The sequence below is a fragment of the Passer montanus genome, unplaced genomic scaffold (genome assembly GCF_014805655.1).
Source record: "Passer montanus isolate IOZ18808 unplaced genomic scaffold, ASM1480565v1 scaffold55, whole genome shotgun sequence".
Classification (NCBI taxonomy): Eukaryota; Metazoa; Chordata; class Aves; order Passeriformes; family Passeridae; genus Passer; species Passer montanus.
Window position 1 is genome coordinate 3227590 of NW_024370485.1, and position 140734 is coordinate 3368323.

A 140734-nucleotide genomic window follows, 5' to 3' on the forward strand; every position below is an offset into this window, starting at 1 on the left:
GAGTTCTCACATTGTGTTCAAACAAAATACAGCCTTGAAATAGCTAAGGTCTAACCAAGTAAGAAGACAGACTGTGCAAGGACAGGGACCTGGGGAATACTGGTGGGTAGTATGGCTGTTAAATTTCATAAAGTTGTGCCAACAGAGCCAAGGAAGTCACCTGGAACTAAGTAAGTGAGAAGAAAAAGCCCAATCAGCCTCTTTTGTCCAACAGCCAAATGAGCATTTATGAAGATAAAAGAGTCACAACAATGCAGCGTTCTTAATCAGAACATAAATCCCTCCCTCCCCTTGGATCAGAGGCACAACAAGCCCATCTCCCAGTCCTATGACTTCTATAAAATCCTTATCCAAATGTCAGCAAAGGTGACCTTGTGCCTTTTTAAAGCAGTACTTTATAGTCACTTGACTGCACTTTACCAAAGTCCTTTCGCAGTTTGGCTTTCATCCCCTGCAAATAAATAAACAGAACAGGCTGCCTCCACCGTCCCCTCCAGCCCTGCAGTGACCACCCATGATAAGCCAAGTCAGACAGGCAGGTCTGGGGCTCTCCTGGGCAAGGCAAGGCAAGGCAAGCCCTGGCATGGAGCATGCTAGCATAGCTGGTAGTTGCATGGAAAAGGCAATGTGTGTTTGGGATGGGGAGGGATACATACTAGTGTGTAGTGTAGCTGCACCTTATGTCTGGAGGAGGGCTTAAAGGAAATTATGCCTCTTTCCCGTTTCCCTTCTCCAAGGAAAGCTCAGTATAAATGCAGCTGTTGGCTGCTCGATCTTATTTTAGATTGTCCTTAAAGCAGGTTCAAATATTCAAGTGTCAGAATAGATTTGGGTGGAAGACTTTCTGGATTATCAGCACTTAATTCTCTATGTCTCTATGCTTAGCTTGTGGATCTTCTGTTACTTCCCAGTTTATATCATTAATGGTGCTTTTATTAAGAATTTTGATCTTCTGTCCTCCCTTAAAATGTTTCCTTATTCAAGACAAATTCCAGCATCCAAGCTCTCACCAGAGGGGTGGAAAATTCCCAGAGCTGATACCCTCACCAAGATCTGGGATTGCTCTGCTCAGGGCTTGCATGACATCAGGCTTGTCCTCTTGGCAAGTTTTGGGGTTATCTGTAGAGTTAGCTGATACAGTGTCAAAATGAGTCTGTGCTTTTTCACTCAGCTGGATGAATAGTCTGGTGCCCTTTGAGGGATGCCACGGATTAACTGTGAGTTGGTTGGGTATAAAGGAATAAAAATACCAGAGTTTTGTCAAAACCAGCCATATGGTGTCCCTGTAGAGTCTGTGGCTGAGCAAAGGGTTTGCACCCGTCACGCTCAGACAAACTGTCCAGAGATGGTGAGAGGAGGCAGAGCACTCCATGTGCCACACTTGTAGCCCTCAGTCATGCTCAGACAAACTGTCCAGAGATGGTGAAAGAGGAGGAAGAGCACTCCATGTGCCACACTTGTAGCCCTCAGCTCCCCCTCTAAGGGCAAATGAATCGATGGGGCTCCTAAGGAAGAAAGAAAGATTAAATACAGGTGGGAAATGGAGGCACAACTGCCTCCCCTCTGAGGCTATTTACTCTCTGAGTGCCTCCTGAAGAGCAGTAGCATCATCCTGACAAAACTTCTTCTGTACTGCAATGGAGGGGGTTTCCTAACGCAAGCTGCTAATTGGCAGAGTTTTGTAAGGGAAGAAAGATGGAGTTTTCTCATGGTGCTAAGATTATGGATGTGATGCTTTCACAAAGCTGGCCCATAAACCATGAGAAAGAAACTTTTTGTGCACTTTGCTTTTGCCATGATAATAGCAGGTATTGCTAACTCAGCTAATTCCCCAGCTAATTTTAGCATGTCACGTTTAAGCTGGTGTCCCTATGTGTTTTGCTATGTTCCCTCTACAGATGAGAAATGATCGCTCAGTGCATAAAGTCATCAATTTTTTTTTCCTTTTCAGTCAAAATCCTCTGTCGTGAAATGGAGTTCTTCATAACAGTCACAAATTGCTAGCTCATAATAGGAAGATTAATTAAGAAATAATTCCTAAGATATTTTGTACTATGGTTTTTCTAGTTGAGCAGAGTCATAGCTTCCTTATCTGTTTTAGATCAGAAACTTGTTGACTGTAAGTGTCATCTGGGACAAGCTCTGCTCTAATTTCTAATGGTAATTAAGAACTCAGCTTCATCTAGTTTAAAACTCTCAGTCTATAAAATACCAAACCAGCACCCCTCTTACAACATGCCTGAGTTATTTGCTCTACTGTTCTTAGCCTAGACTTTAGTTAAAGGCCTATCTACACTTTCCATCTACAGTACTGTTCAGTTAAGCCCATTTTAGAGAGGGTAAACTGAGGCAGAGGGGCATGAGCACATTGTTTTCAGGCTTTTGTCATTCAGCTGTCCACTAGGCCAGGCTGCTGGCTGCAGGGCAGTGGATGCTTGTGATCTTTTTGTGTAGGAAGACACATGAAGTTTTGCCATCTGCCAGTGAGCAGTTCTTGCTTTGAAGTGGTTGCGTTTTAGCAGTTGCCAAAGGACATCCTGTGTATAGACATACAGCCACAACGTGGGTGCAGTGTAAATACCTCGACAGATTACAGATGCTGCATGCAAAGTGAAGCAGTCTAAAGACTGTGGGGCTGACCTTGAAGTTCTCTGGAGATGAACTATGAACTATGGGAAACTGCTCATCTTCTCTCTTCCAAAGAAAAGAAGACTCCCAGACTGAGATAATGAAGGACATGGATATCTAAATGTCACCAGCAGAAGAGAGGTCTCTAAATCCTAGTGTATGAACCTCACATCTTCTTGAACTGCCTCCCCTCTGAGGCTATTTACTCTCTGAGTGCCTCCTGAAGAGCAGTAGCATCATCCTGACAAAACTTCTTCTGTACTGCAATGGAGGGGGTTTCCTAACGCAAGCTGCTAATTGGCAGAGTTTTGTAAGGGAAGAAAGATGGAGTTTTCTCATGGTGCTAAGATTATGGATGTGATGCTTTCACAAAGCTGGCCCATAAACCATGAGAAGGAAACTTTTTGTGCACTTTGCTTTTGCCATGATAATAGCAGGTATTGCTAACTCAGCTAATTCCCTAGCTAATTTTAGCATGTCACGTTTAAGCTGGTGTCCCTATGTGTTTTGCTATGTTCCCTCTACAGATGAGAAATGATCGCTCAGTGCATAAAGTCATCAATTTTTTTTTCCTTTTCAGTCAAAATCCTCTGTCGTGAAATGGAGTTCTTCATAACAGTCACAAATTGCTAGCTCATAATAGGAAGATTAATTAAGAAATAATTCCTAAGATATTTTGTACTATGGTTTTTCTAGTTGAGCAGAGTCATAGTTTCCTTATCTGTTTTAGATCAGAAACTTGTTGACTGTAAGTGTCATCTGGGACAAGCTCTGCTCTAATTTCTAATGGTAATTAAGAACTCAGCTTCATCTACTTTAAAACTCTCAGTCTATAAAATAACAAAACATCACCCTTCTTACAATATGCCTGAGTTATTTGCTCTACTGTTCTTAGCCTAGACTTTAGTTAAAGGCCTATCTACACTTTCCATCTACAGTACTGTTCAGTTAAGCCCATTTTAGAGAGGGTAAACTGAGGCAGAGGGGCATGAGCACATTGTTTTCAGGCTTTTTTCATTCAGCTGTCCACTAGGCCAGGCTGCTGGCTGCAGGGCAGTGGATGCTTGTGATCTTTTTGTGTAGGAAGACACATGAAGTTTTGCCATCTGCCAGTGAGCAGTTCTTGCTTTGAAGTGGTTGCGTTTTAGCAGTTGCCAAAGGACATCCTGTGTATAGACATACAGCCACAACGTGGGTGCAGTGTAAATACCTCGACAGATTACAGATGCTGCATGCAAAGTGAAGCAGTCTAAAGACTGTGGGGCTGACCTTGAAGTTCTCTGGAGATGAACTATGAACTATGGTGGCACTTGGGAAATTGCTCATCTTCTCTCTTCCAAAGAAAAGAAGACTCCCAGACTGAGATAATGAAGGACATGGATATCTAAATGTCACCAGCAGAAGAGAGGTCTCTAAATCCTAGTGTATGAACCTCACATCTTCTTGTGTAATTATGCACATGCTTATAATTTCATCTGTAATCCCCTCATTGACTTCTAACATTTTGCCACTATCTTAGGTGGGTCTAAGCCGTCCAGGTTTCATTTGCCTAACTTAATTTATAGTCCATAGAAGTGACCTTCTTCTGCCTACTTTGGCAGATCAGTCATATTTTGCCTAATCTAGCTGTTCCAGCTACCTCCATCCAACAGTGTGATTAGTGAAAAGGTTCAGGTGCATGCCTGTTATCACACAGATAACTCAGCTCATCCTTTGGTCTTTTAAAAATGAGCTGTGCCTTTCCATTTTGGAAAGGGCTTGCCTTCAGGAGACCAGGTTTCTGTGATGGATCCCTGCTTAGCTCATGTGCCTAGGCTCTAAAGGAGTAAGCTTTAAAAAAAAACAAAAACAAAAAACTGACAAAACCCCCAGTGCTGATTTTCATACTGACTGTATTTAGCTAGCCCTCCTCACTCAACATATGTCTGGCTGAATCCTTTTAAATCACCAGACTCTCTATTGGTGTGCTGGAGTCCTGAGCAGTGGCTCAGCCTGGAGTATTTCTACCAGTATTTCTAACCAGGGCTGTCTAAAAGCCTTCATACACCTTTGAGGCTATTACTGTCCTAATGGGACCACTCCTTCCCAAGGGCATTCCCTTTGAGAAGAAGAATGGAGAGAGGAGGGAGAAGATATTTCTGTGCCTAGCGTTAAGTGACATACTGCAAAGCATGAGGTATCTGCTTGGGAACAACAGCCTATGTGACAGCCTGCTGTGTGGTGTTCAGAGTCTGGGGTTGTTTTTCCTGCAAGCTATGCTTCCAACCTCCCCTCCCACCTCATTGACAGTAACATCTGGATCTACCCGCACTCTCAGTTCTTTTCAGTGAGTGCAACAAGAGAAAGAGGGTTTTCTTTCCTTATTGCTCTGTTTTGAGGATAGCTTGCAGCTGTGCCTGGCTGGAAGGAATGTACAGATTTTATGGAGGATGGTCAAGAAACATTTCCTTTCCCAACTGCATCACATCCCTGTTCATACACACAGTGGCTCATAACTGGGAAGTCTTCAGTTCCAGTTCTTTTGACAACATACAGTAGGGAAAAATAGAAATGGAGGCAATGCTTTTTCTTTCCATCTACAGTCAGGTTGGAGATGGACAACATTGCATCACCCTCAGTAAAGGGGCTAATTATGGAGAAAAGAATGCTAGAGCCTCTCAACGTTAGAAATAGACCAAAACAGAGTAAGTGCTGCAGAGTACAGCATCTTTCAAGTACTGGTGTTGGTGAGATAAGAAATAATACATACTAGAGTGTCTATTGAAAGAGAGGAGAGACACATCATTTGTATCTTGAAGGCAGAGCATCTTAGAAATGAATTTGAAGAATAACCTTTCTTTGGGCATTTAATTTCCCTCCTGTTGGAAGTGCTTGCCTACAGTTACTTACAATCAAGTCTGTGATGAGAGCGCATGTGTGTGGGTGTACGTGTGTGTATGTACAGCACAAAGGCTAGAGTTAATACACAGAACGAAATGTTTCGTTCTGGAGCCCCAAACGTACATGGCCTCTCGATACTCATCAATTTCAGTGGGTGTGAGACCTTTCAAAGAGCTGGATTCATGCAGCAAATTCTTTGCTGCAGGCTTAGGATTAGTGATTTTTTTCTGCTCATGATGAAGTACAAACTTGGAAATCAGCTCTGCATCTATTCATCAGCTGAAGTATAAGCCCCTTTTATTAGTGCCTTTTGTGGCAATAACTGTGATCTATTTAAAGCCTTCAAACTGCAATTCCTCACAGCAGATGTAGTGGAAGCAGATATCCATGGAAATCAGTCAAAATGAGCTCTTGTTGCTGTGCAAAGGGTGGGCTCTGTTCTGCTCAGCAACAGATACCAAATTCCTGCCACGTGGGCTTTGTCTCCTTCTTCAATGGTTTGGGGCTTGGTGCTAGGTTTCCTGGGGAAGTTTTGCTGCCATTTACAGTCCCTGCTTCATATTCACTCTCTTTCATTTCTCCCCCTTACAGGGCATTCAAGGAGGAGACACTGCTCTTCTTGTGGCCTCTGCATCCTCAAAGATGTCATGGCTAAATCCATGTGGTACGACTGCCAGCCATGGTCCCCTGTTAGCAGCAGCAAACTCATTCTCATCTCAGCAAGTGTCCTTAAACAAGAACTAGGAAGCTGCATAGGTGGGTAAGTGGTGCAGGAAATCAGGAGGGACCAGCCAGACATTTTTATTTGGGGAACTGTGAGATGCTTTGGTTTGTTTGGTTTTTTTCCTTAATAAACTGTTTTATTTAACTCTCATCCTCTGCACTTGGCTGACTGGTGTCAGAGCTGGCCAAGCGCAGGGTTTCTCTGCCTAATAGGATACCATAGATGGCTATTAAGAATTCTGGATAGGAAATTTTTTGGTACAAATTACTGTGTAAACTAAGGCTCATATTTACAACAAGAGTTGTTCCCAGTTAGGCTGTTCTTATTGGAGTGGGACTGGAGCAAACTGAGAAAAGAGCAAAAGATGCACCAGGTATGCCTAAGAAAGCAGAGTGGTGTCCTTGCAGTGTGCACTGACCCTTGCAGGAGTGGTCAAAAGTCCATAGAAAACCCTCATAAGTCCATACAGGGACAAACCTGTTCAATATTAGTACAATTTAACAGTAATGGCCCAGGTAGTGGGATCAAGTGCATCCTCAGCAATTTTGCAGATGACACCAAGCTGAGTGGTGCAGTTGACATACTAGTGGCAAGGGATGATACCAAGTTCTGCTCCACTCTCGCGCTGTACACTGTTGTGTCCTGAGAAAACTATTCTATGGAGGAATTCATACAACTCCCCCGTACGGCCTAAACTAGTTGTCATAACATGGCTTGTTCATTTGCATATTTTTCCCTGAGTAATTGGGATTTGGCCTGCAACAGAGACAGAAATGGAAGCATATTTGCCCACCCTGGCTGCAGAGAAAGACTGTAAATGGTGACATTAGTCAAGTAGTAGTTTGAGTCATGTTTGGTACCACAGCACAGCTGGGTCAAGAACAAATCCTCTGGGAAACTGAGCAAAGAAAAATAAGAAAGGGGAAGAAAAGCATTTTATCTAGCACTGACTAGTTCTTCTTTCTTGTCATTACTTCCTTGGGATGTTGTCACATACATTACTGGAGGAGATATTATTTGGCCCAAGAACGTGGGATTTCTTCCTCCTAACTCTTCAGTAAATCCTGAAGTTCTTTTCAAACCAAGATTGTTATAAAGCTCAGATTCCTGGCTCAGACTCTTTCTTCCATTCAGTTAATTGTTACTGTCCAATGTCCCAGATGTGGAACAGCTGCTCACACAGCAGCATCTAGCCAGATGTTGGAGATCTGATTAGACACTGAAATGAGAACTGGAACCAGGGAAAGGACATTTATATCTTCAGATTCAACATGCTTCTTTATTACAGACCTGGTGGTGGGCTATGTCATTCCACATTCAGATGGCTGGTTTCAGAGTTTCATTGTAGAGCAACTTCCCCAGCCTTCCACAGGACAGAATTTATTAAAAAAAAAAAACCCAAAGAAACAACCCACCAAAAAACCACAACTTCCTCAATGTAAACCTTTTGATGCATTTGAGGCACTACCTTTATTATAATTGGTGGAGGAATGGCTGAGTGTTTGGACAAAGCACAAGAGACCAAAGATAAATAGTCTGTGCTCTGTAGACAACCTTGCTGAGCTGACATTTGTTGCCAGTAAGGGTTGCACTGAGATAATTTTCCAATAAGGTAAAATTAATCTGTTTCACTCCCCATGAATGTAAAAAATAAGAGCATGACTATCATTCCTTAAGTCACCTGACTGTCTTCTGCTGGAGGTTCACCTTTGCATTGACATAACTGTTACAGAAGACCACATCCAGTTTTGGGTGCAGCTTCTAAAGTTCCTCTAGGAAAGCTGGGTGTAAGCACAGCCTGCCTGACGTGCAGCTGTTGACTCCTGCTGTTTCTCTTGTAGGCTTAACTCGCTCCAGAAAGGGACAGTCACTTCAACCAAGGACAGACTTTGCTCATTTGCCTCCAGATGCTCCATCCTGCTGCACAAGGTAATGTGACACGATTTAATAACATGCCTCATATACTCAACACAGCTTTAAACTGTCAGACACAAAATACAGTCAAATGGATCTACTTGTTCTTCACATAACTCCTTTGGGTAATTGTGAAAGACAGTGTGCTCAGTCTGTAGGAGTAGGCACCATGACACAAAGGACTTCAAAGAGTGATTCTAGCAAGTGTAAAGATAGGAGGTGGCTTGGCTTACCAAACAGTCAGAGAAAGGAGATGAGCACTGCAACACAACTAGATTCAGTTGCGGAAAATAATCCCAAATGACACAGCTGACACTAGTTTCATTGTGAGCTCAACTTGAAGTTTATGGAGGGAAATTTTTTAGGGATGCCGTATTGAAGGACAGAAAAAATTACCTCAGATGATACAGATCATCTCTACTACTTTCTAAAGAAAAAAACCCACCAAATCTATTTTTCTAATGTCATCTGAGGGGCACTTAGCTATACATAAGATGTAGTGGTTGATACTGTCACAACAGACTTCCCTCGTTTTGGTAGATATAATGGGTTGGATTGCCAGATTTCCAGTCAAGCCAAACAGCATCAAACCATTCCCTGTAAAAAGTTCAAATGCAAACGGTCATACTCTGTCAGCTGTGACTCATTGCATCAAGTCCAGTGACTAAGAAGGTCAAGAACAATTAATTCAGAGACGAAGGCACCAGAGCTTTCAGTTCAGAACCATGCTTGTAATAAAACTTGAGAACTCATTTCATCGTCTTCTCTTCCTGAGCTTTGGGATGATCATTATTTCTCTGAAAGAGAGCCAAGCACTCTGAGGTGAGCTACAGAGGACAGTAGCTGCCTGACAGCTGCTCACAAGGACTTTGATTTTGCCTTCCCTCTTCCTTTGACCAGAATTTCCATTATTGGTCATGGAAACCTTCCTGCAACACTGCCAAGGCAAGCTGCCCATAGATGAAGACCTTAGCGATATCCAGTTCCCCAGCTGAGAATTTTCCCACCTGGCATATGCAGCAAAGGAATGGCTACTCAGGCTTTTAGTTACCAGCACGCCACCGGACTTCACAGCGGTTAAAGCACGATGTTTAGCAAACTGACATTTGTTGATTTGAAGTGTGTTTTGTCAGGAAACTGGGGGGGGGAAAAAAGTGGGAAGGCTGGGCCGCCGGGAGCCGCAGAAGCATTCCGAGCTTTGCGGCCGAGGGGCTGCCCCAGGAGCCGCCGTGTTTGCAGAGCTGCGGTGCCCTGCCCGGGGCCTCTGAGGGACGGGAGCCGCAGCTCGGGATCGTGACTACCGCTGAAACGCTGGGCAGCGCTTTCCCGGCCTTGCAACTCCCCCACCCTCCAAATAATCCAGTTCCTCAGAATTCTGCATTTTGTGCAGGAATTCGCATTTTGGTGGCACTCCGGGGGGATGGAGCCAGTTCTGGGCACAGGCGGAGGCCCTGGCGCGGACATGGCGCGGGGCCGTCGCTGAGGGGAAGCCGCCACGAGATGGCGCCCTGGCGCCTCGCGCCCCCGCCGAGGGGGGCGGGTGATTTTTTAAATTTTTTTTTTTCTTTTCCCTCTGTTGGTTTGTTTTTTCTTTGGCTTCTTGCACCCGCTTCCCCATCGTCTCCCGCAGCCAGCCCGAGGCGCTGTGCGGAGCTGTGGAGGCGGCTGAGCAGCGCAGAGCAGCGGTGGATCCCGGCTGCCAGCCGTGGTGGAGGAGTGTGAGGGTGGCTCCCTGCATGGCCCCGGCCGGGAAAGCGTGCTGGCCCATCCCTTTGCTGCTCCCACACACATCCCCAGCCCCTCTCCTCACCTGCAAGAGAGGGGCAGTGCGCTGACACACAGCGTGGCTCAAATCCGTGTCGAGCGTGGTGTAGGAGAATTCCACCTCCCCTCTCCTTCTTCCATCCTCTGGCACTCACTCACACCTCCACCCGCCCCACTGACCTCTCCTGCGTTTTTTGGTTGCCCTGTACCAAAGGCTCAGGTGAGAGACAATGAAATGCAAGAGGGTGGAAATCCTGCTGAAACCCAGTGCCAAACCAGCTGGGCAATTCTAGCCCAACACTCTGGCAAAACATGCTTTTCCAGGCGGCTTTTTGGTTCCTGGAGGCCTGGGAAGGATGGGGACCCTACTCTCCATCAAACTGCGGCATTTACTGAAGAGTGGTAGTCCTGAGCCATTGAACATGGATAAGCCCAGAAGAAAGATGTGGCACCAAAACAGACCAAGAAATCACGCCTGCCTGACATGAACCTGCTCTAAGCAGCCTCCCCTTCCTTTCTCCATGTGTCCTGCTGTCTTCCAAGGAATGATTTTCCATGAGGATGTAGGGATCTCTTCTGGGCAGAATGATCTGTTCTGTGAACTCTCATTCTTTTTTCCCCATTACAGGTAATTTGTTGGACTGTTGGATGCACTTCATCACAGGTGTAAACTAGATCATTGCTCTAGCCTCATCTTAAAACTTTTTACTTCTCTTGACTGTCCTTAAGAGCACTCAAAAACTCACAGGGCCTGCTTGGTGTTGGATCTTCTGAGCTCTGCAGCTTCCCTTAAAAACAGATCTTAGGTCTATTGAATTACAACGGCATGAAGGTCTTTGAGACAAAAGATGGAGTGGAAAATGTGATAGCTGTTCTGCAATTAAAAAAACAAAAAATAAATAGCAGATTCTGTTCTTTCTGTATCGGGGGCTTAGTGTGTAGGAATTTACAAACTCAGTTAAAAATAAACCAACCCCAAACTGATTAACATGAAAAGTCAATTAAAAGAAAGAAAGAAAGAAAGAAAGAAAGCTTCTAAACTGTAGGAAACAAAATGATTTTTGGAAGCATCTTTTCCCTTAATTGGACATCTATTTGTAGATGGAGTCATTTGTGCACAGAATCCAGCTGTATGGCTGTTGTTTGGCAGTGAAATGATCTGTTCCTGAAAGTGTGAATGTCATGTGGAGAACCCCATCCCTGCCTTGAAAAGGACTCCTGCCCAAGCAGGGCTTTGCTGGGAGTGTCAGAGGGTGCAGAATCAAACTGTGCTGTAATCCCTAATTGTATGCATTCACATAATGGCATTTTAATGGTACTGGTGGCTTGTGGGTTGTAGTTAGTGGCCCAAGAGGGGGGTGGAAGTCCATGTGCCAGGTTAGTCCAGGATCTGCTGCTTTTATGAGAGGCCAGGAGGTGGGTCTGGGTGTAGGCAGGACAGGCACTGGGCAGTCCTGCTCCTGCAGCTCCCCTTGCCTCTGCCAGGGCTGTTGAAGCTGGCTGGGACTCCTGACACACTCTGGCTGGGGGCTGATGACTAATGCTGGGATGTGCAGCTACTGCTCCAAGTGCTCTCTTTCCCCTGAATGACTGCAGGAGGATCAGTCCCTACCCTTAAGAGCTCTCTCCCAGCCCTCCGTTGCCTTTTACGTTCTCTTCCCTTAAGGCTTTCTTTCTCACATCAAAATTGACCTGTCCAGGCTCCTCATCCAACAGATGTCAAAGCTCATAACACTCCAACAATATGGCTCTTTTGAAAGCCCAGTCCAAGCCCACTGCAAACCTCCCCTACTCCCTTCCTCCACTCATACCTGTCCAGGTCCTCATCCCACGGATGAGCTCATAACACTCCAACAACATGGCTCTTTTGAAAGTCCAGTCCAAGCCCACTGCAAACCTCCCCTACTCCCTTCCTCCACTCAGATCTCACTGCCACCAGTGGAAGTGGTGGGGGCTCACTATTGTTGGACTTTGGGGTATTAGGGCTCCCCGGACCCTGTTTCCAGCATTCCTAAGCCTCACAGTACCTATTTCAGCAATATTAACAGCCTAGTTTTGCAGAAGGTGGAACCCATGCCATACAGGTAAATCTCTGTCCCACTCCAGACAAGTCCTGCCTCCAAATGCACAGAATAACCACTATGCAACACAGATATTTCTGTCACACCCCAATCTGAGATATAATTCCTGTTTGTTCGCAGCCAGATAAAATTTAGGACCTTCCAACACCCCTTTCAACTCCATAACATCCAAATAAACCCTTCCCAGGATGTGAGCACAGCTCCAATTCCCAAACATGCTCAAGCTTTGGAGAGATTCCAGCTGAGTTCTCTGCAGCTCCACACCATTTCTAGCTACTGTGTGTCACCTCTTCTTAGGCCAACATTTAGCAGAAGACTTCTCCATCGAGCTTCCAAGATGTTGGCTGTCAACGTGCAGACATGAAAACCAGCCTCCCACTTCTCTCCTTCTTCCTTCCCTACCTCTCTATCATACTCAGAATCCCTTGGGCTCCTGCCATGCGGAAATAATTCCATAAAAACAATCTAGCTGTCTCTGGTACATGGGTATGGGTGACCTGCTTTCACAGAGACCCTCCACAAGTAGTGCAGTGTCCTGGTATATCACTCACCCCTTCACCCTGTGCTGTTTTACTCCCAAGGCACCACACAGTGGTCCTAAAAACCAACCTACCTTCTCTCTTCTCCTCCTTAAACTAGACAGTTTCTTTTTTACAAGAAATAAAAGCAGCCATGAAGCCATGAGTCCTTCAAAGGAAAAGATGTGTTCCTCTCCTCCTCCCTCCACCTACATGGCATGAATCTTAGGGTGTATTTTACAAGTTTGATTTGAAGTAAGCTTCTTGCTTCTGGCAGAATCTGCCTCCGCGCCCTCTCTGCTCATTCAGTGAGTGACACTAATCAGTGGTGTGGGAGGTAAGGACAATATCAAGTACCAAGGTGATTGACAAGCCTCACTCAGAAGGTACATGTACCCCAAAAGGTACATGAGGGTGATATAGGCTGGATCAATCAATCTCTTTGTGTCATTGCCCATTGCGGGCACAGTTTTTAATTTAAATTAATAGTTCACTGAGAAGAGAAGAAGAAACAAAGCAAGTTTTCCCTAAAAAAAGCCCTATTTGTTGAAGATTTTAGAGTATTTTTGGGGCTTTTTTCCCCTGTTAGATGAGAAAATACCACCATATTAATCACAATGTGGAATCTACATAAAAAATCAGACCCTGCTGGGCAGGAAAAGATCCTCTGAATTATCTCAGTGGGAGAGCTGGCACTAATTTACTGCTGTTGTGCTCTAAGTACTTCTGATGCAAAAGATGAATGGAGCTGAAAGTTTGTAGCTTGACTTGCATGTACATGTAAGCTTTTTGAATTTGAAAAATTGAATTTGCCCCTGAAGCTGGGCAATGTAAATGGGCATGACACCTTTGACTTGTGGTTAGAGTCAGTAATCTTGGCGTGTGTGACCTGCCCTCACACCTCATTTCTTTTTGAGCAGTCTTCATTTCCTCCTCCCCACTACATATATTTTTTGCTACTCCAGAGCCCTAGATGTAGAAATGCACTGCTGTTTCTCTGCTATACCTTCCAAAAAGGTAAGTTTCATGCCTGTTATAGTTTATTCCCATGAGTTTACCAATGAGCCATTTAATAAACTGAGGCAGAGATGAGGGAAGCAGCCACAGCTCTCTTTGTCACAGAGACGTGAAGGATGATGTTGTTTCACACTATAAGCAGGTTGCATGAGAGATTTTTCCAAACCCTGTAGTCTTTTCTACCCTGCTCCTTGAACGATACTGTAGGCTACAGCTGTACTAGGAAACTAAATGCAGGCTCTTTCTCTGGCACTGAAACCAACTGGAATGGAAAGTCTGCATTTACTGACATTAAACATCATTACCCTCCAGAAGAGGGTGGCTGTCTGCAAACTCCTTATGAAGAATTGTTCCTGGCCTGGGCTAAATCAGACTGTTTAAAGACATTGTCTGGTAGGACCCCTCTTTGGTCTGAGTCAAAAAGTGACAGGGAATGTACTATAATTTAAGCGTGGGTGATTCAGTTCTGGAGTCTGGGAAGACAACCTGGCACCATTCAATTTTTAATACAGTCATGACCAAGATGGCTCTTGCTTCTGAGCATTTGATTTTGTGAATTCTATAACACAGCTTCCACCTTAAAGCCCTTTCAGGATGAGAAGTGACAGTGGACCAGAGAAGAAGGGAAGATGGAGGCAGAATAAATCCTGATGGAGCGGAGCAAAAAGGAACACTAAGTGGGAATCTCCCATACAGTGTCTTCCTCTCTGCAGGACAGGGGCTTGTGTCACTCCAGTTCCTAGCAGAACAATGGAGACCATTATTGTCCAGGTGGAAAACTCTCCCAGCTTTCTTGGTGGCTTCTGTTTTGTAGTGCCCCATTGCCTGAATGTGTATTTGCTGTTTCATGACGAGGTAAGGACTCTGAAGCTGTGGTCCCCAGGATGGGGAAAGCAGTTGAGACTTCTAGCCAAGGATGAGACCTATATTTCCAACAGTTAAGTTGTCTCTTTAACCACTACTCAGCTTCTCAAGTTTTATGGTCAGATACAAAAGACCAAGTCTTTGGGGTATTAGTTTTCAGTGTTTTTGTTTAGCATTCAAGATCAACACCTCCAGCTTTTTGGGCTTGCATCAGATTACATGCTAGTATGGGCTCCCCTTGGCAACATGTTCTCACAGCCTAATTGGAGGCACAGACTTTTGGAATACCTTGCATGGACTTGTGCTTTCACATCAACACAGCAAGTCATAGGCCAATGGTGCCCAGCTACTACTGCTGGCCTGATGTCAAACCCCAGATCCCCGGAATAGCACTACTACTCAGTTAAAGGGGACATCTGACATACATACACCCTTATTTTTTGCTCATCTGAGTTGGCTTCCTGAAGTTTCCTGTTTTCCTCTGAATTATTTCTGTTTGAGTAAAATGAAAAGTCTGGCCTTTGGGTTTTTTTCATTTCTTTTTCTCTTTCCTCCTGAGAAAGAGAGTGGAGCCTGTAGCGGCCAGAACCCGAGCTCAGGAGTGCAGCGCTGGAATGCCTCTCCTGGGTCAGGGTGTCCATTTCCTGACTGCAACATCCTATCATGTCACACAAGGTCCTTCATAATGCGTCAAACTTATCTTTAAAAATAGTCAGGCTCTTGCCTCTGGCCTCTGGAACACAGACAGAAAATGAAACTTTTGAAACTATCCCAAAGAGACATTTCCTGCCCACAGGACAGTCTTCACCCGGTGACAGCCCCGTCTGCTTATTTTTTCCCATGTTTTGCCCACTTTTTTGTGTTTTTCTTGTCTGCCCCTTCCAGGCTTCAGGAAGTAAATTGTCTTTCACTGTGTTGGGGTAACCTGAAGATTGACACTCATCACCCTTGGCCTGACCTTTTTTGACATGCTCAGTCCCTGGCAAAGAGGCAGGCAGTTCATCCCACCACAGAGCAGTTTCTGGCTTAATGCCCACATTAAGTTGGAGTCAGGTCAAGGGATGAGCCTCTGACGTTTCCTGTCACAGCAGACAACTGGGGGACCAGTTATCATGTGTCAGGCCTTTGTGAGGTTGCTGCCTTGCTGGCATGGTCTCAAAGACCAGTTTGTCCCTAAACTTGCCCTGGAAGCTTGTTAGGGTTGTGCCAACATACTCTGGTCTCTCTGAGGCTACTGACCCTAAACTCTGGGCTCAGCTGTACTTTTCTGTAAGTACTCCAGAACCAAAGTGTTTGAACACAGCACTGTTTATCAAGCGAGTCTTGCATAACTGCCCTGGTGTAGCGCTGCCAGGCTTCCAAAATGCTCTCACTTGACTTCTCACTTCTGAAGTTAAAGCCATTTTGGCTGCCTGTACACTTATTTCTGGGATGGTCTGGGGCTGTGTCCCACAATGGACTTGGATCTGTTGGAGCATATCACAAGTCTCTTTTTAGGGTATTATCACAAGTTTCATTTCTCTGCAGACCAAAACAGTTCTGTCTGGTATGGGACACAGACAAGATACACACTGTTACCTGGAATTTCAGTAAGATTCCTGTGAACTGGCTGTTTACCATACACTTTCTAATGCTTTGCCTGGCATCAATGTTGACTTGTGTGAAGCAAGACAGGACAGGGGAAAGCCCTCAGTTCTGGCAGTAATTTGTCACTCTCTGTGTGACATGGCATGAAATGACATCTGATGGCTTTCTGAGATGGAACACAACATATTGCAGAGAAGAGTCACTGTGCCATGGATACAAAAACCTTTGTCTCCTCAGTCACCTCCCTAGACATGCCAAAAGGGAATAGGCTGTGGAAACTGTATCTGTGGAGACTCTGGTTGCAGGCTTGAGCATACATCAAGGTCATGGACTAAAAGCCATCAAGGAGGCACAAACATGGCACTGCAGTCTGACATGCAAAATGGGGAAGTATCTGGCAGTATCAGCACAGCTCAACAGGGCCATTTGATTCCCTCTTGATTCTGGCTAAGCAGAAAAAAGAGGAACCTTTCACTTGAAGTTTACCAGGGCTAGAAATAACACTAGAAATAACAGGTACTCTCTTTCCCTTCTGGGCTTTTTGTAAAAACTTGGAGTGGAATAGAAGAGGACAGGACCTTCCTAGTTAAGAATAATGGCAGCCACAAAACATAGAACTAATTTAGAGATAGCTTTATCACTCACTTGCTAATGATGTTCTACTGTGTTTGGGTCCTGGAGGATCCCACATACCTCCAGCCAAAACAAAACTGGCTGCTTTATATGTTCTTGCTTCATATTCTCCTATAGCCATTGAGGTAAAAAATAGATGTAGGGAATACAGAGCCAGACAAACGCAGGTGGAAGCATAGATTATGCCTGGAGTTCTACCCTCTCTTTTCTTTTAATTCCTGGTAGACAAAAAGATACCATGGGAAAAAATGTAAACTAAACGCTTCTCTTGGGAATACACTCCTTTTCTCAGGTCTTTTAAGAAACAGAAAGCTTTTTTTTTTTTTAAGTTTTTTTTTAGTTTTTTTTTTTTTTAGTTTTTCTAATGTTAATGAATGACAAAGCAGAAGAGCCTCTCAGACAGTTCTTGTTTCACTAAGAATACTTTCACTACTAAAGCACCTCTCAGGCAAAGTCACTTATTTTTTCAGTTTTCGTTTTAGTGGGAATTTGTTTCACAACAATATTTCCTCCTCATAAATCTCAGTCCTTAAATGTTCCTTCTTCACTCAACCAATTTGGATGAAGTTGAAAAAGTGCTTAAGTGAGCCTAAGCTCATTTATTTTTCAAAAGTCAATTCAGAGTCTGAAGTTCCATGGAAAATCATCAAAACTCAAGGCTCCTTAATTAATGAGGTGGTTTCAGACATTTTCCTCTTTGGCAGAATTCTTGTCTGAAAAGAGAAGAGGAAGATGAGGAATTTATTGAGGAAGATGTGAAGTCTCAAGAAGGGATAGAAAACATCCGTAAGGCTCTCCCTTCAGCCAAGGGTGTTCATTTCTTACACATCTGCTCACTGTCTAGCAGAGCATGGTGTCCTGCTGCTACCTGGGCTCTCTCCGTTGGCTGGATTTTTTTCATCTGTGAGGGTTTTACCATGCAAGGGCCCCCCTTTCTCCAATGATCATCCTGGGGAGGGAGGAAACAAAGTTTCAGGGTACTGTGTACTGTTGTGTGCCGGAGGTATTCCTCTTTAGGAGATCAAGGTGAAACAGCAGCTTTTGCATGGGCTACAGCTCTACAATGGGGTCAATGAGGAGTCTTTGTGCTTTTTCACTGCTTTCAGATTCAAATTCTGTAAATGGCTAAAAATGTCTGTTCCATCAGCTTGTATTTCAAAAGTGGGTACATATCCTGCTCATAGCAGTGTATGATGCATTTCTTTCTCCTGAGATCTATGGGAGGTCCCAGATCACAGGCAGAAGTGGGACAGACATTCCTTGAGATATTATCTGGTCACCAAAGGAAAAGACAGTCAGCAGGCCTTTGCCACGACTTGGCAATGCCAGCATGGCTGCCTCACTTCCTGCCCTGGTTCAGATTTCACGATAGCCTGGTGTAAGAGAGCTTCTTTTCCTGTCTCAGGACACAGTCCAGAGCTAGGTCTGAACAACCATGGGCCACAGCTGCCTTGGGGCTGGCCCCACAACTGCACTACAACATGCCACACAGATGCTCTGTTTGCCTAAGAAAGTCTCCTTGGCAAGGACAGCTGGGAAACACTCTGAGGAACCAGCACAAGAATAATGAAGTCTTTAGTCATTCCATGAGCTTTTTGGAAGCAGTGCTTAATCCTTACACCTGCTTTCTCTGTTCCAGTGAGACCACCTGAAGGAAGAGCATTACTAAATTATAATAGGTCTTGGTGCTGCTACTGCCATAATGTAGTAGTTTGAGGTCTTTACTGAAATAATTAGCTCTCAGATGTTCACCAGGAAAGTGGTGGGTTAATACTGCACACGCACACAGCAGCTTCTTCTCACTTTGGGTTGCAGATAAGATACTGGTAGGAAACAAGTAGAAGGCATCATAGGATATAAGACAGATGTGGAGTACAGAAGATAATGAGTAGGACTGCCCTTGTGTTTACATATGTTGGGATTTCCTATTTGTTGTGCATTTGTATATTGTCTGGAATAATGGGGTCCTGGTCTGTGGGCAGGACTCCACAATACAAATAAATACCACTATGGCTGATGGAAGAACTTGTGTAACTGCCCCAAAGTTGACAAAAGTTGCAAGCAGTCTGAGTCAGTGCCATTGTGTAAGGAGATAATTTCTGCCTTGACAGTGTCGTGGCCACCTGGAATTGTTCTCTCTGATAATTGGCAATCTGGATTTCTCCCAGATGGCAGCATCTCATAAAGAGTATCTGAGAAGAGCTCTGCTCCTCACTTTAATAAGGCTCCACAAGAGAGCTGTTCATCCCTGTCACCCCTTATCCATTGCCTCAGGCAAGTCTCCCGTCAATTTGCAGAACAAGTCGTTGCTCTGTGTTTATTTTTCCTTTTTTATTTTATTTCTTTTTAGAAACTTCTATTTATTACCTTGGCAATGAGCCACCCAGCAAGGAACAAACTGTTTTGTGACAGAAAAGATGACACATTCTGCCCTGGACCAGCCAAAAGCACTGCCACTGATCTTAGCCATGCCATCATCTAACCCCTCAGGTTGTGTTTAACAAGGCTATATTTTCCTGAGACACTCATTTTTCCAGCAGAGGGAGGGTGAGAGAAGATGGTATGCTGTGCATCCACCCAAGGGTCCCTGAGCTAAAACCTTTCCATAGCACACTCCTGCTTAGCACACAAATAGGTAATGGCTGAGGGACAGGGGCTTGCCAGTGTGTTGTTTCAATCTATAGCTTTTAGGACTTCTCAGCTCAGCAGATGCTGAAGAGAACAAGCCTGTAGGTAGAGCAGAAACCAGATTATGCAGAGTGCAATTGCTCTCCTGTGTAGCTCAGCTCCTGATTGGGGTGATATTTGTTTCCAGTCTGCCTCTTCACCTTTTAACGTGTTTATCCATCATGTGGTACCCAAGTGCCTCGCAATCCAGATGATGTTTATCCTCTCTCAGCTATACCATGAGTGCTGTTTGCCCTCTCTCAGAGATGGGAAACCAAGACACTGATTTATGTAAAGGGTGTGGAAATTGGTAGAACTCTTCCTAGGGGTGGTTAGATCTCTGACCTGAAGAAGGCAGAAACCAATGTTGCCTAACACACAGTTATTTTACCAGCTTGAGCTTACTTTAACTCTGAAACTCCTGAAAGCTTTTCAAAGACATTGAACTAGTTGGGATCTGTCACAGTCCTGATGCTAGTGGGTTCTGAAATGCAAGATGCAGCTCCACTGCTGGAAATGTGATTCTTGTGGTTTGGTGTGGCTTTAGTACCCAGTGGAACAGAAAGACCACAAGTCCCAGTGTAATAGAATTGCCCAGTTTTCCAGATAAGGTCCCAATGTGTGAAGGAATTGTTTCTTGCAGCTGGAATTGTCCATCACTACCCCTTCATTGGCCACAACTCTGGAAACTGTAGGTTTTTTTGGTTTTTTTTTTTTCTTCTTTTTAACCTCAAAATATGGATTCAAGAGATATTGTTATGAAAAAGCGCAAAATATTCAATGTTTTTATGTGTGAATTAGCATTCCATACTAACTGCTGAAAGCCAAATGCTTGTGAGAGGGCACTCTTGAATAAATAAAGTCTATCTGAAATGCCTCTAGGTCAGAGTAATGTGAGGACACATACACAAGTGGATTTTTTCCCTTTATGTTATTTTACTTTGCTACATGATGTCCTGAAACACAGTGGCCTCATTCGTCCTTGTTTTCATGTTTAATCTGAACTGATAATCTCAGTTAACCACCCCAGTTAAAGCACAGGACCCATTTGCATTAATGAGTCATCAAATACTTCTGAACAATAAACAAATGCACAAAAAGCTGCTCATGGACTATTCACCAAAGGAGCTGTTTATTCCAAACAGTCCAGGAATCTTTGTGGAAATGCTGTGAAAGCCAGGGTCTGACTTAAGAAGTCTTGTCTCTATTGTTAGTGGTTTGCTGGGAGGGGACCAGTGAACTACCAACCCTCCACTTGTGGGACTGGGAGTGTACAGTAAGACAGACAGTCTGAGGAAGTTTCTTTGAAGACTTGGGTTCAGGGTCCATCACAGAAAGCACCACTGCCAACACCAGGTTATCCCTGCTGGCAGACTTGGGTTCAGGATCCATCACAGAAAGCACCACTGCCAACACCAGGTTATCCCTGCTGGCCATGTAGGTTTCAGTGTTTTTCCCAGTGTTTTCCTAATGGCACTTTCCTGACATCTCTGACAAAATTTTCCAGTAGATTCCACTGCCTTAAAATCTGCTCTCTGTCTTGCCTACATTTTCCTGCTTAATACTCCTGTTCCCACTGAACTAACCCCCTGTCCAACTCTAAAAAAAGAGCTGTCTCAGTTGTCATCTCCACCTCTCCAATACATCAAGGGATTTTCAGCCAGGCTCTCTCAGAGTTTGTTTGCCTGCATAGCACAGAATTATCCCTTTCAGAGTTTTCTTAAGGCTTACTCAAGTCAATCCCCTTAGGCTCATAAAATGTTGTTCTTGCTGGTTCTTGGTCTCCTTCCAAGCTGTCAATAACTTTCTAGGAACACGATGCCTGGGACTTAGTGTGGTTCTGCTCGCTGTGGATGACCAATGATGGTAGAGGCAAGGAAAGGTCTTTGGCTGATGTTGCCATGATGCAAAAGGAAATGTTTCTCTGAGAAATCTCAGGCTCAGACTGAGCCTGACAGGCATGGGGAAGAGTGGGGATGGTCAGGGCTCACAGTTAGTTCTAACCATACCTGAGTATAGCAGTTGGTTCATAAGACTTTGCTGTGTGTATTGCCCACATCAGGCAGTGTGCCAGGAGCAATGTCCCCGCTGACAATCACATCATGGAAATGGAAATCATGCAATAAAACTTTCTTGTCTGTGGTAAATATCCATCCCACAGCTTTACAAGACATACAGAGTAGTCTGCAAAGCAGCTCTGGCTGGTGGTCTTTGTTTCTCCACATAAGAGAAACTGAAGGGAGGAAAATTTCCCATGAGGACTCAGAAGTGAAAGATCTGAGCAGGGCAGAGCTACTGTTACTCATCTCCCCCCTGCAAATTCCCTGCTCTTTCTGAGTGCAGAGAAAAGGCTGTTGCTATAGAAACCAGTGGGGGAAAATGTACATTTTATCATGTTTTATATACTTTTTCAAGGAGATCCTTTAATCTGAGCCTGCCACCGTGTAATTTTACAGAAACAATAATGCTAATAAAACCCCTGAATGTAACATTGATTTCAAATCAAATCAAATAATCATCAGTTACTTCAAAACCACTTTTTCTTGTAACCTTCTACCTTAGCCAAGATACTAGGACAGAGCTAACAAAGCAGCCCATAATAAGGTAGATGGCAGGAGAGTAAATGTAAGGCAGAAAAAGGTGTAATGAGAGGTGGGAGGTGGGTTCTACACAGCAGTAAGCAGCAGCTAACGTTTGAGGAAGGACAGAAAGGCTAACTAAATGTCTTCTTTTTGACTTGTGCAGAGAGAAGTATGAAATAAAGATGAAAGGGACATTTTATAGCTTAAATTCTAGTCTATCTTTTCGATTATTTAGCTGGACAACCTCCTTTGTGCTCACCCTTTTGAAGCTCTCTTCTGCTGCCCTTTAAAAAATTATCCCACCATTTCCTACTTGCCTTTGTGGAAGACCTTTGACCTCTCAAGCAATCAGACATATTGGACCCCAGGGTCTCAAGGAGGCAATGCTCTTTGTGAGGCTGCATCATGAAAGCCTCTCTCTAGCATCAGGCTTGCCTGGTGGCAGCAGCTCTCCTGGGGATCCTTCAGAGCAAAAGCCTAATTTAATCCTTTGGATGTCAAAACAGGCCTTCATTCTGTCCTCTCCACCCTCAGATCGTTTTCTACTTAATTCACCATGATCACTATTTCCCTCCTGATTTGTACTGACCCTGTGACTTGATTAGATTTTTGCCAATATTTATAGTAGCTCCTATGTGTTGATTGGTAATTTCTTCAGGACAAGGAATATTTTGCTGTGTGGAGCAATATAAGAAATAAATCTCAGTCTTGTTCCCAGGCTGTGATTGATCCTGAGCTGGGTCTCTGCTTGTTGTCCTGAAAGTAAATACAAAAAAAACCCCTAAGCAAGGCTTTGCATCACTAGTGATGGGGTTTATATTCTGCAATGTAGGATCAGGTACTGTGGGAATAAAGCAAATTAATTACACCAGGTAAGACCAAGTAAGGGTACTCTTAGCATCTCTTCCAGACAGATTCCTTCCTCTGGACCTGCCCGTAGTCCTATGCATTTTATGACTTCTTGGGCTGCAGTAAGTTCCGTGCAGGTCTCTTGAATCTCAAAGAAAAAAAAAAAAAAAAAAAAAAAAGAAAGAAAAAAAGAAAATGAGATGGCTTCTCTTTTTGGTGGTGCCTCTGAGACCTGGCTGTAGGTCTCTTCTTTGTTCCTTTCAGGGTCTCACAGTTTCTGAACACACATAATAAGAGTTTCCCATAAAGGTCTTCCCTTTTCTCTTCAACAGCCAGATGCATTTAGTGGTTAACTGGAAAGAAACAATTCCTCTTCCCTCTTTCTGCCTTACCTTATGTCCCCTGTGCAGGAAGGTAGCCTTGCTCTCTGGTTCCCAGTCCCTGGCCTTTAGACAGAACATAATGGCTGCTAACTGTGAATAAACAGCTGATACACATACTGTCTGGTTTAGAGGCTGTAAGCACTTTTAGAGCCCAAATAATATATAGATATTAATAGAATGACTGTAATGATACAATAAAAGGAAAAAAAAAACCTCAAAACCAAAAACAAACAAAAAAAACATCCTCGGGAGCATGAAAATCTAACTTAAAAAGAAATTACCATCAGTAACAAAATGCAGTGAGAAGATGAGGATTACTTTAATGAGATTATCTGCTTATTGCAATTTGTTTTTTGTGGGTGACTGTAATGCTGCTTCACCTTCATTCCCAGCCAGTTTCTCAGATGCTTCTCACCCTGAGCATTAGCTGGCCAAGCTGGATTGTGCAGCTGGGGCTCACTGGCATTCCTGTGACATCCAGCATATGTGAGCCCTGCTCTTTGGTCTTCAGCCTCCCCTACACTTGTGCCTCTGTTGTCACTGCAATGTTGGTTTTTCATGCTGGGTGGCTTTGTGTGCATGGTGGAAGAGGCAGGAATAGGAAAACATGGAAGGGTGTGGAAATCTGCTGTGTTTGTGGAGATGGAAAGACTGGTGAAAGAGATCTGGTGTATTTGTGGAGATGCGGAGAAGTAGGGAAAATAATGGTAAGGTCAATGTTATAAGACAAAGACAGAGAGTTGATTTTGAAGGCTCTTTAAAAATTCAGCTTTATCCTGTAGGCCAGGGAGACCGGATGCAGGGTCAGTAAGGCATGCATGGTTTATAGTGCAAGGAGTTCTCATTTAGTATTCCAGGGTCCCTTTACCCAGCCAATATCCATTACTTATGCCTTTCTCACTCCATCTTCAAACCTGCTCCACGTCCTTGAGGCGCTTGGGTGGGGAGCCTGTGATGTGGTGAGGATGTGCTCAGAGGGACAAGGACTCACAGAAGTGGGAGGTACAGATGGTAACCTGGAGAGATTGCTGAGATAAACAGTGATGTCTCTGCAGAGATCACATTACATTGCACCAGGGATCAACACGTCAGCTCTGTGTAGGGAGGAGAGAGTTGTTCTCTCATTTTGGAGGCAGCATGGGGAAGAGTGACTGTCTGCCTCTGCAGATATCTTTATATATAAGTTAGTGGTCAAAAAGATGATTGATGGATAGATATGGGTGTAGACACAGTTCTGTTCCAAACAGGAAAATGTGTAGCCCCTGGTGGCTGGAGGACATAAAAGGCCCTTCCAGAACTTACTGGAGATCTCATCAGGACTCTCAACCTGGTCTCAACCCAGAACTCACCTAGATTTACCTGCACGACATGAATACAGGACCTTCCTGTTATTATTGGAGAAATTAAAAAAACCAAAACCCCAAACCAACCAAACAACCAAACCAGGACACAGCTAATAAATAAATCAGGTTTAATCATAAACCATATACATATTTATAGATAGGGAGGGAGCAGTGGTCAGAAAGGTGCTGCCCTGGCAACAGGAATAAAAGGACAGTGCATTTTACCAATACAGTACCAATGAAGGGTGGAATTGATAAATGAATATGGGACACTGAATCCCAGAGGCTAATTTTTACAGACAATCATCATTCTTGGTTTCCTGTCAAATTATAGCACAAACTAGCTCACAGCTCTGCCCAGAACACAGCAAGGCAGATGTAGCCAAACACAGAACTTGAGGGTGAGGGAGGGACAATATATCTGAAGATCTTTCTGAGGTATGTATGACATATATATTCTACTGTTGTTTACTGTCTTGGGGCCGTGCTTTGCCCACAGATATGTGTGCACACATCTCATTCCAGTCAGCAAGAGTGGCAAGCTCACTTTTGAGAGAATATATTGGACTTTGAGAGCGTACAGGAGCTCATCAAACAACAGAGCCAGAAGCAGAACAGGAAGAGAAGTGAAGATAAGGAAGCCTGAGAAAGGAAATAAGTGAATGGACAGCCCCAGATTTATCTGACCAGTCAGTTCAATCCTGTTTGAACAGCTAGGGCAAAGCTTCTGTTCCGAAGGACTTCTGCAGTGCAAATAGTCAAGGCAACTTTTACTGGACAGTGAGGGAAACCATGAACAAAATTACTAGAAGCATGTCAGCAGAAGAAATATGAAGGAGCTGGCCCTATAACCATTCAATTCTTATTTTTGAAAAAGAATCCAATCCTGCCTCTGAAGTGGTCTGATTCTACATATAAGTCTGGTCACTCTCAGCTGATACAGGCAGAGGAAGAAATCATTAGTCCAGTGGCCAGAAAGGCAAAGGGTGGCATTTGTATTATGAAAATCAGAATTGGTGTGGCTGCTTTGAGAAACAACATCACACCAGGCTTGCAAAGCACCCAAATGCATTGGCTTTTTGCAGAATAATTTCACTTTCACTCAATGTACATATTAGAAAGTGTTACAGAAGAAAACCACCTTTCACTGGTAGAAAGCAGACACTGTTTAATATCAAATGCATTTGCCATCTGATTTGCTAAAAACCTACCCCCAGACAATAAAAAAAACCAAAAAATCCTAAATAAAATCTATAATACAAACCAACAATCATGTCAATGTGAAACAATAACTGTCCCAACAAACATAAAACCAAGTTCTTAATGTAGATACCCTCAGAAGTGAGTGAAAATCATGCATCCATATATAGAGTCCACTCCCAATCTGGGAATGCTCAGTTAAGACTGCTGCTCTTTGAAATGCAAGTCTCACTTTTTAAAAGGAGAGCTCCACACATGCATGCACACGTGCACATGGGCACACAGAGATACAAACACACACACACACACACGCACACACAGATACACCTAACCTCCTCTCTCTTAGTAAGAGCTGCATGCTGCGTCACTGTTCATGCCTTCTGTGCATTTTTGATCTATTTTCTTTGTAACAATAAAGTTGAAATGTCTTTACTTCTCAGGACTGTATTTTTCAAACAAAAAGGGGAATGAAGAGGAACTACATTACAAAGACAAAAAATCACTTGTATCTCAGCTGTATGATTATTCCCTGTCATCTTCAAGGATGATGTTATTTACATTTGTGACTCAGCAGAATCCACAGGAAGTTATCCTTTCTCCATGTTGGGTTTTCTCAACAAACCCCTGAGCCTGTTCTTTGCTTCCACAGACCATTTTTTCTTTAAGGCACTGCATGTGGACGTTGTCTTCAGACAGAAGCACAAGCCTCCTTCACTGGACTGTGCATTTCTCTCTCTCCCTGGACTGCCCTTCCCTGAGAACCTTTGATTTGATGTACTTCAGGTCACTGTTGACACTTGGCCGGCGTGCGAAGGGAGAGATCATGCCATAGGCGTCCATGTCCTTGACTCGGCGCATCCGGAAGGATTTCTGTTGGAAAGTGTCACTATACTGGATGGAGATTTTCCTGTGGAGGGAAGGGCTCATCTCATGAGGTAGCTTGGCCATACTGAAGAGGACATAAAACATCTCATCTACATTGGTGTTCTTCTTGGCTGACACTTCAAAGTAAGCACAGTTTTCATCACTGGAGACAAGATTCTCGCCTTCGTCAGTGCGTACCTTGCGATAGATTTCACTGTGGTCATTTTTGTTGCCACAGATCACCATGGGGAGGTCAGCTGATTCCTTGGTCTTGTTCTTCAGGCAGGATTTGACCTCAAGGATCTGTTTCTGGAGTCGCTTGACCTCATCAAAGGATTCTCTGTTGTCCAGGCTGAATACCAGGATAAAAACATCCCCTGCAATTTAAAAAAAAAAAATACTGTAAAGGCTTGTTGGTCACAGCCAGTTTCAGAGGAGCAAATTTTTAAAAAAGCAATTATTTTATTTCCATCTCCTCCCCATATTTTTTGTTTGGTCCTTTGGCACCTATTCACTCAGCTGTACTTTAGTTCTTCTCGTTTAACTCCCCACATCTTTCTGTAGTGCTATGGAAAAGACTTTTGGCTACAATGTTATTCCAATCATATCCAGTTGCATTCCTAGTTTGCACTGGGCTTGCAAGTTATTGCCTGTTTTTATCTCTTTTGTAGACATGTTTCTATCTCAGCTCTGCTGCATTACTCTTCTTTTTACTTCCTTTTGTTTGTATCTCTGTGTAAAACACATCCTGTTCTGATGCCAGAAAGAGTGGAGAGCTGGTAGCCACTCAGCCTTTGCCCATTGATTACACAATACACGAAGGAACACCTGAACTGAAGCTTTACAGCTAATCAGTCCTGAACACTCAAGTCAGAAAAGAGAGGTTTCTTGGTGTGCTCCACTGTCGTTGCATTTCCTCAAGAGAAGCAGACCATGAAAAAAACCTAATACATAAATGACACACATCCCCTGGCATTTCCTTTTGACATTTCCTGACTTACAATTCCTTTTGCAAGTAGAAAATAAGGCAAATCATTGCTTGTTGAATGACATTCATGTGGAACAGGCTAAGAGAGCTTTCAAGGACTAAAGCTCACATTTGCATCCCAGAAACTGATTCTAGGACCTCACTGAATATGGATTGTAGCCTAGTCAGATGTGAATGTCATGTTTCAGTGGCCATTTAGAAAGGTGGATGGCGAATCCAGAAATAAGGTTTGTTGTGAGCTGTGGCCGAATGTAGGAGTGTGCTCCTTGTTGACAGAGTGACAAACCTATCCTTTGTCTCCCAAAAAAGGAAAGAAGCCCCGAAGTTTCTGTCGTCGATTAGGTGAAAAGCCACCTCATAGGACCCAAGAGACTTCACCTCAAGCTTAAGGGCAGCTAACTGGATAGAAGCCAAAATGTCCTGGCTGACCAATTGGGTAGAAAAAGAAGAGAACAAAGAAACAGAGGGCTGTTGTGAGGTGTTTTTACCAGGAGCAGATCACCTGCACTTGGCTCAGTTTTTCTGTTTGGTATTTTGCCTTTTATGAAACTTTTTTTGATTCCAACACTGCAGCAGAAGCCATCCTGCTTATTTTATGCCCCCAAAAGTAGCTGAACTATCTTGGGTGTATTATATGTTCCTCTGAGAGCTTATAAGACCTGGCTCGAGGAAGAAAATATAACAGCCGAATATACATCTGCTGTCACTTTTATAATTAAAGAATATATTTTAGCTCACAACAGGAACGGCTTAACAGTGAGAAGATGCAAAATGGTCCCACCATTTCCCCTTCTTTTCTCTTTAAACATGTGTGACTAGATGCAGATTAAGAAGAAAGGGTAAAAGTAAATCTATCCTTCTACTGGAATATTAAATCAAGGAAATCAGGCTGGAAATTTTCAGAATAAAAAATACTTGGGACTTTCTTGGTTAGATTTCCCTTTCTGTGCATTTTATATTTACTTTTCACTGTATGTGTCCTACAACAACATGCTTATTTTGGCCTTTGCTGCTCTTTATACCCGCAGAATTGCATTCAGCCATTTATTTGTGATATCAATAATTGGTGAAAGTATGAAGTATGAAGTAAAGTACGAAGCAGGAGGGGAAGGTAGATGGATAAGGGAAAATCTCAATTTCAGACCTTCACTCACTGGACTTCTCCACTGTGGCTAATGCATTCCTTATAATGCTGGGAACATGCCAGCCAGGAAACATCTCTCTATAGAAATGCATCTTGCAGTAAATCAAGCAGTCCCTTTAGCTATGTCCCAAAAACCAGTCATCCCCAAGCTACGCTTTTCAAGCTAACGCCTGTCCTTTTGACCTTCCCCCTGACTTTCTCACCTGTTAGGATGGAAAGCCTCCTCATGGCAGGGAAAGGGTGATTGCCAGAGGTGTCCAGGATGTCCAGCTGATACATGTCTCCCCGTATGTTGTAGACCTTGCGATGGAAGTCCTCGATGGTGGGGGTGTACTGGTCCTCAAAGCGGCCGTTGAGGAAGCGTGAGACGATGGAGCTTTTCCCCACCCGGGAGGCTCCCAGCACCACCATGCGGTACGAGTTCTTGGCCGGCACGTTCAGGTTGCAGTTTCCACCAGACATAGTCTTCATCATTGCTTGGTTCTGAAAGAGGAAATAGCAGAGTTGGAGGAAAGATCAGAAACCAAACAGAGGGTAAAATAAGGCAGCTCCTCACCATAAGCTTGCAAAGAGCACTCTGGACCACAGTCCTGCACAACAGAGCATAGTAATCAGTGGTCCATACAGAGATTTTTTTCCACTGGAAATGTTTAAATGTTTAAATGTTTAAATGTTTTCAGTCTCATTTTCAATAAGTATTTTTGTTTGTTTTTGTTTTATTGTTGTTGTTGTTCTTTGTTTTCTTTTAAAGTAGTATAAAAATGAAGGCATTTACACTGAAAATAATATGCTTTGGAATTGTAATTTGCTGTTACATTTAAACATTAAGTGCTGAATTTATCTTTGCTGTTACATTTAAACATTAAGGGCTGAATTTATCAGCTGCTCTTCAACTGAGACACCAGGTTCCTTCCCACCATCTGTGTCACTTACACATTACCAGATTTTTCAGTAGAATTTGGTTCTCATTTAGATACATAAACACAGAGGTCAGATTCCCCAGCACAGCCACTGCAGCTGCCATTAGAACCTAGATCACTTTGTTTGGTTGCCTAAATAGGAACTGTGCATAAGACTCATTTTCTGAGATCAGCCAAAAGTCAGACAGAAACAAGAATCATGCTTAATATCAGTGCAAGCTAGACATCTCAGTAACTTTAAATAACTGGTCCCATGCAATATTCATTGCTGATGCAGGGAGCGTGAGCCACAAAATAGCACTGGCTGGTGATAAATTCAAAGATCTGTGCCCCCAGTGACCTTTTAGAAAACAGATTTTAATTCTGCTCTTTGGTCTGGTAGCGTGGGAACTCTCTATAAGCAAACTGTCATTGTTGCAGCAGGATGGCTGTCGATGGGTGGAACTGCAGAAACACAGGTTTTTTAGGAGCTCCAGTCGTTATACATACAGATGTTGCGGGTGCCACTGGCTTTGCTAAGCACAGCTGCCAAGTACAAGCAGGAGGAAAGATGAAGGACAGCCATCTTAAATAGATATTAGACAAGATTTCCAACCCATGACATCTAAAATGAGTCTAGAGACCATGGAGACTGCATTTTGACATAGCACATGCAGGAAACTTTGGTAGGAATGAAAAAGTGCTGCTCAGACCTTTTTAATGTACCAGTTCAAATGAACTGTGTGCTGAAAGAAAAATACAGCCCCTGTGTGGGGAAAGCTGATTGTTACAGCAAAGGAGGCACACTTTGGACAGAGTTTATTTTCGTTACTAGGTTCTTATTAAAGAATATTCAAGTTCCCACTGTGCCATTTATTTAACTTACGTGTTGTTTATTTAATATTACAATGCAAGTACTTTATGTACACATAAAGATCATTTCTGGGTCCAGATCTGGATTCCTATCTTTCCCTTGAGTGACTTTTATCTCCAAAGCTTTTATGTAGCTGACAATTATCTCAGGGAAGAGCTTAAAATATTTTACTTTGTTTAACATGTGCTAAGCACCAAAGCAGTAGTGAAGATACAGTCACTGCTAAATAAAGAAGTCTCTGGAATTCTGATCCAGCATTATTACAAGCTCTGTGCTATAGCCCAAGGAAACAGCAAATCACGACTATTTATTATTATTGCCTTAATTTGCATCACAACAGTGGCATATTCAGCCCTACCTAATGCACAAAAGAAAATGCAATGCTCTCTTCAAAGTAGCTTACACTCTGAATTATATTCAGAGGGCAGGACAGCCTAATATTAGACCCAGATTAATGCCAGAACACAACTTTGGATGGACACACACATGCAGAATTATGGTACTGTTGGGATTACTGTGGCAGAAATGACAGCAAGGAGCACAGCTGGTATTTGAACTGGATTCTGTGTTTGTTTACCACAGGACCTGCCTCCAATAGTGCAGAAATACCATATTCAGTCTCTGAAACACTGCCATGTACACTATCCCCAGCCAGTCCAATACTGTTTTGCATCCATGGGCAGACAAAAAATGCTTATTTTCACCCTCTGAGGCTTATTTATTTGGCAGAGAGGAGCAGGGAAACAGATGAGTTGTAAAAGCTACAAGCTACTTTACCATCCAGGACCACTATCTAGAGGTGAGGCAGCTCTTCAGGCCGTGATGGACCAGTGCAGCTGCATGGGGGCAAGTGGACTGTGTGGTTTACACCTGCTAGAGAGCTTCTGCACTTTTTCTCTCAGTGCAAAAGCGTCTGGGAGAGAGCACAGTTACACATTTTGAGCAAATGCCTTTTATGTCCTGTACAGAACATGCATGCTGAGGGACCTGACCACTTTACACTGTCCTTGTTCCACCTGCCAAGGAATTCAGTCAAGAGGACCCCCATGCTTTCATAACTGCATTGTATTTCCCTCAGAGTCAAAATATGCTTTTCAGCATTTTGATTTGTGGAGTTGCTACTCATCGCCTCTGCTGCAAACCTGACTCAGAGCGTGCCATTGAACTGGGAGCTTACATTTTTGTTTTGAGCCTTCTCTTCTTATCCCCTCAGTCCAGTTTTTTCTCTAGTTCAACACAGTCTGTCTCCTTTCCACCTCAGAAAAGGAATGAAACTTCAGCCTTGACAACCAGGAGTGGCAGGGGGAGCACAGGGGCTCATACAGTGAAAAAGATTAAAGACAGTAGAAAGGAAACAGAGAGACACCACATGTTCATGTACTAAGTAAAGCAAAATCAATCAGAAGAGAATGAGGAGACAAACAACCTCCAGCTGGCTTTAATCTACATATTTTCCTTCCAGTTTATTAAATGCTTAAGCATAGATTAATTCCCGGTGGTACCTTCTGCTTTATGTACTGGCTTGATGTTAGAAAGTTTATATTAGTATTTCATATAGTTACAGTGCAGGGATTTCAAAATGTCATAGAAATTCAGGCAATTAATGTTATCTCTAAATAACACTAAATTAAGGGAAAAGCTCATTTGCCCAGAAAAAGCTGAAGCCACAGTCCAAAATCAACATTAAACCCCATTTCTCTTGACTCCCTGTGTTATCCTCTACCAGCTAAGCACCATTTCCCTTTTTATAGGCAGGCATCAGAATGAATGACAATGAACCTGCTTTTGTATGCTCTGGAGAGCACTTGTCTGAATGCCGGTGAGCTACTGACAAATCTGAGCCTGAGCACCCACAGGAAGATACCTAAGGAAGATATTCTTTATTTAACCTACCCAGAGCTATTGCACCTTAGTTTTCCATCCTCCCATCAGGGTGTACGCTCTCCCTACAGCTCCCCATTCATGAACAGACTTCTGAACTGTTACCTCCCTTGCACACCTCTGTCTTCAGCTGCTGGTTGTGTCTCTGTTTGCCACCCCAGTATTAATCACTGCACCCAGCTAAAAAGGACATAGGCAGACACAAACTGTAACATGCATAACAGACCTGTCACTTCTTACTCACTACTAGTGTCCCTGTAATTTTCATGCACACCAGAATCACTCCTGTGGGATGTTTGTTTCCTACTTGCACTGCAAACTCCGTGCTGATTTCTTACCTCTCTTTCCCAGGAGGAGCAGTCCTGGGTCTTGGTGCAGTCTGATGAAGATGATAATTGTAATCAGAGGTGACTGCTGTTGTAAAAGGCTGTTGCTCTGTGGATCCCACGCTGCTTATTCTGGGCTCAGTTCTTCTTCAGTATTTCCCAAGAACTTAGCAGGATTGGGAAGGACCGCAGGGCTCCAGAGGGCGTTCCCCCATGGATGTGAGTGCTGGATCAGGCAACCGACTTAGGCTAAAGAAGTCTCAGAACTGGTGGCAGTTTTTCCCTTTGGGCAGATGAGCTCTTTTCCTCGCAGGTTCAGTTCAAGAAAAGGAGAGGCAGAGTCTCTCCCACTCCCACTGCTTTTTCTTGCAAGTTGTACTTTGTAGGCTCTGCTGCGGGGAAAAGAATTTCAGGAGCAGCACCTACTCGTGTAGGATAGCGGGTGCATCCAGCTGGCCCACCCTGCCTCTGTGCCGCCTCAGATCCTCTGCAGAGAGAGCAGGGTCGGCATGGAAGTTGCCTTCAGTGACCCTATGCTTCCCCAGATCTTGCCTGGCTCATCCCTTCCCACGGGCTTCTTTTCTTCTGGTCTGAGATTTGCTTTAAAATATTCTCTCTCTAGGATAAAAGAGGCTTTTCCTTCATTTGCCAGTTAAATCTTTTTTCCTTCCCTCCCTGCCTTTCTCCCTCTCTCCCTCACAACTACTGGCAAATTGCAGATTTTCCTTCTGTAGGACTCACAGATAATTGGCTCAACTCCTCCCTTAAAGTCAGTGTCAGACACTGGGGAAGGAGGGGTGCTGAGGGGGTGGGATTTTTTGCCTATTGGAAAAATCTTTTCTCCTCTAAAGAGAAAGTTCGTGTGCATTGCAGACTGTACATTCCCAGTACTTTCCACCAGAGACCTGTATGTATGCATGTGTGGGGAATCAGTTAGTGTATGTGTATGAGAGACACAGAGAATTCAGGATCTTAGCAAGCTGTAAATTCATAAGCTGTTTCTAAAAGCTCTATGTCTCCCTGCTGATTTTTCCTGCTAGACAGCAGCAGACTGACTCATTCCCAAGGTAGGGGCTTTCTGTCCGTAATTTCTGTAAATCTTTTGCTGTATGGAATGCTTTCCCCTGTTTGCTCAACCTCAAGACATTTACATGGTTTGATTAAGAAATAAGAATCGTGTGTAACTGTTGTTCTTTCATTAATATTTAAATAAATCGAAAACCAAACTAGGGATGAATAATAGAAATGTTAAAAAAGGTCAAACAAACCGAAAGTGTGTGGAACTGAAACTCAGGAAAAAGAGAAAAGCAAACTAAAAATAGGATGAATTCAAGGCATTTGTTCAACCCCAAGTGAAACATTGTGTTTGCAGTTTATTTTATTGCTGATCTACTTGAATATTTTTTTCTTCTTTTTGAGCTGAAATAGTAGTTTAGATCTATGAATTTCTTTTAAAATATGTTAAAAACTTGATTTTGAAAGATTTGAAATTAAATACTTCAGCATTTCCCATTTTAAACTCCTAATTAGGGGTGGGGCAGGAAAGGAAGAATAACACAGATATTTTCAGGATATTTTGACAACATGAAAATGGAAGGGAGGCACAGTCTTCCAAATACAAACACAGTTTTAGGTCTCCCACAGTTCTCCCTCTTCTTCTTCTTTTTTTTTTTTTGTTCCCCTGAGAAATTTACTCTTTGTTGAATGCAAAGGTTCTTTCAACTATTGTGTATGTATCATCTCAAAGCCTCCTCCCCTCACCAATTCCTGCAGCTTTTGAGGAATTTCCAAGATGCTTCACTTTCCTCCTTTTCCTCAGAGCAGAGGGATGTTTCTCTTGCCACCCTTGGAATAGAGCTTCCCTCCTTTGCTCCTGGTGCTGCACAGAACCCACCCACAGCAACCACTGAGGAGGAATCCATGGCTGTTGCAGGCACAGCCTGACGAGCCTGTGAGTGTCTCTGTGCTCCCAGACCTCAAAGGATACAGCACAGGCTGTGGGATGAGTCCAGCTGGAACTGTCTGTGAGAGGAAGCAGCTCCCACTGAAGTCAGGGTCACGGTCATCCCAAGCAGGATGTGCATCTGGGGACTCACAGGCTAACACAAGGCAAAACAACATTGATCAAATTTGGGAAGAGGCAGATCCAGCAAAAAACTTCAGATTTGGGAAGAAAGGGCAGGACGTGGCAGAGCACCATTACCATTGAAACATTGCAGCAGTACTTAATTGCTATTGGGTCACAAGCAGAGCTCTTGGGTCACTGAACTCTTTTTGGACCACAGTACCAGGTCTCCTTTGTCAGCTCCTGAGCCTCTTGGCAAAAGGTGTGAGAGTACATTCATGGCTCAGACAAATTTTTGACATAAGATATGATGCTTCCTATTTGCAAGTCATTAGTTCAGATAAAACCTGGACAATTTCTGGTGTTTTGTCAGCTCTTGTGTAGCTTAGATCCAAAGAGAGTGACCAGCATCCTGGTATCATTGCCATAGGAGCAGGAATGGCCATAGAACTCAGCAAAGTGAAATCCTGTAGTCCTCCAGAAAATAAACTCCTCTTTCATCCCTATGGCTCACTTGTCAAGTGTACCGAGTTCTTTACCAAGAAAGAAGTGTAGTCATAGTGGAGACCATCTCATCAGCCTGGAATTTCAGCCTACTCGTACTCTTTTGTAAACCAGATGCAAAACTCTTGGCTAGCTGGCTTCACCCAACCCAAACTCCTACTCAGCTATTCTCTCCAGCATTTCAAGTAACCAATCAAGTTCCTTAAATGGTAATTAATAAAATAAGAACATTCTTAACTAGGCATCTTAGCTTTATTTGATCTCTTACCGAACAGCTAGTAAAATAATAAATTACTTTTGAAGTAATAACTTTTGAAAGATAAATGCTAACTGTGAGGCTTCAGAGGCTTGAAAGACATTGTAGCTTTTTGGGCTGGTATTTTTTGTTTCATTTCTTCTGGTGTGCTAGCAGTCAAGGAGTTGACTAAAAGTTGGGTTTCATGTTTTCCCTCAGGGCCCAGGAGACCAGAGGTCAAAAAAATCCCTACTTTTTCAAAGACATCCCATGAGTGGCTCTGGTGGAGAAGTCACATTACATCTGCCTTCCTCTGAGGAGCAGGCATGGCAGTACCTCTTTGCTTTGAGGATTATAAGGGGAATAAGTGAATCAGAGAGACAAAGTCTCTGCCAAACAAGAGAAGTTCCCAGTCTCAGCAGTTTCCTCTGATTAGTCAGAGACCATCAGCCTTTCTTAAATCTTGCAGATATTTATCAATTTAAAAGCCAGGCTAGCAACATATTAGTCTCTAGAGGCATTTCTTCCTCCCACTCTTCCAGTCTATAAAGAAGGCCTAAATGAGGTTTTTATCCAGCTAAGGCTGTTTAGGAGGATGATAAGCAGTGGCTACAGAGAACAACCACTGCTATGAAGGGCTGTGCCTGCCTTGCTGAGTGACAGGCTGGAGGGAAGGAATGCCATCCAGAGGGATCTTGACAGGCTTGAGAGGTGACCCCATGTGAACCTCATGAAGTTCAATAAGGCCAAGTCCATGGTCTTGCATATGGGGTGGTCCCAAGAAGAAATACAGACAGGTCAGGGAATGAATTGAGAGCAGCCTGGGGAGAAGGACTTGGAGGTGTTGGTGGATGAGAGGCTTGCCATGACCCAGCAATGTGCACTCACAGCTCTGTATCCTGGGCTGCATCAAAAGAAATGTGCCCAGGAGGTCAAGGGAGGGGATTCTGCCCCTCTACTCAACTCTCATGAGACCCCTCCTGGAGTGCTGCATCCAGCTCTGGAGTGCCCAGCATACTAGGGACATGGACCTGTTGGAGAGGGCCACAAAGATGATAGGAGGGATGGAGAACCTCTCCTATGAAGACAGCCTGAGAGACTGTCTCTCCTTTCCTGGAGAAGAGAAGGGATTCCTTATAGCACCTTCTAATACCTAAGCAGAGTCTACAAGAAAGGAGAGGAGATAGGACAATTAGTAATGATTTTAAACTGGGAAAAGAGAAATTTTGTATTAGAGTTAAGGAAAACAATACTTACTATGAGAGTAGTGAGGCACTGGAACAGGTTTTCCAAAGAAGTTGTGGATGCCCCATCCCTGGAAATGTTCAAGGCCAGGTTGGCTGAAGCTTTGAGCAACATGGTCTAGTGGAAGGAGTCCCTGCCCATGGAAGGAGGGTGGAACTAAATGATGTTTAAGGTCCCTTCCAAAAGAAATTGCTCTGTGATTCTGTGGTTTGTTGGCTCAATGGCCATTGGTGCAGGTAGCTGTTGTCTCTGATGCCAGCATGCAGGTCCTGCCAGCTCATCCGTGGGGCTGCCTCAGCTGTGGAAGGTGCCACAAGTTGTGCAGGTGTGACTGGTGCACAAGGACCTGTGTGGCTTTTGGCCCTGCCCTGACCATGGGTGAGCAGAGATGGAGGACTACAGGCGGCAAGCCAAGGGAAGTGAAAGAATGTAGCGGAAAGAGGCTGGGAAGAAAGATGTACAGAGGAATGGGGAGAGACAAGAGGATGTTAGAGCTGATGTGTGTTGCACTAACCACCTGGTTTCAAATGGTGGAGACCTAAATGAAGTGACTTACTATATGGGGAGGCACAATTGCCCCTCAGACCTCTCCAAGGAGTTTGCTTCTCCAAAGAAGAGTGCAGCTCTCAGGCACCACACATGCTGCCCATGCTGGCACCAGGATGCAGGGCAATGTGGGCTCATACAGTTGCACTGTCACGAGTAATTTAACACCTTCTGCAGCTTCAGGCACCGGCAGACATAGACTGATGTGCTGGGCTGATGCAGCAGGACCAATCTGTTTCTCTCCACCTTAAGGCAAATGACAGAAGTGACAATCACATGCCATTCATCTCTGGTCAGAATTAGTTCAAGACAAAAGATGTTCCAAGCCTTTTGTCTCCTCTTCAAAAGCAAATGCAATGGAGATTAAATATTTAAACCAGTTTTTTCTCTCTCTTTTCCCATTCCTTTTCACTCTCCTCATTATTCAGTAAAGCTCATTTTTCCACCCCCTCACCTTCCTTCCCTCCCTCCCTCCCACATTCATCCCTCCTGCTTGGTACTTCTCTCTTCCAGCAGTGCTGAAAAGTTAGTGTTCAGGAGCCAGTAAACTGCAGGCACCAAGTCATATTCTGAACAGCAAATAGATGAGCAGCTGATCTGTTACTGCCTCTGAATTATCTGTACTCCCCCCCCCAGTGTTTAAACTCAGTGAAGGGCTCTCCAGGGGTGTTACAGTGACTGGGAAAATAACTAATAATCATTAGTTATGAGTGAGAACAGTAATACTTGAGAGAATGCAGCTGGAGAAGGCATACAATTTAGAAAGTGGTGGTTTGACTTTTATTCTTGGTCCTGTCACAGAATTTGTGCATGGCTGTAATTTCTCAGCATCCTAGGGTGTAAAATGTGTTAATAGTAATTACTGAGATCCCTGCAAAATGGAAAATATTGCTGTGAAAAATGAATTCAAGTCACCTCTTTTTCCTGCATTTCTTGTGAATCAGTGCTTTTTTACATTTTGATTAAATATTTTTGAGAAAAGACTGCATTTCTAGTCCCCCTCCTTTCCATTTGCCACTGGCACAGCATGTCCAGGTTTCCTTACCAGACATGCATACATCCTTACATTTTTATTTCACTGTTGAACATTTTAAAACTCTTCCCATCTTGGAAAAAGTAGTTAAAAGCAAAATTAAAGCTTAACTTCTCTCCCCTTATTTGGAAAACCTTCAGGATAGAACATGGGGGAAGAAACCTGCTGAAGTGTACAATTAATTTCCTTGCCCCCAGTGAATATCAAGGTAGGGTTGTTTATGGTCTATCAGGCTCTGATGGAGCAAAAGCAATCCCCAACATGCCCCTCTGTGTATGTTATGATCCTGCTGGAGCAGAAGGGCAAGTCAGGCACTCACCTGTGCCTGCAGAGCGACTGCAGAGTGCTTCAGGAAGGAGTGGCTGTAGGTAAACTTCACCATTTCCAGTTTCTGTTTAGCATCCCATTTCCCTAGCTGCTCCCAGGCCCTGTGTCCACACAGATAACTGCACACCTGTGAGGGAGCCAACACATGTCTCTCCTGCTGAATGATGATGGTAGGAGGGGGTTCATTCAGAAAGGCTCCAAAATCTCTCACATCGCTGACACCTTCCAAAAGACAGAGAGGAAAACAATTCCTTTTGGGCCATTTCTACAGCTCTGTTCCCAGTGATGTTGCTTGGATTCCCAAGAAATGCACTCACATGTCCTCTTTTACCATCCATTCTGACTCCCTACCAGGGCTGATGATCATCTCTTAAACATTTTAACCTGCAATGGGAATATGGACAACTAAGGAGAGCAGAGGGGAAGGAAGACTTGGGAAAACATCAAGAGGACTAGGGATGAGAGCCCTGTAAGACTTCACAGAAAAATAGCTAACCAAAAGCACAATTAAGCCTCATTAGATGCAGCTAAAAACAAAGACAAAACAAATGGAACAAGAAGAGGTGCATGAAAAACGCATGAAAGAGAGACTGACAAGCCAGAGCCCTCTGCATCTCATGTGGTGCTGCCTGTGACCAGCTATTTTATTGGGGTCTCCATTAAGAAGTGGCAATTGCAAATCTGGGTCTGGCCACTATATTTGGTGTCAGCTAGTTCCACATAAACATTCCCAGTCAGAAACTCTTCTTGCCTAGTGATCTGTCAAGGTCAGAAAATGGTTTCTCTAAGGATCTGATTTCTCACATTCCTTCATACTCTACCAACACATTCAATCTACGCCTGTGCCTCCAGAAAACAGGGTGAACTCACCTGTGAAACCTCTCAGACTTTACAGGTACATCCTTCCAGCATAGCTCTGCTCACACCAAGGTCTTTTTATGCCTGCCTGCCAAGTTTCTCTAAATCCAGTGCTTCTCCCTGAAGCCATAAGTGTGGACTGCGTGATGACAAGCTGACCTCAGACAATTCCCTCGCTTGTCTTCCAGGAGCCAGAGCCTGAGCACTAAAGCTGTCTAATACTAAGTTATCTTCTTGGGTTACCACCACTCCATGGTGGCTCTGGCTCTACATCTGCATGATTCTGCACACAGGTTTTATTTGGGACTTGGTTTCACTGCAGTTATTAACAAGAACACGTGAATTAGAGCTCTGTGTCTTCACACAGGGTTAATTGTTTCTGTGCCTTCCTCTATCTAAAGGATCAGTTCCATGTTAGAACCTGGGCATTTACAGTTCCTTTATTAAGAAAATAAGAATGTGTCAGGGATTGAAAAATGCCTCATCCCTTTGATTTGAGAGATATTATAAGCCTTTATTTTTCATGAAAGGAAGACAGTGAATGGGAATATCACTCTGAGGGAAGAACAGGTGATAATGACAGGTTGTTCTTTTATATTTCTTTTTTGTTCTTGTTCTGTTTTCCTCTCTCAAAGGACTGCAATCATGTACTCAAGAACCAAAGTAAAATCCATTATAATAATAATAAGGTAATACTACATACTCGTAGTGTAACTTTTTTGCTAATATCTCTATACATTCTGCAAATATCTAGGAAGTGAAGCTCAGTGTCTCAGGAACATAAATATTTTAGCAGTTTGCAGATGGAAAAACTGAATGTGCATACAGGTTTGGAACAGTTACTCCCAGGTTACCCAGAGTAAGCATCTCCAGACTTAAGCTCCCCGTGCCCACACTGCAAAGTAACTGAAAGCTGAGCAGCCATTACTAATGAGACAGCTGCTGAGCATGAATTAATTGGTCCTGGTGAGAGATTATATAGCTTTTGGCTAGTTCAGAGCATGAGCTGAGTGAGTTTTATCTGTCTGCGAAGTGCCACACAAATAATAGCCTTCAGGCTGCATGACTGGAAACAGTTCCCAGTCCCCAGCATCATCTGTACAGCCAGGAGGTGACACAGCACACAGAGATGTGTGCATAACAACCTCATTGCAGACCACCAAAACCTTCCTGGGAAGTACACTAATGGACATGTTAATAACCTCATCTGCGTCCTTGAAAGGAACCAGAGCACAAAACTGCTTTGGCCCATTTTTTAAAAGGCAGTGTTGCCTGCTACAATCTCTCCACAAATATATGTCAGGTCCTCAAAATCATAAAACAGGCTTAAAAACTGCAAGATTAAAACCAACTAGATAAGAGGAAAGAGACCCTCAGGGTGTTTCAAGGTCAGGTTTTCCTCTGCAGTGGAAATGACTAGCATCTTACTTTTTAACAAAAAAAAAAAAAAATCAAAACTCTGGTCAAAGCTTCTGTATTTGCACATATTTACTGACAGGGGTCAAATTTGAATGGGCCCCTTTTGTTAATATGAAATTGGAGAATTTTCCTGAACCTACCTGGTTCCTCTGCCTGCAAATCTCTCTAATGGTCTGTAATCAGCAAAATTCAGGTCTTTTAGCAACATCTACAATCAGGTCTTGTTTGTATGAAGGCAGCAGTGCAGTTGCCTGCCTCCTCTGGGGCCAGATTTTAAGGCTGGGGCAATCCCACTGGATCCTGCCCAGCAGAAGCAGGAGGGCAGCACCAGCCTTTCCTTGGTATGAGTGTGTGTCCTCTGCAGGCACAGTCCTCTGCAGTGCTAGCCTGGCACCCCACTTTTAGCAATGTAAAGAGTGATCATTCTGACATGAAAGTCTATCAAAGTGCCTTTTTCTCTGCTGTAAATGACAAAGTGAGCTGCTGAGTCAAAGGAAATAAGATCTAAGGCATCTTCCATGTGTTTGTTCTGGCTGAAGGCTTAGAGGATGTGTACAGGAGTATAAATTTACTCATTACCTTTTCCATCACACTGCACTCTCCCAGCCTTTCTCTGTCCAGAGGAGCTTGTTCCTCTTAGATAATTACACAACAGTCCAATTAACAAGAAAACTTTCCATCTTCAGTGCCCAGTCAGACTACCAGATTATTAAAAGCTCCCATTGGCACTGACCTGCACTTTGCTTTGAATCAGAGGGCAACTGCATCTGTGAAACCAACAGAAGGGACAAATTTAATTACTGGCAAACTAACTCATCAGGATTTCCATTCCTGCTATTGCTGGAGTGTAGAGAAAAGAGTTTGTGGTTTATGTGGGAGGTCAAACAAAGATGGGAAAGGGGCTAACCATAAGAATCGGTGCTAGAAATCACTGCTAATTAAGATAAAATGCAAAACCAGAGAACTGCTTCATCTGCCAGCCTCTTCTATGTGGCATAGACCTAAGTCACACTGCCGTTATGTTCTATTTCAAGGATTTGACCCTTTTACCATACAACCTAGGACCATATAGTGTCCTTCTTGAGGGAGGGGGTAGGTGAAGAGCGTAAGGAGTTCAAGTTTTCCCACTTTTGTTCTTGAAGACCATTTACGTAAGCACCTGGAAATAGCGATTCCTCCTTCCCAGTGTCTTTGAAAGGCATTTTATTTTAATGCTACAGAAGGGAAAGCAGGCACACAGACTCATGCTGAACTTGTGTTTCCTTTGATGGGTGACAGCACAGTCTCTGTGCTGGCAGTGAGGACTTGAAACCAAATTCAGCAGCAAAGGTAAAGCACTCGGGACACTGAAGCAGAAGTGCTGCAAACCAGTTGCTGTAGTGCAGTCTCTGATCGGTGGCACAAGGACCAGGGGTACCCACAGCTCACATGGTCCTTCACTGCTCCCCTGACAGAGCAGAGCCTCTGCTGGATCTGATTGTTTGCTCTGTTTCAGGATGGACTCCTCTCCTTGGGGCCCACAGCTTTGTTCAGATGGGGAGGTGGATGGGAGGAACGATGCGAGTTGGCATAGCAACCTCAGGCTCTGCGCATCGAGGCTTATGCAACCGCGAGCAGGTTGAGAAGGTGGGAAAGGGCACTTCCCTTCTCTCGCAGCCTCGTCAACAGTTGCTTCACATCCTTGGCAATTAAGCAGAAATAAATGATCTGCCAGAGCTGTGAGCTTCCTGCAAAGCCTCCCCCTTGCCTTGGTTTTCCTTCTGGAAGAATTACAAGCTTTTGGGCAACAGCAGGAGCCTGCAAAGTGCCCTTCACCCCATCCATCCCCCATGAGAGCATGACCTGAGAAAGGTTACTGGCTTTCTGGGTTTTACTCACCACCAGCAGCCAGCCAAGGGTGCTTCAGGTACAGAGTGCATGACTAAAAATAGGATGGATGACCCAGTGCCTGCTGTGCTATAGCCCTGACACACCCAGCCTTACCTACCCGTGTGCTCCAGGTCTGCACCACAGAGACGCGATGCTGCACCTCCAAGGAGAAAATGAAGAGGATGTATGACAGCTTTTTGCTCTCTCTGCCAATACAAAGCATGGAGGTTTCCAGAACCTGAAAGTGTTTTCAGGTAAACAGCTAAGCATCTGCTCTGTTCTCCTTATTTAAGCAAAGGAAAAGGTGAAGAAAAGCCAGGGGTTCTGTTAGCAGAATGAATCTCCAAGGTATTTTTCCAGCATGTAGTAGTTCATGGTGTTGACTGGAGATTTTCTTCCATCTTAGCTTATTGCATCCTCAGTTATGAGTTTTTTAGACGCCACTAGCAACTGCATCTATCATGCTGGACAAATTTTATTTGTGAATACTGAAAACAGCAAATACGGAATAAATCTGATGTCCTTGCTGTATCTGAGCTAATGTAAACTCTTGCCAGCAGGGAGAACTTTAAAGTTCGGATAGGCAGCTTGGTCAGAAGTGCAAAAGGGCACAGAACTGAGCTGAGCATATGGCTGGTCAATAACCACTGCAAATCCTTGTAAATCTCCTAACAGCTGATAAGTCCTTCAGGATTTGGATCTGTGTGATGAGAAGAATGAACTCAGTTTTATTTTGATTTTAAAGCAGGGAAAACAACACAAAGACAACAAAACAAAGTTTTCATGAATGCAGAGAAAATTCGGTAAGTATCATTGGAATTAATCCTAGAGATTCAAAGGTTTGGAAGTAAAGGCAGGTTGTCCCTATTTTCAGTCAGAAAATAAATATTAATAACTTGTAGGCCAGTCTCATGATTCAGGAAGAGGTGACTCATGCTTCAAGATGCTTGGCAGGCCAGCACTGACATTGCTACAAACACCTTCAGTGTCCCATTAGCACCTAGTCAGAGGTGCTAGGACGTCCCACACGGCCAGCACAGAAGCAAAAAGCCTTGGCTGCCCAGGTTAGGATCCCTGGGTGCCTTGGCCTGCCAAACAGGCCCTGATGTGTTTCTCAGTGAACCTGGCCAAGCCTCTCTAGGACCAGCAAAGGTGGTGAGGAGCTCAGGCTGTTCTCAACTGCTCTGTGGCCAGATGGCTTTTTCTACGTGGAAATCGTTCCTAGGCAGGGTCAGTTTTCCAGCACTCCCAATGTTGAACTTCAGGGAATTTATTACATGACCTGATGAACCAAAGCCAGCCCATACACATTCTTTTGGGGTACTTCCAATTTTTCTCATCCTCTGGACAGGAGAAAGCAGAGGAAAGTGACAGGAGTTGAGCTATTCCAAAGAAGGATGTACCTTTGGAAAGGGGACAGCTACTCAAACTGCCTTTAACAGCCTTTCCAACCCTCTGTCCCCACTCCTGTCTCACAACTGCCCTGTTTCTAGCACATGAGATCATGAAAATGCAAAGGGGAGGGAGAAAAGGACATTGACACCTTATTCCAGCATCTCTAGAGGAGAACACTGCTCTTGATGGAGCCTGCCCAGAGCAAGCACAGATTTGTTGAGTTCACAGTGAGGAAGAAGATTACGGTCTGTTCACGACACCTGGGCAGACTAACACTTACATGCAAGCCAGCCTGCACTGCAAGGTCCTCACATTTGGTGGCTTGGGTCTGTAAGCTTCCTTCAGGCTTCCTTTTTGATCAACCCCAGGCTATAAAATGAATATGAAAATTGCAGATAGCCCTAAGAATGACAGGGCTGGTATGGTCACCTCCCCTCTGGCTGTTGATGAAGGAAGATACACAGATCTAAGGCTGCAGCATGCCAGTCCCAACTACAAGGAGATCACACAAAGTCATAATTACCCAAGAAAAATGTTACAGAACAATTTAAAATTCTTCCTTCAGCTAAAGGTTTTGCATTCCCTAGTTGTCCCACAGTTGCAGTGCAGAGAGGTCCTGGAATATCACCTGTATCTGTGTGTAGTAAGGGAGATGTCCCTCAGCTTCACTCAGACTGTCAGATATTGCTACTGAACTCACACAGACAGTTTTTCCCCTCCTCACTGACCACTGTGTGTCCCAAGAGAGTCTGACACAGCAGGCCAGAGTTATGTAGGGACACCACTGCCTTTTGAGGCTGTGACAGAGCCTGGTGCAAAACAGCCCAAGCACACATGGGCTGCACAGCCAAGCATGATTTGCTGCCCGCTTTCTCTCCAGTGCCTCTGCAGCTTTGCATCTCTCCCTTGCCATAGCAGCAAGAGTAACCCAGCACACAGACACAGTTAGGAAGTCAAATCCCAGGTGCTGGAGGGAGTTGTGGGAGACATGGTGAGTGCCTCTCACAGTGACAGGCAATACATTTAAAATGGGCTGAGTGGCTCTTGATGCCTTGCAGGGGGTGGCAGAGGGATGGCATAGGGCTGCCCATTGTTCTCCTCTCCAGCTGCTGCCCCCTCAGTCTCTCTGCTCACAAAGGGATTTACTGGCACCCCGTGCCAGGCATTTTCTTGGGTTTGGCCTGATGACCAAAGCCACCCTCAGATGAGAGGACAGACAGATTCCTTCACATCTCTGCTTCTTTCTATAGCCTGCCATTGTCAGGGAGAGTAAAAGAGGATCACGAATACAATGTCCAAGCATGATGGAGCTGAAGTCAGAGGCTGTGGGGAAAGGCTGGCACTCTTGCCATCAGACCTTTAAGGAGCCCTGTAAGACAAACAGATGCCAATCTGTGCTCAGTGCAGGGCTTGTTCTCTGCACAACCTCCCTTTGCAGCCCCTCTTTGTCCAGTAAGATAGAAGTGAGCATGCACGTAACAGAGCCCTGTTAGACACTACACCCCAGCTGTGGCACCATACCACTGTCGGCTTTGTCTCCAGTGGCATTTGGGGGTGGGAAGGGGGAACATTATAAATACCTTCCTCTGCTCCCTTCCTGCACCCAAAACTTCCCTCTCACTCTCTAGTGTTGACTCTTACCAGCTCCATGAAAAGTTAGGCACTGCTCCACTTGCTGTAAAGCTCTTCCTTTCTTCCAACACTTGTTGTTCCACATTGGGTACTGCAGACAGGAAGTGTCAGAAGGAAAACAACCATGTTAACAGAAATGGATTTTTGTCTCCACACAGATGGACAATGAATATTTTTAAACACAATCTCACCAAGATGTGTTAATTTGTACCTCGGTAACCCCACAAACCTTTCTTGTAAGAAAGCAAAAGAACAGATGGATAATATTATGAAACTACAGGGAGATGGATGGCTGCATAGTGGACACATTTGATCCTTCTCCAGTTCTCACACAGGACTCCAACAAAGCACCTAATTTTTGAAGCCTAGCCTGCAGTCACAACTAACCCTGAGATCTGCAGACCAGTCCAGGCTCCAAAGCACCAACCACGGTTGCATTAGCAGTCTAAAGAGAGAAGGGATATGTAGACAAGTCAGTAAGAGCAAGTTGTGTCAAATGCTAACTGCTGGAAGCAGCAAAAAAGCACAGATGCTCCCTGGGAGGGAGAAACACAAAACATCAGTGTCTAAAGAGACAAGAGAGAGGAATAGCAGGCAGTAGACTGGTCTTGGCTGCACAGGTCAGGTATGTCAGCCAGAAAACTAAACCCAAGCAGTTTGGTTGGCATTGCTTTCTGTCACAGCCTTGGAAGGCAACACTTTCTATTTAGGTGACTGTGACCAGCAATTTTATGGAATAGTGATCTTGAGTGTGGGCACTTAGCAGAAGGGTGCTGGGGAAACTCACTGCATGGAGTCCAGCTCAGATCACTCTCATCTCCCAGAGGGTCACATCCTGCCAGAATCCACCACGGGAATCTGTGAAAGAAGAAACCTATTTTTTATATACCTATTTTACCCTACTTAGGGCAGAGACAAATCCAAACTGCTGGAAGTGTGACCTGACCATCACATCCCCAATGACCCAAGAATTTAGGACCCCAAATCTTACTGGGAGTGCTCCTCTTTGAAAGTGGGGATGGTTGTGATGCACTCTGGAACACTTTCCTTTGCTCTCTCCAGTTTGCCCATGTTGATACAATGATACCTCTGCAAATAAAGGAATTATGAAACTTTGTGCATGAGGTACACCTAAAGGGACAACCATAAAGTGTTTCCTATAAAATTACTCCTTTGTGAAATGAATAACTAAAATAAGAGCATCTCCTACCTCAAATATAGATAGGTTTTTCTGCCCAAATTAAAGGCAGACAAAAGGCTTTCACTTATTACTGTTCCTGTGAAAAGTAGGCAGCAACATTTGGAAAAGGAAATGCATGGAAGAATGGCCCTGAGGAGAGCCTGGAGAAAGATTGCTGTGCTGTATGCTCTTTCAAAGATTTCAGGACCCAAGAGGAAAGAAGCTGCATGGAAGGAGGATTTCATACCTCCTTGTTAAACATAGATGTCAAAAATCTCTGACTGCACTAACAATTTCTTTGCTTGGTGGAAATTACCCATTGTTTGAAAGACACAGCAGCTGTAGATCCATCCCTCCATAGGTAGTAAGGCCTTTGCACATGGGGAACACCTAAAAAGGGGAAATTAATAGAGGCTATAACCAAGTCCACAAAAGCCCCATGGATCCAGACATCAAGGAAAAGAGGATGTTTGACATGATTTGTGGAGCAGACATTCTGTCCAGGACCATGACAGTCTCTGGATGCTGGGATCCATCTGGTTTTGGACTAATCTCCAGGGAAAGTGGTGAAAGCCACTTTGCTTTTTGTTGCTTGTGTAAAACCCGACAGACTCAGACTCTGGGAGGTGCCCTGTAGTGAGTAGTCCTCTTCTGGCAAGGAGTTACCATTGCGATAAACACCAGCCTTTCTTACCCCTAAACAACCCAAGCACAGCCCTGACTTTCACAAACAAGAGTCCCAGGAGTCCTCCAGGGCAGGCTGCAACACATTTCAGCCTTCAGACACAGCAGGGCAGGGAACTCTCACAATCAGAAATCCAGGTCTAGTCTGACTTTGTGAAGATTGCTTAGAGGCAGTGCACATAAATAAATATGGAATGCACAGCTTAAAATGGGAAACTATCCATCTGACTGGCTGCTGGAATAACTTTCTTTGCTTCCACACTCGGACCCTGGGCAGCTCCCTCCCTGCCCTGAGGTCTGGAGCTATTCTTGGTGGTGCCACTGGATTAATATTGCAGGAAACAGAGAGGTGATGTATGGTGCTGTCAGCCATGGACAGAGGAGAGCATGCCCTTCTCCCCAGGAAGGAGACAACAGCACAATGAGTGTGGGAAGGTGTCAGTCAGCATTTGCATTCCTCCACGAGTCTGGACTCCTCTTCCAGCAACGTGAATGCTAATCATCTGGGCGAGCTGCTTGTTCCACTGCTCCAAGGCTGACTGATACCAGCAATTAAAACTGCATTTCTTTATAGGGCAAGTTGGAGTGGTTGCTGCATCTTAGGAGCTCAGGCACTTTGAAGGCAGAGTTCAGAGTGGGCTTTGTCATCTGGAGGGGGCTGTAAAGGCCACACTGGCAATGAAGTGAACACTCATGTCATACAGACCCCTCTCAACATGTTAACTTGTTTAGCATGTGGTTTGTAGAGGGGTTTTTCCTGTGTTTTGTGTTTTCATGCTGCAGATCAACTAATTTTTTTGGTCCAATTAGAGTTGCAGCTGCTAAAGCCTAAGGCATGACTGGCTGATTGGGTTTTGAAGAATGTGACATTTTGCAGCTAAAAGCTTTATCAAGGCTAAGCAGCATTAACCTCTTTTCTTGCTTACTTTTTTCTCTTTAAGCAATGGAGATTTGCTGTCTCCAGCTGGACCCACTGCTCATGCCAGAGTCTGGGCAGCTCATGATGAATGATTGATTCTCCACAGCTTTGCATCCCAGTCCTCCCAGCTCAGCCAGTGAGTGCCCCAGCCTGCTGCCAGGGGAGGTAGATGCCTCTCATTAAACCTTACACCTGGTGTGGAGCAGTCCCAGTGTAAGCACAGCCTGGCACAAACGTGTCCCAGGTGGGCTGGGGCTCCCAGCTTTGGTAGGAGTGCCCCCATCTGCCTGCTCATCCCCCCTCCCCAGGCTGGGTGACTGCCCCATAGGGATGTAACATGTGGATATAACATTCCCTGCTTCTCTCCTGGCAATCCTGCTGCACTGCACCTGCACACACACACACACACCTGTCTGCACACCCACAGGACACTCTCAGCACACTGGGAGTTAAGGGAACATTACCTTAGTAAACAAGCAGATTTAACACAAGCCAGCAATGCTGCCAGAATAGCCCCAAGCCCAGCTTCAACGTGACTCTGGAAAGGCCACCAGCACATGGATGAATGAGCCTTGGCCTCTCTGGCTTCTTGAAAGCAAAATGCCACGTCCTTGTCACAGACCTAGCCCAGGCTGGGCAAGAGCCACCTTGTCCTAAGGTGTCCTAAGCCTCCCTCTGTGTGATTCAGCTGAGAAATACTGGCTTGCAACCATTTGATTTCTTCCAAAATGGCAATATCACTTCACACTCTGTTGCCCACTGAAGGGATTTCCTCCTCTCATCCCACCCAGCTTTCCCCATTCTCTAAAAGGGCCTTGAGACAGAGTCTGAAGAGCTGTTCTGGGTCATGGTACTCCCTAAGCCAAAGGAAGGACCAGGGGTCCCCACAAACAGTATTTTTTCTGTAGATACAGGCTCCCAGCAAGAGCTTGACTTTTAGAAGGAAAAGGAAATCAAATCCTTCAAGATGTGTCTGCTTGGAGGATTAAATCATATTCATTGAAACCTATTTGTATATTTAGCACATTTCCTTGGCAAAGATATAGATGCAATTCTCATTTCGTTTACACAGCTGCAAATCCCCATCTGAGTTAAAAGAAGAGGGTAAAGTCAGAGCCTGTGAATCCACTCTGGAAAAGATATTCAATCTTGTAAGTCACAGTTTACACTAGACCTTAGCCACAAGAGACTGAGAGGTTGTCTATTTACTGTTAGAGTGAGGATGCAGGACTTAGAGACAGTTTACTTCTAGAAGCCAGTTCTGCTCCCATCTGTAACTGCAAAGCATCTCAGCACATTATGGGTAATTAGCTGCTCAGTGGTGAAAGACTGCTGTGGTTTCCTTTGGGATAAACCATACCCATAGTCTGAGCAGAATGACAGCCTGGCACCGTTGTCAGAGTCTGCATCTCTGCATCAGCATACTCAGCAATCCATAAAAATACACTTCCCTATTCTTCCAAAGGAAGGTTTAAGCAAAAAAATGTTCCATAGTCTAAGCATTGAATGACAGCCTGGCACCGTTGTCATCTCTGCATCAGCATAGTCAGCAATCCATAAAAAATACACTTCCCTATTCTTCCAAAGGAAGGTTTAAGCAAAAAAATGTGTGAGGAGAGATATATCATAGACACCTGGAACCATTGGATACACTGGTTGGAGTAATTTCTGGAGGATGCCTTTTCCATTTGCTCAGGAAGAATTTAAAGATGATTCAAACCTGCCACTAAGAGCCCAGTCCTAAATGGGACAGAGGGATCAGCCAGTTCTCTCCAGTTTCTATCTCTCCTTACTGATAAAGCCAGATTGGTGCAATTTCTCCTGCCTGTATTCATTACCAGTAGATCAGACTATTCTTTCAAGACTTTCCTTTTTAACTGAAATATGGCATTTTACTGATGCCATGCTTTTTACACCAGGTCCAAAATATGGCATCTCCATAACATATTAGCCAGTCTGAACATGAACATGGATGTAGTGTTAAAGATACGGTAAAAATCTGCTATATAGCTGATAATTCAGTCTTTAACCTGTTTTCAACATGTAAAAAACCTATACATGTTAATATAAATATCTGTGACTTTTACTCCTTCTATTTGAAACTTAGATCTGGACTCCAGGATTTTCCTGCAAGCCTTCAGATTGGATTTGATTTTTGACAGATGAAAACAAATAGGAGAGGCTGGTGGAAGGAACATCTCTGCTCAGTACTGGCATTGTTCAGAAAGATGTGCATGTGAGGGAAGATGGGCCCCAGTAGTTCCCAAACACTGTGCAGCACCCCAGCCTTGTGCCAGCTTTTAGACACAGCCTACCTGGGAGAAGAGCAGGGAAATCACGGGCTGGGGCAACACTGTGCTGCAGGTGGTAGACTGATGGTCCCCCAGCCAGTCTGCACTGGTGCAAGTGTGATAACAATTCTGTGCTGGGAACAGACTCAGGGCCCTCCCTGACAGCACCCCAGGCAGCAGCAGAAAAATCAGTTTTTAATATTAAGAGATGGTTCAAGAGATGCCAGTACTTGGGCAGGGGAATAGTCTGCTGCTTTGAACTCTGTCTGTCCTACACCCCAGCAGCAGGACAGGAGTGATCTGATTCTCTGGGTCAGCTCTCTCATTGCAGAGTGTGGTCATGGGAACATCCACACTACACATATGTTAGCTTACTCCTAGCCTCTGCTGGAACAGATAAACCAGCTGCTACTGTGGCAAAAGCTGTGTGTTCTGCTATGGATATTTAGCTTCACCCTTCAGACAGAATGGTGGAGTCCTCATCAGACTTGGCTTCCTCAGCCCTACACAGCTCTTCAGTATTGTACCCCCAGGCACTGACTGCTTACATCTTTTGCCAGGGGTGCTTTTCTGGCTCTTTCTTTGGCCCAGAGTGCTGACTGTCTGGTGTGAGCCTTGGAGTAATCCCTGGGCACTCTGCCCAGCAACCACAGGAGGTTCATTCACCTTCCAAATCTATGGGAACTGGTTTTGAGATGATGTCCTCAGCAAATGCTAATGCGTGCTCCCCCAGCATCTGATGGTGAGGTGGCATGTAACTTCCACCCAAGACTTTCTGGAGCAGATTTCTTAGATGGGGAGTTTCCAAGTTTAATTTGCCCCTTAAGGAGTTTAATAATGCCTGTAAAGGCATGAAATAGCCTTTGATGAGGAACTCCTCACTGCTACTTACTTATCTGGAGAATTTGGCTGTTTACAGCTTTGCTCATTCTTCTGTACTCTCACTCCCAGCCAACTGGAGGTTGTTATTTTGGGGCTGCATTCAAAAACACCCATATGGGACGAACATAAGTTGCTTCCAGAACAAAAATAAGCCATGGCTATGTACATGCCTTAAAAGACAGTCCCTGTCTGCTTCTTGCAGTGGTTTTCAAGCACCTTGATCTTTTGCAGTATTTACTCAGCAACTCAGTCAAAGCACCTGGGAAAGATGAGATGTAGCCATAACTCCCTTTCAAATGTATGTATTGGCTAGTCCAGGCACTGTCTTAGTCCACAAGGAAACCAATTGCAAACTCTAATTCTCCCAATTAATTGCTTAGGCATCTAACTCACAGTGGGCCACCTGGGCAGCCATCTCCTCCTCTCCTATAGCACCTGCCTGTAGTACCTTCTGCCTTTTCCCCCTTCCCTCTCCCTATGCAAGAGGTGCCTGTCATGCCTGGCTGTACCCCATCCAGCTGCCTTCACAGACTGGGGGGAGCAGGGGACACAGATGGGACAGGCTGTGGAGGCTTCTCTTAGCCTCAAGGATCTGCATTTGTTCCACTGAAGCATAAGAAAGGTGAAGGACCAAGGTTTAAAATTAACAGTTGTCAGGAGATATTAATTGCTACAAATTAAAAAAAACTGGCTGAATCAGCTATTGTTAAGAGTGAGAGTTTGCTGAAGTATCACTTTGACAACTGAGATCCCTTTTGCAGCTGAATAACATTTCCCCTGCTTTTGTTTCCAGTTTACATCAGTCCAACAGTTAACCCACTCAAAGCTAAGAAGCAGAATAGACAATGAAAAGGGGAAGTCTGTTCTCTTCAAATTTAGGCTGATATTTACTAGTTCTACAGACCTGATGAACACCAAAAGGAAAACAACTTCCATTAGCATATTTTCTTTGGGTAACAAACCATATGTTTTATGTAAAGTATTTTGACAAGTGACTTCTGTCCAGTACATGTAATGTTGTTTTACTTAGCTTATAATATCAACTTAAATGCTAGTTTTCTGGATTCTAAGCTGTTTCCTGATGATATTTATATAGATTAGGAATTTTAAAAATGTAACTCTCTAAAAAACAGCGAATGGCTGTTCTACTATACTAAGATGTTTAAGCATGCAGCCAAGTTGTTCTCTTGATTTGCAAATAGAAATACCTTATTTATTCTTCAGGGTGTAACTAGTTGCAAATCAGGCTGTCAAGTAACAACAGGGAAAGAAAAACTACCATTTTTTCCCAAAAAATAATTTAAAAGGAAAAAAAAAAGGAAAAAAACCTCCATAAACCCATGAATAACAATAATAGATTAAACTTTCTTGTTTGGTAGCTTTAGTCACAGCTAAATGCAGTGATTTTAAAATTCATTTCAGCCAGCTGCCCTTGCAATGATGACCTGACATTTCTGTGGGGAGCAATCAAATATGATCCTGTTATTTGTTTGTCCACCTGTTACAAAGCAGGGATAGACAGGTCCCTGTGCTGGAATGAGATTGAGTTCCCGCGTCCTCTGGCTCAGCTATCTCTAACCTTGTGTGCACCATGCTGTCTTTGTACTCTGTGGGATCATGTTCTTGCCAGAGACATTCAAATGTGCTTCGTTGCCTGAATCCTGGGGTCTGCTTAAAGGAGTGAAAGAATTGTATAGCTCACGTGCACAGTCTTTATGTGTGGTCCTTTCTTCCTGTGCTGAGGAGTTTGCTGTCTCTGTAAGAATCAACCAGTAACCTCCAGCCCAGCCTTGCTCAGGACGCTCTGGTTCAGTACACTGTGGACCTGAAATACCTTTCCAAGTACAGCAGCCTTGTGATGGCAGTGTTTAATGTTCCTTGATCATGTAGCCAAGTAAGTTAGAAAGATTGATTGCCTTGTCTTTCCGTGTTGCTGTAGCTCCGGGCTGGATGATGGGTGATTCTTGGCTCTCTTGGTCCAGCTTCACTCTCGCAGCTTCTCCTTGCCAACTTCTGTCAGCCCTTCAATGCCTCCTCCAGCTTTTGCCACTGGTGGGTCTGTCTGCATGCTCAGTTCACAAGCTCCTAAAAAGGCTTTTGCTACAAATCCCTGGGTCTGTCCAGGACATGGATCTTTTTCAATGTGGGAAAGTCACTGCTGAGTTGACTTCTGCTGTCCCTGTGGACTTCGTAACCATGGCTCCTCATCTTAGATATGAGCAATGTTTTCTTCTAGCTCCCAGCAAATGTGTCTCAGCAGCACTGCAGATGTGGGGAGCCCATGTCTCCTAGGTAAGGATGCTTCCTTAGAGACACCTTGCAGATAAACACAATGACCTGCACTGGAAATACACTGGGGCATCCTTAAGGGGAACTTGAAGGGGAGCATTTACACCTAATTCAAGAACTTTTTGCTCTTACCTTCCTACATACACCATACAAAAAAATAAAGTGCCCATATTTTGACTAAGAATTGGGTTCAGTTAAGTCAAAGCCATATTTTAGGTGCAAGCATACATCTGGGTGATGCTGCACCACAGACACCAGATCTTGATCATCACTGATGCAGTTTTCCTGGGACATGTCCTTCAGTTCACCCCTGTCCAGGTGACACCAGGTCTTGGTGACCCCTGGGAGAGCCAGGAGAAGTGTTGGTTCCTCCAAGACACTGTGGCAGAGGAAGGGAGCCCTAGGAGGCAGGTGTGGAATGGGGAGGTCAGCATGTTCCAGTCTTGCAGAAACCCTGGGAGTGAAAAGCCCAGCTGGTGTGAAGTCTTCAAATCCCACAGGAACAGGAGCTGCAGAAATTCCTCAGGAAGATGGATAAGTGCTCTCCTAAATTAGTCAGCATCTAAATATAGTGGCTCAACCCTAGCTGAATGACATGTAATCAGACCTCTTCCTTAATGCTGCATTATCTTGTTAAGCTGCATTATCAAGGATAATCATCACATATCTGTGATTAATATATCAATACCAAGGCAACGTATTAGAATTAATTTTTTCCCCAGAGGCAACAGATATGGGTGTATGTAGTAGTGAAGACATCCTTTAAAGGCAGGCTTTAAACTTTCTCAAAATGAGTCATCTTGAGATGTGTGGGTCAAAAGATCGCTGTGAATATATCTGTTACAAACTTTAGGATAACTACAGTTCACTGGCTAGCTTTTCAGGTGGGGAACTTTGGTCTTCCAGTTTCCTGAATTTTAGGGGAACTTGAGGGGTTTTTTGGCCAAAAGGATTCAGGTCTTAGAAGTAGAATTCTTAAAAATGTTAAATGGCCAGCTGAAAATATATAATAAAGACTAAATGACTCAATGATCTCAAGAGTCTCTTCAAGAAGTTCAGATATTCCCACATTTATAAAATATAGCATAGTGTTGCAACAGCAAAGAGGCTTTACAAGATTTCTGTGGAACGCAAAGCTTTTTAAAAAAATTCATTGCTTTTTTCTAGAAAAAAAATCTTATTAAGGGCAGTAGCATCTTAGAACAAAGGCCTGGGAGGACCAATTACCTCTATTCCCTTTTCCATAGCAAAGCACATTGCCATACCCAGTTCACAAGCTCCACTTTAAAAGCATTGCTAGTTTTTACCTCACTAGTCCTCTCAGCAGAGGTTGCTCAAATGTCAAATGCATTTGTGGAAAACTTCTGCTCATTTACCACTTTTCAACATTGTCCTGTGCCTGGAACAGCTGCTCCCCCAACCTGGTATTTTCCTCCTGCTGAGTTTTGCTGAAGCCAGACTCAAGAGATAGGCTGTTGTGGTCTCTCCTTGTATGACATATCTCCTTACACTCCCCAGGAAACTCCTTTCTCTGCCCGCTGGATTCACCTTTCCTGAACACAGCTTGAGTAGGGTTGAACGCAGCCTGCTAGCCTGGGTTTCACTGCAGCTGATGCCCACTATTCTTTAGATGTCTGAGCATCTGAACAGTTTTTTTCTCTTTCCCTGAAAAGGTACTCACATGTATCCTCAGAAAACCTGGACTCACTTCCTGTTCCCTTAGGAATGTCTCTTTCCAAAGGCTTCATTTCAAAGGCTTTTCATTTGAGAGGTGAATGCAGAACAAGAGATGAACCCATGAAATTTACCTTATCACAGCTGCTGTCATTTGCTTCCATGTTCCCACCAGGATAAAGTCTCATTGAGATGAAATTCTTTTTGTGTAAAGTGAATTCTTAGGGAAGGCAGCTTTGGGCAGTTTTGGCTGAAGCAGGCAGTGGATTACAACCCTGTGTAGTATTTTTGGCTGTGCTGCTGATTTGATATTAAGCATTCAGCAGGTCATTCCTTCTCTGCCTCCTCTCCATCCATATTTCTTTTTTGTCTGTTCACACTTTTATGATCCTTGGGGCACCAGCTCTTCACTATAAAGCACAGAATAAAGCCCAGCACAATGGCTCTAGGATTCAGTGACTAATTGCTGCTGTTTTATATACTAATAATTGCAATTCAACCAAAAAAAAAGTGATTTTGAAGTAGGAATTCTGCTCTCATCCCAGTGGCTGATTGCTCTGACGTTGTCAGTGCACATTTCTGGTTTAGCTTTACCATTTCAGTCCAAAGCTGTAATGCTGCATCATGGGAGCTCAGGGCTTTAAGAATAGCATCTTTCCTATTCACATCAGACCATTCAGCATATAATCTTTTTATCTCCTGCTGCAAATGCTTCTTGTGGTGAGTCCAATCTCAGCAGCATTATTTGAAGTGATTAGCTTTGACACATTCTTAAATTTTGACTCCCAAACTTGATTTTTTGAGGTATCGAGCTTCATGATACATTTTCCCCCCAGATTATGATCAAAAATGGAGCAGTGATTGTTGTTTGTTTGAAGTTGAATCTTATTTCCCTTTAGGCATCTGAATAAGGCAGTTTTCTGGAGCTTGATACTCACAGAGGAAACACAAGATTAAGAGCTTAATCAAACTAAGAAACAATGCCTGGCAGGAGCCAAATACCTCCCAGTCTCCTCAGTATCAGCCTGTGCTTAGAATTCTCTGTAACAAAATTCCTGGTCAGGAACATTCCAAAGAAGGTTTTTCTTTTTAATGTTTTCATACCCATCCACTGAAACTGAGGATTTGTTTCAGGGATAAACCATCTGAGTTGAAAGTTGTCCTTGGGGGAGGTTGGTTGTCATTCAGCACTTTGCTGTGTATTTTTTGCAATTGTTGAAATTGGAGAGACCCATCCCCTGGTAGATTCATATCAATGCAGGAATAGAAGAATATTTGCCCTTCAAAAACTCCTGAGGATGAAAAAATATATTTACTATACATATTTTTTCTGAAATATATCTCCTATTGAAGACTGCAGGCTGATTTCCATCTTAAATGAATCACAGACACTTGTGGTGGCCTGCAGGAATGTTCTGTGTCTATGTGGTCTTCTTATCCCAAAGAACTTGCACATATCTTTACAGCCCATGGATATGTGATCCAGAGTCCATAGCAGGTTTTGCTACTGACTTCAAAGGTTCTACATTAGTCCTCTCTATACACAGCAGGATTTACTTTAGGAAATTCACATCTGGTATGAAATGTGACATCTGTGAAACAGTCCAGAGAGAGCTTTAAAGTTCTCCAAAGTGGAAAAAAAAACCAAACCAAACCAAACAAAAAACAAAAACAAAAAAAAAACCCCAAAAAAACCCCACAAATACCCCAACAACAACAAAAAAAAACCAACCAAAAAAACCCAAAAAAGCCCACAACCCAACCCAAAAAAAACCCCTTAAAAATTCCATCCTGAACTGAAGTTAAAGTCTGTCAGACTGGAATTTGACCAGGACATAAGCAGTCTGACCACTGCTCACTGAAGAGCTACTTGCAAATGACCATAAATTATGGGTTGCCTGGGTTTCTGTCTAATTAGAATTTAGAAGGTATTTTGATACCTGAATGTCAGTCTCCTATTAAAGATATTATTACATTTCTGAGGAAAGAAAAATTGTAGAGTTATGCCAAGCAGCAGGAAAATAAATGTCTACTTTGTAGGAGCTAGGCTAAAACTGGTCTCTAGCTTGCACTAACACTGTAAACAGGGGTCCAGGAGGCAGCCAAAACACTGAAATAAAATCAAATAACATAACAGGTTTTGTAAAAAAAAAAAAAAAAAAAAAAAAAAGAAAACTAAGTTGTCTTTTTAAATGGAAAACGAGAACTGTAAAACAATATATTTCTAACATTTTGAAAGTTATTCTGTTCATCTTTTGGACTGTATGAGGTGGGGTAAGTCTTTATCCTCCTCTGAAATAGATGATAGTTCCTTTTGCAAAGGACAGGACAAAAGGCTGCACTTTATTTTAATCATCCCTCTGACTCTAGCTGGTACTGAAAGCCACCTAATTGACAGCCCACAAGAGTGAAATCTGCCACTTACCCACAAAAAAGCTACAGCTGTGATAGTGGGAAGGCACCAGGAGAGGACCGTGGAGGAAAATGCTTAGATCAAGTGAAAAAGGTGCTGTTCATAATACATTTGAACCATTCAATTCCATTGAAAATTATACTGGGGGGCTGTGATGTTGGCATCTGGCCATTGTGTCAAGGATCCTCTCCAGTTCACCTCTATTTATGTCACTCAATGAAAAATCTATCAGGCAGGAACCACTTCCAGTTACTAAGGACCAAGGTTGTGTTTGAATGAGTGGCTGGCAGGGGAAAGTATTTGCACTCCCTAAATTCAGTCTCTTTTATAAGGATCCTCTTAAACCTGTAATCTCTGCATTGTTGAGGGTTTGATTACTACTCTTAAAAAAATAATAATTCAGTTTTAATATCACTATTTTTAGCAAATATCTATAGTGAGGGAAGAAATATGTCACTGAAGCCCAGCAGTTTTAGGTTAACAGAAAATAGCAGCAGTTCAGCATCTAGGCAGCATCAACACCCTGGCAAGCATTCCCCACCTGCTGGACCACTATGGACTGAAATGTGTGTTTTCAAATCCAATGGCCACTTGTCTCTGGCAGGTTTGTCCTGCACTCTGTCCACAGCCAGGTCCCCTAATCCCTTCCCTAGCCCTGATATTGATGATTTTCTGCACCTACAGTGAATCAGATAACAGGATTAGGTAAAAAAAAAAAATTCTCAAGAGGTTTTTTTTCTCTAAACCATTGTACTGAAGAGGTCAAATGAGCCCCAGTTCCATCAGGAAGGAGGGAAGGGGAAATGGTAGCTGCCACACACCTTTCTCATCTGGACACTCTGTGGTGATGGCCACATGAGTCTCAGCCAAAGGCTGCAGTCAGGGTTTGGGAGAAGGTTGGGATTAAAAAAGCCACAAAGCCTGGAGCTCCAGAAATACTGGAAGTGCAAAAGTTGTGCCAAGGGGAGCACGGCACTGCCCCAACATCACTCCCTCCATGCCTCTTGCACCTTGACTATCCATGGTGGCAGAGCAAAGGAGAGAAATCTCCCTTAAAGAATGGTATCATCAGAAGCTGGGTGAGCTACCTCAGGTTGTGACCAGGAAAATGCCTGCAAAACCCCTTGTTTCCTAACTCACTCCCACCCAGCATTCTTCTGATGTAGGTGTTGGGAAATACATACGCAGATGGAATTGACTGAGTTAATAGAGTTATTTCTAATGGATTAATTGTTACTGGCTTGTGAATTAAAACCTCCATGGAGACAGAACATAAGCTGCCCTTGGAGTCCTTTCAGAAAGTCAAGTTGGTCCTTGGATTCTAAAAGCTTGTGAAACCACCCTAAGGACATTTCTGTTTGAGAAGTTTAGGTCTGATGGCTCTACACAATAAGTCAGTGGAGCCGTTTCTTTGTTCGTCTGAGTAAAGTGAGAGTATCAAGTAGATGTCCAGGTAAGAGGAATGGAAAATGCCATGCCAACAAAAGGTAATAAGTCTGTGTCTGACAGAAAAATTCCTTCAGTCTGACATTGGAAATAAGGTTTAATGTTCACTGATGGCAGCAAAAATATCCCAGGATGGCAGAGGATACACCTAAGTTAGGCAGAGTAACTCAGAGCCACATGGAATGTGAAATAGAGCAGAAGCCATGTGTGGAGATGGGAAGGGGCCTTAAACACATGTCCTTTATATACATGAAAGTTCTGGATAGAGGAGTTGAGTGGAATCTTGCACTCTTGTACAATGTGCCCTCTGGTACATTGGACCTCTGATCACTTATCTTCCTCCTAAAATTTGTGTTCCAGAGGTCCCTGTGATCTTCAGTGCCCTCATCTCATCCTCTTCTGAACCAAACCAGCCTGTTCACAAGTCTTTGTCCTTCCATGCTAGAGCTCAGATCAGCTCAGTACCTTGGAACAGACGAGCCATTTTTATTTTGTGGTTGAACTGATTTTCCTTCAACTTAGTGAGTAAATTCTGCAAACCAGGGAGTCCAATGTGTGTCAGAGAACCCATGGGATGCTGCTGGGGATTGTGACTTTCCTCCTTTACTGAAAGCGATACCCTGGATCCATGGCAGTGCTGGTTGTATGTGCCTGCAGCTGCTGCCACGACACAGAGTGCTTTTGTGAATTTAAACAAAGGGATTAGACAAAGAATCAGCTAACCTAAAGTGCAGCACTGCTTTGTTAGAATTAAAACCTTTCTACATTTTTCACCAGATCTTTATACTTTGTTTAAACATACATTGCTTAGATATTTCATTTTAACCTTGACATGTTTCTGTTAGCTTTTTTTTCCTGCCTGTAAATACAGAACACACTGCCATCTAATCCTTCTTTGGTTCTACATTTCCGAGCAATTGTTGGTCAGGCTGGGGCCTGTACTGTCCCCTGATCCTACTGAGGCAATGTTGTTCTGTGATCACCCTAAACCAAGAGCCAGCCAAGCACTGCTGCCTTCTGCTTAGGAGATGAGCCTTGTAAAACACCAGCCTCTGCACAGCCTGACTCCTCATTCCAGCTGCTGCTTGAGACACCCTCCTCCCTCTGCCTGCACCACTCAGGCAGGACAGAACCATGCTTAAATACTTGTAGGATGAAGTGGAAACTGCATGAGGGTCTTGAGACTTTCCAACATTCCCCAGAGCTAGACTTCCTGTGCTCCTTGTTGATATTTTTACAAGGAGATAATTTTAATGGGTTAAAAGCTAGGGGAGCTTAGATGCTTATTTTATTAACCCCATTTTCATGGCTTAAAAGCCTGGGGAGCCTAGAGCAAAGGCTTCAACATGGTGTGGCCCTCACTGTGGAGTCATTCTTCCTTTGTAAGCATACCCAAGAGCTCTCTACCTGTTTTGTCGTTTCCACTGGAAAAACATTCATAAAAAGAAAGGAGCTAAAGGCAGAGTATATAGGACACAGCCAAAGCCAGAGAGAGTGACTGGATCAATGGCACCATCAAGGATTTAAGGATTTTGATCTCATGTTGAGCTAAGAAGGATGCTCTCAGTTTACCAACAGAGGAGAGAGCATGGGAACAACTCACTGTGTTTGCTGAGCAGCAATCTGATTTACTCCAGCTGAGGATCTACACCATTATTCCTCTATGAAGAGGAGAAACAATAGCTTGCAATGACTCTCTCCAATTGGCTCTGGAGAGATGAGTACTATTTGTTCCCCCTCCTTTCTGAAAATTCCCCTGTCTTCCTTGCCCAGATCTCTCAAGCACCCTGTGCAATGCTAGAGCATTATGTGACGACAGACATATCCAGCATATCAGGGAGGATGGGGAAGGGGCTGCAGTGGGACACAGTAGCTGTGGAGGCTGGTGTATCTCCTGTGGCAGTGTGGCACTGCAGTACCTCTCCCACCCAGGCACCATGGACCAGAAGCCATTCAGGACATTCAGCTCTATCTGACCAGGAGGGCTCTGGGGAAGGAAATAGCCAGAGTACTGTGTCCTACACACAAGGTATGGGACACCTGGCCTGCTGCAAGGAGGAGTGAGGCAATTTGAGTTTCACATTTTAATCACCAGCCTCTATTGTCGCACCTTCCACCACCACTGCTTGCAAAAGTTCAAAACTGCCAGGCATCCTTTATGCCCAGATATTCTCTGTATCCTTGAAGAATCTCTAAAACATGTGGGCTTCCTGCAGCCCTGTGGGTGAGTACTTTTTCCCATGGATGTCTCTTCTCCTTAAATAGCACAGAAAAACACAGACATGAACAGAAACAAGCCTATAGTAGTTTACTATACTTTCTTATACCTTATTGGAATAATATTGGTATTAGTATAAGTATATAATATATAATATATATACCTTATTGGTATACTTATTGGAAACCAGCCCAAGAGGTAAAAAATAGGAGGGAGCACAGGTCCCCAAAGGCTCAGAACATCTGCTTGGCTCAAGCTGCTGTGACATCTCAGTGCTGTGTTCCTCCACCAGATGCTTCTGTCCCTGAGCAGCATTAGAGCAATGGTTGGCCATTTGTGCTGGTTTGAGAGTAAACTGGCAGGAGAAATGACCCCCACTCAATTACCTTAAGAGAGATTTCAGGTCAGAGTTACAATTTACTGGAGAGATTACAATAAATGCAGTGATACAGAGAAAAACTGATTTAAACTCACTAAGTCAGAGTACAGCTTGTTGGTCAGGGTGGTGGCCACAGTCCAACAAATAGTGGTTGCAGTCCTGTTGAAAGCAATGACCCTGTGAAATTTCTAGTCCTCCTCTGGGTGCAGGTGGTGGTGTCCCAGGCCTCCAAACCCCAAGATTATATATCCTCAGGGTCAGGTGGCAATGTTCAGTACCTTCTCCAGGGCAGGGAGTTTCACAGTGGAATGATGTAATCCTGTAAGCCATGGGGTACTTTGGGAGTCCTTGATGGTCTAAGTGCTTGCAGCTGTCTATTCTGGTGGTGTCCTTGAGTTAATTATGGCCCATTAGAAGAGATGATCCCTTCAGGATGGGTTTAACCATGCTGGTGCTTCCCCCAGAGAGAGTTATCACAGCTGAGTCATTTGTGAAGAAAATTAAACACTACCTGCCTTGCAGAGTTTGCCTCTTTCTCCTTATCTCATTTTACACCCAGCTTGTAGATTGAGGTGTCAGGTATGCACTGGACAGCTCCTGCAAACCATCCATCATCAACAGTTCATCAGAAATTACCTAAAGAGGAGTAGAATACACGGTTTTGTTACATTCCTGTAGTACTAAACTGGCACTCTACTGTAACCTGGACACCATGAAAAAGGGAAGAGGAGGAAACTGACTGCAAGTTTTTAAGATGTTGTTTCCAGAACTCCTTTCCTAGATTTCCTGATCTTTATGTTTTAGTGCACGGCTGTCTCAGTTTCCCTTTGCTGCCCGCAGACGCAGCCCTGTTCTCTTTCACAGCTCAGCTCTGTTCTGTGCCATGGGCCTGGCACTGCCACCTGGCCACAGGGAGCTGGCTCAGCCCCTGGGCTGTGAAGAAACCCAGCCAGTGTGTGAACACAGAAGCTTTACCTTCAAGAAGCATGGTGTTATCTAAGGGCAGAAGTGAATTTGAGGGGCATGGTCTGTGTTTTCAGTGCGTTGTTGGCATGGAGCCACAGGGAGTACACAGCACCTGACATCTCCCACTCCAGGCTGTGTCTGGGCACTGAGGGGCTTGGCTTCTGTAGCCACCACGCCACAGCAATGCAGACACAGCCTGCTCTACTGCAAGTGAGATTAAGAGCTCACAGTCTACTGGCAGTCTAATAAGCAAGGCATTTGAGCCAGTGTTTTGGACTTTGCCCTCTCCTCATTCCTGTTTTGGCCAGCTTCAGACAAAGCCAAAGATGGACTGAACTTAACCCTCTGCATGCCCATCTGCATAGACTCTGGGTCTGCTTTAAATCACTCCATTCCTGTTTTGTCCAGCTTCAGACAAAGCCATGTTGCTCAGCTGGCTGAGCTTAACCCTCTGCATGCCCATCTGCATAGACTCTGGGTCTGCTTTAAATCACTTCTGTTGCATTCAGTTCCTTACTGAGCTATGATGAATTACTGTGGCTTTACTGTCACCACCATTCATGGTTTATTTTGGTTGTTCCAATTAACTCTTTCTCTCTTTCCCCTCAGCTCTTCTTCTGGAGCCTTCTGCACTCCAGGTTTTCCTCCCATTTCTTCCCTGAGTGGTTGTGACACCCCATTTGCTGAATTTAAGCACCTACAACAAGGACGGTGGCCAGAACCAGCTGTGCTCCTGCTCAACCATTCCCACCTCTGCCCTCTGTTCCTTCTCACACAGCCCATGCTGCATCCCATGTCTCCTCCTGGCCTCTCACCCCAGCACAAGATGTTTTGACAAGCACTAAATGGAGCTACTTGCAAAACTGGGTCAAAATCAACAAATAATTTTGGCTGGGGGAAAAAAAAAAAAAGTTGTGAAGAGAAGGAGGAATTTTGAAAATGCCATGCAATGTCACTTAGACATGTGCAAAATGAGATGTTCCGTTTTGGAAAAGCCTAAATCACATCAAAGATTTTCTGACTGACTTCAGATTTTCAAGCAGCATTCCAGTCTCTGGATTCCAAAACAGTGGGTTTTGATAGTTGAATTGCAGTATTGTATTAAAAAAAAAAAGTTAAAAAAATTGCAGAAGATTCAGAAGACAGTGTTTTCTCTTGGCCTGATCAAAAAGGCCTAAGGATGACCTGAAACACCTTTACTTTCTGGTTTTCGCTTTTTTATTTTGAGAAAAAATATATGTAAAACTTTCTACTTCAGTTTGATCCAAACAATCCCCTCTACCTCTCCAGTATTCATCCCAGTGAAAAGACACATTAAGAAGAATTCTCTTTCACTCAGTCCAAGCCATGGTCTTGATTTCTACCATTTTAATCAGAATTTTGTACAGCTTCTTCCATCTTTGGCAACAGAGGCATCTCCCCAAGACAGATTGGCTTTGCTGGGTTAACAGTAGCTTTGAAAATCCACCTAGAGTTTAAATATAATGTGAAGAGATTTTAAGTTAATGTAATGGACTTTTAGTGCAGCCAAGCCTAGAGGTAACAGCTTTCAGCACAACGCCTCACTCAGAAAATGAAGGGGGTGACCCACTCCACTGAAGTTTGAAATTAAAATGGAAATTAACTTCTTCACTCATCCATCATTATATCCTCACCTTAGAAAAGCTTTGGCCATCAAGAGAAAAGATGGGATGTATTTTTTAATTCCGTTTCTATTATGCTCTGAGTTAATTTTCATAGAAATCCTGAGAAGTCAGTTGGGAGAAAGCCCAGAAAAAGAAGGCAAAGGAGGATGGATTTTAAGTGGTTTATAGGAACTTAAAAGAGAAGGCTCTATGATTAATTTCTGAAGTGCAGTGCCACTTCCTCTAGCCAGGAACAGTTGCAGCAGCGTCCTGGCATTCCAAGGAATCAGGTCAGGACCTGCTGTGCCTGATCTGGCTTGACCAAGGGCATTGTTGCTCAAAGCAAGGGTGACAGAGGGCAGCAGCAGCACCCAGAGCCACAGCCATACCCGGGTGCCGTGTCCCCAGCTGGTGCCTGCCCACCCCAGGGCTTGCAGGCTGTCACTGCCCTGCTCTGTCACTGCAGTGACTTGTGCTATCCCATCTGCATCCCATTCTGCACATCAGGGATTGCAGTGTGGGCTCACACAGAGGTGTCAGCAGGAAATGTGACTTCAAAGGCTGGAAATGCCCCACCACTAAGGCGGGAGTCTGACTGCAGGGTCTGAATCTGGCTCAGAGCCGAAATGCGCAACCCTGTGAACCATTTGTGGCACTTCTCCTCCAGCATCTCTTTGGTGTCTCTCACCACTGCCACTTGCTAATTAGCATGCTTATTGTGGGTTGCTTGCTTCTTTTGAAATGTGCTAAGACACACAGTTCTGTTAAAAGCACACTGACAAACTTGAAACACCTGTAATTATCTGCAGTAACAGCTACAACTTGGGCCCAATGGCAGGGAGCCACGCTATCCTACAGTATCACACCCCCTGCCTATGAGCAGGCAGATGTCCCCTGCCCCCCAAAGCACCTTCCCCATAACCAAACAGCCCTTGGCCCTCCACAGCAAGGAGTGCTCATCACTGCCAGGCAGCAGTGCCGTTTCCACACCATGCTCAGAATGTGTCTGTTGCTACAGGGGATGATTGAGTACAGCTGCCAAAAATCACCAGGGAATCTTTAAACTTCACAGTTAAGATAATTTCACTGCCTTCCTTGTCATTTCCTTGTTAGATTTGAATCCTGTAGGACTCAGTCAGGACCCACCCCGTCTTTCTCGCCTGGCCCACAGTGCTGAAATCAAACGCGAACGCTGTGAAACCCGAATCACTGTATGTCTCCTTAATCAAACTTCAGGGCACAGGCAGTATGGCACAGAAACCACTTCTGGAGAAAACAAACATTGTGTTTTAACCAGCACCAGCCTCCCTGCCTCATAAGGAAGACACCAGTTTGTAGGTTCTTCCATGTTCTTCCAACCTACGCATCAGCCCCGGCATCCTTGCTCAGATCACACAGCATCTGCACGATCTGAATCACACAGGCAATTCATTGTCACATGGCTGGGGAAAACCCACACTCATCACTTGACATATCTGCAACTTAACCCAGGACAACGGAGAGACTGACATTTTAGGCAGCAGTTGGAAGCTCCCTCTCTGGAAGCTCTCGTGGGACATGGAGACCTGATGAAGCTGCTCAGGCCTCCAGGAAGCTCTGTACCAATGAGTGCACCAGTCATGACACCATGTCAGCACAAAATTGAACATCCTGGAAAATGCTTTATCTGAAACACAGACGAGTAACCAGGAAAGTTGAACCCAAAGAGCAAAATATTCTCTGCCCCTCATCTGAAATGGGCAGCAACACTCTCTGATCAGTCTAGAAAAAACGAGCTCCATCTCTACTTTGAAAGGATAACCAACTTGCCTGCTCAGTCCTGGAGGTCCACCCATAAACTCTCTTTGCTCCTTTAGCTGGACCCAGCTGCAGGGGCTAGGCTCTCAGGCTGATTCTTGTCACCTGTGCCATTCCTCTTCACTAATTAAAAATACTGGCATACTCTTTGCTAGGTGCAGCTTTCTGTGAGCCCACAGAGTGATTCCAGCTCGGGCTATGCATCACAGCGTGGTGAAAGTGCAAGATGGAGAAGATGAGGCAGGAGTTCTACACTTGGCATTTGCAGCATTTGCCCACCTGTGAAACACAGTGATCTGGAAAGGGATGGTGACATTTCTTCATCACCCCTGAGCTAATGTCTGTCCTTGGGGCTTGCCTTGCTCACATCTGAATCACCCCATGATGGTTGCTTGCATTCCCCTTCCTGCTCTCTGCCAGGCTCTCACCTGAGCTTAGGAGCAAGTGAAGCCATTGTCCCGTGTGGGCACACACCAGTGGCCACTGTGACACCTCTGCGTGTCCTTGCCAGTGCAGGGCAGCCTTTGTCACAGGTACGTGACCATGAAGGGGGCAGAGTGTTTCCATCAGAGGGTGACACAGTCCCTCTGCTGACCAGGGCCAGCCACCATGTCAGAGGGAGGACAGTGAGGGTCAGAGGCAGGAAGGGATGCTCCTCGCTGCATGGATTAGGGCAGGAGGCTGGGAAGGTGGGTGGCCACTCTGTACCTCCTGTCCTGCATCTGAAGCCATGTGGCAGCAGATACTCTGCATGATCATGGCCCTCATCTCAAAGGGGCAAGGGGGGCCAGGGTGGTGATTGGAGGTGCCTTGGCCCTGCAGCCCATGGAGCTGGGGCTGAGCTACGAGCCCAGGCTGGGACCTTCTCCCTCTCTTCCAACAGCCTCCTGCCACTGCCTTGGGTCCTGCTGCACCCCAGCCCAAACCTCAGCTCTGGGTCTTTGACCACAGAGTAATATCCATCCTTGCAGCCAAAAGCACTTTGGAACATGTATGTGTAAGCACCTGGCTAAAACTGTCATGGCAAAGGACCAAATCATGTCACCTGTCCTCTTAATACAATTTAATATATATGGTGTGCATACATTTGATGGCCCAAACTCACATTCACCAAAATAAACAGAAACAGCTGACATTTGACAGCTGTTTCTGCAGACGGCATAACTAAATTTTCATATCCTTTAATGTTTGTCCTTAATAGAGAAACATGATTTAATTGCACCTTATTTGCAAGGCAATTTAAATTCATTTTATAAAATAACCAGTGCAAAATTCCTTTACCTAAATTATCTGTAGATTACTTTTGATTCTCTATCTCTGTTTCTTCTCATTACTTGTCTTCTTTTCCCCTCTCACATTATCTTAAAATGTAACTTTTGCTTTGTTCACCAGTTCACCATACTGCTCCCTCCTTCCCTCTCTGCCTTCCTCTCTTCTTCACTCATTTTTCATTTATTTCTTTCTTTATTTTATTGAAATAATAATAATAAAAAAGGAGAGTGGATTTATTTATGGTTTTTCATCTCACTGTCCCAAGGAAATAAGACACGAGACAACTCAGTCTGGCCATCAGTCTCCCTAGTTTCTACAGTGAAAGCCTCAAACATAAATTCTTACAAGTTGCATGAAAACCAATGACCAAGTGAAGATATTCAAGCTAGGAATGTGCTGAGGGGGAGGCCACAGCATAAATTTAACAGTTATTTTTCCTGTTCAGTATGCAATCAAGCCAAACTGCAAATGGAGATCAGACACATGATCACTGTGTTGTTTGGGCTCTTGAGTGGATACAGAGACAGGGACACTGGGTACAAATTTGCAGGAACACACATTACATTCTTTCTGCTGCTCACTGCACAACTTGCTTTCTGAATTTCCTAGAAGACATTTTATTACAGTAAAAATAAACAAAACCTCTGCTACATCTGGTTTATGAGGGGAGAAAAATGAGAAAGGGAAAACACAGGAATGACAGAATATAGAGAAAAAGGTTTTGGGACAAAATACTGCCGCAGAGTTGTGAACCAAGAAACTGTTTCTTGCTGTTTCATTCCTGTTTTGTTCAAAGAAAGAGGGTTTCATATACCTTCAGTGTAAATAAAGCAGGGCTGCAATAAGAAAATACATGGCTCCATTATTATCTTTTTTCCCCTAAATGAAGCAGTCCTCTGGACATTTAAAACTGGCTAAAAATACAAGTCAAAAAGGAGTAATAGCTTTGTGAAGTGATCTAAAATGGTCCCGACATTGCACAGGCCTGGTGTGTGTGTGCTTTATCTTAACACTCCACTGGTGTTTATTTTATATGTGTTGTCATGTCAGAGCTCTGACAAGGCTTGAGCTGAGTTTCCATTCCCCAGGAAACACTTAACCCATTCCAAGACCAACAGCCCTGTCCAAATGAACAGAGATCAGCCTCGACCTCCTGCCCTTCCCCACTCCCACTGTCTCCCCCACCCCACAGCACAATCCTGTCCTCCAGTGGCATCCCAACTGCAGTACTGATGGCTCCAGAGCACTACACTGGGGCCTAGGAAATTCCCAGTTGTACTTTGAGCTATGAAATATTAATGGCTGAGAAATCTTGGGTTTGTTGTTTTTCCCTTCCGGTTTTGAATTTATGTGTTGATCTATTTTGTTATATTTGTCTCTTTTAACCTAAAAAGTCTGCTCTCTTCTCTCTTCTCTTCTCTTCTCTTCTCTTCTCTTCTCTTCTCTTCTCTTCTCTTCTCTTCTCTTCTCCTCTCTTCCTTTTTTTTTTAAATTTTTTTCATCTAGTTCATGGCTTCTGGAGTCTGGGTTTTAGACAAGCAGCATACCAGGCCACAGGTAAAAGTTGTGATAAAGATTGAGTGGTACTGGCATCTGTTTTAGTACACTTATCCTGTGATTCCTGCTCTTGTGGCTGTCCCTAGCTGTCAAAGAAGTTTTTTGACTCCCAACACCAGGCTCTTTGTTACCCTCCTTGTGATGAAGAAGATTTTTGATGCCAAAAAAGAAAATTATATGGATAAAGTGCTTCATGACTCAGTCCAAAAAGAAGTCACAGATTGTTTTGCTTTCCCTATTGTTTCAATAACCTCACACAAATCTCAAGCTCTGGAATCCTGATATCCCAGTTTCTCAGATTTCAGATATCTTTTGCCTGCATGGGGCACTGTCCGGTGACTGAAGCGTTAAGGAAGTTTCCTTTATTGAACTGTATTTTCATTCTGTCTGTCTCCACTCTTCCCCACCCCACACGCCCTCAGGATTTTATAACCTCCATGCTCTATTTTGGCTAGTGATGTCAGAGGCAGAGCAGTTACCATGGAGAAGGGGACAGACTCCTCTGAGATGGACACAAACACAGCCTAAATCTACAGCAAACTCGTGATTCATCAGCCAAATTGCGTGTCATCATTAATGACTTGCAAAAGGAGTCATTGATAATTTTTCATTTTAATGTATGTGGTGGTGGACAAGTTTATTAAAAACCTAATGAAAGACTGGCTAATGTTTACATCAGAAAAAGCCACAACACATGTTATTAATGAATAAGTGGAACAATATCAGGCACCCTCTCAAGAATGGTTACAAGAACATGGCTATAGAAACCAAGCTGGGGGGCTGGAAATTTTCACTGAAAGAAAACACAATTACTCATTGCACGCTAGGATCAATGTCACAATGATGCACAGAAAATGCAAGGAGCTCCTTAAATGGTGAGGACAGAACAAATCCAATGGCACTAGGTTGATTAAAGGGCATCTCTGTGAGGATGCACTGATGTATTTCAAAATATTTCTGCTTTTCTTTCTGTTGTTTTGTTATTCCTGGTGTTTGGCGTACTTCTTAAGTTTTGCTTATTATGTGAAATATTTCACTCCTGCATAACCCTCTTTTCTCAACAGCTGTTTAAACTTTTTCCTCTTCCATCACTCTAGGAACATTTTCATAAGGTGAATGCTCCACAGTAACCTTTGCTTGCATATGAAGGGGTAAGCTCAGTACCAGGAGAGGCTCTGGGAACACCATTTGGCTCCAGAACACTGTGACTTGCCATGTGTTCCAGAACACTGTGACTTGCCATGTGTTCTGGAGCCAAATAAGTGTCCAAGATCAGTGAAAAATCCTATATACTACCTAGATTTAGGAAAAGCTGTTCAGAAACACGAAGGAACCCTTTTTTGGTCATAGAATTCAGCATTGAGATGCTCTGCAAAAGTTTTCTATGAAAATAACTTTGCACATTATTTCATAAGAATAGGAAATATTCTCATCTTATAAATAATAACAGAGTTGAGAGCTATTTGTTTTCTCAATTTCCTTTATGATTGGGAGGCTTTTTTGCTCACCATCAGGGTGCTGGGAGTATTTATCTCTCTAGCAACACAGAGGCTAAACTGAAACCCCAAATTCAGCTCCAGCTCACAATCCAACATAGGCAGAACAGCATTCAGTTCATTCTTGTATAATTTTATAGTGTTTTGAAAACTGTCAAGTATAAAAATGTGGTTAAAATGACAGCACTAAGAGCTCTCTGGATCTTGGCAAAAATGCTCATTATTGCTCCAGTGGAATTTCTTGATGAGGTGTTGTGGTAGCTGTAGCTGGCTTCTTTGGTGGTTATTAATCAGAGCACCCAGAAGCATCTCCTGGCTCAGGAATTCCTGTAACTATTGATTTTCAGAAGGGTTCTTCTGAGGCAACAGCACTTAGGACTTACCCTGCATGCTGTACTCTCCCTTGTGCAAAACTGCCTTCTGGAAGAGGCAAAGCTGGATCTCAGGCTGGTACCTCCACTTCTTCCTTTACCTTACATTCACCTTAGCTCCACTGGTGTGAATCATATGAACCTGCCTTGGAAATGATGGAGTTGTAAGGGCTCCCACGCCTCCAGGATCCAGGATTCTGGAGAGCACTCTTCCATGAGTACAGCATGTACGCTACCCTTGTCCCTAAATGTCCTGACCCCTCTCAACTGGGCTTGTTCTCTGCCATGGAACAGAAAGTCCTGCTTAGGAGAGAGAGGTATGACACCCTTCAGAAACACATCCCACTCTGCCAGAGCAGGGGAAGAAAAAATGGGGAGAGAAAAAAGGAAATAACGGAAGACTCCCAACTGTGCTGCAGTACAAAGGAATATCTTGTTCTTTTTGAGATCCATATGGGAAACTTAAAATGAATTGGTTTGCTTTATGGACTTTTTAACTCTGAAGCCAAACAACCCCATGTATTAAAAAAAAATAAAAAAAATTGTGGAATGGGAGATCCTGACACAGATCTGCAGTTCCAAGGGAAGAAGAAATACATCTCATTTTCCCCCATTTGTTTCCTTGCCTCATTTCCCATCTCCCAGCTAAGGGAGCACCCCTGCAGAGTGCTTTTAATTAAGCAAAACCCATTTGTTTAATGTCTGGAACTCGGGGAAGCAGGAGTAAACATTCCTGTGAAACACCAATGTAAATTTATTTAAGGGTGGGAGTTTGTAATGACCAAATCACATCTTGTACTCAAACTCCACTTAAATAATCAGATTGAGAGTGCCCAGAGACTGCCTGGGAGCTGTTTTTAGAAGAAGAAATGTTTTGTTCTGTTATCTGAGCTGTCCCAGGACAATTCTGCTGAGAGGATGTTGTTACCAAAGGGTGTCCTAAGTGGGTACTCATGGAATGACCCTCTGTGCAAACTGAGAGACATGGAACACAGCATGACAAAACACTCTTGTGGAAAATCATCTCACTTTTCCCTTAATGTGTTTAGAAATTACCTATTTTATTTCTTCCAAGATGAATCTTCATTCAGTCCATCTTCATGAAGCCATCTTCACCAATTTCCACTCGTGGATTTGGTAGAAAATGAAGTATTGAAAATGAAAAAGTGGGTTTTTTTCTTCTGAAATTCTAGCATTTTCCTTTTCTCTGTGAGAAAGCAAACAATGAAGTTTTGAAAAAAAAATAAAATCTGTCGTTGTGTTCGTGGGTCCCAGGACGAGGGAAGAGATGAATCTGACTCCATATTTCTTAGGAGGCTGATTTATTATATTATGATATTATATTATACTTAAAAGTGCTATACTAAAGCTATACTAAAAAGAATAGAGAAAAGAATTCATCAGAAGGCAAGGCAAGGAAAGGAATGAATAATAAAAACTCATGACAGACAGAGAGTCCAACACAGCTGGACCATGATTGGTCATCAAGTAAAAACAATCCACATGGACCAATGAAAGATGCACCTGTTGCATTCCACAGCAGCAGATAATTATTGTTTTTCTTTTCCTCTGAGGCTTCTCAGGAGAAAAAATCCTGGCAAAGAATTTTCCAGAAAATATGACAGTGACAAAAATCCTAATGTTTTTGATTTCACTAAAATTTTCCATTTGTTGACCAGCCTTGCCTGCCAATAAGGACCCCTGCCTGTGCCCCCCTCCAGCCCTCCTCGGGGTGAGATGTTGCTGGCTGAAAGCTCTCAGGGCAATGCTTTCCAACAAGTGAGATTCACGGTGGCCTCAAAATGAATCTTCTGAAAGTGGTCACTTCTGCATGTCACAGCTTGCAGGCTCACCACAAATTGGCTCTGGCAAATCAAGTGTGGCTGACCTTCTTCTGAGTGAGTCATTTATTTCTGGGTACCTGTCATTGCCTGCCCCACTCAGCGGTACTCCAGCTCCAGCCTGATGGCCTCAATGCTCAGAGATAATGCTTCCCACCTCCTTTCTGATTTCAGGGGCTGCTGGGTGTTAATCAACATGCTTTCTTTCTCTTTCTGCTGTCTTCTGCTCATTCCTCTGGATGTGGGAGATACGCTGCCACCGTCTCCTCAAAGCAGCAGTGTCTTCAGGCTTGGGGCTGGGTGCAAACCAGTCCTGAGAGGAGATGCTGGACCTCCTGGCGTGAGAGATGGGAGATCTGCTGAGGAAAGTTACTGGAAAACCCATTTTACATGGCCTCTCACACTGGGTGTCAGCAAATACCACAGGTGAAGCAAGGATCAGTGCCCAGCCAAGCACAGGGTGCACACAAGAAGGGAGTGCAGCCCTGGGGCACAAGAACAGCCCTGCCCTGGTTGCAAGCAGCTGGGATGTACCCAGTCCCACTGCCTCAGGGGTGTCATAGCATGCCTTGTTTGAGGACAGACCGCTTTTAGGTGGAGAGCAAATTTCCAGGAGAAGCTCCTGCTAACCAACACCTAATCTCTCCTTCCTCTTCTGCCCCTTTTCCTTCTTTCTGGCACTGTCAGTGATGCCACCCTCTCTGCTCTGTCACACATGTACCAAAATCCTATGTGACCTTCAGCTCCTTCTTCCCCCTCCTCCTTCCCTGACTTTATAACAAATTCCTGAAGTTACAGTTCAGCAGACCAGGGGTGGCAGGGCCTTGTTCCAGCCCTGGCACTGGGGCTGGATCTGCACATCTGTAACACACTATAAGCAGTGCTTTCTGCCAATTGCTGAGACCAGAAAGCAGGGATTCATTCAGTCACAAGCCCCCTATTTAAAAAAAAAAAAAGTATGGGGAGAAATTGAGAAATTGGAACCATTTTCCTATTTTGGGATGTGGGAAATTGCAGGTGTCCCTGGTTATTTTTGCTGGTAGTGTTTCCAGCCAACAGTTCTCAAGGGTGTTGAGAAGGAACTACAGTGTCTTTTGGTTGAGCAGCACAGTAATTTACAACTTACAGATGAGTGCACACACACAAAAACTTGTGTACGTATCAAAGCCCAAGCACCAAAACTGCAGGCAACCACGCAGCCACACTGCAGAAATCTTCCTGACAAGCCCTGTGAGGAACTGTCAGAGGTAATGGCATGTGGCCATCTTCACCATCCTGGGAAAAATCCACGTCACCACGCTCTGTCCGGCGAGGCAGCTTCTGCTGCTGCTGATCAGGTCCCCTCTGGACAGAGTGAGTAAACTCTGAGCAATAAAGGATTAGCAAAGCAACCACCATGGATCCGCTGGGACTTCTCTAGAAAACCAGTTCTGCTTCGTTCCCACCAATTCAACTTTACTCATCCCTTCTAACAGAAATTACAACACAAGCAAAAAATACTAACATAACATGAAACAGACCTTCACTCCTTATCTGAACACCCTACACAGATCCCACTCCCTGAAAGCTTCCACTGCTGGGGCAGACTGACTCCCTTGGGCTGGGGTACACAAAATCTAGTTTCAGTGCTCTGATCTCACATGACGACTGTGATATCCTTATACCCTGTACACTGAAAGGAAACAGACCCATTCCATGCAAAATAACAAAATGTGGTGGACAGGATCATGGGCAGGACAATACTTTAATTTTGGTTAATGATTCTTCTCTATGCTTTTTCTTACATGGACTGAGAAGAGGTTTCTGTCTAAGTTTATAAAGTGTGTGGTTCAGAAATATATTTAGCCTTCATAGTACAAAATAAACCTCCTAAATGGGGTTGCTGTAGGCTTGAGAACTTACTCGTCTAGTAAACTAGAACAATCTCAAATGTACTAATGACTATGGATTTTATACAATTTCTTTATTAAATAATTGTAGCATTAATCTCCAGCAAAACTGCCTCAGACCTCAACAGGCCTGGATCCATTTGAGGTGAGTATTTAAGAGTTATCTCACATTATTTCTGTTTATTTTCCAGATCCCATCTTCATCTGCTGGGAACATACCACACTTTTCCGTCTATTGGCATGGCTCTGTACAGTAAACAGCAGTAAATTAAGTGGAGGGGCAGAGAGGAGTTCCATGGGGGGCGAAGGTCATAGCCCTGCAGTCCCAAAGATCATGGGCAGAGCACAGCTGCAAAGAGGAACCTGTCACCAGGCAGGGGACTGACTCTCTTCCTTGAGTCTGCTGCAGTTGTGGAGGCCAAGAGAGGAGCAGGCAGGTGTGGGAGTGGAGGCTGGGGAGCTGGGACTGAGCAGAGCGTGCCTGTATGGAACAGCCAGCATTTCTCTGCTTGCCTCCCCAGAGGCAGCTGTGTGTTTTGTCTGAAGCCAATCTCTCACTGGAGCTGCTTGAGAGCAAGCACTGAAGAGCCCCTATTGTAAAAGCCACACAAAAAACACAAAGGAGAGAGCCCAGAGTAAAAAATATTTCCATAATAAAACTGTCAAGGGAAAATGAGAGACTAGAAATCTCTGTACTGGCGAGTAATTAGGAACAGTGGCTCCTCTCTCCAAAGCACTTGAGATAAACTGTCTCCTTGGAGAGGAGCATTTGGGCTGAGATGCACACATGGACCAGGGGAGTAGATGACCCAGGGAAGAGTGCCCAGGAGCTGCAGGGGATGGATATGTGACTTGAGCCCTTGCCAAGGAGCTCAGAAATTCCCACTTCCTTGTGGGCTTCCTGATGCTTCTCCCACAATTTCTCCAAACTAGGTCACTCCCACACAGCCTACAAGTCAGAGCAGCCAGCACTGGACCACCCAGGGCAATGGGGAGGATGCTAAGGACGATGAAGCAGAAGCCCAGATGATGTCATGCAAGGGAGGCTTGGGCAGTTAGAAACACACTCCAGTGGACAAGGGGCAAAGAAAAGTCCCAGATGATGGTGGAATGTGATCTCTGAGTTGTGGCCCAGCCCAGGTGGGAAGTCCTTGTGTCACCATGCTCCGTGCATGCACCCAGCCCAAGCTGGCACCTGGGGACCCGTCTGTGGCCTCGTTGCACCCGCAGCAGGGTGGATCCTCAGCTGAGGTGCTTCTCTGCCAGCACAGGAGAGTTGACTTTGCCAAAGTCATGCTTGCTCTGGCCAGCTGAGAGAGCTGTTCCCACGCTTAGCTTTCCATCAGCAAGGAATGAAATGTGGTGTCAGAGCCCCAGGTTATTTCTCAGCTAAATACTGAGAATCTGCCTCCTTCTATGAACCGTCTGGGATTCAGTCTTCCCAGCACTGGACCAGGGCCTGTTTCCCTGCTGAATCTCATACTCCTTTTCCTACCCACCCTGCTTTTACCAGAGGGCTGGCTGCCTGTGCCAGTGAAGAATAACAGCAGCAGATCACCAAAATTCAATTTCTTATCCTCCTTCTGCTCTTCCCAGGTCACAGGAAGCCCTACCAAGAAGCTGCCAAACGAGAATCAAGCCTTTTTAGGGCAAATGGTGATGAACTCCATATCTGGATGTTCTTACAGAGTCAGAAGAATTCAGTTCACATTTGGGTTTGCAAAGTGAGTCTGTCTAACAGGCACAGGAATACCTTCAGGATGATTATTCCTCTTCTGTACTGTAATTAGGAGAAGGCATCTAGCTGATGGAGAAAAATCATGTTTGGTTCAGCTCACAGAGCTGAATGAAAAAGTCTGTGTTCCCTGAAAGCCATTCATGCACCCCATGGCTCAAAAGAACGACTGGTTCTAGCAAGAGGACCCATGCCTTTGAACAAATCACCTGCTGTTTTTAGCCCAGACACTGAGACATAGAAGTGCACCAAATGAAATAACAGATGAAACACAGATGTGGAAACCAAGACAACCAAGAACCGATGGAGTTCAAATGACAGAAATAACCCTAACAGATCAATACCAGACTAGGCAGCCTGGAAGAACATGTGTTCTCAAATACTCATCTGTCAGACTGAGAGCAGAAGTTACTTTCATTTCAGAAATGATGAAGTCATTGACATGCCAGGTATAAAACACACATGCCAGACCCTTGGCATTGTGCAGCTACCTGACAAAGGCATTAAGTGAGTTGGACTCATTTGAAGCGCAGTCTTTTTATATTTTCAAAACACCAAGTTCTGTGCAAGTATTCCGGCTGCCATGGCAACGTGGTACATTTGTTCCCGAGTGTCATTTCCCATCACAATTGGTTGGGATTTTTCTTCAGAACTTTGCCCAACTTCAAAACTTTGGTTGCTGAGGCAACATCTCTCTTTAAAGGGAAGTGATTGGCTCTGCCTATCTGTGCCAAGGCAAGGGCTCTTCTGTGAAGACCGGCGTGCTACGGCAAGGGCGGAGGTGTTAGAGGCTAAAAAGATCCCCAAGGAAGCAGGGGGAGAGGAAGGAAGTGTGCTGAGAAGTGGCTGCGGAAGGGCAACACGCCTTCATGCGAGGCAGGTGGGATGGGCTCTGAGTGGGAGGCTCCAGGCTTAGCACAACGAGCTAATGTGCCACATTACATCAGTGAGGAGATGAAATCAGATCTTGTTGAGAAAACACTTTGCCTTTGATATGTCCCGTGAGGATCTCGTGGAGATGCATAGTCCTCACAAGACCTCTGCAAGAAAGGAATTTGTCACTGGGCTTGTTTGACAAAAAACTGATGGAGGCAGAGAGAGCTTAAATGAACTACTGAAGGTCATACAGTAAATTAGTGGCTGATACAGGGATAAGCCCCTGGGGGTGTTATGTTTCATTTGTAAGATCATCATTTCTCTGATATTTAACTTATGCTTAAACAGAAACCAATTTTCCTTCTGCAGAGAAGCGCTGCAATCCGTTTTTCTCTCACTAACATATTACAGTCCTCACCTCTGCTATTTGTCAGTGTATTTGGCTGAAATGCACTGAAGCAGGGATTACTTTCTTTCCAGATAGCGAGGCAAGGATCTGGACTCTTCCTGACATCCTGCTGCAATAAATGTGATCACCAGCAATGAGCATAACAGACCTGGGCAACAGTTTGGGAGCCAGTTTAGGATTGGGAAGTGGGGCTGCCCTGGCATGCTTTACACAAGACCTCCCCTCCCAGCAGCTCCCACTAGCCCTGGGTTTCCCTTGCCTCCACCAGCACCCAGTGGTGCCCTGGGCAGCCTCTCACTGTTCCTTTTGTGCTGCTGTCACTTTCACATGAGGGAAGCTACAAAAGTGGCCAGAAAAAGCAGACAAATTAACTAGCAGAGAAGTTACAGTCATTTGGAGTACAGGTTTCATGTCCCTCTTGCTGTGACCCAGAAGAGAACCATTCACATCCTTTTTATGTCACGAGCAGGCGGATGACATGCTTTAAACAAATTCCCACTTCAACAGGAGTTCTCCAAAGCCCTTGGCCATTGCAATGCCCGTGAGGCATCACCTTCTCCAGCCTGGAGGGGCACACAGGATGTGCTGCTGGAAAGCAAAGCCAATGAGTAAATATATCGGGTTGGCACCAGCAAAGGCTTGACCAGAGGGCACAACTGATTCATTAGGCCGGCTCTTGCCAGGTTTCCACTTTTCAGCCTGTGTCTCAGTGCCCCAGTTCCAGACTGATGGTGACTCTGATGCCTGTGTATGGGTCACTGGAGATTAGGCTTTAATTTCTTTCAATTTCAGCATTTCATAGCTGACTGCATAAGCAGAGTCAGATACAAACCCACTGCCTGGATCACCACCTGTCTGTTCCAAATCTGGGTCACTGTAGCATTAAAAAACATAAACAGCCAACACAGCCCTGGCAGGCAGATGCAAAGAAGAAAAGTAAACATAAGAAGTGTTCCTGATGTCAACAAAGAAACATACAGAGGACATCAGGCTTTGTCTTTCTCTTGCATTTAATTGTCCTTGATGCTTCCTTCCCGTGGGTATTCAAATTGAACTGCCTCTTCCAAGCTGACGGAGATCAAAAAATGGCCTATGGTGATGGCATGTCTGGCAGAGAAACTCCTTGGAGCTGCATCCTCCACGTCTGGGACATTTTCTTCTGTCCAAGTGACCACAAAAGCAGCCTGAGGAGTGACTCCCATGGTGATAATATTTTTGGGATTGTCTACACCCCAAGACTTCTCTTGCCTGTCTGGGCACTGACTCCAGGAATTTCCCCTCACTGGTCCTGGATGTCTCATGGCCTGGGCTATGAACCCCAACTCATGTGGAGCAGCATTTACTGAGGTTATGAGACCCCAAGGCAGAGCATTGCCTCTGCTCTCCCATGGGTAACACAGAACATCTCTGGGCCTCACATGAACCAGGTGAAGAAGTCAAAGGAAGACCTAATATTTCCTAAAATACTTCAGCACATGGCAGTTGTTAAAAAAGACCTCAGGACCTCTTCCCTGCCTGCTGATCCCAGTGTGGGGGGAACAAGTCCTCTCCCATGCTCTAGCATCTGGGAATCGCCTGGGAGTCTCCTATTCCCAAAGACAGGACATTCAGCAGCTGCTGGACAGCCCAGCAAACAAACAAGCAACTTCTGCAAAACGTGTCTGGACATCAGCCATATTAACCATGAGTGCTGCTCTCCCCTGTGGATACAACAGCTGCCCCTTGAAATAAACAGGAAACCATTTTATCCTCTGAGGAGCAAGAAAGGTGAAGGAGTCAAGACTGTAAATTATGTCTCTGGATTTGGGGCGTGCAGCATGAGCCACAAACAAATAGGTCTTCTGGTTTTTCTCATAGAGAAGGGACTCAGATGCTGGGCTTCTCCTTCTGAGCTGGTCCTCTGCCCTAGCATTACCCTTTTCTCCAGCGCAGGAGATGCAAGAGCAGAAGCTTCACCCTCTTTGTATGGGATTTATCTATTACTCTGAGTTTGCACCTGAGTAGGGTACAGTAAAGCGATGTTGGTGCAGCGTGGCAGCAGTGATTTCACTGCGGAAACCATGATTTTTGTTTTTTAATTGCCTGACTCAGGAGAAGCCAGGTAAAGGAGACATTGTAGTTCCCCCACTGCAGCAGCTATGCTGCCAAAAGATCTGGAACGAGCATCAGGTATGCAGACTCTGGCACTGAGCAGTTTGCTGGAGCCCTGTGGTGCTGGCAAAGCTGTTTTCCTCTGTGTCTTTGGTTCTCCCCAGCTCATGCCCTCACCCTTCACCTGCTGGACCCACATGAATGACAAACGTCCCAGACTGGTGACAGTCTGCCCTCCTGGGCAGACCACCAAACACCTCCTCATTACTAAACACAAATGGAAGATAACTGATAATGTATACTGTGCACCTTACTCTGGGGCAAGGGTCTAGGACAGTGATATTACCTGTATGCTAGATGAGATGAGCTGTCAACTGTTTCTCTAAAAATCCTGTAAATATCTTTAACATTATGCACTTAGCTCCAGAGTCCTAGTGAAATATTGCAGTTCACCTTTTTGATCATTTGTGTCAAAGTCTAAAAAGTACCAGGTGCAGTTTGAAACCTGACAGACTCTATCAAGTGAAGGATTTCCAGAAGGGAAGGATGCCTGTGCACCTATTTATAGATGCATATTTAAACTGCAGAGGTGCTGGGTGCTGATGGGCACACAGCACGTAGCCAGCTATGGATAGAGCTGCTTCCCACTCAGCAAGCAGTCTGGGGGTACTGGGATCAAGGCAAGCAGGACAGTGCTCCTGCTTTTATTCTGAGGGTCGAGAAGGCTTATAAACCAGTGCTGCCTGGCATCTCTGGCCAGAGATCTGTGGGATTTCTGGCCAAATTATCGACACACTAGTCTGAGAAAAAGCAATAAAAAAAAATTTTATGAAAAAATAAAAAAAGGGAGGCAAGATAAGGTGAAGATAAATAATGGGGAGAGAAGGTGGAGCACCTTGCCTTGGCTGGGTGAAAGCTGAAGGGCAGGGAGAAGAAGAATGGCCAGGAAGCAGCAGATGGTGCAGGGAGTGTTCTCTGAGGAATGTCCCTTGGTGTCCTATTTCTAACAGGCAGTGCTGAGAGCTGATCCAGCAAGTTATCCCCTGACGTCCTGCCTGCCTGTGAAGCAGGGAGGCTTTTGCTAAGCACTCTCTGTAAGTGGTAAGGTGGCATGGGACAGACCACAATGGCTAGGAAGGGAAATAGGAGGGGATGACCATGCAGACGAGAAGAGAGCAGGCATGAGGCATGAAGTGGAGGGGAGGAGTAAATGGATTGCCTGGGATTGCTGGGACAGACCTGGCAAGAAGGGAAATAGGAGGGGATGACCGTGCAGACGAGAAGAGAGCAGGTATGAGGCATGGAGGGGAGGAGTAAATGGATTGCCTGGGATTGCTGGGACAGACCTGGAGCAGAGGTGTCCAGGAAAGAGCAAAGGATGTTGCAAAAGGATGGCAAAACACGACAAAGAGCAGTAGCAGACATTGGTATGTCACTGCTGTGGGAGAATGAATGGTTTGGGCTTTTGAAGGAACCTAGCCCAGAATTAGAGGATACAGGCTGCTAACCAAACTTAGAGGACTTGAGACCCAGCACAAGAGCCCCACCCAGCAGAGCACTTCTCAGGCACCCCGACCCATGACACATGCACTGTTCCACAAGGCAGCAGAGCACTGCTGTACCACAGTCCTCCTTGATTTCTTCATCTTTTCTGGCATTGTCCAGAGCAAATCACAGGAATTTGCCTGCAGGAGAGAATTTCTCATCCTAACAATGGCTGGAGAAGCCCTAGAACGTATTAATGTTACTTAAGCCAGCAGGTAAACTCTGCCACTGAGATTGGGCTACTCGTTCTCTCAGGCACTGCACAAAATCACGGAAAGAAGTGATCTGTGCTCCAAAAAGGTTATTATCCAGAACAGGCAAGGAGATAAAGGCACTTGCTCAACAAAGACAGCAGCAGAAAGGGGGAAGGAGTCCCAACTTCATTTGTCTGAGATTGGTGCTTGCTGGACCACATGAGATCATTTCTCACATTGCCCATATCAGCATATCCCACTCGCCAGTGTTTATCTCACATCCTTGAGCAATAGCCCTCAGGACTCTGCAGTTCGGTTCTGTTTTATTTTATGGAGGAAGTGACACTCACAACATGCTCAGAGGTTATGTTGCTGCATTGCAACAGCTCCCATCCCACACAGAGATGGAAGAAATCTGAGTGGTGCAGATGTGATGACTCAGCTTTGCTGGATTTTACAGTAGTGGAGCTCCACTGACATTTCACAGAAATATTCTGATGAGCTTCACAAATCAACTAGATTGGAAAAGACCTTTGAGATCATCAAGTCTGACCTATGACCTAATACCACCATATCAACTAGACCATGGCATTAAGCACCACGTCCAGTCTTACCTCCCTGGGCAGCCCATTCCAAGCAACTTTTCTGTGAAGAAATTCCTCCTATATATGTCCTGCCTTAACCTTCCCTGGCACAGCTTAAGGCTATGTCTTTGGACAGCCAAAAATGCTGGCAAGAGCCCAGTGGACTAGAGCTCTTTGGAGTGATCCACTCACACAGATTAACCCATCTCATGCCGAATTAGATGTAGTTTGCAAGTTCTTCGGGTACTAATTCATTGTGGCAAGAGGTTCTCTACAACAGCCCAAGCTTTGAACCAAAGGCACCTGGTCCTCGTTGGTGCCTGCCTGGTTTGGGGTGATTGCATTCATCCAGCTGTGCTTCCCAAAGAGACAAGCCAGGGGTAGGGAAGGGGCTTCCTGTGCCAGAGACAGCACTGAGGTGAGGAAGGGACAGGGTGAGGTCAGCAGGCCAGGTAAGGGAGTGCTGTGCTGCTCAGACCCAAGGGGCTAAGCCTGACTGGTTTTGCTCTCTCTTGTTAGTATTTTTGGTCATCTAACGACACTGGAACAGGGCCTTTATCCCAGATCTCTGCATGCCAAAACTTCAGATGAGACCAAGAAGAGACACCTTCACCAGGAGGATGATGGTCCTTTATCAAGTAGGCATTGCCATGCACCTACCCAACTGAGAACTGCTGTTCCTCACACAATTTCCACCTGCAGTGCTTTGCTCAGCACAAGCCAGCACTAACCAGTGATCTCAAGTTCCAAACAACACCAGTTGTGCACATCCCAGCTCTGCTCCTTGAGATAACACTGCATGCATTAATTGCTAAATGATGTTGTTTCACGTTGTATGTACACTTACATAACCTCATACCATATAATCAACACATTTCTTGGCACAAAGAGATCAATCATTCTGATCCCCAGCACAGAAATCTACCTCAGCTCTAATCATGTCACGAATACAACATTAAAAAATTAGAATTTCCCACCTCCACACCTGCCAACGCCCAGCACAGCTTGATGTTCCTGGGGATGATGGCTCATTTAAAACCTCTGAATGACACATGACCACCTCTGGCAGCCAGCAGCAGCCAAAATCCAGCCATGTCCTATTGCTCCAGCACAGAAAAAAAAACATTGTGATGATCAGGGGGTGTCTGAGGGAAGAAAGGAGGCAAGGAGGGAAGGTGGGGAGGAAGGTATATGAAGAAAATAGAGCCCTTTGCACTGGGTGTCCTGTACCTTCTGCCCATCTCTGTCCCCTCGCAGCCCCATCTCTGGGTGTTCTGTGCAAGCCTGGGAAGAGGCTCAGCCTCCTCCAGAGGCACCATTAACAGCAGGCTGTGGGTACTGATCCTTACTCCCACACTCACCTCCCTGTTTGCTGTGCTCTTGTGCACCTCTGAAAGGCCACCCACAGATAGTGCCTGCACCTTCAGAGCAAGGACAGAGCTACTTGTGGGACAGGGGCAGGGCTGAGGGACCTGCAGGACCCATTACTACAGCTCTGCAGGGGCCATGGCAGAAAAACAGCCACGACACATGCTGCTGCCTCAGGCCAGTGCTGGCCCTGCTCTGAGAGCACTCCTGAAGCTGCAAGCTCGTGAGGAGGGCAGGATGCTCTCTAACAGACACCGGTGGTTTTGGGAACTTTGATTTCTAGGGGAGGATGTGGCTGTTATTCCCACATCCATTTACTCTTCTTCCTGGAAATGATCCCCTCCATGGAGCAGCAACATCCTTCTCTTATTTTTCCATGCAGGGAGCACTGTGAGGACAAAAGGTGTCCTTTGTTTTTTTTTTTCCCTAAGGGGAAACAAAGGGGCCCCTTTTGCCCCAGCATTGTTTGCTCCAAGAAACACTACAAGGTGCTTGGCACATGCAAAAACATGGGGCAATAAAATCACTATAATGAGATCTATCCTGGCCTATTCTTTGGAAGTCTAGGCTAGCCTTCTCTTCCTTCTAGCCCTCCACCAAGGCCATCCCTAACCAAAAAAGTTGGGGAATGAAGAGCAGCAGGCTGTTTCTCTAACTTGCAGCCAGTCTTTCCCATGCCACCACCACCCAGCCCCTCCAGACTTCCAACTCCACAACCACATAAGGAGTGCACCATGTGCCTCTCAAAACCCAGCAGCAGAGGGATGCTGTTGAACCCCCAGGTGTCAGACTGAGTGCACACCACACCACAGCCCACTGGGATCCCTTGGTTTTCCCTCTAGGAGAAGGAGACAGCGCCACAAGCGGGGCCACAGTTTGGCATCCTCAAGGCTCTGGTACCCTCTGCTGGCCCTGAACATTTCTGTTGCTGTTGAAACCTCTCTTGAGGTTTTTCAGCCTGAAAGCAGACACAGGCACCAGCCTGCCCACACGTGCAGCAGCATTGCTCACCCAACACTCTGCTGTCTTCAGAGGCCCCCACCACTGTTCTCACAGCCAAGGTGGCCCCAGGCTGCTGAGCAGGGACCTACCAGCACCATACATCTTTGTGAGAACACTTAAGAGAGCCAGTTCTGATTTGCTAGAAATAACAAAAATCTGCCAAGTTTTTAAGTACAAGGTTGTGCTGCAAATGCAGAAGGGTGAAAGGGTGAGTAGCTGCACAAGGGCACCCTGGTGTGTGGGACAGTCTTCTCCAAGGCCATTGGCACAAAGGAGGAGGTGGCAGGGACTACTTGGAGGACAGCACCATAGCTCATGGGGATTATCCTTCATCTCCATCCTCACTGGAGCAAGCAGGGAACTCTGCCCATGTCTCAAGCAAGACCTTTAACACTGCAGGGTAAAGGGTGTCCCTGCTGCAGGCCTGGAAGAGAGCAGAGGGATTAGCAAAGAGCAGGGAACAAACAGCAAATAATTTCCTTCACTGCCACTGGCTGAGGGGGAAAAAAGCAGCAGACTGCACACAGGGAGTGGTAAAGTACTTCCTGCACTGCTGAGCCCAACTGGACAGCTTGTGCCAACAGGCTTTGTGCCTTAATAGACAAACCCCGAGTGAGAAATGAGTTTCTGCCTTCAGGGCTGCTGGTGCTGCCCATGAGGCTGGAGCCTGAGTGAGAGCAAGTGCATAAGGGAGGGCAGGCAGGAGGGACACCTTCCTATCCAAAATCCTGCACCCCCTTCAAATGAGGAAGGGGATCCATCCCCTCTGCCCCTCAGGGACAAAGATTCCAAGCTACCAATATATCAGGTTTTATTTTAATACAAACTAAAAGCTTTTGGAGTTCAAAGAAACATGGACATGACACAGCAACAGAGCACACAAACCCTGGTTCAAGATGGAGGCCTGGGGCTTTTTGACTCCCCAAGGACAAGCTTTCAGGAGCAGGCCCCAGCTCCCTGGGGCATTCTGCCTGCTCCTGGGCAGGTGTCAAGCAGCAGCAGCAGCAGCAGCAGCAGTTCCCTCCTGGAGCCTGGGACAGGGAGGTCACTTGATGCGGTACAGGACCTTGCGCTGCATGCGGTGCTGGATCTCCCCCCGCCGCATCATCAGCTGCAGCACCTTGTAGATGGCATGTTCTGGGTACTTCTGCAAAAGGGGAGAGCGGGGGACGATGAGCCAGCACGGAACCTGCAACCTCTGCTAAAGCCTGGCTAAGACTCTCTAAAAGAAGCAAGCCCAATAGCCCAAGACACTGATGCTTCCTTCCCTGCCTTAGATCTGACTGCAGCCAGTGACATAAATCAAACAGTTCTGGTGTCAAGGGTACGACCCCAAACCAGCCCTCAGAGCTTTTGCAGAAACTTACCTCAATCTCCTTAAACTGTGCAATCCCATTGTACACCATTCCCTACAAACAACTCCTAAAGCACGACCAAAAGGCTGGCCAGTCCACTCTTGAGGAAGGGGTTTCATGGCCCCAGCAGCAGCCTGGGGTCCCTGGTTTCACAGCCCAGCCCTCCGTGGAGTCCTGACCCACCTGCCGCATGAAGTCCTGGACGATGCTGTGCTCGGACACCTGGGAGCCGATGGCGAAGCGGCGCTTGAGCTGCTTCTCAATGCGCGACAGCATCTCTTGGTCCTCCTGCGTCGTGAAGCCTTCTGCCCCTGCAGGCAGACACCGTGTGAGCTCTCTGTGCCGCACAGCCGTCACTGGCCAGGACACAGTGCCCATCTCCTGTGCCTCCCACCACACCTGCGCAGCTTATAGACTGTAGGGAACCCATGAACAACTCCACCATAAAAGGCTGTGGAGCTCCAACCACAGAACTGAATGTGGACCTGACTGCTGGAGCTTTCTTTAAACCCTTTGTTCCATGCTGCTGCCCAAGGAAACATTGTCTTCACCCCCACAGAAAAAGATCTTACAAGATTAATAGGTTTGGGGAACCACATCCAGCACCAAAATCTGTCCTTGGGACCACAAGAGGCCTGAACAGCACAGAAGATCCTCAGTGTCATTTGTCTTTGCCCTCCCTGTGAGGCACAGCCCCACAGCCACGATGGCCCTTGCTGCCAAAAGCATTGCTTTGTCTTTGCTCAGGAAGGAGGTCCAGCACCTGCCCCTGACAGCCAGGTCCTGAGAGAGGAGCTTGTCTCTCCCTGCCCTGAGCAGCCAGGTCCAGCACGTCTCTCCTGCCCCCAGCACAGAATATCTCCTCCTCACCTGACAGGTTGCCTGACATGGCCGCATCGAGCGTGGACACGTGGAAGAGCCGCAAGGCCTCCTCAACATCCGTCTCAGTGGCAAAGGGCTGAAGCCTCATCTTCGCCAAGGACTCGGCAATGCGCACAATGGCCTCCAGCTGCCTGCAGCCAGAGACATTCCCTGCTTTCTACTGCAGCTTCAAGGGTGTTTTCTTCCCCCTGACTCCTGCCATCCCCACCTATCCCACTCCATGCACCTCCTGCCTCCCCCCATAGCACATTCAGGGCTCAGGACCTGCGACAGCCCCTTCCTGGATCAGCAGTAGTGCAGTGCTAATCCCAGAGGTGTGGGGGCGAGGAGGGGGTGCTGCTCACCGGACAGTGATGGGGATGCTGGAGCGGCGGTCGCTCTCCTGCTCGTGCTGCCGGGTGCCGCTGCGCATCAGGATGTAGCGGTTCTTCAGCTTCTCCGCCGCCCCTGCCGACAGCCGGGGGCCACACTTCCTGCAAGGGGGGACAGGAGCTGGAGGCAGCGCCACTGGGGAGGGTCCCCTGGGCACCCATCCCGCCCTTGGGTGCTGCAGCACCACTGAGAGCTCCTCTTGCACCTTTTTTTTGAGGCAGGAGTTGAGAGAAAGGGTACCCAGAGTGCCGGGTGGTTTGCCCTTCACCACTGCCCAGATACTGCCAAAGACACGCCCGTCACTCACGTCCGACAGAAGGAGATGAGCTTCTTCAGCTTGTTCAGCTCGATCTCGCCCTCCACGGCCTGGGTCTGCGTCAGGGCACTCACGTGTAAGGCCATCACGTGCTTGGCCAGTGTCTGGGAAAGCAGAAGGCACTCAGAGAGCAGGAAAGCCCCTGCCTCCCCCTCCTCCTCCCAAAGAAAGGGGCACCGTGAGTCCCAGTGGCACCCGCGCGGCTCAACCCACCATGTCCCGCTCCTCGTTGTGCTCATCCTTAACGATGAAGATCATGTCAAATCGGGACAGGATGGTGGGCATAAAATCAATGTTCTCCTCGCCCTTGGTCTCATCCCAGCGCCCAAAGACAGAGTTGGCAGCTGCCAGAACCGAGCAGCGGGAGTTGAGTGTGGTTGTGATTCCTGCCTGTGGGTAAAGGCAAAAAAAAGGATGGTGTCAAGATCACCTCCATGTCACAGCAGGTCATTATTCAGTGAAAGGTTGAAAGCCATTTTCATGGACTCATTGTCAATCACCTGCATTTAAAAAAGCCCCATAAGTAGCACCCAGTTGCTCTGTAATGGTGGGGCCAGGCCCACATGTCCTTCTGGAAGGAATTGGCTTCAGCTGAGACTTGAGCACTACGTAATTTAATTTGTCAAGGGCAGAGGCAGAGGAGATCTCACCCCAGATTTGCGATCTGAGACAAACACTGGGCAGACAGGGTTGAGTCCTCCTGGGCAGCTCTGGCACAAAGCAATGGGTTTGCAGGTGCAGCCTGACAGCCACCAGCAAGGAGAAGCCATGAAATTCAGGCTGCCCAAAGCCTCCAGGCAGGGCAGACTGGTCTCAGACCAGCAACACGAGCAACCATCAATATGGCTGCCTGGGCTCTAAAATGGGCAGTTCTGGCAAAAGATGTGTGACTGCTGCTTGCTGGGCTCTCAGATTCCCACCTCAGGGCAGCATGCTCAATCCACAGCTCACCTTGGCAATGGAGATGGTCTGCTGCTCCATGGCCTCATGGATGGCCACACGGTCATCCTCCCGCATCTTCGCATCCCAGGTGAGAGAAACCAGGCAAGGAGAAAAAGTCACCATCAGTCACCTCTGCCAGACCTCTCTGCTACAGAGTGCTACACACTTACTGAAGTGACCCCCAACATAAACAACTCCTGTCTGTGAGGACAGACCATCCTGCCTCCAAGAGGGCAGGATGTAACTGAATTCCCTTGCCACCCCATCCCCCTGACCTTCCCTGAAAGGAAGTGAGGGAGTCTCAGAGGAGTTGCCCTTCCTCCTGCAGCTCTGGGCTCTGCTGGGACAAGCTGGTATCCCAAGGGCTCTCCTTCCCCCTCCCACACAGGCAGCCCCACAGGTACCTTGTCGAACTCATCAATGCACACCACTCCTCCGTCTGCCAGCACCATGGCTCCTCCCTCCATGAAGAAATTCCTGGAGACAGGGTCACGGATCACTGAGGCTGTCAAGCCAGCAGCGCTGCTGCCTTTTCCTGAGGTGTACACCTAGTGGCATGTGGAATAAGGAAAGGGACAGTACATCAGCTGCAGCAGCACCCTAGAGCCCACCGCTCCAGCAGGAGACAAAACATCCCTGGCACCACAAAATCCAGAGCTGCTGGGGGAAGAACCTCCAGAAAAAGCCCTCAGCACACGTAAAAAGCAGACGTGCTGGGTAAGAGCAGGGCTATTGCCTCATCCCAAGCCTCAGACTAAGCAGCTGTGACACACCGCAGGGCATGCAGACACAAACACAGATATTAAGTACAGAAGAGGGAGTGATTCATTGTTTGGTGGGCTACTGCATTAGCTTTGTTTGCCCCTGGAGGGAACAATACAGTCAGAGGCTGAGTTTAATAGAGACTACAAAAAAACACAGCTGAAAACATAATTCTGTGCCTGGGCTCAAGCTGGAGGTCCGTGCCTGAGAGACAGTCAACTTAATTTGTCCTGACCAGCCAGCCCCTCTGCTGATCAAGTCTCAACAATAAACAGCAGCACCAGGCACGTCTTTGGACATCTGCAAACACCCCGGCTCACAGCATAATAAAAGGCATGACCTTCTTCCCCTTCCCTCCCTCACTCCCCATCCCTTCTAGGCTAGTCCTGGAAATGGCAGCTCACGCCTCTGCCAGCAAGTCTGCCTGTGGATGCACAGGCAGGTGTCTGCCATGACCACGGTCTTGTCTCTGGGGCTGGACCAGGAGCAGAAGAGAGGAAAGGGTGCACTATGAAGTGGGCACCTCAAGCCACATACCCCAATGGGAGAACACTTCTCAACAAACTTCAGCAGCTGGGATTTGGCCGTGCCAGGGTCCCCCAGCATCAGCAAGTTGATGTCCCCTCTGCGGGTCAGGCCATCCGGGAGCCTGGAGTGATGGGGTTGGGAAGAAGAGAGGGAGAGAGATGGTGAGCCTTTATTTTGATAACAAAACACTGACTTTGGTAAAAAAGGCTGACTCTGGCCCACCTCTTGCGGGAGCCTCCAAACAAGAGGCAGGCGATGGCCTTCTTGATGTCAGTGCTGCCGTAGATGGAGGGCGCGATGCTCTTGGCAATGGTCTCGTAGATGTTGGGCATGGCAGCCAGGCGACGAAGTTCCTCCTCTTCCTGAGGCGTCACCGAGCCACTGAAGCTATGTCCTGGACAGGGATGAGGGGAATAATGCAACAGAGAACAAATGGAGGTTTTAAAGGAAATTGTGTCACTCCCCCCACGCACACTACCACCAAAATCCCCTCTTGAAAATCATCCCAAACACCACCAGGTGGGAAGGGTGGAGAGGGAAAGCATCTGCTAACCCAGCAAGGCAGGCTCTGTCCTTAGAGGCCGATAAGAAAAAGCAAGGATCTTGGAAAAAGCACCCTGCAGGAACCAGAAGGAGAATTAGTCAGGATCATGTTTTAAATACAATCCTAACCATGGACTTCGGCTGGGATCCTCAGGGATGGCTTAGCAGATTCTCACTTAAACACCCTGAAGGACTCAGGCTGAGACCTCCTCATTTAATATGACTGAGAAAAAGCCTTACAGGACAGGCTACAGAGAGCCCAGGGCAAGTCAGTCCCAGGAATGGCTTGAACCTTCTGTTACATAAACAGCAGAGAAGGACGAAGCCTGGGATTTCAAACACTTCTTGCTGAGGGATCACCTTGTTCAGGAACAGGGTAGGGACTGTCTCCCAACACCAGGCTACCAACACAGACCAAATGCACACCAAAAGCAGCCCTCACCTGAGCCCTCCGTGTCCACCTGGATGCCCACCACGCGGATGTAAGCGCTCCGGATGCCCACCCCCACATTGAAACGGCTTTTGTTCTTGCTCTGCGCAGATTTCTTGATGGAGTAGATCCCCATGATAGTGACTCTGTTCCCTGGGACAACTTTGTCACACAGGTACCTAGGAGGAGACAGGGGAAAGCAAAGGATGGCGGTGGGAAATGATGGCAGCGGCCACAGGCAGCAGGGCAGGGTGGGAAGGTGTGTCAGTACCTGTCGCAGTAGAGCTGCAAGTGCCGGGGCATCTCCCCATGTGGCACGGCATCTGGAGACTCCTGCAGTTTCAGAACCTGGAAATCCACGCACTTGCACTTATCTGGCATGATAAAATAAGGGTCCAGAGGGCACCTTGGGCGGCCAGCTTGTTCTCTGTGCAGAGAGATCAATCGGGGAGGCTGTTAGCACTGAAGAGCCACCCCCTGGAGCGCTCCTGTGGAGGGGACACCAGCCACAGCAAGGGGCAGCTGCCCCTTCCAAGCAGTGCCACATCAGCAGCTAAGGGCAGACACACGGGGGCAGACCAAAGGCCAGCAAGCCCTCTGTCTTGTCTTCTACAAGTGCCAAATGTGTACATGAGAACAAGCCAGAGGCAGGGTGACACTTGTCTGAGCACTCTCCCTACCTCCCACCCGTCCCCTGCTAGCTCCATGCAGGGAAGGTAATTCATTAATTACACAGAAGGCAGCAGCACAGACTCAGTGACACGGCAGGGCGTTTTTCTTTACAACCTCATACATGAAGCAAATGTTGAGTGGTTTCTGGTGAGAAAGCAATTAGCAATGTCACAAGGCTGACATTCACCTCCTAGTCTCTCAAGCCATATCTGCCTAGCTAGATTACAAGCTCTCTGAGACAGAGAGCAGCTCCACGTCCTGCTGCTGTCTCAGAGTGGCATGACTGATGCCTGACTCCATGCAGGGCTTTCAGGTAGGGCAATACCAGAGACCAGAGTAAAGGCACTCACGTAGTCAGGGATCAGGAGCGAGGTGCTGTACAGACCACACACAAGAGTGATCCCTAGCCTGAAGCCCTCTCAAGCTGCATTAGAGTTCAGGTGCAGAAAATAAATACTGGCAGGTATGAGCCCAAAGACACAACCCACCAGGATCAGCTGCCTCGAGAGCTGCAGCACAATAGCAGTCTAATGCTCACAGTTCTCAGAGGCACCAGGAGCTGTAAAGCAGGACAAAAAGCTTAGTAGAAAAGCATCCCTAAGGAATGCAACCCAAAACATCCCCCTCAGGAGTGGGAATGCGGAAGCAAGGAGTTTGTTTGGAAAAGAGGAGAGCAACTTAACAAAGCATTATGGGACAGGAAGCTGGAGGCAGGAATGAACCTTTATGTACAAGAGGCAAAACTCCCTATGAACAAAAAGAACTCCCTGGACATGGTCACTCAACGCTGCATGCAGCGCTGACCACGCAGGGTCACAACCAGCATGACCACAGAGGCACAGCTAGAACGTGCCAGCCAGAACTGCCCACGGGCAGCACAAAGGGCGGAGGCAGAGCAGCGCAGATGCCGCTGCCTTGTGGAACAGGGAGCAGATTCTGCAATGCATGGGGTGCAGCAGGAGCAGGGAATGCAGTCTCTTCTCGCCCTCCAGGCTGCTGGTGCACGCCCGTGTCAGTCCTTACGTGCTGCATTTCCTGGGCAGAGCGTAGCCCTCCAGGCCCGGGCGCACGGCGATGTTGCTGATGGTGTTGCGGCAGCTGCGGCACTGGATGGTGATTCTGGTGGCTTTGGCTCTCACGGGGGTTGCTGCAATTACAATCCCAGGGATCTTCACAAGGTGGGACATCTGGTCAGACTGAAAGGGAAAGGCGAAGAGAAGGTGAGAAAACCACCAATGGAAGATGGATGGGAAACAACAAAGCACGAGAGCGAAGGACAGAACACTCTGTGCAGAGCACCACTAACAGCAGTAAGGTCCCTGCAGCAGGGCCCAGCAGTAACAGCCCTTGGCAGTCAGTTCTGAGCTGCAGAGTAAGCTGCTTGTAAATTTGTGAGTGACCTGTGTCCTGAGCCAAGTGACCAGGTCCCAAAAGCTCCCCTGCAATCACACCCACATGCTTCACCTCACCTTCAGGCTGCGGATGTTGGCTGCATTGGCATCCGACCTCAGCATCACTTGGATGTCTTGGAGAGTCTCCTCCCCTGAGGGACGAGGACGAGTGACCTCATCTGCAACTTCTTTTGCTGCTTCTTCCAACTAGAGAGGGAACAATGGGCTATCAGAGGGTCTGTTACAGCAGAACATCAGAGCTGCTCTCGTGACAACATTCTAGGTTGCCAGCCTCCATCCTTACCAGCTGCAGGTGCTCTGTTGGTTGCTTGTACAAATAGTCTGCAAGATCTTCATCAAAGCTGGCCAAGTCTTCCATCTCCACCTCCACCCAGTACTGCCCCAGGTTGTAATGCCGCTTGAGCTCATCCCTGGAAGGCAGAAGGCAGCAAAGGTTTGCAGGGCAGAAAGCACCAGCCACCCACAGCGGCCTTAGAACAAGCAGGGATCAGAAAAGGCAGGCTCTGCAGGGAGTCCTTGGTTTGGAAAGCAAGCAGGGAAAGTCAGGTGAGTTCCAGGAGAAGCTGAACAATCTTTCACCCAAGCCCACTTTGAAAGGTGACAGAAGACCAGGGACACTCTGCTGCAGTGGCAATGTAGAGTATTTACTGGAATTACATGACCAGATAAACAAGGAGAAAATTTCTACATAGGATAATAACTATACCTAAGATGTGGTTTAAAACAAAGGAAGTAACAACAGAAGAGACAACAGTTTCCTTAAAAATGCCAAGATTAATGAAATTCAAGGGTGAAAGACTGTTCTAACCCCTGATTATGATATACCTCCATGTTTGCTCAATGCTGTGTCTCCAAACTGCATAAGCAAAGGGTGGCTAATGGAACTTCACAGAACTGGAAGGCATATGTGGAGAGTGGTGCACTGATTTAATGGATACAGACAATTCTCCGAACCAAAAAGCACTACAGCTTCAAAGACAGACCTTGAATCTCAGAACTAAGTGCAAGCCTGGCAGTGTGGATCCCTCTATTGCTACCCTTTTCCACTGGCTAGCTAAAAATCTGTGAGAACGCCAGACCTCTGCTTTTCTATCGGGTTAAATACAAACATCTCTTAGTGCTGAGTTCTTTGTGGCCAACGAGAAGAGACAAAGGGTGGGGTGTGCACTGCAGGAGGGAGGTGAAGAGCAGACTGGACGTGCAGGCGGGGATGGGCAAGGCTCAGAAGGAGAAAAGGGGCCACAGCAGCACCTGTATTTGAAAGTGAAGCCCGTCCGGTCCGTGCCCACCCGGTACTGCCGCAGGAACTCCTTGAACCGCTTCTGCAGCTGCGACTTCCGAACCTGCCCCTCGTCCACGGACGCGTCTCCCCCAAAGCTGTCGCTGTAGTAAATGCCGGGGTCGTCGAAGCCGGACATCGCGGCTGCCGCTCCGCTGCGGGGCCAGAGCGCCGCGTCAGCCCCGGCACCCCACGCCCCGCGGAATCGCCCCACGCGCGGGCCGCGCTATTTCCCCGCAGTGCCCCAGGGACAGCCCGGACCCGATCCCGATCCCGATCCCGACCCCGATCCCGATCCCGATCCCGATCCCGATCCCGGCCCCGGCCCTGACCCCGGCCCCGGCCCCGATCCCGACCCCGATCCCGACCCCGGCCCCGGCCCCGATGCCCCGCCGCTCCGCACCTCTCTCCCGGCCGGAACCCGCTCCCAACTTTTTCGCGGCAAAAGCGGCGCGCGGCGGAAACCAAACGGGCGCGGGGCGCGCGCTCCGATTGGCCCGCCCGNGATTGGGCCGCGGCCGCCCTCCCGCCCCGCCCCGAGAGGGAGCGCGCGGCGCCGCTGCCGCCGCTGATTGGTCGGGGCGCTCCGCCCCCTGCCCTCCCCCAGCGGTTTGGCGCGAAATCTGGGAGCGAAGGGCGGGGGGAGGCGAAATGGCGGGCGGGCCGCACCATTGCGGCGGGGCGCGGAGGGGGAGCGGGTGGTACCATTGCTGTGGGCTCCTGGGACAGCTGGGGCCCGTCGCTGCTCCAGGCCCTCAGGACACGAGTGCTCCCGGATGCCTTCCTCCTGGCTGTTAGTGAATCTAGGGGGAAGGCTGGCCGGTGGCTGGGTGCGCACTTTGGCCCCTGCAGAGCGCGGTGCTGCGCGCCCTCAGCGCTGTGAGCCGGGAGGCGCAGTACGCAAGGGAGGCCTCAGCTGCAGCCCCTGGGACATAAAGAGGGTGTCGTTGCTGCAGAGAAACCAGATGTGCTCATAAAGATCACAGACAAGTACAAACAAAGCCTTGGTCTCCATCTCTGCCGACTTGAGGCTCCGTCTGGAATCCTGTGTGTGTGACAGCAATGGCTGTGAGACACCAAAGCACCATCTCGCTCCTGCATGAGCAGGGACCGTGTGATACCACTCAGATTCCACATTTTCCAACTCTGAGGTTGCAGTCGGGCTCTCTGAGGAGGGGAGAGGGGCTGAGTGTGGTGCAGTGTGTTTCTGAGCTCATGGGCATTCGTTTGTCTCTTTGGGATCTTATCTTCCTGAGAATGTTTGAAAGAACAAAATGGTTTAGTTGGGGTGGTTTAGAGTGACTCAATAGGTAGAACTTAATTCAAATCTGAGTGAACAAGTTCTTGTATTTAAATAGCTACCAAGCCTCATATTCTTGCTCTTCAAACACCTATCTTTTTTGAGAATCAACTATTTTTTCTGGCAGGTGGATGCAAAGAGAGAACTATTGAAGGGGGCTGGGGAAGGGATGCAGAGTAGAAAAGAGCCTGAGAATGATGACAGTCCTGTTTTCTGCTCATTCTCAGCAGGACCTGCCTTCTGAGTGTTGTTCTTTGAGCAGGTTCGGTGCTGCTCATTAAAACAGATCAGTAGGAACTTGTGTCTTTGGGATTAAGGTCACAGCCAGAACAGGCAGATCATGGAGACAGGTTGATCACAGAGGCTTTCTGGAATAAAGAGAGGACTCTGAGGCGAAAACACGGCAGTTTTGTCAGTGCCTGCAGTGCCCTACCCGAACTGCAGCCTCTCCTGTGCTGGAGAGCTCCTGGAGCAGGCAGGGCCCGTGCTGGACACAGCCCAGCCTGCAGATGTGCCTCAGCAAAGGCAAGGGGTGCGAGCTGTGTGCAGGGGCTGCTGCAGCAGTGCTTGCAGTGCCTGCAGCAGGGCAGTGTGTGCCAGGCCCTGGCAGTCAGCGGGCTGGTTTGCCACTCGGGCAAGGGCCGTGGTTGTGTGCTTGAAGCCTGCCCCGACCAACACCTAGGGTGCCTTTAACTTTTGGGTGCTGAAAACACACTTGGCAATTCTGATTCACGCCGAAGCTCTTGCAAAGGCAGCCTGGTAACGCAGCCTTTGCTGGCAGTTCAGGGAGAGCTTCCTGGTTTTGGCCAGCTGAGGGTCCCATCCCCTTTTGCTTGCAACCCGCTCTTATGTACCACTTCCACCCCTTAAAAAGACTTTGCACGCTCACTGAATTTGATGCTGTTTCTAGAAATAGAGAGCAGTGTGTAGGAGCTGAAGGAACCTGCCCCAGCTTATAACAGGTTATTGTTAGCACTGAGTGGGAGCAGAGTCTGCCTCTGATGATAGCTCCCACTTCTGTCTATTGTCATGTCTGTGCAGGCAGCAGCTCCAAAAGACATAAAACCAGGAGGAAGAAAGACACCTCCTTTTTCCCTGGGTAAGGCTGTAATAATAGGAAACACCAGGCCTGAAGACTTTACATTGAAATTTATTATGTGTATAAATTATACAACCAGACAAGAATGACACTGTATGTCCAACAACTGTCTTTTGTTTTTCAAAGACAAAAATAATGGGAAAAAGAAATAACAAAGACCTACTAGTGTCATGTAAAACTGTCTGTAACCCGTGGGAGCCACGTGGCTCCACAGAGAAAGTGATCACAGTATTATCTAACAGTATAAAAAAACTGAGCAAACAGAGCTCCAAGGAGCTCCGTCTTTCTGAGGAAAGACAGATGCCAAAGCTGTGTTTCTGATCCTGTAGGGTTTTTGCAGGCACTCTGTAAAGCAATGGCAATTCTTGGCCATTGTTTTTAGCCTTTTGCACCCTTGGTTTTCGATGATAAAGTTAGTCTCTGAGAAGAGCTCACACCAAGCACAGGAGAAACTGCCTGAACCCCCTTACAGCACTCTTTGATTTCTGGGGAGAAAAGTCTCCTAGTATTAGTGGCAGAACCAAGATCACAGTACCCAGTCAGGGGTAATTTCTCTCACGAGGACTGGGAGGGTGGATTAGTTCAGGGTGAGGGGAGTCTCGAAGAGAAGGTGGAGGTCCTGCTTCTTCACATGGCAAACAAGCCCACGGCGACTGTCATGGCGAGGAAGCTGAGCGCCACGATCCACCGCACCAGGGACGTGGTGGGTGGCGTGTCTGTGTTCCTCATCTTTGTCCTCTCACCTTCCTTCCCAGCTGCTGGACCTAGGTCAAATAGGGAGAAAAAGCAAATAAAGACAAGTGAGAAGAGGTTGTGGCAGGAAGCTGCTAGCGTGCAGTGTTTGCTCTCCCCAGTGCCAGAGCACACCCTGCTGGAGTCATCCAGGGAAGAAGGAAAAGCCCAGAGCTCAGCTGGGAGAAACAGTGGCAGCAGGTTCTGCTCTCCCAGTGGAGAGGGGAAGCAGCAGACTTGGCCTGGGAATCACAAAGGCCCACAGCCCCTCTGCCTGTAGCTGACTGCCAGCCTCTTCCCTTGTCTCCTTACAGGCTTACATGTCGTGCACTGCCCAGCTCCAAACCCCTGATGTGTGCAGAAGACAGACAAATACTGAAGCTAGAGTTTTAAAGGGCATTTTGTGTCCTACTTCTCACTGATTTAATTAGTTAAGCATCTAAAGACCTTGAACAGTCTTCAGCACTCCAAGCAATTTCTGCAGTACAACTTCAGGATGGGATTCCTCATCTAACACCAAATTTGTCTGAAAATCTTACTTGTATGTATGTACTGGGAAAGGAATGGCAATGTTTCACAGAGAACTTTTAATGCCTTTCCCACAGAAACTGCTTTAAGCTTCACTATCCAGAGATGGAAAGCAAGGTTTGCTTTCCATCTTTGCTATGGAAAAACTGTGGTTCAATCCAGGATGCTCTGAAAACAAATCTCCATTTTAGTTCCAGAATGGGTAGGCCATAAGGGGTTTTTTAATTTGAATTGTGTGTCCTCATGGAAACCAATCTGCTCTCTAAACATCTGAGCTCACTCAGGTACAAGCCTGATTACATTCCACCATCCAGAGCAGTGCTCACTGTAAACCCAGCACTCTCTGGAGTGTTTTCAGCAAATACTTCTGGGAGGCAGGAAAATTATCAGAGGGAGATACGGTCCAAAAGGACAGGCTGCTGGATAGGACTGTGTCCAGAAGAACCTTCTGTCAGCATCACAGCACCACGGCCGATCTGCAGCACCCAAAACTGATGCCTTTGCTCCTGTGAACTCAAGGTCAGTTTTGCCTGTGCTGAATGAACCTTACATTTGTTAAAGCCCTAGAGGTGGAGAGAGGAGTCTCTTTTTGTAAAGCTTCCTCCCTGACACACTTTCTGAAGAGCCCACGTGTGTTATCCTTGCTCTGTCATGTCTAGAAGAAGCTTTGCACACAGCTGTGCCTCTCCTTGCACTACCTGCTCATGGCTGGAGAAGAGATGGGGCAAGCACCTCCTGCTTGTTTCCCAATGGCTTTTACAAACAAGAACAGAGGAAAGGAGGAGAAGGGAAGGAAGGAGCACTGTGAGACACCTGCCCTCAGAAGTGTCTTACCGTGCTCATGGGATTTGTTGACGTTCCTCGTGCGAAGCAGCTCTGCCTTTGGCTGCACAGGGTGACCATTCTCCTGGCCCTTGGACACCAGCTCCTGCAGCGCCTCGAACACCTGAGGAGAAGGAACATTGTCTCATTATGTGGCCTCCTCTTGTTCTTTCACTGGGCCACCTGCCCCTTCCTCAGGAACTTCAGGAACTAGAGGAAGACACAAGGCTTTAGTCTAAGTCTCCTGGCACATTTTGCGTGGAACAAAAGTTGTCTGTGAGGTCAAAAAGATGTTTTTCAAACTCCTTGTTCACTTTACAGGTTCTCTGTGAAGCTTTCATCTAAGGAGAAGGCTATTGCCCGCCTTCTGATGGGAATGAAAGCAAGGAAACCTGTCACCTAGTCAGAGTGCACAGCAGACCTGTGTAACTTCACCACAGAGGCAGGACAGACACTATGTGGTAATCCCCACTCCCAGTATTAACCCTCATTCATATCTGAATAGTGGCACATGAAAGAGACTGGATTCAAACACTAAGGGAGGGATAAAAGCTTTTCAGAGACCATTGTTTTATTTGGCTCCCAGGTTGGAGAAGCACTGCCATCCAACCCTGACCAGCTCGCCCTGATCCACAACTTCTCATAAGCTGCCCAGTAGAAACACTGGCCTTGTATTTCCCCTGTAGCTATTTTCTTGTTTGAGAGAGGATGTGGGCTGGCAGAGCTGGCTGGTTGTTACTCACCCGTATATTTAACAGGAATGCATTCTTGGCCTCCTCCATGACTCTTTTCTTAGTGGCAAGGTCCATCTCGAGAGCATTCATGCGGGAGCGATAGAGCTGCTTGAACTTGGTGGCATTGGAGACACCATCAAAGGTGAAGAAAGCCAGCCCTTCCCCACTGCTGGGCAGCTGAAGGGCCTTCTGGGCAATTTTCTTCAGCACCTGCCCCCCAGACAGGTCTCCCAAATAGCGAGTGTAGGCATGGGCCACCAGGAGCTCTGGCTCGTTCTTGCCTATGTAGTGGAGCCTCTCGACGTATTTCTGAGTAGCCTCAGGACATGGGATCTCTTCCCTCCAGTTTCTGCCATAGAAGTACTTCAAGTCTTCCTCCAGGGCAGCTTTGCGGTGCAGCTCCGCCGGAAAATACACAGGGGCATAAACTGGATTGTTCTTGTTCCGCTCGATCTCTTCCTCCAGAGCAGAGTAGATAAAGTACAGGGATGCTGTAACCAGCTGGAAGAGAAGAGAGAGGATGAGCTATAGGTGCATCTGCTTGTCATTTTGAAGTCTGTGGGACAAATTGTACTAACAATAAAGGTACTCATGGGCACACCCACTATGAGTCACAAACATCTGTGATGTTGCAGATTTCCCATGTGGAAAACAGTGCAAGGTACAGGGAGACAGTGTTTAGCCCTTCCCTTCTGCTTGAGATAGCAATCAGGTGAGCCCTTTCCAGCTGGTATTGGTCTTACTTGCTCTTAAAGTCACTGCCTTGCCTTCAAGTTAAAGTCTGGCAGTTTCATGTGATGTAAACTGGAGCCCTGTTTAAGCATTCCTGGTCTCTTCCCATTCCCTCAGTCAATAGAGAGGGTATTCCCAAAGGTATCCTTTCTGGTACATTGTTCAAATTTGAATGCTCCACAATGTGGCTTCCCTTTGTGGGGCCTTGTGAGATGATGACACATCCTGGTTATTTTTCAACATATTCATCCTGTCAGCATCCCACCATCCTGGGAACTGAGGCACCACCACTCTGCTCACTCAGGCATGCAAGTGGGGTTGCCTCCTCAGTTGCCCCAGGGAGACAAGATAAAAGGGATCTGGAAGCACAGCCTGCCTCTGAAAGATGCCTTTGTGAAGGAGTGCTGTGACGCTGTGTTCTCCCCTCTATTTTGAAACCATTGTAATTGTTGTTTTTCCCAGCTTATGCGATACTTTCTTCTATCTGCCAGCTTTTCCACGTGATCTGAGACAATATAGCTGTGTTCTTCCCTTCCCCAGGCATTCTGTTTTCAGAGGCTGCTACACCTACACCACCCCTTCCTTACCCTGTGACCCTTTGTGGGCAGCAAATGGGAAAAGATGAAGGTGTTGCAGTAGAGGTGAGTCAGGTTTGGGTAGGGGGGATTATGCTGCTCACAGGAGAGAAAGCTGTTTGTTTTCTCACAAAGCAGCAAGCTCTGCAGTGAGAGAGTTCCTGTTTCAACCTTGCACCACTGTGCCAGAAAACAGGACTTTGATAAGCACATGGGCAGTGACTGGTTGTGGAAACAAATATCCACCATCTGGGCAGTCACGTAGCAGGCCAGATATATAGGTCTGCCAAGAGAGTAAACAAAAACAGTTTTTTAAACAGTAACCTGTTACCCAGCTTACCGGAAAAGAAACAAAACATGGGAACATTCCCTTCCAAATTAAGCAAAAGTGTAGCTCAACTGATTGCTTTCAGAGACAAGTAGTGGTTTAATGAGAAACATGGCTTTTAAACACTTGTTAATTTTTAAAATCCATGTCCCATCTCATTCACCTGACAGCATGTAAAAATCATCTAAGAAACAAAGTTTTATTTCTGAAGGTCTTTTTACAACTTGCCTGTCTCAAAGATCACTGCCTAACCAATGCCATGTTGCTTACAGCAGGAAGTCAGCACCTGAGATTGAATTTATGCTTGGCTAAGTATTCTGAATGTCACCTGTCAGAAATAAGCACTCTCTTTCCTCCTTGTATGGATTTATTTGCCAAGGAACAATCCGACAACAAAGTAATTAAGCCAGAGGTTGAATCGGTAGCTGTTATTTGCAAGTCCATGTGTCACTTCCTATAGCCTCTCAGGAATTTCTGGCCCAGGTGTTTGCTTTGGTTTTGCTCTTGGCTTTGTTATGTGGCTCAGATCCCAGGAATTGTATCTAGCCAGGTTAGGCTAATATGTGGAAATGTTTCTCTTTTATCTTGAAAAAAGCAACAGGCTCCTGCTTGTTAGCAGCAGACACAGATTGCTCAAACTCAGTCTGGTTTTGAGTTATTGTTCATGATCTCAGCTGTGGTATAACTCAAGTGACAATACAAAGTTCAGTGCCAGCAATGATCCCACATCCTCACTTTCTCACCATCCCATCATTACAACTAGCTGCAGTTGTAAATACAGAATTCTCCCTCTTTTGGGCATTTCAGCTGCTCAAGTATCTGAACACAGTTCTATCTGCATTAACTATGACTGGCAATAACAGCATGCAGGCATTTATGAAGAAAGAGAAAAGCAATAGCATTAGTCCCATCACCCTCTTTGTCCTTTTTCTCCTGTTTCAGCTTGGCTGCCCATTGTGATATGCACAGTCCTTCCCCACCTTCTGCAAGGGGAGCCAGTAAGACCTCAGGGTGCAGAAATTTGATGTTTTTCATAGGAGAGGCTGATACTTCATGTCTCCATCCTCCTTACTTGTACTGGCCCCATCCTCCCCTCTTTAGTCCCCTCAGCCCATCTGATGTGACTGGTGAGGAAATCCCATCCCCAAACAATGCTGCTGTGAAATACCTTGAACTCCTGGAGTGACACCTGCCCCTTCTGGAAGTTCCTCATGAACGGTGTGTTCTCTGCCTGCTCGTGCACCTCCTTGGTAGCTTCCTTCAACAGTTCTGACAGGTCTGTGGACATCCTGGGGAAGAACAGTGAAACAAACAGGTATTAGGGCTGTCTCCTCTGACAAAACAGATCTTAGCTCTCTAAGACAAAAGGGGGAGCCTGGGATGGCAGGAGAAGGAGCAGAGCATTCCCCAGAGATGTGGATGGGACCCAGAGAGCGCCAGCTTTCCAAACAGTGTCCCGAGCAAGGAAGACTGACAGACTCCATGCAGAGGTGGAGGCAGCAGCATGCCTTTCCCTGCAGAGCAGGAACGGGAACAGCATTCCTAAAAGCAAGGGAGAAACACAACACTCCTCTGCCAAAAGGCTTCCCTCTCGCTCCCGTCCCGCTCTCACCTTTCGGAGCTGTGTGCCTGGGAAGTTTCCATGTTTCTCCACGTCGTTTCACTCCTCTGCTTCCCTGCTGCTGCTGTGCTTTCCTGCTTCCCGCAGCCCCGGGACAGTGGAGCAGTGAGCTGGCCAGCCCGATCCCCATCCAGCTTTATACGGCCGGGCCACGTGAGCGCCGGAGCGCTGACCTCAGTGCGAGTGCGAACTTCTTGCAACACAGCAGCACTTCCCTTCCCAGCCCGCCTGTCCCCTCCCCTGGCCCGCAGCCCCCAAGAACCAGAAGGAAGTCACCAGATGCATCTTGATAACTTAGCAAAAACAAGAGGATGTCCAGAAACTTCTCTTTTGAGGGGCCTGGCTCTGTAACCCTTTCAGTGCCTTGCCCCTGGCAGGCAGAGCCCGGGTACTGCCAGAGGTGCTCGTTGTCCTGGGGACAGAGGGTTGGAGGAGACAAGGAAGGTGGATTCACGGAGCTGATGTCTGGGGCACAGGGGGCAGCCTCCTCGCCCTACACCCCAGTCTGTGTGCCTTGCACCTGCCTGGAGAGCTAATCCAGCCCTCACCCTGACCTGCTCGAGCACAGCTCAGGGGTAACCATCCCATCTCCCATGGCTGTGCTCAGGCACGCACCAGCCCTGGCCTGCAGTGCCAGACCTGCTCCCCCCTGCCCTTGGCAGTAAACCCTGTCACTTTGCACAGAGCCAACACAGGTGTGCCAGCAGTGATGCACAGCCATACCCACCCCATGCTCTCCTGCTCATGGCAACAATGGCATCTGATTTGTGTGACAGCTGGCTCCTGTTGTCACCACAGCAGCGTGCAGGGCAATTTAGGAAAATAGCACACCATCTCCTAGATTCCCAGAAGGCTGGGGTAGCTGAAAAGATATCCTATAGGACTTGGGGGAAACTGAGAAACTGCAGAGACTTTCAAAGGCAAATAATTATTCTGATTTAGGAGAAGAGTTGGACAATATAGGACTTGGGGGAAACTGAGGAAGTCTGCAGAGACTTTCAAAGGCAAATAATTATTCTGATTTAGGAGAAGAGTTGGACATGGTGCTTCTAGCTGCCAGTAGCTGTTGCTCTGCTGGGGTATTTTTTTGTTGTTGTTGTTTTTTGGGGGTTTTTTGTTTGTTTTGTTTGTTTTTGGTTGGTTTGTTTGTTTGTTTTTTATAAAGTGGTCAGTGAAGCAGCCAAGAGATGAAGCTGGGCCCTTCTTTCCCACCTGTAGCTATGCTGGAAGCTAGGCTAGTAGGAACAGGTGATGTGTGGCTTGTTGTACTTTGGAAAAGCACACATTTGTGCTCAGCCCAAAAAAAGCAGGGCACTTAGAGCCACCATTCCCCTGTTTCTGTGGGTGTGAGAAACTCCCTGGTACAGTGGTGCAGGGGGTGGAGGGGAGGCAGAGCCTGGGTGGAAGGAGAAGGACTGTGGCATCTGCTGTCCCCCTGCAGCCAGCTCTCTCTCTGGCTGCTGCCATCCATGCCAGCACCTCGCCTGCCTCCCTGTCACTGCACCCACACCAGCCCCAGCAGGGCTGGGGGCTGTAGGTTAAAGAGCTATTCTGGAAAAAGTATCCTTCCACGCTTCTTTTTTTGACTCCAGCAGACATCTGGCATGCAGCGTTCAGGAAGGATTACTCAGCATTTCCATCCTGACTCAGCCAGACTTTTCCTGTCTTGCTTTTGTCCTTTAAAGCAACAGTGCACGCCTGGCAAAAGCTGACACACTCCATTCTCCCCGTGCCACTGCAGACAACTTGCTTGCTTTTATGGAAGGTAAAATAAATTTATCAGGATGTCTGAATCTTCAAAGCAAGTGTGACAAATCCCCAAACATCTCCTGGGAGTGCACAGTCCATGAGTAGAGCAGACAGCCCCATGGCCAGTCCCTCCTGAAAACATTGAAACCAGTTTGCCACAGGAGCAGCCCCAAAATGAATGCTTCCCTCTGGCATAACTCCTTAAAGCTCTTGTTTTCTGTCATTTTCAGTGAGTCCTATTCTGACAGGGAAAGCTGGAGCACAAATTGAACCTCTAGTTCTAGTGGAGGGAAGTAGGGAATATATGGAAATTATATGAGAATAAGAATTATATTATGAGAGTGAATTATTCACTTTGTGAAATACTATGAAAAAAATCCAGTCCTCAAGCCCTGCCCCTCCTTTCACCTGCAGCCCTGGCAATGCATCCTGTTCTTCCCAAGGACTTTTTGGGTGCTTTCAAGCCAATTTTGTCCCCAGCCCACTTGCCTTCTTCCAAGAAGCTGCATGCTTGGAGGCCCTATAAAAGATAGATCCAAAAGTCCTTTTCTCTTTAATCCGGGATTGTGGTAGGTCTGAATAAGACTGGGGGGAAGAAAGAGAGGGTCTCTAGTCATGTTGCTACCATGCCAGGTATGTTTTCTGGCTTATAACCATACTGTCTCAGGACATGGGGCAGTACCTCTTCTGGCTCTTGGGGCTTTACCTTCCCCTGGGCAGGTCACAAGAGATGCAGCTCACCTCTGCCAGGAGGTTTGCAAAGGTGCACACAAGCAAGCCATGCCCCATAAGTGATTTATGCTGTCTGATTTCTCTCTGGGATGGAGTAGCTGTGAGACTCAGCCTAGCTCTCTGGAAAGACCCAAATGCCCTTCCAGCAAAATGGAAGGAGAACTGAAAGTGGGGCGTCATCATCTTTGCAGTGGCTGGCCTGGAGCATTTCTGGCCCTCCAGTGTTCTGCAGCCAGGGCTTGCACTGCTTCTGCTGTGCTGTTGCTTTATGGTGGGTGGGAGGTCAGTGCCAGCGAGCAAGCCAATGTACCAGCGGGGATTTGCGAGCTACCATCTCTTCCTCAAAGAGAACTCTGGAAGCTGGCACTTGAGAGCAATGAACAGGGAGGGAGGTGAGTGCTTTTAGTGCAGGGAGCAAACTGGCTCCCAGTGCATAGTGGGCCATGGGAAATCAGAGGCCAGCCCACATCCAGGTCACTAGGAAATTCTGCTTGAATATCACCAAAGTCTCAGACTGTGGTCTCCTCTGTGCCTGCCAGAAGCTCTGCTATCTCCTGCCCTTCCAGTGAGCTGTGGCTGGGTGCTGCCAGAGCTGCTCACTGTGAGGACACCAGCAAAACTGCCCACGGGATGTCTAGCAAAGATGAGTAAAGTAGCCTCAGGCAAGATATTTGTGAAAGTTCTTGCTGGGCTTAAAAGCCTGTCCGCACATCCCAACCCCTGAGAAAATGCTTAATCACGAGATGGGAGATGAATGGTTAAAAACAACAGAAAGTTATTGAGGGGTCACGTTTCCATGTGGAACGGGGAAGTGGGGAATTTTCTCCTCTTTGTACATTAACAGCCTATTTTGCCAGTAGATTTGTGGCCAGAAATGTCTAGTTACACAGGCAGTCACGGGATGCAAGGTCAGCTCTCCCGAGTCCCTTGTGGGTAGCGCTGTTCCACGCCGGGCTCTGGCAGGCAGCTCCCAGCAGCTCAGCTCGGCTTCCGTGGGGAAAACCGGCCTTAGCCAGCTCACAGGGGCTGATGGGCTCTCTCCAACCGTGACACAGCAAAATGCAGCTGCACTCGGAATGCTGAGTGCAACCCAGGCAGCTGCATCATCACTCGGTGACCAGGATTTGCTGTGTAATGGTAGGGGAAAAAGGAGTTACAGTAACTGCTTGCAGTGACTTGCTGGGGAAGGGAGTCTGTGCTGGAGTGTACAGGGATATCCTGTGTGTTAATTTGTGTTTACCAAAGGGAGATTACCTCTGCCAGCCCCGCCTTGGCAGAACTGACTGTGCTCACTGCTCTCTCAGCATCTAAAAATCCCAGTCTAGATCAAAGATAAAGATGGAGAAAAAGGAGGTCGAGAGTCCAGTGCCCTGGAAGTCCCTTTGGAGAGCTCAGGCGCTGCAGCTGTCCGTGGGGCTGGCACTGCTGGTACCTTAGGAGGGTTGTATGGACAGGCATGGCTGTGCTAGGCAACCCCCACACAGGAACCCCAGAAAACAGTGTGGGGGGAGATGGAGGCACAGGCAAATTTCCCAGGATAAACGAACCAGCATGACAAAAATAGGAAATGCAGATTACAACAAATATTTTCATAGATGTATGGGTATATGTGTGCTGTAGCACATTGGTGTCTCCAGCACATAGCTGTGAGCAAGGAGAGAGCCTGGGCTGTCTGGAAACAGAGCAGGGAGAAGGAGGGAGAACAGAGCAAGTGCCCTGTAAGGCATGTGCCCCACCAGAGTCAGGCAGTGACTTTAATCACACAGCAGGTTATGGGTACACTGGGCTGAAATTTTGGGAGAGGGTGCATAGAGCCCACCATGCTTCCTAGAGTCTTGGTGGTCATGGGAATCAATCCTGTGTCCAGCTGGGAGCTGCTTTGGCAGCCAGAGGGAGGTGTGGAAGGGAATGGGGCAGAGTTAGCAAATAAAAATCCCATTTGTGAAAATGTTTCAGTCAATGCTGCTGCCTCCTTTGTTCCAGTGCCACAACCGTGGAAAACAAAGTGTGCCCTGACTGCGAGACAGAACAAACCGTGAAACTTTGGATTTGAAAAATCACACGTACGCAACAAAGAGGACCTTGTTCCACACTGCTCACACCCTTTTCTCAGGAGAAGGAGGAACGGGAAGCTAACTTTTGCACAGAAAGTGAGACCCAAGTCCCCCCTCCCCGCAAGGTTTCCAAATCCCCTCTGCGCGGTTCCCTGGCTCGGGCTCCAGGAGAAAGGCAGGGGCTGTTTCTGGAGATTTCTCCGTGTGTCCGGAGCCCTGGCTCGGGAGAGCAGCTGCAATCCGAGCGCTGCGGAGGCACCGCCCCGCCGGGAGCACCGGGCGCGGACCGTGACTCAGCAAAGAGCCCCGGCTGACCCTGACTCAGCAAAGAGCCCCGGCTGACCCTGACTCAGCAAAGAGCCCCGGCTGACCCTGACTCAGCGCTGGGAAAAGGGTGACTCAGCACCCGCGGCCGGTGCTGGGGTTCGTGCCTTGGCGGCATCACGTGCAGCCACAAAGTGTTCCCCTTTCAGCTGTGCGAAAAATGCGTATTTTGTGATTGGCTTTTCGCAAGTATTAAAATGAATATTGTATGTGTTATGTTAGAAAGTTGTGCTGTATTAATGCACCCCAACAAATTTTCTTAAGTAGTGTGTTAAATATAGTTTTAGGTTATGAGATAATGTTAAAATAGAAACTATGCTATGTAAGATACTTTTTTTTTAAAGAAAGGACTCGCACCAAGGTAGCAGCCACAGGACACCTAAATCTTTCAGAGAAAAGGAATTTATTGTTCTCTTATCAGAAGAAATTCACTTCTTCCCACCTTGCTCAGCCCTGAAGACGCTGTTAGGATTAAGGGGAAGAAATTGACGGTGACCAGACAGAATCCTTTGCTTGAACGGAATTTATGCATCATGTATGAATTGTATGAATATGCAACAGACTGTAGTTTTTAAGGGTTAATCCTCTGTTAATGGGTGTCCTTTTTCAGGCTTATTTTGCCCAGAAAAAGGTATCCGGACATCTGTAACTCTTTGTTTCTTGTTGTCTCATCCTAATCTCAGTTGTTCAAATTTTTATTACTCTAATCATATTATCATTTTTATAACCATTTTATTACTATTAAACTTTTAAAATCTTAAAAACAAGTGATTGGCATTTTTCACAGTCCTGTCTTTCCCAGAGCCACACCAGGTGAGGCAGGAAGAGTTGGAAAAGCTGGTGTTCCAAGCTGGGACAGCGGCTCCCCTCTCTGACCTGGGGATGTGGAGGGTTGCTGTGTCCATCTGCTGTGGGACCAGGACAGTCTCTGCTCCATACGAGGAACCAAGGCACAGGACACTGGGGTGCCAGGTGGGCGCCAGGCTTTCACCTATGCTGGTGGAAAACAGCAAACCCAGGAACAATATATGGGAATGAATCCGTTTTAGGGACTGGCATTCAGGATGTGCCAAATTTATGTGACTTACTCAAGACACACACAGGGTGTCTATGGCACAGACTGTGCTACCTCCTTCTCTCATTACCAAAGATCACTCCAGGGCAGGCAGGCAGGCCCTTATTTACTGCACCGAGCTGCTCTCTGTCTTGAGAGGGTGACAGATACATTCTGACGAAGAGAAATAAGCCAAAGAAGGGTTAGAAAGGGCAGATATTACTTCAAAGAGCTTAGTTTAGGGCAGAATGGGCTCAGCATTGGAGAGCCTTGTGCACTATGGAGCTTACGGACTGCAGCTGGCACAGCAAAAGAGCCAGAACACCCCTCCCCGCCTTTTTGGGGGCATGCATTCCCTAGCATCCCAGGCACCGAGGAATCAGGGCTTTGGGCTCAGCCCTTCCCCTGAGCAGTGCTGGGCACAGCAGGACCTCAGGGCGCTGGCGACAGCTTTAGCTAAATAATCATTAACAAGGCGACGTGGGATTTGAATTGAAGCGTTCGATTGCCGGGTGTGGTCTGGCAGAGGCCGAGAGAGACCAAAGGTACCGGGCAACTGGGGAGACTGAAGGTGCCTGGTGTGGGTGAGCCACCCCCTGACTGCCCAGCTGGAGCTGCTGGTTCACGGTGTGCATGCCAGCACAAAATATGTCCCTGCCCAGGGGCCGCGGGGCACTGCTGGAAGATCACCCACACCTTTTTAATTTTCTTTATTTTTTTTTCTTTTTCTTCTTTTTGGACTAAGACTGCTAAAGAGCTCAGAGAAATTGCCAAATTGCCGCCTCCTTCTCACTGAGACTGATCTGGCATTTAAGCTTTTTTTTTTTTTTTTTTTTTTTTTTTTTTTTTTTTTTTTTTTTGGTCCCTGCCCAGGGGCAGCGGGGCACTGCTGACAGATCACCCACACCTTTTTAAATTTGCTCTTTTTTTTTCAATTTTTAAAAATTTTTTTTCTTTGTTTTGGACTAAGACTTCTAAAGAGCTCAGAGAAATTTCCAAATTGCCACGTTCTTCTCGCTGAGACTGGTCTGGCATTTAAGCTTGCCTTTTTTTTTTTTTTTTTTTTTTTTTGGTCAAGCAGCTAAAAATACCAGTGAAGTGCCTCACAGCAACCTTTCTAAACACAGATTTTCCCACCACTCTGTGCTGGTGAGAGAGACTCCCCGTAAGCCGCAGGAAAGCCGTGTCCTTGCCTCACCCTGCTGTCAAGTTTGCTTCGTGCCTGATCCATGCTTTTCTGCAGAGACTGACCAGGAAAACAAGCACCTGGATACAGGGACATGCAGCTTTTCTGTGCTGCGAGGGAATTCCTGATCCCCCCAAGAAAATCCCTGCTCGGAGCCCCCAGGAGTCTCCTTGGTGGCGCGGAGCCCCCAAAGTCTCTGTTGCACAGTGTAGCAACCCCTGCTCCCCCCATCCAAGACCTGGCAAGGGCCAATGTCCAGCCCTGCAGGAAGGCTGCTGGAGACAGCACCGCAGCAAACTTGTGCTCGTGGGGAGTGATCCTGTCAATGGCCATCTCTATTCCCTCGCTCCTGAGCACTGGAGCACCTACTTTTCCTCTCATTTGTTTATATAGTCCTCATCCACCCTTAGCAGCACCAACAGTAAAATCTAAAGGAAGGGGAAGTGGCTTTGTTCTCATTTTGTGAAGGGAGGGAGAATTTTGTTATTCAAAATAAGCTTTGGGGAAGTTTTGACACGACAAAGCAACATGAAAGTCCTGTGGAATGGAGAACAGCCTTCCCAGTGTATTGGCTTGGGACACTTCTGTACTGACTTTGTGAGACTGCTGTGGGAAATCAGGACATATTTTTGTTACCACCCTTTAAAGAAAAATTAATGTACTATTTGGAGGTTAGTGGTTGGTAAAAGAGAAACATGTAACTTTTTGCCTGTATGAATGTGATGGTGGCATGCCCAGTATCACACTACCCAAACATCATGGAAATTCTCATTAACTTTTAGGGTATTTTTAGTTTTTGGAGATGTTGAGCAACTCTGACCCAGTACAAGGAAGTTATGTCTTTCTTCATCTGGCATAGCAACAGCTGTTCTGGGTCATGCAAAATATCTGTCCAGGTCAGGATCCTGTTCCCAGTGAGGTTATTAATGGATGCCCAGGCAGAGCACAAGCAGCCCTTCCCGTCCTCCGTGCAGTCACAACGTGTGGATGAATGCGTGTGCGGGGCTGCCCAGGGCTGATGGTTCAGCATAATACTAGACTACGGAAAAACTTTGTTTGCTTCTGTCCCCGGATGTGGCAGAGCCTTCTAAGCAGGTCACTGCCAAGGGAGGGCTGTCCTCTGCAATCGGGGAGCCGGGCTGGATGTGCGAGGGACCACAGCCATCTGGTGGTCAGAGCGAGCAGCGCTGTTCTTTCTAAACATCAGAAAACTTAAAAAGGAAACGGCATTTAAAAGAATTTCTTACAGTGCTGTCATTTTTTTTCTTTTTTTTGCAATAATGAAGCAGTTTTTGCCAATGCAAAGTGCCCAGCCTCTAATTAAAACGAACCCTTGCAGAACTAGCAGGTTTTTGGTTTTTTTCCCCAAGTTCCTCCTCAAAAGAAACTTTGCAAAATTATTCAAGCTATTACTGGTATAATCTATAACAAGTATGGCAGCACTAATTTGGAATCTTTCCATGCCTTCATCCCCTTTCTTCATCTTTTCAGTTACTTGAAAAAGAGCTACCTTGTCACTGTTGGATAAATCTCAGTGAAAAGCTCTGAGACCATGGCTGGCTGCACGGTCAAGAGGGGACAGGCTCACCCTGGGAGCCACAAGCAGCACTCTGAATTTTCACCTGTTGGCCATCGATTCAAACTGACCTCACTTGGCAGACACCAAAAATGCTTTCCATCTGTTTGTCCCTTGACGAAAATAGCAGCAACCCATTTCTGCCGCACTCAAGCCTTCCTTGGGGACAGCTCCCTCATGCCTTTGCCAGGTCCCATGCTGGCTGCTTGGGGAATTAAAAATAAGTGAGGGGTGAAGATGGGTCTTTATCCTCAGGTGGGCTCAGGGCATCCCAGAGGCAGTAAGGAGGAGTTTGAACTCCCCACACGCAGGATATTCATTCACTCAGGATATCTTTGTTTCTCCTTTCAGGCAATTTGCAGGCAGTGCTCTGAGGGAGCTGGAGGCACTGAGAACTTTAAGTGCCAGCTGAGGCATGAAGCAGTGTTAAAGCATCACCAGCGTGAACAGGCTGGTACCATCCACAAATGCTGACGGGGCACCAGGAGCCCTTCCTTCCCAGCTGAGGCAGGCAGCCCGAGGCCAGGAACTGGCCTTGCTTGTTCTGGAGGCCCTTCTGGCCCCACAGTTACAAAACCAGCCTGTGTTCCATCATGACCCTGCTCTTGCTTCCTCTCCTGCACATGCTCCAGCAGGGGAAGCTCAGCCCTTTTGCCTTTCTTCAGATGACATTTTCATTTTCAGCTTCCTTTTAAGAATCCCTCCCACAGCTCCCACTCAGCTGGACACTGGAGAGATGGTGTAGGGACAACCGAGGATGTCCTGTGGACACCAGAGGGTCCTTTAGTAGCAACTGTATTTCTTGCATGTCTTTATAAGTGGCTTATGGGCTACAAGGTGGGTATTCAGATCTGGTCACAAGACACAGAGGAAAAGGAGAGGAGGTAGCTCACCCTCCTGCTATTTTGAGATGGCCTGTAATCACCTCCCCACAAGACTGTAGTAAAAAGCAGAGAGCACCTGCCTTGGCTCCCTGCACCCTCAGCCCCCATGCTGTTCTCCTCTCAGCACCAGTGCCCTTGCCTTTTCATTGAGAGCAAATGTAGCTGCATGGTTTCATCCTTCTTCTCCCCACAGCATCCTCCCACACCAGCACTGACAGTACACACTGTATTTTCAAGGGAGGCTCAAGCCTTTGCTCCTTTAATGTGCAGTAAAAAAAGACAGCTCTCCCATGCTCAACAAGAAATCCCACGAGCAGGAGCCCTGAGCTTGGCACCCTCCTCCCTGGCTTTCATTTACAAGTGGGCAGTGTGTGTGGTTTGCTCTGAAGGGTTTTTGTCTCCACGTGCAGAGGAGCTCCTGCTGCAGGGCTGTTCTACTGGCATGAGATGACTGATGTCTCACTTCCCCTCTGTGCTCACCAGCTGAAGAAGCTTCTGCAGCAAAGCACGTTCCCACTGGTGTAACAGTGCTGATGGAAGGGCCTCCTGCTTCAGGGGACACACTCTGTGACCCCGGCACACACAGCCATCCCGAGGGAGTCGGCAGCATTGGCCTGGCTCGGAGGGACTCCCCACACCACGGCACAATGTGGTGGAAGGCATCAGTGGAAGTGAGAGAGGGAGGTAGGATCACACTGGGAGAAAAGCAGGATAATGGAGAATTAAATTAATTGCAAATAGTTTGCTGAAGGCACATCCTATCCCGTGGGAGACAGCCCCTTCAGCCTGGGGTACCGCTCGCAGTCCTGTGTGCTGCCAAGGGCTTGGACAACCGGCTGACATGCAATGGAAACATCTGGGCTGTGGGTAAGATTCTGTATAAACTGATGGGGAAAAGGAGGTGAGGAAGAGGAAGAGAAGGGCTTGTAAGTGGGAAGGTGTTGCATACCACAAACACTTGTGCAAGAGAGGTTAGAGCAACAGGGTCCCTCTACCATTAGTGTTCCTCCTCAGCCACCAGTAATGCTTCACATCCCCGTGCTTTCCAGTCTAACACTGGCAGGCAGAGGGCTGGAGATACATTCTAGGGGAGGGATGAGGAAAGAGGCAGGCAGGAATGATTTCAGCAGCAGACTGCAGCCTCTCCTGCTTCTTGGGCAAGATCTCTAACTACCTCACTGGAGAGTAGGATGGGGGAGCTTCTTCCGGAGCTTCTTCTGCTTTGCCCACACTGTACCATAAAAAGAAAAGCCCACTGAACTCCCACATGCTCTAGCAGCTTTGAAACCCCCTTTACAAGTCTATTATATGATATCCCTAAACACAACAAAGATTATCTGAAGTCTGAAAGCAGCTTAAAAATAAAACCAACTCAAAGGTAAAACAGGAAGAGAATGGAGGAAGGGGACAGAGTCCTTCCTCTGCTGGCCCCTGGTTGGAGGCAAGCAAAACAGCACACACAGCCTCTTGCTCCACAGCACACCAGTCCATAGCATTCACAAGGCAAACATAGCATCATCTTCCTTTGCTTGCTTCCGATGGTGGCTGGCAGCAGGAGGGGACAGAGACGTCCCTGCTGAGGAGCTGGACAAAGTGGGGAGGCGGTCTGCAACTTTCGCTCGCTCTTCCAGAAATTTGTCAAACTCTGAGGGCAAGAGAAGAGCAGAGCATTAGCAAAGAGGGAGGTTTGTGGAAGAGCCAAGGTGCTGCCAGGAACAGTTAAAGACAAGAGCTGGCTGCCACATCTTACCTTCACTGGTGACACCTTTTGGATCCTCTGATTCTCCCTAGCAAAGAAAGAGAAGGACATGGTTAGAAGGAAGGCAGGTATCTCACAGATGGGATTTTTTGCACATGGAGAGACAGGACAGTGTTCCCCTCCCTTCCACAGTACAGACATGTTGGAGGGGCCCTGAGCCTCAGTTCATTAGCTATGGCTCCCAGAAGGCTGATGATACTGTTGTGGCATCCCAAAGCCTGCATCCCTGGCTTTTCCTTCCCTGGTCCCTCCTGGCAGTCTGTGCCACACATTCAGCAATGCCAGTGCTGTTATACACTGCCTGAAGTCCAGCCCCACAGACAACTCCAGCAGGACTGCTGGCTCCAAGAAGGCAGCCCCTCACTTACCACGTCAGTGGAGAGCCACTTTTCTATGTCTTCCATGAAATTGGCTTGAGGAACTGGTACCTGGGACAGAAGAAAAAGGGCAATGAGGCCAAGAAAACAGAGGATGTTCCAGTAAATCCACTATGCAAAAAGAAAGCCCAGCCCAGAAGCTCATCCTCTCGCTCTGTTCAGTCAGCTCAGGCCCAGCCAAATCCAGCTGGTGCCACTGCAAAGCTCCCCCAGCTATCAGTGCCATTGCTTACCTGCTTCCTCTGTCCCATCCATGCCCAGACACACAGTTTCCAGGATACATGCCATTAAAAGCATCTGTGGTTTGGTGGTTGGCTTTGGGTTATTAGGACGGGACCAGACTTTGCTTTTTGGTGAGGACCCACTAGGTGGAAGTTGTCTGCTTGTGTAGGCAGGCAGAGAACAAGAGACATGCATTTCTCTACACATTCTCCCCCTACAAACCAGTCTGATGTCAAAGTCTGCAGTGCTGGAGATATTGGAGGTGCCAGGTCTGACAGCACAGAAAGGGGCAAAGATACCTGCCAAGAACTGATTCCCTGATATGATCATGGAGCACAGCAGGATTTGATATCACAACAAACTACTGAAACAGACCCATCAAAGAGGAAGTCATCTACAATTAAATTTTACTTCCAGTAGGGATAAGGCTAGTTCAGAAGAATTCATGGCCCTGGTCAATTTAAACAGCAAAGGGACATATTCCTAGTGGACAGAGGTAACCTTGAAAGAAACAAAGTCTGATTCAAAACCCCAGATCCTTTTCTCCAGTCATGAGCTCCTGAACAAAGCTGAGCAAGAAGCAGCCCTTGCTAGAGGCTCTCCAAGCAGAAGAATGAGAGAGTATTTGTGGGAACTTATTTATTAGTTTTCTAATATATATAGCTCCCTTGCCCTCAGGAAAACACCAAGACCAAGAAAAAGAGCAACACCTTGTAACCAAAGACAGGCAGATTTCCTCAAACCAGGGAGCAAGCACAGATAGCTACCACAGCTGGCAGATGGATGAATGGGAGCAGAAGAGGATGTGCAAGATTAGGAAAGTTTCAAAGCCAACTGGCTCTGCCTGCCCAGAGAGGATCTCTTTGGGGTAGAAGTGCATTCAAGCCAACTGTACAGCATGTGGGGAAACTTCCTAGAGCAGACATCAGGCTGCGCTGTGCCCATTACAGGAAGACAGGCTAACAAGCTTCAGACCCAGGAGCTGTCAAAGCCTCTGTGTGCCTGAGGGAATGTAATTGCAGGAATTCCTGCTGCCAAAAGACCAAATTCAAATGCCTGAAAGCTCAGTCACCAGCTACAGGAGGAGGCCTTCAACAGGGTTAAAGTCAGAATGTGTTTTCCTTCAAACAAGGCACCTCCTGTTAAGGAGGAGAGACTGCAAGGAGAATGAATGGTAGCAGCCGCCCTCATGATGCCACCAGCTATTGCCTCTGCCTCAGACACCCACCCCAAGACAGGCCATCCTCTAGCTCAGAGTGACACATGCTCTCTTAGCCTCAGAGCAACGAGGATTTTTCCCTACACATATGTTTACTTGAGGAAGGACTGGCACACTGCCTGCTTCCTTCCCAAGCCTAGTCTTCACTACTGGCCCAGCCCAGGGTTGCTCCGTTTCAGTTAGCAGTATCTGCTGATGTCTGCTGTGCATCCTCATGTGCTGTGCAGTGTCACTTCTGTTTCAGCAGCCCCAGCCTCCTCCCTCCCTGCTGGCCCTCCAAGACCTCAGATCTCACCATTCCTTGACGCATCATCCACTTTGTCAGCTGGGCTCCATCACTAGAGGCACCAGACTCCCCCTGGATGACAGAGAGTCTGCATTGCAGTGTGAGGGAGAGGGGAGGCAGCGGGGTTAAGGTGAAGGAAAGAATGTACTAATACTGGTGGCCCCCTTCTCTGATTGCAGAGAGAAGGTGACTGGACTTGGAAATTTGCTGAAGAGGAATAAAACATACATTTCCAGGTGGAAGTTTCCCTGGGGAGGGACATCCTTCAACTAGCAATCAAACCAGACTTTTTACAGCTCCTCACCTCAGGGCTTTAAGAATGAGGTATGCAGCCCAGCTAGGAAATGCACATTGGTGGAAACTGGGAGTTATCATCACTTGACTTTTTCCCAACAGACAGCACCCTTACTTCCTTGGTGAGCCAGGAGGTTACTCCCATTCCTAGTGATGCAGGAAAAGCTGTGGCCACTTACCGCTCCTGTGTTCTGCTGCCGGGCATCCAGGGCACCAGCAAGGCCTTTGGTGGCTTGGGGGTCTTCATACTTAACCCTGTAAGCAGAAAGAGAGACAACAGGCTGATGAGATGCCTGAGAGTGAAGAGCAGGAACTCTTAAACACATGTTCAGTTCTTCTGACTGCACAACTTTTCATGCCTTGTCACTCTGCTACCAAGAGCTTCTAGAAAGGTGTGCAGAGCCCTTATTAAAGGTGTAGCCCACCACAAAACAGACTAATCTACTCACTGGAACATTGTGGGATACAACAGGATGGTCCTGGCACAGTGACAGAAGGATGACAAGGAGTTACATGAAAACCAAGACACAGACTTACAGAGCTAGGTGCATTAACCACAACACTCACCTTCTTTGGGGCGGACTATAAAGAGAAAAAACTAACACAGGCTGACCAGAATATTACAGATATTTCAGAAAGGATTTGAACAACAGGCCCTCATGTATCTTCACAGACACAAACAGCTCATAATTAAATACCACATGAGAAGTGAGGGTGTTAGAGGCTCACTGGCCTATGCTGGCCATAGGTGAGACTGGATGATCAGAAGAGCCTAGTCTCCAAATGCACCATTACAGCAACCTCTTTCCACACACAGACATGTCTCACCCATAATTTCCCTCATCCCAAGCCTGTGTCCCCTCTAGGCTGCTACCGCACGTGACAATGCCACACGTCACCATTTGATCCATGCCGAGTGGGGAAAACTCTCCATGCTAGGAAAATGAAGCCTTTCACAGGAACTCTCCACAAGTTTCCTCTCCAGCTGCTCCCAGGCCCAATCCCACAGATCCAGCAGACCATCAAGTGGAGCTGTTTTTGTTGGGGGCCAGGGGCTTGGGCCACCGCCGCTCAAACTTCTCAAAGAAGTGCTCATCAGTGAAGGGGCCGCTGTGGACAATGGCATCCAGGATGAAGTACAGCGCTGCTATCATGCCACTGATGAGGAAGAATGGCAGGAAAGGCTTGAAGTGCCTTAAGCACTGCCTCACCGAGACACACATGAAGCATGGGGGGTCAAAAACAAACCCCAGAGGCTCTGCCAGCACGTCCTGTTCGGGAGCTGCAGAGCAATGGGTCTGTTCAAGTGGAGTGAGACACAGAGCAGGGGCTCTCGGTGAAATGTGAAGCCTGAGCCACTAGAGGTTACCTGGCAAGAGCGCAAGTGCAGGCAGATGAAGGGCAGTGAGGAATAAATAGAAGATGTCTTGTTACTTGTGCAGAGATCATAAGCCTCAGCCTGTTAAGGACTGCTACAGCAGAGAGGATACAATTCCACCTCTGTCCACAACTCCAGCACTGAGCACATAGCAGTGGCTCTGGTTTCAGCCCCAGATTGTGTGCTGTTGATACAACTGTTTTTATGCTGGACTGCCTCTGTCCTCAGGCAGCACAACCCACAGTAAAAGCAGTGGGGAAATCCAGGGACAAAACACATGAAGTCATGTGTAGGCCACGGGTTTCCCCACATTTACCAGAAGCAGAGGAATGAAAGGAGACATCATTAGGAGACCTTAACTTGACACATATAAGAGACCTTAACTTGCTACTGGCCAACTGCAGAACAAGGCACTCCAGTGGCTGCAGGAGTACAGGAGCACAGGCCTTGGAGGGCTGGAGGCAGTGATGGGCCCGTGGGCTCTACTGCTTGGTACTCTGTGGAGAGCAGTGAATGGCTCTGCCAGGCAAAGCAGTGTGAGATCAGCCACAATCTCTAAACCCAGGGGATCTGATCAGCACAGGCCTTGCCAGCTCCTCCAGAACAAGGATTCAGGAATCCACTCTGCAGTGGAGAAGGCCTCTTCAGTTCAGCCAGTACCGTGGAGACCCAGCTCTTAGTCCTTTACATCAGGAGGTCTCAAACTCACCATGGAGGAAGAGACATCGGTCCCACTTGCCAACAGGGAAGCTGAGGCACAGAACAATGCCCTCTTGCAAGCCACAACTGACTGCACTCTTCCTGCACTCTAGCTCAATACTCTGTCTGTCAGGCTGAATCAGTACTTAGCAATTCCCAAATTCAACATCATCCCAGACAGGACATATGAGTTCAGAGGCAGACAGGAAAACTGAGCCAGTCCCACTTCACACCCTCATCCCCACACACTGAATCTCCCAGGATATGCAGGAGACCAATTCCTTCTCCCCATACCCATGGATGCCATGAAGGGGAGATGATGGCAGCAGGAAAATGGACTGGGAGCACAGAGCTCATCCTACAAACAGTGTGCATGGAAGAGTGCATTTCTGTTTCATCCTGCTGTCTCCCAGGAACTGCTGCTGGTTGGGGTGTGGCTCAAATTTCCCTGAGCCCTCTTCCTTCGCAAGAAGGCAGGACAGGACAGAGTGAGCTGCTCCACTCACCCTTTGCGCTGCTCAGCCAGCGAGCTGCCACGGGTCAGGGCAAACATGTCAAAGTCTTCTTCCAGCTTGCCAGAAGTGTCAAGGGAGTGCAGCCCTGCACTTACACTGCTTGAGCCCAGGTCTGTGGGAGAGAGAGCAGGATGAGCAGGCAGCACAGAACAGTAACTGGAGGACTGTGGGCTTGGAGAGTGCTGGATGGAAAACTGTCATCAGAACAGGCTATACTACTCTCAGCCCACTCCTCCAGCTGCAGCACAGTCTGTACATGTATGCAGTCGTGGGTGAGGTATCAGAAGCTGATTCTTTGCCCACTCAGTGGATATTTTTGGCTCAGTTTCAGACAGAAGCAGCAGCATCAATTTACTGATGCTGAAGGCTAGATGTTCCTGACCATGTTAGACAACTCTGGAGGGAATTGCTCCATAACCCCTAGAAGAAAATAACCTGTGCTTCTGGGCAAGTGCCTCTGAGACAGGTGAGTGGATTTTCATGACTCAGGCATCATCCAAAAAACACTTGACTTGAAAAATATCTCAACTGTGTTGTCTGTAAAAACAGTCTGGTGCCAGTTTTCTGCAGCTGCGTCCAAGCAGTGCTATGTAGGCTGTTGGTATGTCTTGAAGAACTCCCAGGACCCCTCAGGGTTTTGAGTAAACAATCTGTCAAATCCTGAGTCCTGGGCCCAAGATGCTCATGGCTACCTTTGCAGCATAGCTTCAGCTGCTCTGCTTCTCCCAGACCTCAGTGGTGAGCCTGACACCACACAGCAAGAAAGGCAAGTAGGCAACACTGCCAGGTATTGCAGAGGGAGCAACTTTATCCCCAGTCCTGCTGGAAAGCCAGATCCTTAACCACAGACTAATGCTGAGGTCATTCTTAAGTCATGGCTACCTCCTGCACAATGTGAGGTGAGGATGCCAAGACATATGCTTGAGTGCCTTAGGGCAAGTTTCTTCATGAGTTTTTTAGTTGACATTTGGCATTTAGTTGACATTTTGGCATTTCTCTAGGTTACTCTAGGAATCTGACTAAATAATTTTGGGAGATGGTTCAAGGGAGGGGAAGGATTTTCAAAGCAGCCCAGGAGAAAGACTGAGGGGAAAACCACATAGCAACACACTCATTCCAGCCAGCTGAGAGGAAAGGTTGCTGGTGACTTCAGGCTGTTTCAGTGCTGAAGGAGTATTGGGTCCCAGGTCAATCAAGCTGTTCTCTGCCTCATTTGGTGCCTTTGGAAGAAGAAAAAAGAAGATGGTGGGGAGTTTCTGAAGCTTATACCTTGACCCTACAATGTTAGCTCATTGATACTGGAGAGGAAAGCCGTTCTCCACCCATTGAAAGATATCAGCTGTGAAGAGGGAGAGGAGGGACAGTGATCACAGAACTGGCTGGAAATAGTGTCCCAGGGCAGCATATGCCTGGGTAGCCAGCCTCCCAGCTCTGCTGCATGACAGTAAGTAGGGTGAGTACTGGTCCAGAGGACAGGGTAGTGCTCAAAGTAGGCTCATATGGGAATTGGAATCTCACTATTCAATAACCATAACTGCTGCTGCTCTGCTCTTGCTCTTTGGGCAGGGCAGGAGAGGTTTGCAGTGGGAAATGGGGTGTCCCATGTACCAGGTGCTCTGGTGCAGCTTGGCTGGGATAGCAAAGCCCACCATTTCTATGTGGGGCACACTGAACCTCCCTCCAAGTTAGCAGGGCGCTGCTGGACCTGCAGGATGCAAACCAAGCTGCACAGAGAGGCAGTTGCTCTGAGTTACCTTAACAGGCTGTCCTGTCCGAAGTCGCTCGAACCTGCAGGAAAGGTGACAGGATGCATTTCAGTAGTGTGGGCTCATTCACCCACAGCCCAAGAGATTTTTTGTAAGACTAGGCACGGTCTGCCCTTTCCTACCCACCAGGAAAGGGGAACTATGGCTCAGGGCCCAATTTCCCCTCAAGATACCCTAGTAAGACCCATAGAATTGATATCTCCTGATGGGTGGTGTGAGAAAGCTTCTTAGGATCTTCCACAGTTACTCGTAACCAGCAGCTCTCCTTACAGTTCATCTGGGGATGAACTAGCCAAGATGCGTTTGTTGAAATGGAAGGAAAAAAAAGCAATGCCGATCCCATCTGGGCAATTTCTTTCTGTCCCCATCTGTCTCAGAGCTAGAAAACCAGCTCTTTCCATGCAGGTGCCTCCTTCTTTTGGGTTATGCGACAGGGACATCTTTATACCCCATCAGGAACTTACACAGCAGCTTTGAAGGGACAGGAATAAGTCAGAAAAAAATGAGAACATTTGGCTTTGTTCTCAAAGATGGATGATACAGACTGATACCTCTTGAGTATTATACTCTTGGGCAGATCAAAAGGGTGGGATAGGCAGCATTCAAGGGCAGCAAAGTCTCGTGGGAGAGCAGGGAAGAGAAGGGAGGAGAGAGGTACCTTTCATGGCGCAGAAACACGTTATTGAGGTTGTCATTGATGAGGAGCAGCTCCTCGGTGAGTTGCTCATGGAGGACACGGGGAATCAGCTCCAGGACTCGCTGCTGCATGGCTCTGCATGTCCGATTCAGCTCCTGTTCAAAGCAGGGCAAGTCACCACCCACTAAGATCACACTCACAAATTTGGAATTCTGACTGGAACAGAGAATCCAGAGGCTACTGGGATCTATCAGGAACTATTGATGGGCAACAAATATTGGTGTGAGAGTTAAATTGAGTCTGAGCTTTACATGGAATAATTGTATGCTTTTTGTGTAACACATCACCCAGAAAAAAGGCCCTTGGGGACTACAAGTTCCCTTGTGAGATAATTCCAGCTTTGGCAATGTGATTTTCATCCACCATTGAAACTCTACCTTCCTTGTGTCTCCCTTATCCCTTCACTCCCTGATAAGCCTCACACTAAACTGTCCAGTCGTTCCCCACACCTGGCATGCATTGGGCCTCAGTGCATCAAGTCATTGCTAAATTGTGCTGCATGTGCCAGCCCTCCACCCTGCCCGGTGTTCCTTACTTGCAGCAGCTCCAGGTCAGAAGGCTCGGCCTGGGATGGCACCAGCTCCGTCAACATCTCCGACATCACCTTTGTGTTCCCATTCACCACTTCCAGCTCACTGCGCAGCTTCCCGATCTGCAAGAGCAAAGAGAAGTGACAGCTCTGCCAGGGGAGGCTGGGGACATAGCTGAGGGAGCTCTGAATGGCAGGGAATGGCACCATGTGTGCCTGCCTGTTCACAGCCACCAGGGAGTTCATTTGTCACCACTCATTTTAGCTCTCAGGAGCTCCCAGCAGGAAACCCCTCCATGACTTACCATCAAATTCATTTGCTGGTAGCAGATGCCAGGCCCTCACCTGGAATCTCAGCTGCTAGTCTTGCCTTGATTTTTAATAGCCAGCACAGGCTGCTGGTATGATTCAAATCTCTCCTCAGCTAACAGCTCCCATGTGGTAGCCATTTAAATTGTTTAATTTCCAAAGTGGTGTAAGAGAGGGAAAAACAATTAATTCCCATTCAATAGAAGAGCCTCAACTATGTGTGCAGTTGAAGATTTAGTCCTCTGGTTTACAAGCTGTTAATGAGCCTCTTTAGAACAGTTTCTACTTCTGTTCTGCAAGGGAATGCAAAACACTGACAGCTAGGGGTTTGGTGCTGAACATGGTGTCGTATGAAGTAAGGGTGAGGAAGGAGAAAAAAGAATGGGGAAATAAGTGAGGAAGCCCTAGCCTTTGGAAACCACATAGACAGACAGGGTTGATTAATATAAAGTAAGCAGTGAGGCAAGATAAACAAAGATGGTAAGGAGACACATCATGTCTCAGCACCCCACTTCCCTCTACCTGCAAGCAGCCCTGTTTTAGGGAAGCATAACCAGTCTATGGTTGCTGTATCCCAGTTCATCACTGTGACCACAATGGAGCTCTGGGGAGCTCTTGAAGGACTGTGCTTTAGAGGACAGCTCCTAGAAGACAGAGGCTGGGGCAGGACCAGTACTGCAGTGCCAGAACAGTGTTTGTGAAACAGCTTCAAACAGAGGAAGAGTAAGCAACATCCTGGGACTGGTGTCCAACTCACCTGCTCTGGTGTGGGTGTGATGGGCGCGTCGCTGGATGTGCCCCTCCCGGGGGGCAGGGTGACAGGGTGGAGGATGGACTCCATCTGCTGAGGGGAGTTGACTGCAGGTGAGTTCTGTCCAGATTGAGAGTTGGAGTTATACACAGTCTACAAAGGTGGGGAAAGTGACAGAGAGAAGGAGATGTTAGACACACACACTTGACAGGGCAGTGCAACTAGAGGAGAAATACTGATGGCAGCTCCCCATCTGGTTCCAACAGCTCTTGGCTGTCCTGGAGCTTCTCACCACCCAAAAATCCTCTAAATTCAAGACAGAGTTCTGGAAATCCCCTCATTATTCCAGAATGACAGCTGCCCAACATTCTTCTCTTCAGCAATGCTCCCATACCCTCTGTGGTGTGTGGATAGGTGACAGCATGTCCAGGTCAGTCATGGGGAACTCCAAACCCTTCCGTCTCAGGTCTTCATAGACAGCAACGACACCAGTCAAGTCTGGAGAGCTGCGGAAGGCGTCTGCCCAGGACTGGGGAGAAGGAGACAGTACAGCCCGTCACCACATACAGCAGCCTTCTGTACAAACACCTAAAGACACACACTCTCTGCACTGGTGCAGATGCTCACACTGCTTGGCTCACCTGGATGAGGGTCAGCACCTTGTCATGCACTATGGCAGGTGGATTATTCTTTGGCAGGATTGTTCTCACCAGGACACCTTCTACAAAGTCCTGGCTGGACACAAGGACGTGGAAGCGATGGCCGCAGTTCTTGACGCAGGTCTCCAGAACCTTCAAAGGCAATAAAGCATTAGCTGTAGCCGTCTCTGCCCTCATGTGTTAGCCTTGTTGGCTTTAGGTACATGTGTCTGTTCAGCATGTGTGCTAAAACTTGTGTTCAGCACTCAGCTTCATAGCAGGATTTCACAGAACAGAGAAAGAGCCCTGACTGCTCACCGTCAAAGCCAGCATAACTTCATGGAAGTTCTTATTCCCTACAATTCTCTTCTTAATGGCTCGGAATGCATCTTTGGGCCTGAAGGAGAGATGAGATGAAGAAAGATTAGCAGAAGGCTGAGGCAAAGCAAAACAGCCACAGGTTCTGGATGCCTCATAGTCAGCAGGTGTCCCTCCCACCATGTTTTCAGGATGGCTTGAAGCAGTGACTGGTTAAGCAGTTTTTGCTTGTGGTTCTGCAAGAGGAGTGGGGTTGGCTGATCATAGAACCATTTAGGTTGGAAAACACCTTTTAGGGTCATTGAGTCCAGCCATAAACCTAACACCGCAAAGTCCACCATTAACCCATGTCCCTGAGTGCTGTTAATGAAATTAGAGGCCTCTGTGCTGATGTCTGCAACAGCTCAAGCTGTTCAGGACACAACAGAGAACAGAGTAAAAACAATGCTAGAAACACACTCCTGGGGGTAGAGCAAGATCCCATGGCAGAGAGACTGAATAGGAGGAGATCACAGAAAAGCTTGGCATGGGTTAGAAACAGGAAGGAGAGACCAAGCTGCAGCAATTAGTGTGTTACTCAAAGAGGAGCTGTTTAGCATTTCCCCGGAGAGAAGGAGGCTCAAAAGCTGCAGGGGAGACACACTGGCAAAATCTTGCTTGTATGGGGCAGGTGGGTAAGAGAGCAACAGCACAGCAGGGCCTCATTAACCATTCTCAGAGGGGAGAAACACCATGGTCTCAGACCACTGTGGTCTTAAGAGGGCACAGATGATGCAGATGCAGAGCACAGGAAGAGAAGCTGAGCTGGAAGAGCAGCGGTGCAGGAGGAGAAAAGTGGGGTGGAGGCACTGAGGCAGTGAGGAGGGCAGAAGCCTATTGGCCTGTGGGGCAGCATGGTGCCAATGGATGGGCATTGCAGGGCAATGGGAGAGCCTGTCCAGCTGTGTTATCAGGTGCCCAGACCTGAAAGAAGTGGCCATAGCTCAGGTCTGAGAACTGTGGGCAGAGACAGGTGTATTTGCACTGTGGGGATAGTGGAAAAGGACTGGTGACAGATCTGTAAGTAGAGGTGTTTGACTTTGTTTCTATACAACTGTGAAGCTGAAATCTGGGCTTGCTAATCCTCTGTCAACATCACTGTGGGGTAGGACAGCAGGAGTGAAACATACTACATGTTTTATTCCATGTAACACCTTTTTACATGCTGCTCTTGACATCTCCACTGTAAGAAGGAGCATTCTCCCTTGAATTCACTGGCAAATCCCCAGCTCCTGAGTTAACAAGTCTGGCAGGTTGATGAACATGTCCCTGTAGGGAGAGGGAGACAAGAGCTCCCCCACCCACTCTGTGTGTTTTTGAGTGACTGTACATGAAAATACCTGAGAAGAAACCCAAGAAAGACTGGCACAGTGAGAGGACTGAATAGCAGCCTGAGATTTTCCCCTCTTCTCAGTCACCAGCCTTTAGATTTCTACACTCCCAGAGGAGAGAAAGAGAAGGGTAGGAAGGGGGAATAAATCAAAGTGGAAGAAATGCAAATATGCCTTCTGGAGATGGGAAGCAGCCTGGCTTGAGCAGAGGGTTATCTGGGGACCCTGAAGGCCTCCTTGAATGGCTTCTAGCGCTCACCAAGATTATAGAGAAGCATCTAATAAATGCCATGACAGCTTTGCTATGTCTCTAGGTCTCCTAGCAGAGTCTTGTCTCAGGGATTGCTGGGAACCCTAGCTTTTTACCACCACCAGTGCATGCTAGCACTGCAGCCTAGGGATGTGGTGTTACAGGGAATGCAGGGACCTGCTGCTGGATATGGGCCCTTGCCAGCTCCCTTACCCTTCTTCAGTCTCATTAATGATGTCACAGATCTCCATGTTGAGAGCCCAGTCCTCACTCCGCAGAGACCCATCAGTAGCTCTCTCTGGAAAACAGAAACCAAGGTTAAGAGCAGCCCTGGCACTCTTAAGTCAAGCTCTCACAAGAACCCAGACCCCAGCCTGCTTCTCCCTGGCTGCCACTACAACATGTAAGGAGACAAATCCATGTGCAAATTCTGGGTCACCAGGTGCTCCCCACTAGGTGTCACCATGGCAGAGCACGCTGCTGGGATGGAGGGTGCCCAGCTTCACCCGTGCCACCAATGCTACTGACACACAAACACACTCTGTGATCTCTGGTGTCCTGCACGTGAAGGGAAGGGGCTCAGCATGACTTCAGTTCCTCAGCTAAGGAAAAGGGGGCTTATTTGCTTTGTTATTCAAGGCCAGAAACCGTGAGTTCGGCCTGCTCACACTAATATGGATCTAATGCCAATAGCTCCAATTCTTGGTTTGTACCATATAAGGAGACAAAAGAATCAGCCCCCCCCTTTTTTTGTACACCAGCTCTATAAAAACAAACAAGCAAACATAGAAAACCAAAGCAGGGATTCTCTTGTTTAACATTTACACCTCTCCCCTGAACTTCTGGCCTCTAGGGAGTGTGGGCAGAAGCAAACTGCAGGCTGAAGCCGAAGCAATATTGTTCCAGCTTTGATTGTCTCCCCTTTAATCAGGAATTCCTCAGTCAGCCTTGATGTTATTTATTCAAGGCAGAGATTTGGGAAATGAGCAGCTATTACTGGGAGCACCAGTGTCTCCACCCTATAATCATCCATGTCTCAGTTCAAGCCATGCCACTGACTGATGCCTTCAGGGACACCACCAGTAGGGAATGACCAGCGGGGCCAGAGGGACCCAGGCACTCCCAAGACCACAGAGAAACACAGACACAGCAAATGGCAAGCAGAGGACAAGAACCATCCTTTCCAGCTCTCTCATCCTACAAAACACTTGACTTAGCACTGGGGTAAGAGAAATAAAACTGGCCAGACCTGTTCAGCACTTACCAGGTGCTCTTCAGGAGAGCTCAGTCCCAGCAAAGTACTTACAGAAATGCCTGCATTTTCATAACTGCTGTCCCTGCAAAATCTGCAGCTCTCCCTTGCTGCTGTGAGTCCTCTACCCCTTTTGAGAGGTCCTTCCTCTGCAGAGCTGCCTTTTTCTGCTGTTGACCCAGAAGCTAATGATCCCTGTGTAGGAATGAAATTAAATGCCCATTCACAGAGTAATGAGATAAGGCTGTAACACAGGAAGAAGATTTTTTAACTCCTGCCTGGGTAAGCACATCCATCATGTCCTGTTTAGGGTCAGGCACAGAGCTATTCACACCACTGTACAATGCAGCCTCTTATACACGTGTCCCTCCCACAGATTGCACACCACAGTGTGAAACTATCTGCATCTTATCACAATCCAGCCACCACCTTTTCTGTTGGCTACAGAATGCATTGATTACACAGTGATTATGCTGATGACATCGTGGCCACAGCCAGATGGAAGAGGGCAGACAGGGAAGGAGAGTGGCAGACTGTTCTTGATGCTCTTCCACCTTTCTAAAGGTCTGGCTGTTACTGGAGTAACCTTAAGGCTCCTTGATTCAGGTAAGCTTTTGTCACTTTGAGTATTAACTTTACATAGGGATCCTGATCTCTGGCAGATCCAAGCTTCCTCAGTGAGGCACAGGAGGAAGGATTGCACTGATTGCATTGGTGATGTGGTGGAGAATACATCCAGGGCAATAGGCATGTCTGGTGCACCAGGGCATGTACCAGTCAATGGGGAAACTGTGGTAACACATGAGGGAAAATGTTTTCCACTGGGGCTCCTTTGGGATCAGGCTCAGTACAATGTCAGAGCTCCAGGCTTCCTCCTGCCCTGGGACACCAGCCTTGCTGGCAGGCAGGCTGCAGCTCAGCTCAGTCTGATGGGTTTGGCTCACGTGGTCACAAAGCCCCCCTCACTTGCACTCTTCTCTGGGATCCCCCTGCTCATGACACATCACGGTTTAAATGAGCCAGAAATTTCCCTGCACTGTTTGCTGCCACTGGCAGTGAATCACAGAAATCCACTATACAGGAAGGTGAAGTCTACATCCACTCTTCTCACTGCACATAGAAGGAAAAACCCACAACTTGGGAACAGGGCTGAGCCTGCTTGGAAGCTCTGAGCTACAGAAGAAACAAAGGACAAAATAAAACCTGCATTTAACCATCAATCCTTGCTGTTCAAATCTCCCCAACCTTCCTTCGCATTGTACACAAACATGAATTGAATCTGCAAACACCCTTTCCTCACTTCCCAATGATTGGTGGCATGCTATAACCTCCTCCCCACCACCCTTTACCTCCAAATGCACCAATCCTGCCAAGGTCAAGCAGCAGGTTTGCTTTTCAGAAAGGAATGTAAATAAACCATGCGTGCTCCTTCACCTGCCTGGCCATTTAGGGGAAAACTGGGCTTCCTCAGAAGTGACACACCCTGCCCCTGTTACCCCACAATACTGTGGCCATCCTGCTACCATAACCCTAGTTCATACATTCATTAAGAGAGAGCTGCAGGAAAGCAGCAAACCTGCCATAAACACAACATAGGGACACAAAATGCAAAGCTGGAAGAGCAGTATTAGAGCAAATGGAAAACATAATGTGACCCTGAGGCAATTCCAAGGACAAAAGGCTTGAATTTACCCAGTAAAAATTAAGACCTGGCCTAGCTGGCATTGGGAAAGCTGGAGCTAATGCCCTTCTAATCCTCCTTGCTCTCTTCCAAGCTGTAAGAGACTGTCCAACCTAGTCAGATATGGAATTTTCTCCAAAATCCTGAACTTTGCCCTTCTGTAAAGCCTGCAGAAGGGGAGGAAACAAAGTCTAATTAGTCACATGAAGGATCAGGGTGGCTGGCCCCATTTCATGAGCTGTAATTAGCACATGAGCTGTCTGCTCTGCAGGAAATCTGAGCCCAGGATGGCTGGGGACAGCGACAAGTCCCTAAAAAGAGTGAGCACAGGAGGCAGGGCACTGCCACACGCCCAGCACTCTGCCTGGTGTCATCAGGCAGCATCTACTTGTGTGTGTTACCAGCTGAGCCTGACCTGCAGCAGAGAATTCCCCTGGCAGAGGTTATCGTGAGCCTGCGAATGCCATCCCCCTCCAAGCCCCAAACCAACCAGCTGCTGAATGTACAGGAGGCCCTTCATGGGGCTGCTCCAAAGCCACATTGCTTTGGCTGCCAGTCCAGCTCCCCGGGTGTGACAGCATTGGGGTTTCTTGATTCCAGTCTGCTGCCTCACAAATTGCTCAGATCGACCCAAACCACGCAGGACTGTGGTATGGGTTGAAGCAGAGCATCGGCTCTTTTCCTGCGTGGCACTGGATGTGCTCCTGCTGACTGCAGCTAGGTGATAAAAGTTATTTGGAACCAGCAGATAACAAAGAACTCCAAACACTTGGCATAACTGGCACAAAGGAGCTGTACTCTGCTTTGTGCTACAAACATTCCACAAGTTTGCTTCTTTTCAAGGTTATTGTGTCTGCCCTGGTGGCAGGGGAGAGCACACTCTGGGGCTGGGGATCCCACTCAGCTGTCCCTGCAGCAGCACACCAGCACTGCAGTCAGAAGTGTGGGGAGGTACAGGAGCCAGGGACAGAAGGTACTCTGCGGGCTCCTGTCCCCTTTGCTCCCCACCCCAGGCCTTAAGCACCCATAACCAGCCAGATGCTGCTCAGAAATCCTTTGCCTGTGACATGCCCTGCTCCTCCTCCAAGTGAAGCCTTCAAACAGTGCAGCCAGCTCCCTGCTGGCTCTAAGTTCCTCAGCAAAGCATCAAGCACCTTCTCACCCCTTTCAACAGGTGTTTGAGGACACCAGCCGTTCATCACAGCTCAGGTTCAGCAGAAAGCAATGCAAGATGTCTCTTCTTCCAACTTCCCTTCAAGTTCACAAACTCACAGGCCCAAATCAGCACCCTGTACCAGCCTCATGCTTTGACTTCCCTTGAGGGAACTTCAGCACCAGCTCTGTCAGGACTTCACCATTTAGCTGTATCCTTCCCCCAAAGCCTGAGAGGACAGTGTGCATTCTAGAGAGACCAGAGATACAGCTCCAAACCTAACTCAAGCATGGGGATGGACAGACTGTGTTGACACAGTGGTGTGGGTATGGGTGTCTCTGAACTCCTGCTCCTTTCCTGTGAATCAGCTCAAATTCTCAGGGATCAAGTGACTCTTCAACTGATGCCTTTGCCCCTTTTCCTCCAGACAGAGCAGGCACAGAAGACAAGGCAATACCTTTTTGAGAAGTACAACCTTGCAGGGACCCACAGAGCCCACAGAGGGGTGCAGGAACAGCTGCAAGGTGGGATCCAAAAGGTTGTGGGGATTTTTCTGGTATATTGTCTTGCATCTGCCTCTTTTCCTCACCCAGGAGCCTTACTTACTTGCTCCCTCTTTACAGTCTCAACTTTTCCTGGTCCTCATGCTTAAAATAACCCCCATCCATAAAAAACATCTGTGTCACCTCTGTGCTACACTGTTACTTCTATCCCTTGCCTGCCCTCACTCACTGAAATAACCTGCCTCTGTTCCTTTTGGTATTGCTATAATTACTAGCTATTTTAGACTTCCAGGGTGAGGAGAGACCATTGGTGGTTTCTTCTCCATTCTCTCCCTCAGAGACAATTCACCTTCTTGAAATTGGATTTTCTATTTTGAAAATGGGGAAAAAGCTTCTCTTAGCTCCTAGATGGAGGCATAGTGGATTTCCCTTTCCAGGTGGGAGTCTGAACTATGATGCTTTACCAGTCTTTGAGTGATGCTTTATCACTCACCACTGGTGTTTAAAAAAACCCACCACAAAACAGAAACAAATGCAAAAAATCCCAAACAAGCAAGTCTGTATTCCTCTCACTTTGTTAGAGACATCACAGTGCAAAAACAGGAGAGGCAACTTTTGTGACTGAATCTCAGAACTGTGAGTAAGAAACTAGAAAACCTACTCCTCTGCAACTGACTCATGCTGTGACAGATCACTGAGATTATCTGAGCATTGCTTTCCTAGTCAGCAAAATAAATGGGTTTTACTAGATTAACATTAATGAAGGAATTTGAGAACGTTGATGCAGCGGCCACAGAGGACTTTTTTTTTTCCTTAGCCTTCATCTAAAGCTATTTTAGACTTCATAAGCTATATCAAGCATACATGACTTTGCCCAAATAATTGACAAGGACGCAGCATTATCTTTCTGCAGACAGCCCAGGGCAGCAGCACTGTGCAGGTTTGGTGATCAGGCTCACGGGCCGGACACGCAGCTGCCACAGACCTACCAAACGAGTTTGGGGAAGTCATGTCTGCATCCCAAATTAAGCAGGGAAGATAGCATTTATCCACGTCCCCAGGATGCTGATAGGCAATGTTCAAAAGGAGAAAATATTCATATTTTCAATCACCACCCCTTTCAAATCCTCCAGAAAGTTCCTTTCTCACACACTCTAATTCCTCCACCTCTTTGGACTCCCATAACCCCAAGTAAGATTGTCGGTAAGATCTCCCTAGTGTCACACCTCTGCTTCTCAGCTCCTCTCGGAGAACACTTTTGAAATACCTTTTCTTTTTTCCTCTTCTTTGCTATTGGTTTGTTGCTTGGGAATCCCTTATTTAATTGAAACAAAGCCTAGAGGTATAACCCACTTACAATCTAGTTACTAAACTGACCAGATCTGTGAGGCAACCTTCAGATTGCCTCTACCCAAACACAAGGACATATCTGATGCACTCACTGAGGGAACAAAGAGCATTCATTCAGGAAAGGGCAGGAGATGGCTTCTCCTGGAACATGTGATGAAACATGTGATGTCCTTCTGGGGCTGTGTTGAAGATAATCTGGTGGATTTTGGTAACACAAAGTCTTCCCTCATGATTCTTCCACCACCTGGCTGTAATGGATCTCACCTATCTGTCCCAACACCAGAGTGGCACATCACAATGCCCCGACACACTTTGTGACGGTGTTAGGATAGACTCTAAAATCATTATAATAAAAGCATTACTTAAAGCAGCTGCTTGCTCTGTTCCCTGTCCAGGCACAGCCTCCTATTCACCCATGCAAGGACACCAAATGTGGGACCGGATGGTCACAGCAAACAGCAAAGGTCTGACAAGCAGTGAACAGCAAGAATGAGCAAGTGCATAAACTTACAATTGGAGAGTTTAAATAGGCATCAGCCTTCAAGCACAACTTCAAGGCCCTTAGGCAATACAACATGGGAACAGAGTCTTCATTCTAAGCATTTTAAGAACAGCATCCCTGTTCTGACACCAGTGCGGGTCTGACAGACTTCTTCTAACTGCGGCATGTCTGCTCACTTTCTCAGGCCTCATCCTTCTCCCATGTTCCCCAAGCTGCCCTGAGCACAGGGACTGCAGGACACCATGTGCCCGTGGGCCTGCAGGGCACAGGGTGGGTGCTGTGTTCACTGCTGGAGCCGGTGCTCTATGCTGTGAGCTGCAGCCAGATGGAAGAGCTCGTGCAGCAGGAGCCAGGGCATGGCCCTGCCAGGCACCGCTGTCCCACAGCTCAGAGCGGGGAGGCTCGGGCGGGCAAACACCCCCAGCTGCCCAGCGCCTCAGTCCTTTGGGTACGGGACACTGGTGCCACTGGGCGAGCCGTGTGCCCCAGGGCCAGCCCAGCCTGAGGCTGCTGCTCCCGCAGCCCTGCGGCCCTGGCTGTCCCCACAGCCCCGGCTGTCCCTGTCCCACAGTCCCGCTGTCCCCTCAGCCCCGCTCAGTCCCGCTGTCCCACAGCCCCGCTGTCCCCACAGCCCCACTGTCCCCTCAGTCCCGCTGTCCCCTCAGCTCCGGCTGTCCCCACAGCCCCGGCTGTCCCCGCTGTCCCACAGCCCCGCTGTCCCCTCAGCCCCGCTGTCCCCTCAGCCCCGGCTGTCCCCGCTGTCCCACAGCCCCGCTGTCCCCTCAGTCCCGCTGTCCCCACAGCCTCCGGGGTCTCGCGCGCGCCCCTCGTGCCGCCGCGGGTCACGCGCCCCGTTCCCGCCCGGCCGCGATAGGCTGCCCTGGCTGGAGCCCAGCCAATCAGCAGCGCCCCGAAGCCCCCGAAGAGGCGCGGGCGGGAATGGCCCCAGGCCAATCACGGGGCTCGGCGGTGCCGGGGGGCGTGGCGCGGACCACCGGCCTGCGGCCCCTTTAAGGGAGCAAACTTCACCTCGCCACCCCGAGACCCCCTCGCGCCCGGATTGGCTGGCGGGGTCCCCGACGGAGCCGCCTCGGGCTGCGCGTCCGCTATTGGTCCGCAGCACCCGTCAGTCAGAGCAGAACTCTCTCCTGATTGGCCAGCGCGCTGCTGGTCCCGCCGCGGAGGCGGGCCCGGCGTTTCCCCGAGGAAGGGTCCGGCGGACGCCCCCGGGGGCGCGGGCCCGGACGGGCGAGCGGGGCCGCGGGGAGGGTCGGGGGGCGCGGGTGCGGCTCTCACCGATGCGCTGCCCCACGGGCGAGCTGAAGGGGTTCCCCAGCAGAAAGTCCATCGCCGCCGCCGCCGCGCCGCGATCAGCTGACGCTGCCGCCGCCGCCGTTCACGTGACCCGCGCGCCGGCCGGGGCGGGCCCGCCGGGCCTCCCGGCCCCGCCGTGCACGGGCTGAGGGAGGCGCAGAGCGGCCGCGGCTGCCGGGTAGGGCGGTGTGCGAACCGAGGGGCCCCCGGTCCTGCCGGCCCTTAGCCCCCGGCCGCGGGAACCGAGGGGCCCCCGCCGCCGGGAGCCTCCGCCGCTTTCTGCCACGGCGAGCCCGTGCAAACACCCCCGAGCCTGAGCCATGCCCAAAGCCCGGAAAGCCTGTGGCCGTGGCTTTAGTTTTCCATAGCCCGGTGTGAGTAGGGAGGACTCCCGATACTCCCGGTAGGAGTTAGGAAGACATTCTTTCCTGTAAGGGTGGTGAGGCGCTGGGACAGGTTGCCAGTTGTGGGTGTCCAGCCTTGGAAGTCTTCCAGGTCAGGTTGGATGGGGCTTTGAGCAAATTTTTTGTGGAAGGTGTCTCTGTGGCCGGGGTGTTGGAAATGATTTAAGGTCCCTTCCAACCCAAAGCATCCTGTGACTCTACACGGGTGGTTGGCACGTTCTGGGATGTGCTCCTGGCCCAAGCAACTGCCCTGCCCAAGCTGAGGCTGCAATCAACCAACACCCATACCTGCAGAATGGGGACGTGTTAATAACCAGCACAAATCCCGCTGTGACGCTGCCACGCCTGACTTCCTGCACCACACACCTGAGTCCCGTGTACTGGTGTCACCTGAACGCCATGGAGCTGAACGCAGGTGAGGCAGCAGGGAACACAAATGCCCTGATGTTACCTGCAGTGCTCCATGCCACATCTCCCTTCTGGGGGCTCCCAAGCAGGCAGGAACCTGAGCAATAATCTGGGTACTGCTGGAAACAGTACAGCTTGCCTGCCAAGTGAGTGAGTTTAGGAGAGTAAGGATTGGATGTGTTTTGTTGAGAACACTACATACAAGTAGTAACAACAGCTGCAGAAAACAGAACATGCCAGAAATGAATGACAATACTCCAGAAGTTAAAAAAAAATTATATTGTAAGTACAGTACAAAAAAGTTTGTGTATAATTGTAATGTAATCTGGACCAAACAGCAAAGAAATAACAAAAATATAAAAACTGCTAAGTCTTGACAAAGTTTCCCTATAGTACCAAATACCACAAGATACAGATTATACAAAGTGTACAAATTTTAATAAAAAATACAATACACCAGGGTTGTGTGTGTTTTTCACTCTTCAAGAGTTTTCAGTTGTTAACAGAGGACAAAGCTAAAGCTGATCCCCTTCTGTTTCTTCAAAAGCAGATCTACCCCTTCACCACAATGCTCTCAGCTCTGAAGGGCTGGAAAGAGCCGGGTACTTTGTGCTGCTCACAACAGCAGACGCTTTAGTATGGGCCAGGATCTGAAGCAGGATTGGACTGCCTCCCTCCTGGGCCCTTCCTATTTCCAGGCCCATTGGGATTTGTCCTAAGCTGTTAAAACATGTGTTCTGGCCTGGTGGTCTGAGAGCCTTCTGTGCCTCCTCTGCTGAGAAAACCCCTCACTGCACTGAGAAAAGATCTGTAAGAGACAGACTACCTTCTACAGGCACATCTGGGGAATACGTGGCAAAGAAGCATGGGGAGAAAAACCCTCCACACCCCAGGATTTAATTTACTTCTGATTTGGGGCTCAGCTGCAATGAGGGACAGGTCACTTTCAACTGTCCTAAAAAACAGAAGCTAGACTTACTTGGAAGTAAAAAATGCCCCTTCTCTAATTAAAAAACTTTCCTGTTACAGAGCTGATAAGGCCTGAGTCAAATGATATTTCAGTTGCTCTACCCACCTTCACAAGATAGCCTGTTTCTACAAACTCTTAGAATCTTCCTGGTGTTTCTTTACACAATGCCCATGTTTACTACTACACATAGAGTTGATTCCTGCAGGAAGTGAACTGAGACAAACTTGATTCACATTTTACACACACTGTTGGCTGAGGGAGGAATTTTTGCTTTTAAATTATGTATATATATATATAAATATATACACACACAGAGAAATATACAGGATAAATTAAAATCTGTTACAGATACTGGTAAAAGTTAAATACATGTGATATGAACACCACATACACATACATACACACAGACAAAAGCCTAAAAAGGAATCAAGTGTTCTCCTGCCGCTCCTCTTCCAGAGGAGCAGAAAACCAAACTCCAAGTATGTGGCTGGAAGGAAGGGAAACCGGTCAAATCAACCCACATGTGCCTTACTTGGCCGTAACTGCTTCCAACTGGCCACTGGTGGCTGCCTTGCAGCAGCACCACAGCACTCCTGCAATAGTGCTGGTGAGAGAGATGGGGGATGAGCCATTTCACAAACCAGGGGCAAGACGGGCAGAAGCAATCCAAGTTTTTCCCTTCTGCTTCTCTACTCTTTTCCGTCGAAGCAGCCTGACCATGCCGTGGAAAAATCAGCAGGAGGTTCATTCTCTCAAGCCAATCCATGGGTTGATACATTGTGCTAATGATGATTTGAGTCCACAAGGAAAAATTAAACTTCTTGTCATCTGCTTTACTTCAAATGCCAGCTACCAGACCAGCAAGCTGACACTGACAACTTTCACTTATTACTGACTGAGGTGTGGGGGTTGGAGAAAGTGACCAAGAGGCAAAAAGCTATCCAGCTTTCCCCTCAAGAAGCGTGTTTTAAACAGAAAGAGTTACAAATAGGGCTGGTGAAGAATTCAGTTCTATTCCCTGGTCCAAAATGTATCATCTCTACCTGCCCACAGAATATCAGAATACTTTAGTTTGGACAGGGATATCAGGAGACCATCTGGTCTATCTCCCTGCTTAAAGCAAGTCCAACTAGAGCAGGGTGCTCGTTCAGTTTTGAATATCATCAAGGAAGGAGAGTCAAGAACCTCGCTGGGCCACCTGTTTCAATGACTCCTCTCATGGTGACAGCTTTCTTGTTTATATTGAGAAGTCCATTCTCTGTTTGCTTCCCCCAAAAAATCTGAATTTAAGGCAAATATTTCAAAAGCTTTCTGAATTCTTCATACAAAATACTTTCAGATTGGAGGACATTTCACCCACCAACACAAAAGGGTTTTCTCAGCTTACCTTCACAACTTTTCATAAAATACAAGTCAAATAGTTACAATCCTATGTATATACTATACACATATAAAACTTTAAAAGCCTCCACATGGAGCCCCTCGGGAGCGCTGGTGTAGTGCACGTACACAAGTCAGTTACACAGAGGTTGAGTACATCCCAGGATCCTTTCCCATCAAAGTCCAGGCATGATGTAGGCAATGTTGTCTAGTGTGTTTGACTGGAAAAAGAAATTCAGTGGTTTTTAGTGTCAGGTTATAACCTGAAATCCTTAAAAACTGGCACAGGTGAGGGTACTAATACAGTTACTTAGGTTACAAGTTATCATAGGATGAGACAAACAAAGCTGTCTATTGATCACCTCTAACAGCGTGTCAGATGGCAAAAAGAAGTGCCTGTCAATTTTTCTTGGAAAATGTAACAGAATTATGAGAGTAGGAGTCCTTCTCATGCCCATCAGAAAAAAAAGACCTAGCTGTATGTTTTTCAGAAGCAGTGTTTCAGTAGGCTCAAGCCTGTGGCTGGATAGCTGAAGGAGACCTTTGCAGCAGCACCTTTTACTGAGAGACGGAGGAGCTGGAGCTGCACCAGTTGCGATTCTAGAATTTAGCAATGCCACCTACTGTCTCAAATATAGATTGCAACACAACCGCTGGGGTTTATCCCTGTCTCAGAACAGCACTGTTGTTATGTACCTGACTGTGAAAATCAGATTAATTATCAACTCCTGAACACGGGTTTCCAGAAGTGAAGCACAGCAGCCATAATTCACTTAAAGCTCCATTGCTCCTTGTAACAATAAGTTGATCGAGTTTCTAATAAACGCGCCACTGGTCATGTGGCGTTACTGCTCTGAATAAACTTGGCAAGCAGGAAGGAAAAAAAGCATCAGTTTTTCCATGGTTAAGATGGGAACACCCCACTGACTCAGCTTTTGTGCATAGAGCCAGTTTGTGGGTGTTCACAGACTAAATTGTCAACTTTGTTCCTGTTGTTGACAGTCCATTCTTGTAACGAATAAACGCTTGGGCTGCACAATTATGACATGTCAATTCATAACCCATTTTCATTGCCCCCTCTTCCAGATTTTTTAGTCTCTTAACTTTTGCAGACTGTATTTTTTTTTATTTTTGCTCCTCTCCTTTGCTGCTTTATTCATGTCTCTTGTAGGAAGTATGACAGTATGATTCCTGATGGCTGCTGCCATCTTAATCTATGTCCACATGAGGCTACACAGATGCCATGAGCTGTTGCTAAATCAGGGCTCAATATTAAGAGTAGTTTAAAGCAGAAAAGCAACTGTAGTTATGCAGCTCCTGAAGAGAGAGACTATTTTTCTTTCCTCAGAGAAGATTTCAGCCACTTGTAAAAGATCCTACACTATCACATTAGGAATCCTGAGACTACAAATTGTTTTTTTTATGCTACTGAAGGAAAACCAGGTTGTGGGATAAAGAGCAGCTAGAAGGTGGGTTTTATTTTTATGGAAAATTAGAACTTTTGAAAATCCTGGTTCACTTTTATTTGATTTAGATTGATTGACTCCATCATGACTAAAACAGGACCTACCCACACTGCAGTCAATGCTACAAATATTAGGCCAGTTGCCACTGGGAGAAAAAAAGGTTGCACAATATTGTACAATGGTAATATCTGCAAGGATTTCAATAAATATTCCTCTATAAAAGCCCATGACCAAGACAAATTTTCTTATTGCATTGGAATTATAATTATATTACACTGATTAATCAAAAAAAGCTCTATTTGTACTCAACTAAAATTAACAGTGCTAGAAGGAAAATAACCACAAAGAACTCACCAAAACATGCTTTGGGCAGCCATTCAACTCAGGCAGTTGTGTGGTCAGACATGCCAACGGGCCCAAAGCACAGATGATTGAATCTAGGAGTACTGACAAACTTCCTGAAACAGCCACCATTCCCTGGTAGGGAGGGAAGAAAAAAATTGGATAGGGATGGGGAGTGGAAATTGCGCTTCTTTCTCAACTGTATCCACTCTCATGCAGATACTGTATCTTCAGCTCCTCCAGTCCACTTTCACTATTTACACAGTAACAAAACTGTGCCTTGTCCTTCACAGAGAAACTGCTGGCTCAAAAAATTTACGTTTCAGTAGGCAAAAAACAGGTGCAAGATAAAGGCAGGAATCAACAGAGAATGCCAGAAAATTGTTAGCTGCATAAAATACTGATTCCACAAATTTTTTCAATATATTTTCTGTGCCATTTTGTACCATCTATTTTGTAACTACATGAGTCCTAATCACAATAGTTGTTTTATTTTTGAAGTTAAAGAAATGCTAAGCCCGTAACAAATGCTTTAGTCATTGATATACCTTCAGGAAAGGGAATTTGTCTCTGTGCTTTTCTGGGCTCTGGCTGTTCCTCTCATGATCTCAAATCAGTCATACCAAAACCAAAACACAAGTACATTTATTTCACTGTTGATAAAATAAGCAAGCACAGTGGGATGAGATTATCATGCTACTGATAAAACTCAGTGATATTATTTGAGACAAATATGTTTTCTCCTTAGAAGCTGGGCTGAGTTCTCAGAGCATAGACGTGTGAATGTGCATTCAGAGTCACTGTCATTTAAGAGCAGGAAACCATTAAAATGTGACATTATGTTACCACGTAAGTTGAAACAACTGTAGCCCCTATCCAAAGCACTGGCAATATGATACCGCCAGAAAACTAGAGGACACGCAAAAAACTTCCTGGAAAAGGTTGAGAGTTTTCTAAAAAGTAGAACAGTAACAGAAACTGACCAGAGACTGACAAAATAGCAAGGAACTACTAAATTCAAGGTGAGCATACAGCAAGAAAAGACTGAAGAGTTTGCTGGACTACAAATTGGTTTCAAGGACCTAGAACTGCAAAGCACCTGACTTTCTTTGATGCCTACTGTTTACTGAAGCCTTTTATTTCACTGAAGATAAACAATGCATCAAAGAAACAGGGCATGCCACCTCTAGCTTGTCTTCCTAACAGAAAACCACTGGTTAAACTTTTAAGAAAATAAAATAATCATCTCCTTGAATGCATTGTGTAGATTACAGGACATCACTGTGACATTACTGTTACAAGCTCACCTCTGTTTCCTGCAGTCTGTGTCCAATGAGGCTCAGGGATTCACCCAGTAACTGCAAATGTGCAGCCACATCAATGGGATCTGTCTCAGGGGCTTTGGCTGGTGAAGAAGGCACCACCACGGTGCTGGTGGGGGACTTTTTGTGAGGAGAAACCACTCCTGTTGGAGAAGCTGGAAAACACACTAATTAAAATTTTATGTTCCTTGCTTTCACTCTTTTACTCACAAGCCTATTTAGTTACTAAAGTTCAAATCTCATAGGCATGATGCTTTAGTATTTCTGTTGCCCCAGTCCCATATTCTTTGGAGTTGAAACTGTTTTCTTACATGTACAGAATGTCTACCTCAGCTGAATGCAATTGGGAAGGTTTGGTATCAGAGATGCTAAACCAAGAACAACCATCTTCTTTCTAGCAGCAAACTAGTCCCACTAGAACCTCCTTTCTGCCTCTTCTTCTTTTACATTTCAATCCTTAAACTGCCAAAACCAATACCATTCTATGAATCAGATAAGGAAATATTTATGAAAAATGCTGACATCATTCTCACTCTCACAGAAAAGTTAATTTGACTATAGTGATTTAAATGTCATGCTTTGCGAGAAAGCAGGTAAGGACCTCTGTTTTTTATTCCACAGGCAAAACTACCTTCTCTGTCCAAGAAAAGAGATGAGACAAATAAAGTGCAACAATTACCCTTCATTTTTGGTGCACCATCTGAAGATGATGCCTTTCTCTTCACAGTGGTGGCCTCTGCTTTATTCTGCTTGTGTTGGAGATACTGAGCTTTCTGTTTCCAGATCTGTAGTTACCATGGTAAGAAAAGAAAGATTCATAACATTAGGTAATTCTGTTACCTGATGCCAACACCTGAAGGCAGAATGATATTACATAGCTAGGAGGTGAAGCAATCCCATGAGAACAAAATGAACGCTCTGTTTGCAAGGGCAAGATTTCCATACTTTCCACCATTACATGCTTTAAGGATGTAGGTAACATATTTCAAGGCATTGTGGCAATGCTGCCACCACATTCTGATCTAAGCACCTAATTCACAGAAATAATTTTACAAA

At 46.7% G+C, this 140734-nt stretch overlaps 6 protein-coding genes and 1 long non-coding RNA gene across 25 annotated transcripts in view; 2 read left to right on the forward strand and 5 right to left on the reverse strand.

Annotated features, from left to right (window-relative positions):
- The first annotated feature begins 437 nt into the window (after positions 1-437).
- Positions 438-76887, forward strand: LOC120509988. Of its 15 annotated transcripts, none has more exons than XM_039725310.1 (6): positions 438-566; positions 6100-6268; positions 8074-8161; positions 13475-13526; positions 14341-14464; positions 24934-25130. In XM_039725310.1, the coding sequence occupies exons 1-6, from the start codon at positions 515-517 to the stop codon at positions 25094-25096; spliced, it is 648 nt and encodes a 215-aa protein (XP_039581244.1). In that variant the 5' UTR covers positions 438-514; the 3' UTR covers positions 25097-25130. The 15 variants fall into 15 exon arrangements, 13 of the variants coding, with proteins under 13 accessions (XP_039581244.1, XP_039581251.1, XP_039581252.1 ...); XM_039725317.1 differs by having other exon boundaries at positions 6100-6264; positions 24934-24956; XM_039725318.1 differs by lacking the exon at positions 24934-25130 and adding an exon at positions 18961-19082 and having other exon boundaries at positions 6100-6264.
- Positions 24546-36294, reverse strand: RASD2 (RASD family member 2). The gene is made up of 3 exons (XM_039725309.1): positions 32623-36294; positions 28834-29113; positions 24546-26875 (listed from the first exon to the last, which is right to left on the reverse strand). Exons 2-3 carry the CDS (start codon positions 29102-29104, stop codon positions 26346-26348), a joined length of 801 nt encoding a protein of 266 aa, XP_039581243.1. The 5' UTR covers positions 29105-29113; positions 32623-36294; the 3' UTR covers positions 24546-26345.
- An 8654-nt stretch (positions 76888-85541) lies between the features above and the next one.
- On the reverse strand, positions 85542-94686 carry MCM5 (minichromosome maintenance complex component 5). The gene is made up of 17 exons (XM_039725418.1): positions 94628-94686; positions 94197-94379; positions 93229-93355; positions 93003-93131; positions 92557-92729; positions 91133-91288; positions 90874-91040; positions 90111-90282; positions 89898-90009; positions 89003-89146; positions 88608-88673; positions 87870-88046; positions 87648-87760; positions 87313-87441; positions 86957-87099; positions 86270-86397; positions 85542-85878 (listed from the first exon to the last, which is right to left on the reverse strand). Exons 2-17 carry the CDS (start codon positions 94361-94363, stop codon positions 85777-85779), a joined length of 2205 nt encoding a protein of 734 aa, XP_039581352.1. The 5' UTR covers positions 94364-94379; positions 94628-94686; the 3' UTR covers positions 85542-85776.
- A 1970-nt stretch (positions 94687-96656) lies between these two features.
- Positions 96657-102848, reverse strand: HMOX1 (heme oxygenase 1). Its single transcript, XM_039725455.1, has 5 exons — positions 102687-102848; positions 102243-102363; positions 99449-99940; positions 98718-98829; positions 96657-97387 (listed from the first exon to the last, which is right to left on the reverse strand). The coding sequence occupies exons 1-5, from the start codon at positions 102716-102718 to the stop codon at positions 97251-97253; spliced, it is 894 nt and encodes a 297-aa protein (XP_039581389.1). The 5' UTR covers positions 102719-102848; the 3' UTR covers positions 96657-97250.
- Positions 102849-109654: 6806 nt separating this feature from the next.
- Positions 109655-133505, reverse strand: TOM1 (target of myb1 membrane trafficking protein). Of its 3 annotated transcripts, none has more exons than XM_039725452.1 (16): positions 133369-133505; positions 125845-125929; positions 124012-124090; positions 123697-123846; positions 123450-123584; positions 123062-123208; positions 122002-122118; positions 121428-121561; positions 120758-120791; positions 120115-120223; positions 118995-119115; positions 116591-116666; positions 116127-116189; positions 114382-114441; positions 114005-114041; positions 109655-113899 (listed from the first exon to the last, which is right to left on the reverse strand). In XM_039725452.1, the coding sequence occupies exons 1-16, from the start codon at positions 133418-133420 to the stop codon at positions 113751-113753; spliced, it is 1548 nt and encodes a 515-aa protein (XP_039581386.1). In that variant the 5' UTR covers positions 133421-133505; the 3' UTR covers positions 109655-113750. The 3 variants fall into 3 exon arrangements, with proteins under 3 accessions (XP_039581386.1, XP_039581387.1, XP_039581388.1); XM_039725454.1 differs by lacking the exon at positions 133369-133505 and adding an exon at positions 133102-133307 and having other exon boundaries at positions 113737-113899; XM_039725453.1 differs by lacking the exon at positions 116127-116189.
- Positions 133506-140734, forward strand: part of LOC120510045 — a 9719-nt gene continuing 2490 nt past the window's right edge. Inside the window, exons 1-3 of one of the 2 annotated variants that reach the window (XR_005629404.1) lie at positions 133506-134205; positions 139105-139205; positions 140300-140477. This is a non-coding gene — a long non-coding RNA (uncharacterized LOC120510045). The remainder of the gene's footprint in view (positions 134206-139104; positions 139206-140299; positions 140478-140734) is intronic. The other variant, XR_005629403.1, reaches the window with a different exon arrangement.
- Positions 134465-140734, reverse strand: part of HMGXB4 (HMG-box containing 4) — a 13914-nt gene continuing 7644 nt past the window's right edge. For both annotated transcript variants that reach the window (XM_039725451.1, XM_039725450.1), the window contains 4 exons: positions 140358-140463; positions 139664-139833; positions 138369-138491; positions 134465-136769 (listed from right to left, as the gene is read on the reverse strand). In XM_039725451.1, the coding sequence (XP_039581385.1) occupies positions 136725-136769; positions 138369-138491; positions 139664-139833; positions 140358-140463 (444 nt within the window). In that variant the 3' untranslated portion in view covers positions 134465-136724. The remainder of the gene's footprint in view (positions 136770-138368; positions 138492-139663; positions 139834-140357; positions 140464-140734) is intronic.

Coding starts and splice junctions, on each gene's coding strand:
- LOC120509988 (XM_039725310.1), top strand. CDS start 515: ATGATAAGCCAAGTCAGACAGGCAGGTCTGGGGCTCTCCTGGGCAAGG. Junction 6,269..8,073: donor CTAGGAAGCTGCATAGGTGG/GTAAGTGGTGCA, acceptor TTTCTCTTGTAG/GCTTAACTCGCTCCAGAAAG. Junction 8,162..13,474: donor GCTCCATCCTGCTGCACAAG/GTAATGTGACAC, acceptor TTGCTACTCCAG/AGCCCTAGATGTAGAAATGC.
- RASD2 (XM_039725309.1), bottom strand. CDS start 29,104: ATGATGAAGACTATGTCTGGTGGAAACTGCAACCTGAACGTGCCGGCC. Junction 26,876..28,833: donor GAGGCTTTCCATCCTAACAG/GTGAGAAAGTCA, acceptor TTTAAATTGCAG/GGGATGTTTTTATCCTGGTA.
- MCM5 (XM_039725418.1), bottom strand. CDS start 94,363: ATGTCCGGCTTCGACGACCCCGGCATTTACTACAGCGACAGCTTTGGG. Junction 93,132..93,228: donor CAACAGAGCACCTGCAGCTG/GTAAGGATGGAG, acceptor TTCCCTCTCTAG/TTGGAAGAAGCAGCAAAAGA. Junction 85,879..86,269: donor TCCAGGACTTCATGCGGCAG/GTGGGTCAGGAC, acceptor CCCCTTTTGCAG/AAGTACCCAGAACATGCCAT.
- HMOX1 (XM_039725455.1), bottom strand. CDS start 102,718: ATGGAAACTTCCCAGGCACACAGCTCCGAAAG. Junction 102,364..102,686: donor CAGGCACACAGCTCCGAAAG/GTGAGAGCGGGA, acceptor GTTCTTCCCCAG/GATGTCCACAGACCTGTCAG. Junction 98,830..99,448: donor CATTCCTGTTAAATATACGG/GTGAGTAACAAC, acceptor CCTTCTCCTCAG/GTGTTCGAGGCGCTGCAGGA.
- TOM1 (XM_039725452.1), bottom strand. CDS start 133,420: ATGGACTTTCTGCTGGGGAACCCCTTCAGCTCGCCCGTGGGGCAGCGC. Junction 123,847..124,011: donor AAGTTATGCTGGCTTTGACG/GTGAGCAGTCAG, acceptor TTGCCTTTGAAG/GTTCTGGAGACCTGCGTCAA. Junction 114,442..116,126: donor GGATGATGCGTCAAGGAATG/GTGAGATCTGAG, acceptor CTTCTGTCCCAG/GTACCAGTTCCTCAAGCCAA.